This window comes from Anastrepha ludens, chromosome 2 (assembly GCF_028408465.1).
Source record: "Anastrepha ludens isolate Willacy chromosome 2, idAnaLude1.1, whole genome shotgun sequence".
In the NCBI taxonomy this organism is placed as follows: domain Eukaryota; kingdom Metazoa; phylum Arthropoda; class Insecta; order Diptera; family Tephritidae; genus Anastrepha; species Anastrepha ludens.
In genome coordinates this window covers 124,768,144-124,912,322 of record NC_071498.1, presented here as the reverse complement: position 1 = coordinate 124,912,322, position 144,179 = coordinate 124,768,144, and the positions used below count along the sequence as shown (strand labels likewise).

The 144,179-nt window shown below is 37.9% G+C and overlaps 1 protein-coding gene across 1 annotated transcript; it reads left to right on the top strand.

Annotated features, from left to right (window-relative positions):
• The first annotated feature begins 38,971 nt into the window (after positions 1-38,971).
• LOC128855265 (uncharacterized) lies at positions 38,972-140,511 on the top strand. The gene is made up of 5 exons (XM_054090009.1): positions 38,972-39,087; positions 60,496-60,587; positions 65,697-65,807; positions 136,307-136,576; positions 137,132-140,511. Exons 1-5 carry the CDS (start codon positions 39,003-39,005, stop codon positions 137,702-137,704), a joined length of 1,131 nt encoding a protein of 376 aa, XP_053945984.1. The 5' UTR covers positions 38,972-39,002; the 3' UTR covers positions 137,705-140,511.
• Positions 140,512-144,179: the final 3,668 nt, after the last annotated feature.

Sequence of the window (144,179 nt, the reverse complement as noted above, 5' to 3'; positions counted from 1 at the left end):
ACAAGGAGACAGACACTCTACCATCTCTTTTAACCCAGTTCTAAAATTTGTAATCGGCGATATCGACCTTAAATTACCATTTTCACAAAGCATTCTGATCCGCGGCTATGCTAACGACTTTTCTATCGTTGCAAGAAGGCAACGCGCACTTGTTGATTGTGCGCTGGAGCTGATAACTAAAGAAAAGCTAGTCGGCCTTGAAGTTGATGTCGGTAAGACAAAATACCTTGTAACGTCTTTAAACGATACGCGCTATGGGAACCTCTGGAGCTCAACTCTTATATATATTTTTCACTAAGTGGAGAGTTTTAAATACCTGGGTGGAAGCCGTGCCAGCGCTTCAGTCCCCTAATTGGCGTGAATGGTAGTCTAAAAGGTGCTAGTAGAAGTTATTTTGCTCACCTCAAGCTTCTCAAAAATACATTACTATCGAGGTTGTGTAAGCTACAAATCTACAGGACGCTTATAAGATCAGTAGCAACATACGAAGCATGGATGCTGATATCTAACATAAAGAACTACCTTGGCCGCTTTGATCGTAAAAACTTATGAAGAATATTTGGACCAGTTAGGGAAGTTGTTGGATATTACAGAATCAGATACAATGATAAGAACAGCAGGCTTACGAATAAAATCTTCAGCTTTCTTATTATGGGCAGTAAAAAGCATGGAAAACCGCCAAAAAGACGGACAGATGATGTTGATGCAAATGTGCTCTTTATGAAACCGACGCCAGAGAAGCAACGCAATGAACCGAGTCTCATGGAGCGCGATTGGGAAGGAAGCACTGGTTAAGCCCGAGCTGTAATTGCTAGGACGGTGATGTACCTTCAGTATCTAGAATGAATAATATGGCTATAATGCTCGTACTGCTTGTTGATAGATCTACCGGCTCAACTTAGCTAGAACTAAGCGAGAACATTGAAGTGTAAAGTCATCAGATGATTCTAGCCATGTGTGAATCGATTTGCTCGAGGTTTTTATGAGACTAATAAAGTCGTAATTCACGATAATAATGAATGTGTTAATGGGGCTCTATCCGATTGGTGTGCATGCGTCAAGGCTGAACGTAACTTAGAGTTATTTTTGCAAAAGCTGTGTCGGGGATAATAAAAAGGAATTATCTCAGCACTTACTACTTGGTTAAGATCTTCTACTTACGGTAAGCGTTTGAAAGTATTCCCTCCCAAATCATATCGGCCTCGATGCACTACCTCGAAACCTCGAAGTTTTCTGGTCAAATTTTTTGGCTAGTTTCTGGTAGGCTATCATTTCAAGCTATAAGGATGAAAAAATATGGAGAAGATATAAATGCAAATAATGGAGATTGACTTATACGCACCTCGGCTTATATCGATTTCTCTCTTTAGAAACGTTTGCACCTCTTCAATTTTTAACTCTATTATTAGCTCTTTTCTCGTCTGACTGAAATCGGCTGATGCCTGCGACATCCGTCCAGCATCTGTTGCAGAAGTAGTTCCTTGATACTGTGGTTTGCTTGCGCTAAAGCGGGCCTGATGAGTTTTTACATGACTATCATTTGGTAGATCTTGAGTTCAAGGGCCACCGTGGTAACGCAGCGACACATTTTGTAATTGGCGCGTTCTAACATTAGCTGCCTTGACTTGTGATTCTCGTTATGGCATGATTTTCTTCCAAATTAATTTTTCTTTCAATCACAACAAACTACAGCTTTTTGAGATCTTCAGCTACTTTGTGATTTAGGGAAGACGATCAGCTTCATTGTGTTGAGAGATCTTTCCTCCTGCAAGCTGACTTTTTGATACAGAGAGCATAATCGCGATGGAAAAATTGAGGCAAACTTTGCTGATTACTTCTTAGATAGCAAAAATTTGCTTCAAAGCTCATCTGTCATTGCTACATATCTTGCACTGTTGGTGGCGCTAACAGCATAATTCTTCTTCCAGTCCTTAATCCCTCGTGAAAATAGGGTATTTATGCTTCGTTAGAGCAAACATTTTGAGGAAAACTGGACGCCAGCCTGTTTATTCTATTATGGGGGCAGAACCTGTTCTCCGTGTAGACTCTTCAAATTCGTGATTGATGCGATAAGTGCTTATGAAATTTCGACCAAGTTTAACAAAGCGCGCCAGTCATTTCTCTCTCGTGCTAACAGACGCCAGTTGGATACAACACGTGAAGCCAAAACCTTATCCAACTGATCTCTCCAACGTAGAGAGACTCTCCTTTTCCTCTACTTCCATCAGCTGGTACCGCATCGAATACTTTGAAAGCTGGAGCGTCTGTATCCATTCGGAGGTCATGACCCAGCTATCAAAGCCGCTAGATCTTTATTCACTGCGTAATGTCTATGTCTACAGCTCATTGTTCCATCGCCTAAGATACTCGTCGCCAGCACCGTGCAAACATCCAAAAATATTCCGCAGAATCTTTCTCTAAACACTTCAAGAGATGCCTCATCGGGTATTGTCATCATATTATTTGAGTGTTAGTTTTACCGAGAAGACTACCTTATAGCCTCTAAGCAGCTTTATTTTACTAGTAACTTTCTTTTGGGGCTTGGAATGCCACTGTTAACCCACAAGAGACTAATTCACCTATGACCAAAGACCATGATGTAACCCTTACTATCTATTCTAAGACCGACTTCAAATATGTTAAGGATGCTCAGAATAAGAACAAAACAAGCTGGTTTCAATCGCCACCAATTACCGTTTTCGTCTTTTGAACTAACGCTAGCCACGCCGCTCGGCTCAGCCGCATGGTCACTGAGGTCACGTAGCTCTCTCGTTAGCATCTCACATAGCATTAGACTACTACGCACTGCTGGCTTGCTTTTGCAGTGTATAATTTCGTTCAACGTCTGCTATCATACATTGCCCAGGGTGTGAGCGCGCTACGTCCGTAAACGCTTCTAGGAGGCTGAGAGTAGGATTTACACACAACACAAGTACACATCTCTAGTTTGATTTATTGCAATAATTCATCATCATAATCAGCAGGCAGCGTTTCTCCTCGGAATGAGTTTTGGCTTCTTTCACATTTTTATTCCAGACGTCATGATTTTGGTCTGTTTCCCTGCAGTTGCTTACGTGCATCTTTTTCAGGTCAATGATGGCTTAGTCTAGCCAGTGAACTTCTGGGCGCTCTCGTGCTTTCGAAACCAGCGGATTAGTAGTGCAATAATTACTCTGAATTAAAAAAAAATTGTTTATCTACAAGAAATTATTCATAACCGGATCACCTTAATGTGAGTGTGCCTGTGTATTACATTATTTTTCATGCGGCTAACTAGCATCAGAGTGGTCCAACGGCGCCAAACGGACATAACCGATTCGCTGACTCGCTGACTAGTTAAACTGATTTACTGAAACTGATAAGCGCCAATCACGCCAGCTATTGTTTCTCTCTATGCTCTGTCTATGTACGCGTACGAGTACGAGTAGCTGCTATAGCTTGCGGCATTTGCGTTGCATGCGATTTGTCAGTTATTAACTCAACTAAATGAGGCTCATTGTCGATTCCCAAATGGCAAATAGGTTTCGGCAAATTGGATACAACACAAACCGTACAAACAATTGTTGTACGTATGTAGTAGTATAATATTAGTATTAGTCAAAAACACACACACACGCAGCCATTCACACATATGTACATACCTGGGTATGCGTGGATAAAAGCGCTCATAGTGGAATACAAGCAAATTAATACAAGTCGATTGACATCGAATTGAATTGAAATGAAATGAAATCAAGCGTAACCGTTGCCTACTGCCAAATTTCCTTCCGCTTAAAGTCTTCCACATACATACATACATTACTTGAAAGCTACATTCATACCTACATAAGCGCTGTCAAGTAAACGTAAATGTGATATGTGTGCCGAGTATGCGACCATTCGTATGTGATCTCTGATCATTGATACTCATAGTCGTAGAGTTGACAATCAATTCGCAGTTGCTCCAATTATCGTTGCGTCAGACCGATGCGCCAGTCAGTCTATCTCAATGTCCACTTTACCTTGTTCAGCACGAAATTTACTCTTAGCTCTTAGCTCGTGTTATATTTGTATGTCTGCTTGCACGCGTGCTGATACCAGATTGTGTCACTTCATATGACGCTGACAAAGCGATTTGCCACAAATCGTGCTGCGCTACACTGATAACATTCAACTCGACAAAACAACTCCGCCTCAGCACTCCCCTACTTCAACCTGGTATATTCATTTTCCTCCCTTTCTCTGTACTTTGGTCGACCATACACAGCCACCACGACCAACATACGTACGATACATAGCGGCCAATCACCAATCTCCAGCCTCGCGTGCAATCCTCTTCATTTGGCCGATTTCATTTATTTCAACAACGGCTTACGTTGTCGACATTTTGGCATCGACAATTCGGAAATGTTGTCAATTACGAATTTTGATTGTTTTGCCCTGCCCAATACAGGAAACATACTCGTATACAAATTTATTTTATCTTCTTTCCAGCGCTTCGATTTTTTTTGCTTTGATTTTTTTTGCTGCTGCGCTATGTTGTTTTTGATTGGTAGCATTGCTATCGCGGTTGAAGTTTCCAATTGCTAAGCGCATTTATTTCGTATTTTTTATTTCGTCTAAAATTCGCTAAGCACATTGTGTTTAGTTGTGCGTTCGGCATGGCGTATACGTAACATTTTTTGAGTGGAGTTAAAATATCACAGAATGAAGCAGCCAATTGAAATGCCAATGTGAAATGAAGTGCCAAAGGCTAAAATATAACAAACTAAAATCCAAACGAAAAATCAGAAATATGGAGCTGTACACATCCTTAAATCCATATTATACAACAATGAATTGTTTATGTATGTGTGTGTGAAAAACTAGTAACGAAAGAACGAAAACGAAAAATGTCAAAACTTGTTATGAATTCAGTGGAGCGTTAATTTTTGTAAACTTCGGTTGATTGGCCAAAAACCAAAAAAAAATTTTAAATTTCCTGTGGTTTTGTGCAATTACCATATCAATAAATTCACATTTGTTTTTCACTCTGCGAATGATAAGAGGAATTATTCAATATGAATATAGCACTCAGCTAGTCACTTTTTTATTTTTTTGTAATCATAGAAAAAATCACACTTGGTACTTTCGCCGCAGGATATTCCACCTCACCCCACGACCTGTCTTTTTGAGAGGAATTTTAGAAAATAAAAGCAGCTTACTCAGTATTTAAAAAAAACTATTGTCCATTTTACTGTTACGTGTAAATCAGGAAAAAATGTTTAGGGTGTTAGCGCGCTAAGAGGTTTACCTTTAATAAATATTTTGAAAAAGCTCACACCTGGTAAATGCAGATGGAAAACAAATGTCTCGTTCTATTCTAAAGAGATAACTTTACATAATCACTGCTCACATTCAGACACTTGAACTATTGTACAAAAAATGAGTGGATGGAATATTAACAGTACGTTAGTGATGCATCCAGATGGCTCCAAAATGGAATCGGAAGTCGAAGCACGAGCTTTCTCCAAATCAGCCAATTTATTTATTAAAACAGCCGAATGCTGCTTGTGTTTTTCAAGCAGAAGTCTTTGCGATCCTGCAGGAAGCGATTGACATATTAACATTTTTTCCCATAGTTAAGACATGATCAAGGCTCTAGCGATGCTATGGCGCAGATACAAACTGATCAACTCCTGTAAAGGGGATATCAAATCCCTTTGGCAGGTAAATTTTCTCTGATCTAGGCTGAACAGGACTGCATTGGTCTCACCTAACTCTTGTTAAAAGGGAATTACACAACCCAATTCTCAGGAAAGGACAAAACTGGTGGAGCTCGATTTCTTCGTGCGTTATTTCGAAAAACCTTAGACCCCAATACAATACATATAGGGCTCAGAAAGTCCTGAGAGCTCCATGCCATTCCATTTCCAAACACCGGTCATTGTACGATCAGCACTCAATTGGAAAAGCTAAGTTTATCATTTAACCCCCATTGCAGAAACTGTGAGGACCTTTCAGAGAAGATGACTGTTGAGCCCGACGACTGCCCGGATTTGGCAGCTAGACTGGTCACTGGGTGCGCTTTTCTTCGACATCCTGGGATAGTGCGCCAGCCTAAATCCCATCAACCTTCTTCATTACATCAATAACTCTGGCTGGCTGTAAATATCTGCCTCTTGGAGGTTTCATAATTGTATCAAAAGCACACTAGTTGGGCAGTGGGAACCATTTCACCTACCTACCTATCTAGAGATCCATGCATGGCCTGGAGTTAAGTGTAGTAAATAAGAACAGGTTTTTGGTAAGATTTGCCAATATTTTTAGCAGCGGCCTGATTCTGTAGCTCGATTCGAAAATAAAGCCATTTTGGAATTATGGCGGAATTTGGGGAATCACGTCCAAATTTTGTCAAAGGCAACATAGAGTGCCCTGATGCTAATCAAGGTGGGTAAACAGGTAGGTACAATTGCCAGTCCAGCGATCCAGCAGCTTACGTGCTACTTCTCTTTTTTTTTAATGAATCTGACTGGCACTTATATCCCCACATTCATCAGTGTCATTCAAGAGCGATGAGTCAAAATACTTAAACCTAGTGGTGTGCCACGCAGGATAGTAAAAGACTCATTCTTGCAGCTGCTGGAATAGGCGAAATGAGGTACTTCCAATCTTTGATTATATCATGCGCAAAATTTTGGAGGTGGTTAACTGAAGACGGTCCACCCATACCCAAAACGTAACTGTGACCAGAAAATAATAAATTTGAAGCTTGCACTTCGACCTTATGAATTTTGTGCCTTCTATTCATCACAGTACTTCATCCAGACCCAGTTCCCTTATTAAACTTCAGGTAGAACTGGGCTGGACTGGCCATATATGACTTTCTTCTAGCTGCAGTCTGCAGCTAATGTCTCAAGCCTATAGCACTACATTCAAGAAGAAGGTGTATTAGAGTCTCCTAGGATTGCTCATAGAAACTACGGGAGTCAGTCGACCATATTCCAATCCTGTGCAGATGGTTACTCAAGTGCCAGCTAGGTTAGGTTAGGTTAAATGGCTGCCCTTGCTTGGGGCCCATTTGGCAAATATTAAAAATTCGCCCGTTCTGGTAGCATACAGGGAAAAGAAGCAAGGAAGAAGGAGCCTTGGGGCTAGGGAATGATGACCATGTATTTACGATGACACCAACTGTGGCTGATTTACGTTCGTAATTAGCCGCATCAAGTTACTGGTGAACTTCACACGATGTGTATATCCGCAGGTGTAGCGAAAAAGTGAGAGCCCAGATGTCTAAATCTTTGCCAAACAGCTGAGAAGAAGATGTTGAGATAATTCCACTTCGTCCTCAAAACAACTTCTGCAGAACGGACTTGAGGCGATCCCAAGTCTCACCGCATGGACACCTAACGGACAATGCCCGGTAAGGATACCCACCAAAATCAAGAGCTGCGGCTTTGTTCACCTTAGGAGTACCCTCGAGCGTCCTCGATCTACCCGTGGCCAGAAGGATCTCGCCACCTTGCCCGTTTGCGAATTAGCCCAGCACTCGAGGCCTATCTTCCCAGAATCGGACCCCAGGTTCTTAAGGGAACCCCAATCCTCTCATTTTGCGACGAAACCATCTCCAAAGCTCCCTGTCTAGCCAGCTCATCAGCCCAGCTCATTGTCAGCTAGCATCTCTTAGCCTTAGCTCTTCACTTCTAAGCTTTCCTTGATGATGTGTTGCCTCATAGCAAGGAAACTCAAAACATTTAAGAATCAGTGAGGACGTGAGGCACTTGCATGCTATCATACTTGATATCAAGCATGAATGTACATGATTGCTCCTTAATGTACATGATTGCTCTTAGGCTTTTCGATCACAAAAGCGTAATTCTCGTAGATGATCAGCCTACCAAACACTTGGTTGCCCGTATAAATGGTGCAAATCGATAAGGGATGTAATTGACGCTGAAATTGGAAATTTGTCAATTTTATTATGTCTGTTGTATTCAAGTCAAAGCACAAGAAGACTAATTTAATCTTCTGACCCATCCATACTTGTATATCTCGAGTGCCAGAAACAGTTAATTTATTTGTTTTGAAAAGAAGTTAAATATCAAAATTTTATGTATACCTACTTAAAATAAAAATAAACCAACTTTCGCCCTAGCAGCTTCTTGCTAGTTGTTGTAATAAAATTTAATAACTCCTTTTATTTGATCTCTCATATTCACCAGCAATATCTCTACCCCTCCTTTGTTGCTGTGATGCTCTCAAATTTATACAGCTCATCTTCATTCTTCTATATACGTAGCTGAGTAGAATCATCATCCAAAGGCATATTGAAAGTAACAGCACGCAATCACTACATTCATAAGAAGAAGAATAAATATAGCAACAACCACAACCAACATTCAAACTAAAGTGGATAATTAAAAAAGTTACCGAGTGTAATAAAAAAAGAACTTTTCAGCATTTTCAGCATTCAACCGAAACTTTGCCGCCACACTCCTTTCCACTTCGCTCAGCACTCACTCAATTTAAGGGTACCCTTATAGGCTGCCAGCCAGGATGCGGGAGCATGGATTTATGTGTGTGTGGGTCTGTGCGTTGCGGTTAGCTTTAGACTTAATAAAATGCAATAACACAGTTTATTATGGTGTAATTAATGCTACTTCGCATCCAAATCACTCAACCAATTTGAAAATTTTATGAATGCGAACACAGAAATTGTCTAATAAAATTATATTTGGGCCTCAATAAAAATGTTTGCAAGCCCGCTTGTATATTATTTGTAAGTTTGTGTGTTTTTATGGATGGTTGTTAGGTTGTATGGTGGCCGACCCGAAAAACCTGGCCTCAGGTTACACTTACATTCATAAACGTACATAAATATAACGGGTTTTTAAATAGGGACCTAATAATTCAGCACTTAAGTTTAACTTCCTATTTTTTCTTCGTCCAGCGAGGTTTATATTTTTTATTAATTTGCATTTAATGAATACGCAATGATGAGAAATTATTAAAACTCAATCTGCATTGATTTAAATCACAGCACATTTCTGGCACATAGAAAACAAAGCTCGATTCAATAGCTGAATTTTATTGTGACAGTGAAACAAAGTATCGTGCAAAGTACTGAAAATATCGCAGCCGAAATAATTTCAGCACGAAAAGTACCAATCAGTTGGTTACAGGCTCTTCAATCCATATCATTGCAAATTTTGTGTGAAGATTTTGGCGAGCACGCTTACGGTAACAAATGCAGAAGTGAAGCGTAGAGCTGCTCCAATTGTGCTTTACTAAAATTTGGTTGTTTCACAATCAGTAGGTAGATCACATCAAGATTTTGAGAGGTTCTTCCACAAACAAACTTTGAATAGAATATGGTCCATTAGAAAAGTACAATCACAATCACAATCACAAATCTTGGGAGTATCACAACCACTTAGCGGAAACATATCACAACTTTTTTAATTTTTAATGAAAAAATGAGGGTGGAGAAACGAAACCGTTGAGAAATCAAGTATGAAAGTTTATTGCTCCATAAAAATTAAAAGATTTGACTGTTGATACGAAAACTTTTTTGTGATTTACTTATATACATAGTTTCTGAGTTCATGTATAATAGAGATAAAATCTGCAGGTTAAGGGGTACCGTTGGTCTCGAAAATTTAGGGTATTTTCAGGAATTGTTTTTTACAATAAAAAAACTAAAAACGATATTTAAATTTTTTAGGCTTTTTATTCACCTTTTGTATGTAAAATACAAAAATGAAAAAAATACTTTTCTTTAATTTTAATAATTTAGAAAATGGCGCTAAAATTTACCCTGCTGAAAAATTTGACCTAGACGGTGTTGTCCATTTTGGCTCTTCTATTTATCTCAATCACAAAAGCCAAGAAAATTATTAATCAGTAAGACTGCAGCTATGTGGCGTACTAAAATAAAAAAAATAAAAATTAACAAAATAATAAAAAATACGAAATAATTGAAATAATTATAAAATTAATGTTGTGAACACAATATTAAAATTTCAGATGATTCAGTTGAATATTTTTTTTTTTTTTTGACAACACCAAACCGAAAAAAGTCGTTTCGAGATAAATGAGTTTAAAGTTTGAGGTACAGGAGCACGCGGTCCGCTCTCTACCTAGTTAAAGGGCTGCAGAAGCGATGATATTGGGAATTTCCGCATCAAAAATTCTCAGTATATTTTTAAGATACTATACTTTTGAAATATCGAAAAAACAAAAAATCGATTTTTTGAAATTTCTGGACCACCGGTTCCCCTTAATCAAGTCAACCCATAACTCAAAATCGGAAATTTGTGTTTCTGGTATTAGCGGGATGATATATTCCTATGCCATTATGTATTTAAAAGATATGTTCAAAGAGGCGCAATATAAATCACCCTATCGCCTATTTGCAAATGGCTTCATACGTCAATCATATTTAACACCCATGAACTGAACAGCTGAAGTATCCAAACAAATAAGCAATGAAGTATGTAAAGTTCAAAGTAAAAATTTCCTTTACTCAAAAAATATTTTTTTCGTGTATTTAATCAAATAGTGGTTACAAACAAACATTAGATGAATAATTTTACGCCACTTTGTACAAGTGTACAAGGGTGGTGAATTTAGAGGTATCGGATTTTAAATTCATATAAAACAGAGAAATTTCTGTATGGTTGGGCAATTTTTATTATTTTTGTGTAGAACCATTCATGATACTAATTTTTTAAAGATAATCCTTTCAAGTCGTCTACTTCACAACTGTCAAATATGATTGAATTAAGATACAAATAGAGTAATTCAGATTAGAGTTAAAAGCGTGGGATGCTTGATATAGTAAATTTTACAATCATTCTATTGGCAACTACCTATGTACAGAGGGTTATGAAAGTGAAGCAAAATGCATTGTATCTTGTATTTTAATTCTTGTTATAATTCTGTTCTGAGGTAGTTGACTATGACTGATCGTTCGATTTGCTATTACTTCATTATAGGTCTCTTTGTCATTAAAATTTATTTTCTACTTTTTAGTTCGATTAGCAATAAAAGCGTGTTTTTTAGTTTTTTTAAACTATTTTTTATTTTCTACTTTTTAGTTCGATTAGCAAAAAAGCGTGTTTTTTAGTTTCTTTAAACTATTTTTTGTTTATTATGAATGGAAATTATTGTTATCATTGCAGTCAGTGAATAAATGATTCGATATATTCGTGTTATATTTAATTCCTTTCTTATCGACTGTGAGTCTAAAGCTATGCAGTTATCGGCCGTGATAAAGAAGTAATCGGGATGAAGAACTTATTTCGTGGAGGGAGCCTGAGAAACTGATTTACAAGAATAAAAAAAGATTTTTTCATTTTACAACCAAATTCACCTTACTTTTTGCCCACAGGTAAAACAAGAAAATATTAATCCTGACAATCCTAATAAGGATAATGGAAAACTTTTATCAAATTATTGCATTGTCATCGGTCCTTGATAGGTGTGCAAAATTTCAAGTCGATCAGATTTTTAGAAGCCAGTGAAAATTAAGCTCAAAGATTCCGTTACATGCATACATACATACATACATGCATACATACGTATATTACATACATGCATACATACATACATACATACATACATACAACCCGACCTAATAAAAGTGTGTTAAAAAGCAGGCCAAATTTGACCACTATAATATTGGCAATCAAAACTAAGTAAATAAATTAAAATTTTTTACAAAATTAGATTTGGATAATGCAAAATTAAGCATACTAGTATTACATAATGAATTATAGTTTCGAGGTGCGTGAACAATGGGTGCATTATTCGTAAATTTAGTCTTAAAGTTTTCCCCATAAAAAGGGTACAAATTTCGAAGACTTCTTTGGTAAACATTAAAGCTTATCCACTAAAGTAGATCTGGACAGTCGACGATGCCATTAACAGCACTGAAAATAAATGAAAGTGAAAGGACTGTCCTTCTCTTTTCAAGAGATTCTAGATTAATTAGCTTTAGCCGAGAGTTATAGAATGGGACAGGCGACTCAACTCGAAGAGAACGTAATGCTTGCTTAAGACAAATTTTATGAACGCGATCTATTCTATTAATCGAGAGTTGGCCATAAGGTATCAAAATGATACCTCTATGCGAGAACGAACAAGAGACGTAAACAGCAGTTTATAGGTATGTATACGGATCAGAATATTCAGTTGTATTGCGGCGAATGTAGCCAAATAAAATTAATGTAGCCACTGAAGGATAATTTTGTATCGAATAATATTCCAAGTTCCATAAACTCTATCTACAGGGTTGCCCATATTTGATCGACCCGACGGATTTCATTGACTCTTTGGCCCCATTCCAATCGACGAGGCTTGTCTGCAGGCAACAATCTTTGCGCCAATTGAATCTTATACGGGAATAAATACAAATCAATGCGGATAATTCGTTGTAAAGAGGTCCGAGCAATGCCCAACTGCTGAGAACGGCGATTTTGGGATGTCCTTGGCGACGTCTCAACACTGGCCCGTACAATAGCAATTTGGCCTCTTTGGATTAGAAAGAGCATCACCAGTCGAAAACCTTTCGTACAAACGTTTAATGGTCTTAGAAGGCGCCTTTTTCACATTATTTAATTTTTTATACGCACGTAGAGTTTTCACAATTTACTTCTTTTGTTGAATGTAAATTTCAACAATTTGGGAGCGCTCGCGTGGCGTGCACTGTTCCATGGTAAAAATCTACTTGCACTAACGCTTCCAACGCGGTATGTCATTAAGCGATCTGACGTCTCTGTCAAAAGATACAGGGTTGCCAGATGGGTGCGTCGAATATGGGCAACCCAGTACATCATTTGAAATGGGGTAGGATGTGCTAAACATGCACTGACGCCTCGAAAATGTTAAATGAAAGCATTTTTTTATATTTAAGGACAGAGGCGATCTTTTGCACTAACGACGAAGAGCAAGAAATTAGGAAAAGTAAAACATTTGCTTATGTCACTGATAAAAATGGCAAAAAGAAGTGGCTGCCTCGACTGTGCTTCCCTTCAGAAAAAAAATAAACTTTAAAACTTCAGGAACATAACTTTGAAATCCCTACCCTTTTAATGGAAGTAATAACAAAAAAAAAATATATCCGTATCCGCTCTTAATAAATTCAACCGGATCTCATCTCTTTCGAGCCTTTTGCGCTTTCTTTTTCCAAAGTTTTTTCATTTACCTTGAGATTTTGAATATAAACTTATTTAGTTTGTGTTAGTAGTCAGTAAGAATTTGTTGTCCATAGACTCTATATTTAAATAAATAAACAAATATATGAATAAAGAAACACAATTTAGTGAATCTAATTCACCCCTGGTACAAATGTTTTGTGGAAACATTCTTAGAAAGTTGGCAGTCATCCATGATATTTTGCAGCTTTTGTTGTTCAAAAGATGAAAATCTCTGAATGATCGTGATTTTTTGGCTTGGCCTATTATTAATGACTTCAATTTTTGTTAGCCAGTTGTATTAGTGCAAGCAAAAATTGTGTCTCGCGCCTTTTCACTTTTTCTTCCGGAAGCATTTCATTTTCATTTGCGGTTGTCGTTTGTTTTATCTGGCAGTAATTGTCTTCCTTGAAAAAAAACTCCTCATAAATACAATTTGTCGTTCGGAGTTAACTTAAAACTGTAGGCTCCTTTTTATGTTCAACACCGTCAAGACGTCAGAAGTGTAAACGCCAATTATTTATTTAATTTTATTTCCAAAATAAGCCAATTCGGTCGGCGTTGTAAATTTTATTTTCCTTTCACTGTAAATCGATTTTTTATTTATCGAAACTTTGCTTTAAACGCTGGCATTGCTTCTCGATCAGAATACGGGGTTTCACTGCAAATATTTAATAGCCTAATTCCGAATCTAGCCTTGAATCCATTAAGCCAACCTTAACTTGCACTAAAGCCACTACTATTTCCAAACATTTTATGTAGGTGCTTAGCATTTTCTATCATAAGATTACCAGATATTGGAGTGTGTCGGCTTCTTTGCGGTATGAACCATTAAGGTAGCGAAGTTTCCATATTAGCAAACTCACCATTTTCAAATATTTTCGTGTAATAGTGCACGCTAACGACGCCTTTAGAAGCTCTATTTTGCGATTTTTAATGCGTGGTCAAAATTTTAATGGTCGATTTAGTCACACCATGTTGATCCGCCAATGCTTTTATTGTAAAGCCTTTATCGGGCTTTTGTATATTATAATTTCGTATTTTGTTTTAAGTGGTGAAAACTTTTTAACTTTCGCAATCAACTATTATAAGAATTTGTATTACTAATTTCGCACAATTGCTTTAATCCAAATGGACTGTACTGAATCTCTTCACACTGGACAATGTATACAAAGTATCTATGTGTGTGCTAAACATAGTACATGCACGCTGACATAACTGAAATTACACAAAAAATCCGAAGTTTTTCCTACTGAGTACTTATCAGATTTAAGGTTCGCTCGAGAGAGTACTCAATGAAGGAATTGTGTGGCCTCCTTGACCTAGTAGTTCTCTCAATGCGGGGCTTTCTCTACTCCGAGTGTACTGTATATCCTTTGTCTTGTCTCTGTATTTGTATCCACTTTCTCCATGCATCTCATGCTTTTGTAGCTGCTTCAAAAACTTTCCTCTAATTCGATTTATTATTCAATTAATAAAGTTTCAATTACGTTTATATAAAGTTTTGTTTTTTAAGAATTACAAAATTTATAGGCATTAATTAAACATTCATCGTTACAGGCTTCTTTCTCCTCCTTTATCTTTTCCAAAGGTTCGATTAATTCCATTAAAGCATTGATGATTTTAAGGATTTTGATTGCTATTTTTCGGGTCACGCAAAAGGGCAATTTGTTGAGATTTTTATTGCCATCATGAAACTTGCTTTTGTTTCGATGAGCTGGTGCCTGCAGCATTTTACATTAAGCGCACACATATACAGATGTATACACAGACACATCTGTGTAATCTAAAATTTACCCTAAAGTGTAATATCCAATAATAAAATTGACATCACATTTTTAATTGTGCTCCAAGTATTCCAGATGTCAACTTCATTTGAATACTTGCCAACCGCTCCCATGCTCTGCCTCACACTTTCGCCACAAACAGCCATTTGCCTGAACTTTTGTGTTTACTTTCGTTGTGCTTGCGGTTGTTGGCTGCTTTGGATGTCTGCTTGTCTGCTTGTTGGCATTGCTCAGGTCCTCGAACTTAATCAACGCCCAGTTGCCACTGTAAGCCCAGCATCCCCCAAATACTTTACCTTAACTCACACAATGACCGACCGACCACCTGCCACAGCAATATTAATTTTAATGCTCACATGAGATGCCACATCTACATGGAAAATATTTTCATACAGAAAATTCAGGATTCTGCCAGTGAAAATATAAATATCAGAGATAGGCGAAGGAACGAACGAAGATGAGCGGAGGTTGTGCGGTTGATGCAGTTAGTATGTGCAGTTGTTATATTTGATCGCCCCGCAGAGCTTTTATGGTCATTTAACACACATACATAGATGCGTACATACATACACACGAAATCCCGCCTCCACTTGCCGATAATTCCCAACAAGGTTTTACCTCCTACTATTTGCTTTAATTTACGTTTACGTATTTGTTTCTTTATTTTTTTCTTTTTTTGTCAAGAGCTGGGGTGTATAGTTGTAGTCCCTGAAACACAACAAGCGAATAAGTGGTCTTTGAAAATATTTTGGTTTTTAATAAAAGGTTTGGTCGAAAGCCGTAACCAAAATGTGCTCGAAAAAGATGGCCTGGTCAGGCATTCAATCTTGCGAGGTGAGTGAATGAGTGGCACTGGTGGTGCAGTAAGTTAGTGAGTGAGTGAAAAATGTCTCAATTTGTTTTGGGTGCAAATATTTTGCGACTGCAATGAGACAGTGAAGGGAAAGCGGTGAAATTGGTGGTTTTCCACTGCAGAGCAATTTGGCATACACAACCACAGGAACACAACTAGAAATGAAGCCAGCCTAACCGAGAATGATTCCCAGTGGTATTGTGTCAAAGGGTTACACATTTAGTGTTAAGGGAATTTAATCTTCATGAAAAAATCACTGCCGTGCCGTTGTCAAGCGATTTTTTATTTAAGCTGTATTATTTCAATTTCTTAGCGTTTGAGAAACTTTCGAATTTTCTCTTTCAAGAAAACTACAAATTGCGTTTAAATAGCCAACGGCATTCTCTAAAGACAAACTTCTTTCTTCATGTATACAAGGTGGCGCAAAATTAATCATCGTGTTTTATTTTTGATACAAATTTTTATGAAATATAAAAAAATTATTTTGAGTGATGTAAATTTTTATTTTGACCTTTTGTAGCAGATGTCTAGTTCGAGGCAAAAAATTATAAATCTTCCCATACGGGGATTAAGCGGTTATATACACTTATAAGAATTTTTTTGAGAATTTTTTATAAAGAATGACATTATTAAACAATTACAATTTTTAGTTATTTAAATAACGTCTACTTTAAAGTTAATTATAGCACATAAACTTAGTGAAAATATTGAAGTGCACGGCTCCTGGAGATGATCTCCCAGGCATCCGCCAAAAAAAAGCGTTCGGCGGTAGACAAAATATCTCCGGTTTGGATTGCCTGAAATTGAAAAACCAATTAGATTCCATTTGTGGATAGATAAAGCTAGGTATTAGTCGAAGGAATGGTCAAAATTTTAATTTTTGATAAAATGGCGGCTACAGGAAAAAAATCGAATTTTCTTCAAAAATTTTCGCGAAAAATTGCTTGAAAAAAAGAACAAATCATCAGAATTTTTATTCCTTCGATTAGTACCTGGAAAATATATCCGAGAAGTTTGTGTTAACATTTTATGTCGATCAGTTCAGCCGTTTTTGAGAAATCGTGTCCACCGACTTCGAAAACACGGTTTGGAGAAAAACGCGTTTAAAATTTGAAAAGCACTTTACATAGAGTAAAAATTCTCTGAAACGTCTTTTCAAATTTGCGTGTAACTTCGAAAGTATTCACCGGAACGATATTAAATTTTCTGTGTGCATTCTTAAATATATGTACATTAAGCAAATAAAATAAAAACTAAATCGATTTTTCGAAAATTCTAACTGTATATAACCCCTTAATTTTGTGCCCCCTTGAATTTTTGCTCGGTAGCTGTCTCTAAGCTACTCTGCTTATTTCCGATTATCACCAATAATACCACAGATCCGTCCAAAGCCGATATTCGTTTAGGAAATGAATCGCTAATGGATTGTTCGTATAAAGTCCGTCCCTCGCAGCACTCTAAAATAAAGTCTAACTGCGTCAAATTGCAGCTACGAGGCATTGACATGGCACAATTACCGAACTTACCGAAATTCTGTTCTAAGCCGACTCCGAATGGCAGATATTTTTATGTGGAGCTTTTTCATGGCAGAAATACTCTCGCAGGTTTATCATTGCCTGTCGAGCGACGACGGTATTTAAAAAACTCTTACTACCATTTTGCTGGTTCATCCACGGAGATTCGAACCTACGCACTCCCGAATGGTAGTCATGCACCAGCCCATTCGGCTATGGCGGCATCTTTATAGAGAAAAAATTACAGAAGTCTAACAAAACCTTTGATGGCACTTCCCAAACGGATAACCCTAAAAAATTCACATAAGTTGAGCACCTCAACTAAATATGTATCTGGCACAACACCGCAGATACAAATGCATAAATAACTTTTTGTATACAGTGAGTGCTACTGAAAATCGTACAGCTGCCTATTTATTGCAAGAAATATATTTTCTCCTATCACTTCGGATTAAAATTTGTTACTGAAACCAAAAAATTAAAAACACAAAAAATGGGGTTCGGCACTGTGACTCCAAAGCTAGCGCAGTAGCAAAATTTTACAGCACAATCAACTTTTTTTCTAGTAATTATACCAAAACGATTTTTTTTAAGAGATTGAGTCATAAGTGAAAAAGTAATTTCTGTGATTTTCGAAGTAAGCCTGAGAAATCGAGATATGGGTCTTCGAAGTTCGAAATTAACGTTTTAGCAGAAAATTATTTAAAATTAATGTATTTGTATTTTGATGTTCTTTATTTCATATTAACTTCAATTGACTACAATGACGTAGTAATAAATAACTCGACGTACGACCATAACATACACTTGAGGTGTAACCAAACGGCACTCGAAGTGTAACAAATTCAGACCGCTCGCGCACGGGCATCAACTGTCTGTTAGTTGGCTAAATGACGGTCCAGTGTATTGTTGTTTCAAACGTAATAGTGGGATTGCATTATATTTGGCTGGAAAATCATAACCAGCGATTGTTCGTGAGCTCGAGCACCTTAAAGTAATAAAATTTTTGTTTATCGCACCATTACAATGATATTGGTATTATCGCGAAACGTCATGGCAGTGGTCATCAAAAGACTGCACCGTCACGTGAAATGGCGACTTGAGCGAAATCCCCGACGAAGTGCCAATCAAATGACGAAAGAACTGAAAATATCTGACCGTAGCATCCGCCACATAATGAAAGATGATCTCAAAGTCAAGCCTTACAAGATCCAAAAGGCTCCTGATCTCGCACCAATTCAGCAACAAGTCAGACTTGAGAGAGCGAAGGAGTTGCTTCGCTTGGCCGAAAGCGGTCAATTTCTGAATATTGTGTTTTCTGAGCTTTTTCAAACTGAGCAAGTCGTGAACTCCCAACACAATAGGATTTATTTCACCGAACGTTGATACGAGAATTTGAGTCATCGATTGGCCACCAGAAGGCAAAACCCGCCACAGGTAATAGTTTGGGCCGCTGTAACCGCAGATGGACGCTCTCCAATCGTTTTCATCAAGCCTGGCAGCAAGGTAAATACGAAATATTATCGGAAAAGTGTTCTGGAGGTTGCTTTGAAGCCATGGGCAGACAAATATGTTGGTGACAGACCGTGGACGTTTCAGTAGGACTCGGCACCGTCTCACAAAGTTCGAGTGAACCAAGAATGGCTAAAAACTACCGTTCCTAACTTCATAACGTCCACAAATTCACCACAAAGCCGTTGAACTATTCTGTTTGGGCCATTTTGAAGAGCAAGGCCCGAACTAAAAGATTCACCAGTCTCGAGACACTGAAAAAAGCCATTGTCCGAGAGTGGGCCAAAATACCTGCAGGTCACAATCGAGCAGCTTGCGATTCGTTTCTGGACCATCTCAAGGCCACAGTCAAGGAAAAAGTTGGTAATTTCGTGCAAAAGTAAATTGATTCTTAATTTTGTTATATTTTTACACATTTTTTACTTTTAAACTACATGTATGACCTTTTTAATTGGTTACTCTTCAGGTGATCAGAATAATAGCTACAGTTTTCTAATAACTGAAAACAAAAGTAAACACACAAAATATCAACGGTACGATTTTCGGGAACACTCACTGTACATATAAATACATACATTTGTACACATATATATATATATATATACATATGTATGCATGCCTTTGCACCGGTGTCATACTGCCCTCAAACAGATACAACGGCATTCCTGACCAAAAGCTGGAAACCATTCTTAACGCTTAGATGTGCATAATGCGATACTTGATTGTGTTGGGTAAATGCCGAAAGTACTCGTAGACGTTTCTTGGTTGACTGCATAATTGTCGCCTGGCGAAATTTTCTAATGGGAGGGGTTTTACTTATTTCATTTATTTCCAACTACACTAATACATTTACGTTTCTGAGTGTGTATGTGCGTATAAATGTCCAACGCAATCTATTAATACATATGCATGTGTTTGTGCGGCTGGGTACAAATGTAAATATGCAACGACGAAAATTGAACAATCATGAAAATTAAAACCGAAAATTTTTAACATTTGTTGAATTTTTGCTGAATTTGTGTTTGCTGAAATTTACTTAGCACAGCTGGCGACATGATTGCACGTACATACACATATATAGATATGTGTATGTGTATGTGTGGAGTAGGTGATGCAAATGTATGAACGTAGATGGTGTCCATATATAGTAAGTGAGGACTACGTAAATAAGGATTATCACATATTTACATACGCACATTGGTGTGTGTGTGTGTGTGTGTGTGTGTGTTTATGCATGCGTATATGTGCATATTTCATATAATGCAAGCATAATTTTTTAGTGTTCTTTGCTTTCGGGTGTATTTGCACACATAAAATATGGCTTAGCTATCAATTGAAAAACACATTTGCATATTGTGGAATAATGTAAATATTTTCACACAAAGGCACACACGCACACTCACGCCTACATGCACGCAATTATGAAAACATACAAGCCACAGATATGCAGTTTAATTTGAAAAGCATTTGTCAGAAGTGTAGTGAAGTGAAGTGTGATAAAAATGATTGAATTGGCTAGTTGCGGTGGGGTGGAAGGCTGCAGTTGATAAATAAAGAAAATGAAAATGTGTGATTACCATTTATGCTTAATTTCTAATAAATGAAGTGCTCTTCGAAATACACACAAATACAAACAAAATTAAGTGATTTTATGTTGGCAAATAGACTGAAACACAAACTGCACTAGAACGTGGCATAAAAACTATACAAACAGATGCAGATAAGCGATGAAATATGCAGAGTGGACATATAAATTATTTAAAGTTCAATATTTCCTGACAGCAAAATGACACAAATGCGAAGGCATTAAATTTATGATTTTTCAAATTATTTACAACTAATTGATATTAACAATACAAAATGTGTTTGGTTATGTAGAAATTGCCGTACATATGTACACACATATACTAGACCTCGTTGCATAATAATAAGTGCACAATAATGACTTTTTCTCGGTTTTAGTGTTTTATGTTTTAGAGAAAATATTTATAGATGCGCTGTTCGAACAAAAGTGTCCAGAAACACAACAAAAACAACCGCATTTGTATTAGGCAAGAGGACAAATATAACTGTTGGAAGATTATAAAGCGTAGTACGTATAAATTTGAAGACACTTTGTCATTTTATATCAAAATTCCGCGTGGTATGCAACTTGCCCAAGTGAAAAACGGTAAAATGTAACTCTTGCTTCTAACGAAAGTCATTTCAACAAATACGCCGTGTAATAGCAAGAGGTAATAGCATCGTGCGAAATTAAAAAACAGAAAACAGTGGCAAGCATAACTGAGTGTACGATGATTCTATTTTATTATCTTTGATGCTTTTGGGTAAAAATTTGTTTCTTACTTCTTTCTAAACATTGCAAAATATGTTAAAAAAAAAAATTTTAATTTATAAAAAAATTTTAAATAAAAAACAAAATTCTATTTAAAAAAAAACATTTAATTAAAAAAATTTTAATTTTTTCTATATTTTAATATCTATAATATTTTTTGAGTTACAATTTTTTACTATTTTTTAAACATTGCAAATTTTTTTTTTAGTTTTTTGAGTAAAAATTTTTTTGTTAGGTACTTTTTTTAAAAATTGCAAAATATGTTAAAAAGAAATTAAATTTGTTTTTATCTATATTTTAATATCTATAATATTACTTTTGTAAACCTTGGAAAATATATTAAAAAAACAATGTTTTTATATCTATCCCTTAAAATCTATAATATTTTTCGAGTTAAAATTTGTTACTATTTTTTTAAAAATAGCAAAATTTCTTTAAACATATTTTGCGATGTTTAAACAAACGTAGCAAACAAATTTTAACTCGAAAAATTAAAAAAAATTTGCATTGTTTACAAAATAGCAACAAATTTTAACGCGAAAAATATAGATATTAAATTTAAAAAAAATATAGATATTAAATTAAAAAAAAATATAGATATTAAATTTAAAAAAAAAACAAAAACAAAATTTTCTTTCCAATTAAAAAAAAAATGTTTTTTTTTTATTTTTTATATTTAAAAATAATTCGAAATATTTCCGTCAAAATGCCACACTTTAAAAAAAAATTATACAATATATATAGTAAAAATAATTTCAAAAATTTCCATCAAAATGTCACACTTTTTACCCCGAATTTTGAGAAAAATTTTGAAGGCGCAGCTTAATAAACCATTAAATTCTAGTATAAAAAGTGCTTTACTTTAAGTAACTCCACAGTAAGTTCGATTTTCGAAAATTTATTTTTTTGAACAAATTTCGAAGGAAAAAATTCATAAGGCGAGTAAAAATAAAGTATCAAATATCAGCGTAGTTTTTATGCCACCTCAAAATTGCACTTTATTATGGAGTTAGGGGTAGTCGAGGCCCGAATATGAAAATATGATTTTCAATTTTTTTTTTTCAGTTATCAGTTGCTTTATTTTACAAAAATAAAAATATTGCATTAACACATCATCTTTCTACTTTCTGACTTTACCAAATTTAAAAAGAAATGTATAATTGTAAAAGTTATAGCTGTTTATGGGGAGCTCATTTCTCCAGAAGCTCTTTGCGGTGATCATCACATGTACTTGGAGATTTATCTAAAATCAATCGGACAAGATAAATTAGTTTTATTAATAGATAATCTTATGCCTGATCGAAGCTTTGTTTTTCAAAATTAACAATATGATGACGTCAGGAAATATTTATCAGATGATCGAGAAAAAACCAACCATTAATTATTAAAAAAAATCGAAATTTTGAAAAAAAAAATTCTTCGTTCAGGCACAAGTTTTTTATGATAGAATTGGCAAAGCAACATTTTCTTTTAAATGATTTCCAGCATTGGTTTTAGAGCAGCAATTTCTCTCAAGCAAATTTTCCACTGCATTTGCGTGATTTTCTATGCTAATCTTACCAATGGTAAGTTAAATTTCTTGTTTTAAATCATTTGACATGTGTCCATACCAACCTCTCACAAACAATATCTAATGAAATCAAATCATGGTTTCCAGATGGGCAATTAATTGGTTATTCGATTATTGCAGATTTTTAAATGTTTTTAATACTTCCCATTTTCTAAATCTCTAGGGCTCGCATCTGGGCTCTCATAACCAGTGCAATATCAATACTTCCATTGAAGGCAATATATGTGGCACTTAACCTCCTTCGAGTAGATATGCGGTGAAATGTGGCACGAGCAATGCGCCAATGAAACTGAACGCTTCAAAAAAGTAGCCAGTTGTGGTCACGGTTAGATCTCATATGGCATTTCGGAGCTTCTCGAACTGGCCATGAAATGCCGCACAAGCGATTTGAATCAGGTAGAGACGATTTCACTATGGGAAGCCCCTCCAACATGCCCGATTCTGATATCGGTTTGCGCTAAAGAAGGTACCTATCCACCTCCGACGTGTCAGATTCTAGATCCATACCAACAGCAGTTTCTTCTGCTGTGGGCCTATCCCTTGCCAGCACCTCCGTATTTTCTGATGCACTCACCCTGGTATCAGTTTCGATAGACTTTAATCACAACCCTCCTTTGTTTCGGCCGACGAGAGGTCAGAGACTCGGATTTATATTCGGCCAAGGACTCACATTTCACCAGCAAATGTTTATGCTACTACAACTCAAGAATCTGTGCATTTAGAAGAAAAAGCGTGTGTGGGCAGTTTAGGGTTGCAGTGGCAGAGGACTTCCTCCATCTCCTGCAGACAAGTTGATTCGTCGAGGCGCCATAAACGAGATCAAGGACGCATAGGTAGATCCTTTTCGCTTCCTTCCAAACCTCCTCCACCAAGATTACTTTCCCAACAAAAGAAAGTCAAACCCTCTCTCTCACTATCCTCATTAAAACCACGAAAATGCGGACGCCATCATCCTCCATTCCTACCAAGAAATGCTACCGTCTGCCTTGCCTTTGCAAACTATCTCAAGGAGCTTACTTGTTTAGCAACTTCGGTAAAGAGTTTCCCTTGGTCCCTTTCGAGGGAAACCTTTGTTCTTGGGAGCGTTGCCCTTTAGGCAGTCTTTTCTTCGCTCTATCAGCACCTTAACGTCCCTTGGTTATCTATGATGATGCAGGAAGGCCCTACGAGGTTTGACGCAGGCCCTTATGAGGTATGCACTAAGAGCCAGACCAGGTGCAAAGACCGAATTCGTCTCAACCGCACCGACAGCACCAACCAAGGGAGGCGTTTTTGAAACATACTCCGAGGTCCACCAAGGCTTTCGCCATTTCTGCTAGATTTCGTCTCAACAAACTCAGGTGAAAAAATACAGCAACCACCAGACGTACACTCCACAGTGGTCGCTTAAAGGAATATAAATGAAATCAAATTATGTGCACAAACATTTCCGCACATAAAATAAGTTTCCGTCTGGATACGAGTGCACGTATTTATAAGGCTTGGAATGCCCTTTGGCATCCTGATGTCAAAGCAAGCAAGACCAACTTGACTCACAACCCAAAAACAATCCAAGGCTTCTGATATTTCTGAATGCATAAATAACTACTTTTTAACATTGCAAATATTCCGGAAGACTTTGCAGCGCGTATTCGCATGCACATATTTACATAAATCTCCGCAGGAAATCTAACTGCAAAACAGAAGCCCAACAACCCACGAGCATCAACACCTGGCACCGCTCTACTCGCCACCAACAGTGAATGAAACTTGAAATATTTGCATAACGTTGAGCGTAGCATTTTAATTCGAAACTCAAAAACCCAACTCGACTTAGTGACTTCAACAGCGTACGCGCAGCAGTGTCGTCAGTAGTACATGTTTTTATAGTTGTACTAGAACTTAGTTGCCGTGGTAGTGACAGTAGAAGTGGAGTTGTCGGAAGAATATTTCTAGCCGCAAAGCACAAATTGTCAATGGCCTTCAAGCCAAAAGAGCACCCATCGTGACGCCGACCAACCCCTTCGGCACAAGCTGGGTACAATGCAAAGGCACGGCATTTAATTTCCATTACTCATTGTTGTTGTTGTTTATTTGTTGCAAACGCTTAATACCATTGCTCGTTGTTTGCCATCAAAGGGTCAAGACCTGTCACAGCATGTCTGCGCGTCCTATTGTAGCGCACCACAACAACAATAGCAAAGCAAAAATACATTCCTTAGCCCAACCTGGCAACTTGGCCAGCGAACCGACTACAGATTTCCCAGACAAACAAACCGCAGAAGAAATTTGAAATTTTAATGCAATTTAAATAAAGACAAACCGAATGTCACAACTACAACACAATGGTAGACGAAAAAAAATACAAAAAAAAACAACGAACACACATACACGCAAATGCAGTTGGAAGGACTGTAAAAGGTGTACTTCCACATACCCGGTGCAACTCTGCTTTGAGAAGATTAAAAGACGCATGGCACTCTGACTCATAGACTCAGAAGGAAAACGTTGTAGATGTTGACGCCAGTGCCGACGCTTACGCCGACGTTAACGCAAGCGACCACATTAAACAATGTAACTTCTTGTGGCTTGCTTTCGATTTAAATTTTTTTGTTTTGCTAAAACCAATAAGAAAAAAATCGGCTCGTAATACACGGAAGCACAACCGAAACAAAAACAACTTGAGAAAGAAAGGAGGCAACGTGGCCCTATAGGAATTGCACTAAAAGCGTCTAGTGAATTGAAATCGACGACGACTTTTATGAAAGTAAAAAAACCTTGAAAACGTTGCAACTGCGATTATCCTGCTGTATTTCCTATATACAGCAACAAGTCTAAAACAGACATTTTAGGAGCTAAACATTTCTGGGCAATTCTGATTAGTCCACAAGTTAAATATGTATGATTGACGTCCGACGCCATTTGGAAAAACTCCTATATAATTCAATATACAAATTAGGTTGGAGAACAAGTTCGTAGCATTTCTGCGATTTGTTTGCTGTTTAGCCAAGGGTAATTATTAATTCGATAGAACTCTTTCTGCTCTACAAAACTCTTTTAACTCCTAAAACTCTGTATTTTTGAGTTATTTAATTTTGTATTAGTTTTGAGGCTTAAAAATGGAATTTCCATGAAAAGGCAAAAATCAACATTTTCGACACCTGCTCTTCTTTGCTTTTCATCGAGGTCAAAAAGCTGCTGCAGCAGCTCGGAATATTTGCACCACCTAGGGAAAAGGTGTCACAGACGAGTCTACAGCACGAAAATGATTTGTGAAGTTCAAAATTGACGGCTTTGACGTCGATGACACGTCCCGTAGCGGAAGGCCTTCTGAATTCAAATCACTTTTCAAGGAGAACGGTCGCCCAATCAGTCGTGAATTAGGAAAAAAATGAGCTGCAATCATGAAACGATTCTCATTCACTTTTATTCAATGGGATTTACTGAAAAATTGGCAGCCTAGGTGTTTCACGAGCTCAACGAAAAAAATTAAGAAAGTCGCCTTCAAATTGCTTCTAACCATCTCGCCCGCCATCAAGCAACACGCGGCCATAAACAGAGCGTTTCGCACACGGGAGATGAAAAGTGGTGCCTATACAGCAATATGAAGCATAGAAAGAAGTGGGTGGCTCCAGGAGATGTGCCAAAACTGAGAGTCTAGCCGGATCTTCATCCAAAGAAGGTCATGATATGTGTTTGGTGGGACTGTGACGGCTTGGTGCACTGGGAAATGCTCGAAAAGAATGCCACGGCCAGCGAGGAGCTCTACATTGCCCAGCTACATCACGTATATGGGGCTACTCAATTGAGAAGATCTGATCGACATGGTAAAACCATGCTTCTTCACGACAACGCCAGGCCCCATATTGCAAAAGTCGTCAAAGCCGCACTCCAAAAGCTCGAATGGGAGGTCCTTCATCATACGCCGTATTCTCCGGACCTTACACCAACCTATTACTATCTCTTTCGCTCCCTGTTGAACCAAACTGACTTTTAAGGTCTTTCGGCTGTTTTAGTTAAAAATCGCTCTGCTCTGGTGACTCGAAGGAAAATAAATTTCAATAAGTCATTCTCTTCTGGAAAATTCACTGATGCTTGGAAACTCGCTTCTATAACTCCTATATTCTAAAGCAGCAATAAGAGTGATATATGTAATTATAGACCTATCTCGAAGCTCAGTAATGGATCTAAGCTTTTTGAATGCGTTATCGAAGATAAAATATATTTCTCAGTAAAGAGTTCAATTTTCCCGAATCAACACGCATTGTATCGGGTCGTTCCACATTAACAAACCTGGCTGTGTTTAGAGGGTGCTGTATATCAGCATTCTCTTCTCTTTTCTAAAGCCTTCGAGAAAGTTTCGATAATCTCGCTTACCTAGGTTTTCATTGTACTTTTCTGCTATGGCTTAAATCTTATTTGAGTCGAAGGCGGGGCCTTGTCACACTCGATCAATCTGAACCTCTTTTCGCCACCTCTGGGCTATCAGAAGGTAGCATTCTGGGTTCACTGGCATTGGTTTTTGCTTTTTATATGACAACTTTCTATTATACGTCAACGATCTGAGGATGTATTCAACTCTAATCCGAGCTAGATGAGCTTGATATCACAAACCTTTAAATATTAAAAAATTCGACCATGTTTTTTTTTCAAAATCACGCAGTTTATTAAAAACCCCAGTGCAGCGTCTCTGGAGAAATCTTGCATCACCTTCATTAATTTAAGGATCTGGCGTTATTTTTTATATTAAATTTTCGTTCATCAGTCATATTAATTTTGTCGTTTCAAGCGTAGCGCTTAGTTTTGTACGACGTAAGAGCACTGAATTTACCGATTCGTACTCTATAAAACTGCTTTGTTCGCTCAGATCTGGCGTGTGCTGCAATAATCTGGCGCCCTTAACAGAATACAAGGTTAAGCCTTCCTCATTCCCTGTGTTGTCAGGCTCCATGAATAAACAAATAAAAGTAGAGGAAATACTTGTTTGAGAAGAGGAAGAATAGGCAAAAGCAGCATATCTACGAAACCTCGGAAATATACCCATCATTCTCCTTTCTGAAATCGGAACTAAATGAGGAACTATATAGCTCTGGCGAAACAGTCCATATGGGAACATTCAAACTAGTCCAAAAATGCCAAAACTATGCTAAGTACTTGGAATACAAAAACTACAAGCAAAATTTAATCACTCTGAAGGAAAGACAGCAAAATATTGTCTCACTGCACATCATGCAGCCAAATGGGATTAGTCCAGAGCGATACGGGTAATACTTGCAACGAATCGAATGCTAGGGGTACTTGAGAACATCTACTTGGCCACAGCCTTGCTCTTTGCAGGACTCGTCAAATGTGGCTAGGGTCAACATATTTTCCATCCTTCAAAGTTATTACTGGCAAAAGGCTGAACGATTTGTTAAGACTCTGGGAGACGTGCATCACGAATTACATAAAATAATAATTCGACTCCAAACACAGGGTCCATTGTGAGATCTTTTTAGAAATCAAAGTCAGATCTTTTTAGAGAACAGCTAGTACTGCCTAACTTAACCTACCAAAGACAAGAAATTATGCACACACATACATACACATTCTTCCCACGGCGTCTTCCGCATAAAACTGCATTTGGAGGTTTTATATTCAGTTGTGCTTTAACAGTTTAACACGCGGCACTTCCCGGCATTAGTTTGTTTAGTTGAAATTGCACAAATTTACAAGCCATTCACTGAATTCCCACAGTCATGAAGATTCAACTCCTTTTGTTTGTTTTGTTGGTTTGCTTCATATTGGAAAGTAAACTGACATCAGACTTGTCAAAGTCGCGAAAAATTAAGTAACTGGTTTGGGAAGACGCCACCTTTGGTATCAATTGGCCTTGAGCCTCACCTGGAAAAATCTTTGCACCATTCGCATCTTTCTTGCGTTAGTTTTGAAGCAATGATTAGAAGTGAAATCGTAACTTTTTTCATGCTCTTGTGATTCTAAATCGGCAAAGGTCGAATTAATTCTTTACTAGAGATTTGCTTCAAAAGTCGCAGGTATTTTCTGCAAGGGAGTGACAACAAGCACAACTAATACAATACCAATACAGATAAGAGGAAGTTTGTAAGAGGCAATAATAAAGTAAATTACTTAAATGAAGTAAAGTAACACGGCAAGTGCAACAACAACCACGCTGTTGTGACACATTTACGAAAGTCAAAGAAAAGTAAATTGTTGGTTGGTTAAGGAGACTTCAGATGTGGCAAAGGCAAGAGGGCAACCGCGAAAGCCACATTGAAGTTTGCGTCGCCCCCTTCAAATAGTTTAAGAGCAAAAGCTTCAATTTAAGTATGCGGACAGGGTTAATTTTATCGTCCCAAACAGTGTTGATTTAGGAGCTGCCATCATTGACGAAACCACCGATGTCGAGACACATAAATTTATAACTTGGTCTCACAACAGCCACCTATACAGTGTATGCCCTTTTTAATGGCTAAAAAGGAATTTTCGTTTCTGAAATAATTTGTTGAGTAGTTTGCATACACTTTTTCCAATTATGAAATTAGAAGTACTTAAAGAAAACCCGTAAATTTACAATTTTATTAAGGATCCATTTTTAATTGCCTGGGCTTAGTGCAGATTTTATTGATCATTTTTATTAATTTACATATCCTTTAACTAAAAACGGAAAAAATCGATCCAATTAACCAATGGGCCAACATTGAAAAAAAGTGGGCGTACAAGCAAATAATAAAAATGAAATGAAATGAAATTGCTGATGAGCGTGCCAGGAAGGGCACTGAATTGGCCTCAGGGCCCTTCTACCCGGTCATCGGCATCCCCCTGAATGTTGCTAAAGGGCAACTGTACAAATTATTTCTGAGGAAAGCGCAGAAAAGATGGAGCTCTATTTTTTCGTGAGCTATTTCAAAAACGCTTTAGCCCTATAACAATATACGGAAGTCTCAGAAAGTCTTGGAGATTCCACGCCACTCGATTTCAAAACTCGTAGCTGTGTTTACCGGTCATTGAATGATCGGCACACACGCTGAAAAGATAGGGTTACCATTTAACCCCCATTTGAGAAGCTGTGAGGACCTTTCAGGACGATAGGCGCATACGTGGAAAAGATAGGGTTACCATTTAACACCCATTACAGAAGCTGTGGGGACCTTTCAGAGAAGGAGACTGTTGAGCAATTTCTTTGTATATGTCCGGGTTTGGTAGCTAGACGATTAAGGTCAAATTAAAATTCTTAAAATTATAGATACTTTATTGTATTTCTTAAAAAAGCCAACAGGTGAACAGGAATTAGAATTAGAAATTTCTCACAAAAATAGCAAATTGAATAACACGGATTGCGAAGAGGCTACGCTTATTTAGCAGCATTTCAATTTTACTTTTTTTAACCGAGTTCCTAGTTCGAATTTTGGCGGTCACGCTTCTACTAGACTGTAGAACTGTATATTTGAACAAGAAAATTCGGTTTAAGTGATGCCATGTTGAAAACCATTTTCCGTGAAACTAAGAATTCGCTACATACTCATACATATGCAGATACATGCATGTGCATGTGTGCGTATCTTAAAATTGTCTTTTCTGAAACTGAGTATTTCCTCGTCTTCAACAGATATTTTGAAAATTTGTGTTTCGAGTGCTAAATTGCAACATATGGCAAAGAAGAGCTAAAGCAAGGAAAAGCAAATCGCCTTGGATTTACTGCAAAGAGAAAAAAAAGTAAAAAAGTACAGAACACAATTGAGATTCTTGCGAATCCTTGCACAATTTAGAAGTATAATGCACAAAAGTGCATGTATGGTTGTGTAGGTATTTCGTGTACACATACCGTAGTCTATTTGTTTTTGGATTTGTGCATTTAGTATAGCAAATAAAGATTTAGTGGCTCTGACCAATGCTTGCAACTGCATTTGAGTTGGCCATGGTCCGATTGTCTTGCCGCAAAATAAACGCACATACAGTGAGCGTCAGTGAAAATTGTACAGTTAAATTATATTATATATAAATATAATATATTATATATAATATATATTATATAAATTATATTATATATTATTTAAAAACTCACCTTTTTACAAAATTTGCAAATTAAATAGCAAAAACTAATAGCACAAAATTTCTAAGCAATTTGCGAAAGTAGCATTAAAGCAAAGCTCTGATGCCATAATGAGACCTCCAATGGGCAGATATCTACAGCCAGCCAGAGCTGTTAATGTGATGGAGAGGATTGATGGAATTTAGGTTTCCGAAGAAAGGAGCACCAAGTGACCTCACTCATCTACCTGCCAAGCCCGGACAATTGTAGGAAAAGTGCTTAACAGTTTCCTTCTCTGAAAGGTCCTCACAGCTTCTCAAATGGGGGTTAAATGGTAACCCTATCTTTTCAGCGTGTGTGCCGATCATTCAATGACCGGTAAACACAGCTACGAGTTTTGAAATCGAGTGGCGTGGAATCTCCAAGACTTTCTGAGACTTCCGTATATTGTGCTGGGGCCAAATGGTTTTTGAAATAGCTCACAAAAAAATAGAGCTCCATCTCTTCTGCGCTTTTCTCAGAAACAATTTGTGCAGTTCCCCTTTAACAACTGCCAGGGGAATGCCGACTACCAGGTAGAAGGGCCCTGACACCAATTCAGTCCCTTTCCTTGCAAGCTCATCAGCAATTTCATTTCCCTCTATGTTCACATGTCCTGGAACCTAGATCAGAGAAATTTTGCCTGCACACCCAAGAGATTTGACCTTCTCTTTACAGGAGTTTACTTATTTCGTTCCACATCATGGCGTCGTCAGGGTCTTAATCGCGGCTTGATTATTGGAGAAAATGTTAATATCTCCCTCGCTCTCGCGTTCCCTAAGCATTTTGCATGCCTGCAGGATCGCAAAGGCTTCTACATGAAAAACACTGGCAGTGTTCGGCAGCTTAAAGGAGATAGATACATTGGCTGATTTAGAGGAAACCCCTTCCCCGACTCTCGATTCCATCTTGGAACCATCAGTGAAGGCAACGCAAGCTTTGGTGCAGATTTTCCCTTCGTTCCAATCCTGCCTACTTGGAAAGATTGCCAACGCATGACCATCAAGTTCCAGTTTAAGGGTAAAGGGATCTATCCGAAGTTCAAAGAAATATGGTATTAGGTGCCAAAAAATGCTACCATGTCTCTTTAGAGTTTTCCTCCAGAGATCAAGCTTCTTTAACCTAATTGCACTTTAAGAAGCGATGGAAATAGCGTGAAAGTCGATGGAAATTAAGTGCAAAGTGACATTCAGGGCAGCACTGAGACAAGTACTACATAAATGCTCCCGTGACGTCAATACATTCTGTCCTTTGTACCCTCCCCCGTTTAGTGATATTATAGTCTTTTCGAAGCGTGGAGGTTTATAGTTGCTGGTAAATATCTCCAGCACCGTTTTGTCGGAGTTGACAGTCCAGTGACTGCGTATAGCATCTGACCTTCCCAAAATCTCAGCCATGACTGAGAGGGAAACGGTCCCGATACCAATAGAACCAAGCAATCGGCTCATGCTACTACTACATTTACTCCACTCCCATTTAAATGACTTAGAACCTCGTTAATGCCTACTAAATAGCTACAGAGGAGACGAGAGGAAACCACCCTGCTGTGTATCCCTATGTACGAATATATTGATTCTGCTTGCTCCCGCCTTACCATTAATTTCTCTACAGCCCAGCAGGGATGAGATCCAGAGAGGGATAAGTCTCTCCACCTCTGATCTATTTAGTGCAATGACAATTGACTCAGTCCTGACATTATTGGTAGTCTATAAAGACCGCCAAAGTGATTTGTTTCCCTTTTAGAGATTTTTCCATAGTCCCTACTACCTGATGTAGGGCTATTGCGGCAGGTTTCCCTTTCAGGATAATTTGGATTCAAAGTGCTGTGTTGTGTAATAAAATCAACTGAAAAGTAGAATTTCAAAATATTGCTTACACGGCAAAAAATAAGCTGTGCGATTTTCAGTGCCCTTACTGTACTGTGTGCATTTGTGAAAGTATACGTGCTTTCAAGCTGCAGCTCATATTAAATGCACATAAGTTAGCAACGTACACACACACACACACACAGGCGCATATAATATTTTAAATGTATATTTGTATGTAAAAGTGTGGTTCACTGAGTCTGTTTACTTTGTTGGTATTTGTTTCGGCTTTTGCTACGAATTGTTGATTTGGTCATTAGAGTTGCAGGAAAATGGATTTGCTATTCACATAAATTGTGCTAAGTGGCAGTAAAATGAAGACGAATTTGATTGATATCTGTTCGAACTAATAAGCTGAAGTGGCCTTCCTCTATATATATCACATCAGACAAGAAAACAATATGTGACTAAAAGCCATTAAATTATGCATTTACTTGAGAGAGATAAAGAGATCAAATAATTAGGTTTCTAATTTCCTTTGAACGGTCAAACCACCCGTACGTACGATAACTCGAGCAAAAACTGTCTGTCTAGGGTAATAACCATGCCCACCTGTCATATAACGATAGTTTTAAAAAAGAGTAAAAAGTAATATTCCTTTATAAATGAAGTAAAATTAAGAATTTTTGGTACAAATGATAAACGAAGAAAGGTATAAGGAAGCAAGTGAAAATTTTAAAGATGAGGAATGAATCACCCAGTTTTGGGTAAAGCTTGTATCGGACAACGACTTAGTGAAACTTGCCCAAACTTGGTGCATGCAAACGGTTTCCACATAGGGCTTTAGTTCGACTCGCACACTACTTATGTGTGAACCCTAAATTTGCATCTGTCCGTCTGGTGTTACAAGTTATAACCCTCATTTGCTACGAGTTTATTGAATTCCGAAATCTAACAGTCAACTCAATCTGAATTTTTTTAAATACTGTATACGAAGATATATAATATAAGGAAGTATTAAAGTAACATAAAAAGAAAGGAGAACCTTATCGGAACTGCAACGCACTGTGACCATCTATTGTACCGGAGCTTTTCAGGTCTGGAATTAGTTGCTCTGGTTGGTCTACCACCACTTCACCCAAGGAGAGGCCTTGAAGGCCATCTGTAGGGTGAAACACAATGGTAATTGGTACGGCCCCTACTCGTTATTGGACAACAGAGAAGGCATGGACCTCGATTCTACGATCCTATGCCCCTTAACTCCATGCCATCAAGAGTCATACTTGGAAAGAGATACAGTGTGGTGCTGCCACAGGCTCAATTGTGGCCACACTCTGAAAAGTAGCCCGGCAACACTGTTTTCGCATTTTCACGGATGGCTCCAGGACCGAGCACGGTTCCGGCTCTGGTGTCTACGTAGAAGCCAGCGGGACAAAACTACGCTTTGCTCTTGGAATTCACGCCCCCGTGTTTCAAACGGAGATGTATGCTGTGCAAGAAGCGATGAATTTTGTTGTGGAAAACAGATCGAGAGGCAGTTATTTATGTATCTGCAGCGACAGAAAACTGAGTTCATGGCCTTAGACAGCCCTCCAACCACTTCAAGGGTAGATGAATCCTGTAAATCTAGGCTGAACTATGTCAATAGATGTAATATCCTGATGCTAACATGGGCCTTCGTACATGTGGGTATCGCGGCTAACGAGATCTTCGACTCTTTAACTAGGATAGGCTTTGAGGCCAACTTCCCTGGCCTGGAATCCGTTCTGGTACTCCCTTCTGCAGCCATCAAAGCGGCATACTCTAACCCATAAGCGAGCCTGGCAGGCTGAGAGAAGCTGCAGATGGACAAATCTGATGTTACCTGTCATGCCCGTCCGTCTGTCATTGAGCAGAAAGCACTATAGGCACCCATTTTCTGTGGATGAAGCACATTGGAAAGGCAGGCATTTTTGACAGTGCACTCTGCCCAACTTGTGAAGAGGGGGATGAGATGGCAAGTAATGACTACCTTAGCTTCTTGACACCACAATATCTACTCAGATTTCTTCGGAAGTCAGATAGATTTAAAGAAAATTAAAAAATGAGCACGAATGCGGTGCAATGGACTTAATGTTGACTGAGTGCTGTACTTGCTAGTATGTCCAACGAAAAACACCAAAACAAACAAAAAGACAGCTGCAGTATATAAACATTTCATTTCTATTTATTCACTCTAAAAGTTATATAGGAATTCTTTAGTTCCTAAAAATGTTATCTCATAGTATTCATGATCATGGAATAAAAATAAAAAAAAAATATTCAAAAACAAAATTGGATGACTAATTTTGCGCCACCGGAAGAGTCTTCCTAGATACTCGGGGAACGTTTTCGAGATACTCGGTTTTAAAATATATTTTGGAAATTTTTTTTGTTTTGCTTGTACGGCATCTTTGTTTTAAATGTCAGTTCAATGATCTATCTTTTTTGTTTTTAGTTGCCCTAGAATATTATCCAAAAATGCCTATTATGCTTTTGAAATAATTTTCAGAACAAATTTCATTCTACTCTTTTTATTCTTTATTTATTAGAAATCTAATTCTGAATAATTATGTTACAATATGAAAGGCACTAGCAGCTAAAACTATCGGCCTACAATACTAATAGATTTTTTACTAAATTATAAACAACTAAACTAATCCAATTTAAATATTTGATACATCTTCTAGGGAAATATATTTTATCGTAATAAATCTGAAGGCTTTCTGCCTTTAAAGATGTTGTTTTTGCCGTTGTTGTACTTGGCGCAGTAGTATATTATGCGAATAATGTACGGTGGGCAGTTGCACGCTGAGCAAATTGGGGCAGGCATTCCTTTTATAAAGTGTTGGTGAGTGATATTTGTGTGTCCTAGTCGGAGTCAGGTAAGGATTTTTGTGTGATGCAACGTCGCTCCTGTTGAAATAATTTCTTTTAGTCGTTCCGGATTTATGGCTGTGTTGGTAGGTAATCAATTTCTCCCGTAGAGTTGAGTAATAGAGACTAACGACTACGCCGAGAAAGATTTAAAGCAGAATGTAAACATATTGCTGACATTTTTTGCTGCTTTATCGGCGTTTTCGTTGTCGAGAGCTCCGCCGTATCCTAAGCCCCACATAACTTTTACCTTCGCCTTTTGATTGGACAACTTATTTCGTATGTTATCAATGCTGGCAATCGTGGTAAATATAGAGTAGTGTGGGAATAGAAGACCAGTCCTAAGAATGCTTCACTTAGCAGATACACAAAATAATTTTTAATTGTAGTCTTAGCTGATAAATTTTTTTGCAAAATATTCACGTAGTTTGATCTAACCCATCGTCAACTTACCAGATTGGTGACGATGAAATTACCGTTTCAAGCCATAGATTGAAAGTTACCTCAGTTGAAAGCAATATCAACTCGTTATTGAAAAAGATCATAAATATTATACAAAATTATTATTTCCGATCTGTATCCGATTCTGTGTCCGAACCCCTGATTTACTTTTTTCTTTAAGATATACAGCCTTTCAATGCTACGCTCTGCTCCTTCAAACCTCGAGAGCTGTTGAGCACGAAACTCTTTAAAAAAATGAAGTTTTTCTACAAATGTAAGGTTCAGCATGTAGTTGTACACCCCCACTGGAAGGTGGACGATTTTTATGCTTTAGGGCATAAGCGCGCGCTAAGGTCTACCCGCCGTAACAATTGGGTTAGCCATTTCCGATACTACATAGGTGGAAGAAATATATAAACTAATTAGAGTTTCAAAATCACACAATTAGTTATTTGTTATTACTAGTGATCTAAATAGTATGTCCTCTTGTATAAATAAAGAAATTATTTCTAGGAATTGAAAAAATGTCCTCAGAAAACATTGAACACTCAGTAGATCTATAATTGTCGTTTTTCCACTTACTGACCTAGCACGTGCATTGGGACGTATGTGTCCCGTCAGTATTGAAAGGTTAAATGGCAAACTATCATGGAACTGAACTTGCCTACCACTAATTATCCATTTAATAGAGTTTATTAATAAAAATGCAGTATTTGTGCGTTAAAGATGACAATCCATTTTGTTGTTGCCAAATTGGGCCGTCGTGCGGCTTTAGCCCGAAACAATTTGCTAATTTTGCTTTGAATGAAGATAAAATCTGTTTACATGAATGGACTACAAGGCACCAAGAAGCAAAAATAACAATAAACACAACATTAAAAGTGCATGGAGCAACTGCGCCCACATTGCCCCTACTTGTTGTTGCTAATTTGTTGTGTTGTTAATTGATGTCCGTAAGGAGGAATACAGGGTTACCAAAATATGGAATAGCTTAAAAAGCATATTAGGTTCTACAATAATTTGTAGAATAGGTTCCATCTTTCTATTTGTTTTAGTAATGTGAAATAGGAAACATTTAGTGAAAAATAGTAAATTCAACACTTTATCAAGCCGAAGTTTTTAATTGTCTGAGCCTGAGCCTGAGCTGAGAAATTGCAAAATTAAATGCATTTCACTTCCAAAAAATTGTTTTTGGTTTCTTTGTTACGTATCCAGTAGTAACATATCGGACCATTTTCCTGGAGTCGGCTGAGAAAAGCTTTTTAAAAGTCTGCTAGCAATTGCAGCGCTATCCGCATCGGACTAATGTTAATACACCACTGGCAATAAAATGGGAAATATTAAACTCAGTGGAAAACCATCAGACGCATGCCACAAATAGGATGAGGAGCTCAGCCAAACCCCCAACAAAAATGTGCGCGCCAATTTTTTTTTTATTCCACTCAGTGATAACAGGGGATATTGACAGGCTCCAGGGCCTTTCAATGAGTTGGGAACATGCTTATATGAGGTTAAATCATTATTTTCGTCTTTGCCCGTTTTGCGACAAGACATGGAGGACTACAACTGAACTCAACAAATGATTTAGAAATCTCTAATTTCCTTGAGTGCACCCGTTAATTCGTTCATAAGTTCGCTGTGAACTGGAAACATCAGGTGGCGATGCAGAGTCTGTTGCAAAACGCAAAAGTGCGAAGGCCTGTCCGACCTGCAGAATTTATTAAACAAGTGCAAGCAATCATAGATGAGGACTCTTCAAAACCAATGAAAGCCCTTGCGAGGAAGCATAATGTTTGTGAAGGTCTTATCCGTTGAGTTGTCCAGAAGAAAGTCTATGTTGGAGCAACCACGAGAACTGCGAGTTATTCTATCAAAACGCCTTCTCAAAAAAAGAAAAAACAGTGATAAAATGCGTGCCCCCAAAAATAAAGAAAAAGACACATTACACATTGCATCAGTGGCACCAGCAAGAGGAAGCGAGCGATCGCGGTAATAGGGCAGGCACACGAAATTTAGCGAAGTCCTCAACCATCTGTGCTATCCTTCTGCCAGAAAAATGTGAAACACAGATGGCGCTCCAAGCAGTAATAAGGCGTTGTTCCTAAGCCACGACAGGTGAGCATTCCCACTACTTAGGAAATGGCAGGCTGGCTAATCACCTACCCTGTCAGAAATCAAAATAGATTAACAAAACCAACGCAAGACTGAGTCTTATCGAGGCCCAATGCTCCCGAAAGGAAGGAAGGAAAAACAAAAAAAATATGCCTCTGTGCAATGCTTGAATTAGGCATGCAACTTTTTGGAAAACCCAATGAGTTCAACAGCTATTTATATGTAAATCGAGTAAATTTACTTCAGATTAAAAGGAACATAAAATTAATGGAATGGTCGATAGGTGGTGCAACTGCTTCTGCTACCCACGTAAAATACTTATTTGTGACATCTATGCTTAAAAAAGTTTTCCCAAATTATCACACGCTTTTCGCCTGTACAAGGCTTACAAGAAAAGACTGGAGAGGAAGAAAGGCATGCAACTGCAAGTTTTTCTTGACATTTTTTTTTCGCCTGCAATATAACCAATCCCATGTGATCCGAACTGGATATAAGAACTGGAAAAGCATTAATCACGACCATGAAAACGCTAAGTGCCCAAATGACTGTTAAAAATGCAGAATCGAAAAGCCATCAGAAACCTCAAAGAATTGGCTGTGCGTATATCTGCTTTCTGGTAATGTAGGTTTGTAATCTGGCAATTTATCAGGTTGCTCGACTCTACAAGTTCCAGAAAGGAGGGAGAATTTAATCTGTATAGTCTTATAATAGCCCATAATTATTTGCGTAGGTTTGCTCGTAAAGTCTACCTTAATTTTTTTAATCTAACTTAATCCAACGTAAACTAACCTAACTCAGCATTTAATATATATTTATTTGGCAGTTGATTTTTCGTTCGTAAAGAAGCTTAGGATCGCCGCAATTTACTACTGCTAAAACATTAAGGAGTCAAATTATTTATTTCTATTTATTCCGATTCTTTACAGAGATCAATACAATACCCTCGGTACTTTTAAATAACTACAAAAACAACAATGAGTAGAAGAGAGAGACTATTTCATGAATGGTTCAATCTGTTCGCACTGATCTGGATGATCATCGCAGACATCTGTTTCAATGGTAAGACATGCATGCATATATACACACGCACATATATATACACATATTTACACAAATACACAAAAAGTAAAATTAAAAAAAAAAACAGCTACACTAAAAAAAATATATTAAATGTGTTAATAGACTTTTAAAATGTATTTTTGAGCGCCAAACACAAATTTTAACTGTCATCTGCACAAATACATACATTAAATAAACCATCAGCGTGTGCTGGTTACTTTTTGAATGTGCGCAGATTTTTTAAATCGCGCGTTTTGCAAATGACTGGATTTATTTATTTTTATGCCATTAAATTTCCAAATATCGCAATTTATTAAATGCGTTACTCAGTAAACGTAAACACAAGTGAAAATTTTTTATTTTATACTTTGCTCGCTGTGAAGAAAAAACTTTTTTTTTTGAATATTTAAATGCGAAAAAATTGAGTTGTGAAACATTTGCAGAACTACGATAAATAATCGACAGTGAGAGTGCGACAATAATTTAAAGCATTGCAGTGCGCCAGCACCAGCAATAACAACAGCTGCAACTACAAAAATATTCTGCAATACTGTAAAGAAATCTCGAAATACGGACATTAGGGCGGTCCAAATTGTAAGCACCGGAATTAGTGAAAAACTTACAAAATTTGATTATTTGGAGTTTAAAGTAAAGTTTAAAATCGGCTACACAATTAAAACTGCACTGATCTACACGTTTTACGTAAATCTGAGGAGTTTAAATTTGCCTTGGCTGACGTGGGTTAAAGTATTCATCGAATGTTGATGGTGCGTAAAGATGTTTGTGCAATTAAAGGATGTTCTATTTAAATCAATTTCATTTTTAATTACTGGCACTAATGTTTTGGGGGAACAAAATAAATTAATACACATATAGTTTCTAATTAACTATAAAATTAGTTAGAATGAGGGAAGTGATTTAATTATTCTTAAAATTTTATACAATAGTATTTTCATTTTTAGTATAATATAAGAAAGTGCCTATATATTTATACCTTATACAACCTGATAAATGATTTGAACACCAAAATGAATTTACCCACAAAAACAAAAAAAATTCTAAATGCTTTATTTATTACACGGTGCTACAGTGAATCAGAACTTTTGAAGTGACATGATGAGCACTGTAGATCTAGCCGAAATCGACGCGGATTATTCGCAAAATACGTGTATAACTAAGTATATTTACTCATACCTGTGTCCATTTCGAATCTAGCAAGCATTATTTCATCAAAATTGATAAGAAATTTTCCAAGTAAAGAACGTGTTTGTAGAAATGAAATAAAAACAGAACATTATCCTGTTGAACAGAGACCGTAGAAGAATATTATAACGTAAAAAAAAATGCAAAAAGTATAGCAATTTTCTGACTTACTTCTGCAATTTTCTGACTTATCCGGACGTAGTATTACTTTACTAAACCTCACCTAACCTAGCGTTGTTGAAATCAATCAACCGTACAAAATGTGAGACAATCAAACCCATTGTGCTGCTTTTCTGCATTGCAAAAGGAAGTCATTTTGATTAGTTTGCAATGCCAACCTATCCAAACTCGACGCAACCTTGAATAACTTATCCTAATCTCACTTCACTAAATAGAACCCTGCGTAACACAATTGAACCGATTGAATTGTAACTTTTTCGGAAAGGGAATAAAAAATAAAAATAACGTGCATCGGCGATTTTCATGTACACGTCACAATTTTTTTTTTTTTTTTGTATTTTAAAACTTTAAACGAGCAATTCTTGTATGCATATTTGTATAGCCACACGATCTCAGGATTAGCTTAACGGATTTGAATGAAATTGGGCACACAGATAGTGTATCACATTTGTAGACTTTTCACCTAGGTGTTGCCACTGACAATGTTTCACAGGGTTGCGACCTGTTCAAAATTAAAAAAAAATTGCATGAGATATGCCGATGTGGGTATCAAAAGAAAGGTATTTCACTCCGCATTACAATAGAGATATAAAACCCCGAATTTTTTTATTATTTATTTATCATTTATTATATTATATTAAAATTAAAAATTGTTACATTACAAATTTTAATGCTTTTAAAGAAACTTAGGCCTTTTATTCTTGCGTTTGTAAGCATTTGTGTCAGTATCGCGACAAATTGACCAACAGTATTCGCCAAGCATATGCGTAATGGTGTGTTCTTTAAAGCGCTTTTCAATAGCCGCAATGTCCTGATGGCACCTTTCGCCATGTTGTTGTGAAAATGTTAAAAAAATGTCATTATTTTGATATTTATTCTGTATAGAACATTTTGGTAAGCGTTTCTTAAAATGAAACATTTTCGGTTCTTTTTAATATTTTTTGTTTTAGTTTTTAATATAAAAAATTCCACCAAATTGCCACTTCGTAAATACATTTTTTTTTTTTTTTTTTTTGTCGTTTATTTGCAATCTATTTTTAAAATAATAAGCAAATTATCTAACTATTAACAATTTGACTTATATTATTGAGCTCCATTGAGGTCAATAATGATATATATGTATACTACGATTAATGTACACTTATATTCAGACTTATGTGTTAGATTTTAATACATTTTAATATTAGATTTATCTATTAGGTTCTGAATGGAATGTCTAATACATGATGTCTTTTAAGTCTATTAATTTCATTAGTTTCATCAAGTAATGCAATTGCTAGCGGGTTATCGTGATAACTTGATCTCTGTAAATATTTTGTGGTAATTTTTTTAATTTCATCTTTTATAAAGGGAATTTTTAGATCTGTATGTATGGCTTTATTTGTGACGAACCAGGGTGCACTTGTGATAAGCCTTAAAGTTTTTGACTGATATCTTTGCAGAATTTCTATGTTAGAATTGCAAGCAGTTCCCCACAGTTGTACTGCGTAGGTCCATACTGGCTTTAGTATAGCCTTATATATTAATATTTTGTTATTTAGATTAAGTGTTGATTTTGGTCCTAGTAGCCAGTAAAGTTTGTAAATACATTAAACACAAAAAGTAATTAACGCAAAAAAAAAGTATATAAAAAAAATTGAAATGCTTTATTTAATATTATTTCACTATAAAACTGAAAAAAGTTAAAAAAAAAATGTAATAATTTTGATATTTATTCAGTATTGAAAATTTTGGTATGGGTTTTTTAAAGTGAAATATTTTCGGTTTTCTTTTAATATATATATTTTTTAAGTTTTAAGTTTTAAGTCCATAAGTTCGTCCATATTAAAATAATTTTTCATAATTTCACTTTTGTACGATTTTTGCATACAAAAAATTATTCGCGGAATATAACGGAACTATATTATTTATATTTTCTTTGATATATTGTGCATTCAACAAGTGATTTTAGTCGCGGATAGAAACACGTGTTGTTAAAAAATAAAATGGAATCTTCGAACGCGTAAAAGAGGCATATTTTGTGTTTTTTTATAAAAGTGGTAAAAATGCAACAGCTGCCGCTGCAGAAATAAACACTGCTCACGGAGAGAATACCGTCAGTGTACGGACTGCGCAAAAGTGGTTTTCAAAATTCCGAAGTGGTAACAGCGACGTGGAGGATGCCCCGCGCGCTGGTCGCTCAGAGGTTAGATTCATCGCGTGAAACAGTTCACAGTCACCTAGTTTAGTTGGGAAAGGTTTCAAAGCTGGGAAAATGGGATCCGCATAGACTTTCCGTCGCCAACCTTCAGCAGAGAGTGAAAGTGTGCTCTCAGCTGCTGCAACGGCTTGAAAATGAAAGTTTTTTGAACCGTATCGTTACTGGTGATGAAAAATGGGTCGTTTGCAATAATCCTGTTCGCAAACGCCAATGGTTAGATAAGGATGAAACACCAGAAGATGGCCTTCACCCCAAGAAGATGCTCCTGTCTATTTGGTGGGATATCACCGGTATTGTTTATTATGAACTACTGGAACCGAACCAGACGATAACTGCTGATTATTATTCCCATCAGCTATCAAACATAAATGAGGTACTTGAAAACAATCTACCGCCTTTGGAGAATAGACGCAAAGTTTTTTTTTAACGCGACAACGCAAGACCTCATACCGCAAGGCAAACATTAGGCAAACTGCACGAGCTCGGATGGGAACTAATGCCACATCCACCATACTCTCCGGATATTGCACCTTGTGATTATCACCTTTTCCGTGGACTCCTCAAAAGAAGCTATAAAAAGGGCTCGAAGGACAAACAATTTTTTGAGGAGGGAATTAAGAATTTGTTTAAACGTTGGGAAGACATTGGGAATAATGAAGGAAAATATATTGTTGATTAATAAATACTTTAAACATGTTTTTTATTAATTTCAAAACCACCTTTAAATGGACTGACCTGATAAAAAAATGCCACATATTTTTCCTATGCCATCTATTAAATGGGTTGAACACGAAAACGAGTTGATTTTATGAAATTTTGATATAAGGCTTTTGAAAGTGAAGTATTTTCGGTTCTCTTTAAAATTTTAATATTTATGTTTTTCTTAATTTTTTAAAATACCAAATACATTTTGTTATTTGTTTGTTAAAAATATATTTAACGCTTCTATATTTTTTTTTTAGTTCTCAATATACTTCGTTGACAGTTTTTACTTTTTTGTGCAAAATTTTTGTGGAAAACAATTTTTAGCGACATTTTTGAGAAAAAAATCCTCTCCCTCAGATTTTTTTTTAATTTTCTCATTAATAGTTAGGAGCATGCTCTCTGGTAGCATTGCAAAATGTCATGGAGATGGTCATCAAAAGACTACAAAGTCACGTGAAATGGTTCAAAAAGTGAAGAAGCGACTTGAGTGAAATCCCCGAAGAAGTGCCAATCAAACGGCAAATAATGAAAGATGATCTCAAAGTCAAGCCCTACAGATCTAAAAGGCGCATGATCTCACACCAAAGCAGCAACAAGTCAGACTTGAGAGAGCGAAGGAGTTGCTTCGCTTAACCGAAAGCGGTCAATTTCCGAACGTTGTGTTTTCTGAAGAGAATATTTTCCAAATTGAGCAATTCGTAAACTCCCAAACCGATAGGGTTTATTTGATCGACCGTTCATATGAGAATTTGAGTCATCGATTGACCACCAGGAGGTAGCATCTGACACAGGCAATGGTTTCGGCCGCTGTAACCACAAACCGGCGCTCTCCAATCGTTTTCATCGATCCTGGCGTCAAGGTAAATGCGAAATATTATCGGGAAAGTATTCTGGAAGTTGCTTTGAAGCCGTGAGCAGACAAACATTTCGGTGGCAGACCAAGGACGTGTCAGCAGGACTCGGCACCATCTCACAAAGCACGAGTGAACCAAGAATGGCTAAAAAACAACGTTCATAACGTTCACACAATGGCTCTCAAATTCACCAGATGCGAATCAGATGGATTATTCTCTTTAAGTCATTTTGCAGAGCAGAGTCCAGCTAAAAGATTCACCAGTCTCGAGGCGCTGAAAAAAACCTTTGTCTGAGAGTGGGCCAAAATACCTGCAAGTCTCATTCGGGCAGCTTGGGATTCGTTTCTGGGTCGCCTGAAGGCCATAGTCAAGGCAAAAGGTGATCATATCGAGCAAAAGTCAATTTATTCTTAATTTTTTATTAATTTCGCACATTTATAATTTGAATTTAATAAAAGTAATTTTCCAAACTAAATTTAATGCCTTTTTAATTGGTTATGTTTCGAGTGCCGGACCCTGTAAGTTACACTCACAATTTTGCTTCAGATGGGCAAATCCTGTAATCTCTCATTCTTTATTTATTTAAAAATTCTTATTTACTCTAAGAACACAAGCTTTTATAGAGTAATTACAGCGAAAAGTAGAATAATTGTCGCAAATTATTTAAGTACCTAAAAAATAAAATGCAAAGAAATTAAAAATACTATTTTCGCAGAAGAAAAATCTAGTTGGATAAAAGCCGATATTGAATTAAATTCACTTACGGCTCGAACAAGTGAATCATTACGCGAATACTCCATTTTTCATATAGTACCATAGAATTGTAAAGAGCTATGAATTTACACTGTGCTATATTAAAATTAGTTATTCCCAAAAGAAATGAGCGGTCAATAGTGTCGTTGATGATGGTGTGAACAAATGAATGCCTTCAAAGACTTTAGGTTAAACAAAAGCAAACAACACCGATAGGTGGGAATTGGCACAAGAAAGCTCAGTGAACCTAGAGCGTATTTAAAACAAAAATGTTGTACCCATTCAATTCTGTTTATTTGGATTAATGATTTGGTCTCCAAATGAAAGTAGCGTATTCGGAATTGGATCAAACGAAAGACGGGTGTGAAGGGTGTTAGTAAATTTGGAGCTACATATTTAGCCGCACAAGCCCTAGTACCTAGTAAGCTTTCGAAATAATATGAGTTGCATGTCTATTAAATGAAATTAAATGAATTACTCGAAAAAACAACGTCAAAAGCTTTAATTTCGTCTCAACTTTACATCAAAGGATGATAAGTATTTTAAGACGTTGGCAAAATATTGCGATTGTTCGAATACGTGATTTCAAAGCACTTTGTGATGGTTAAAGAAAGCCCAGAACAAATGAGTTCTAGTGGGTCAAAATTTCTTTGCCAATAATTTTAAATAATCAGCATAAATCAATAATTTCACGAAACAGAAGCAGCTACTTATATCATTTTTAAGCAGAACAAATAAAAGCGATCGTAGTATACTCCCTTGAGAAACGCCAGAAGAGGCAAAGAAAGATTCGGAAGAAATGCCTTGAATTGTTAGAAAGCAATTTCTTTAATATAAATATGAATGAACCCTATTTAGAAACAAAGAATTAAAGCCGATAGAGGGCCAGTTGAAAGTGGTCATAGTCAGACGATAGGAAGGATCCCGAAAAACGTATTTTAGGCAGGGCTGTCAAGTGTATTGTTAGTGGGGAGGACATAGAAAGTCATAAAACATATCGTTTGCAGTTTTTTTTCCAAATAAAATAAAATAAACTGGTAATATTAGTTATAAAAGGTGGCTCAAAATTAATCACCTTATCGGAATATATATAACTAGCAAACCCGGCCCCCTTCGCTGGGCACACTAAAATAGAATAGATATGGTTTAGAACAGAAAATATATGGTTTTCATATTATTTATTTCTTTATTCTTTATTCAAGCGCTTTGGCATAAACAATATTTTTTGCTTTTCTATTTGTTTTTGAGTAAATATAAAATATGAATTGAATATCACGAAAAAAGAAGATTGTTTTTAAATTTCAAATCAACGCATATGAATAACTAAGAAACAATCGTCTTTTTTCCTGATCATCCATGAATTTTTCGTTTCAATTTATATTTTTTATTAAGCATTGGAGCTTTTTTAACCATTATCCATTTATATTTTTCAAAAAAAAAACAACGAAAAAAATTGTTTTTTCCACGAACACATAATTTCATTCGGATTTCTCATTAAATTCTCAAATTTCGTAAGAAATTATTCACTGTTCCAAAATCCACTCCAAAAAAATTCACAAACAATTTTTACATGTTGCACTTACGTTTTTTCCTTATGGCATCCAAATCAGAAAGAAATATTGACACATTGTAACTCACACTGTCAATTTGACAGTTCAGTTCCGCCCCAAGCGTTAAAAAAGTAAGCGACATTATGGCTGGCTCAAAAGAACGCTGTACCCGTTGCCACTGCTCCGAATTACAACCAAACTTTACGAAATCCATTTTCAATACTTACTTAATAATGTGCATAAGTTTGGTTTAATTCGGTGCAAAGACACGGCGGGTCCACGTTTTGGCATATATTTCGAGACCCTAGTCATCAATAGGTATGAAAATTACCCCGTATTAAAGCACTTATCAACAGCTTTCATTTGATACCCATATTGTACATACACAACCAAAGGTTACCCGGGTCCACGTTTAGACCTATATCTCGAGACCCCAGTCACGGAGCGGCATGAAAAATACTCTGTACTAAAGCATTCACCAACAGCTTCAGTTTGATATCCATATTGTACAAACACATTCTAGGGTCCACGTTTTGGTCTCTATCTCGAGACCCTAGTCACGGAGCGGCATGAAAAATACTCTGAACTAAAGCATTCACCAACAGCTTCCATTTGATACCCATATTATACATACACATCCGAAGGTTACCCGGGTCCACGTTTTGACCAATATCTCGAGCCCTATCCACCAATAGGTATCCAAACTATACGGAAACCATTTTCAATACCTTCTTAACAATGTGTGTAAGTTTGGTTTAATGCGGTGCAGACACGGCCGGTTAGCGAACACACACAAAAAGTTGACTTTATTTTATATATAAGATTTTTTTCAGTTTGTGTCCGAAAAATCCAAATATCTTACGGAACCCTATTTTTTTCCAAAATAAAATGTAATCCATGTTACTCTTGGATAATGTAGTTTTCGTATGGTGAAAGAATTTTTAAAATCGGTCCAGTAGTTTTTGAGCCTATTCGTTACAAACAAACAAACAAACAAACAAACAAACAAACAAACAAACAAACAAACAAAGTATTCCTCTTTATAATATTAGTATAGATATATAATTTTGCAAATGACTTCGTATGTCAATCAAATTTCAGACTTGTGAACGAGGCAGCTGCAGTATACCAATAGACAAGACAATCAATAGAGTGCGCAAATAATATAATTCTTTAGTTTAGTAAAAAAGTTATTCGGAAACAAAATTGGATGATTAATTTTTTGCCACCTTGAAAAAATTTATAAAATAAAATCAATTTCTTATTATTATTTTATTAGATATTAACTTTCCAGATTCAGGGTAAGATGCGGAAAGGACCAAATGGAGAAGGATTTTCTTCATTTGGCATTTCTGACTGGCGGCGATTAGCACGAGGAAGAAACGATTTGCGTAATTTGTTGAACTCGGCCAGAGGATTAAAAATGGATGGAAAAGAAAGATTTATGTATTTCCGTTACCAACGGTGATGCGCCCTAATGTACGCCCATACTTACATACATTCGCATATATATGAATGCCAATAACAACGGCAATCTCATCATTCCTGCCATTCCTGCTGCATTTGTTGTTGTTGTTACCAGCAATGCGGCAGTTAATTTAACTTTAATCACATGCCGGGTTATTTCATTTTTAATTGTTTTCTCTGGCTTTTTTTCCCCCCGCACTGCAGTATTGCTGCTATAGTCAACATCCACAGCAAAATTTATCACCAATCGATAATCATAAAAATGCAATCATTTAAAGGAAGCAAGAAATAAAGAATTAAAATTGAGCGTTTGGAATGCAGGGGAAATGAGAAGAATTTGCGAAATGCAACGTATGCAAAATGCAGTTAACGCCAATTGAAGTGCAATGCGCTGGGCGACAAATCTGGTGGCAGACAGTCGGGCTGACGGGCGGACATAAGCTGGCATGAAACAGGTGCTCGCTGTAGGTTATTGAGTTATAAAAATGTAATGAAGCGCGCGCGACAGAGGCCTACCGGGTGATGGTATTGTCTCTTTTATTATTTACTGCGCAAAGGGATTATAAGGAGAACGGGTGCTTACTAGGGTATTGAGTTCAAAACCTCTTCGCGGTCTCAGATGCAGCACCGACGGAAGCTCTTTTATGTACGTATGTCGAAAATAGGGGCAGAAATTTTAATTAAGGTGAATCATTGATTAAAAAGTGCCAGTGAAATAAATTTTATGAAAATGTTGAGGCTTGCGAAAGCTGGTACACGCAATCGCACCCACATAAACTGCTGCAGTGGCCGCAATCTCAATTTCTCTGGTTTAAAAATATATAGGCCTTTCATTTTGGGGTATTAAAGCTATAAAAAACTTCTCAATTAGCGTATAAAAAAATAAAAATTGTGTGGCATTTATTGGTTTTTATGCTATGGTATGAGCTGTTACTTGTTCATAGAAGTTTTTGATGAGGTTTGCAGTATAGTGTCATACCCGAAGCCATACATGAATCATGTGGCTAGACATATGTCTGCTTGTGTTGCATAATCTACTTAGACACTTCGTCACAGTCAACCAAAAAGTATTTGTCCAATGTAATGATTACGCTAGAATAGGAGACTTTGCCTACTACTTCCATACACAAAAGTGCCGCAAAGTTGAGGGTCTTGCTACACAGCAGATTAATTTTGGGCATAATTTGAGTCGCGAGATATCCCTCTGTTTACTCTAAATGGCCAGCATTTACCTCTAAAAGTATTTGAGGCAAGATTTACTTTGCTTAAAGAAAAAGCCGATCGCTGCTTCTTGTCTGAATCCCATTTTTTTTTTATTTCATACCATTAAGAAATTTTGCATTGAAAAAGGAACAAAATACCAGCAGCTGTTTAAATATACCGAATCTATCATATGATGAACTTTCTGATTATTTTTGATTATCTGTCATTGATGTTGGCGGCTCTGAGCATTTAGAAGTCCTTAACTGATCCCAATAAGTGAAAGAAAATATCTTTTATATCCCGGCAACATCCACGAAATCTAAACGAATGTTCGGCAAAACTGGTCTAATCATCAGTAATAGGCGGACTTCATGTCAGAATAGCATAGGTTGTTAAGTTTAGTCTTTAAGTTAGCCTGTTAGTTTTTACTTAATTTGAAAAGAAACAAAAGAAAGTCTAAAAATGCAGCTGATAGAATTAAAGTTTTTTCTTTCTAAACATTGAAAACATGAAAAGTTTGCTTTCGTGTGATATTACCATTTTTTTAGTGGTAAACTCCAGATTAAGTTGGATTTCATTCGAAACAAATGACGTTTATTTTTAGCCATTTTTTAATGGGAAGTTTCCAAAATGAGTGCCAGCGAGAATTATTCACGATCTATCGTACCAATCCATTTCTAAGGTTAATTAGAATCGTCCTTCACTACTGCGCCCAAAAATTTTTATAGTAATGGTAAGTGTTAAACATTTTCTGGATTAACGTTTTTCTTAGAAAAATAAAGGTTTAAACCAAAACTTAAAAAAAATTATATAATTTGTTAAATTTGTGTCAATATTTTGTACACTCCGTCAGAAATGCAAAGAACCCCCAGTTTGATATCAAATGAGACTCCAGACAAGCCAATTCTCTATAGTGCAATTTTTTTAATATTATATTGGAGAAGTTTGTATGAGCTACAGAACTGCACCGAGCTGGCCCAATCTTTCAAAAGAGCGTACAAATTCTGGCGCATGCAGATGATATCGGCATAATCAGCCTTAGCAGTAGCGCTGTTAATTCCTTCCGGGCGCTGCTAGTTTCCTTTAACTCCTAGTGGAGCATAGGGCGTCCTTCAGTTTGAGATCAAAAACTACTCATTCTCATGACATCGGAGCCCAAAGTTCATAGCCTCTCTCTAACAAAGGCAGGACACTTACGGAAAAAATACTCAGTACTATCGGGTTCCTCTGAGCAATACAGGCAAATCGGGCTCTCAATGATTCCAATGGGGTCATATGCTGACCCCATGGGATTGCGTCCAAAGCTTTAGAAGAAGGTTCGGCAGTTCTTCAGCATTCTAGACCGGACCATCGCTCTTTACGTAAATTGCATACATAATCGCTGATCCAACTCATGATTCCTATGGAACTGATTCTGATTATTGGCTCTGGTCCCTGTGGGTCAATCGCTCGTCCACAGTTGGCCAATTCATTGGCAATTTAGATGCCTTGAACACAGCAGTGTCATGTAACCCATATAAGTACAAACTTATTCTGTCTTGCAAAGAATTAACTTAAATATTAATTCGCCGTGGCCGAATGGGTTGGTGCGTGACTATCATTCGGAACTCAGAGAGAACGTAGATTCGAGTCCCGATGAAACACCAAAACTAAAGAAAAAACATTTTTCTAATAGTGGTCGCCCTCGGCCGGCAATGGCAAACTTCCGATTGTATTTCTGTCATGAAAAAGCTGCTCATAAAAAATATCTGCCGTTCGGAGTCGGCTTGTAATGGAGGGACCTATTTATGGAACAACATCAATACGCACACCACAAATAGGAGGAGGAGCTCGGCCAAACACCCAAAAAAAAGGTGTACGCGCCAATTATATATATATAATAGAACTAACCATTTTCTTATATTCTTTAACAATCTTTGAGGTTTGCTTCTCTAGAGGTTATACGAGGTCTTTCAACTGCACGCCTTACTTGTTGGAAATGTGGTCCACCGCAAGACATGTTTGGCCGTATTGTCATGCTTATGCTTTCAAAGTGTGTAACCAATTCAATTCCATTTCCTTCTTCGCACGTTACAGGCAATCTCGACCTAACTAGTTAGCCTAAGCAATTCGGAGTTGCTTATTTTTGGAGCCAGAAGATTCTTAGTATGCGTCAGAGACAGCGGTTTGTGAAAGTTCGGAGGCGTTTTGTGGTTTTGTGATTGCTAAAGTAACTTTCCAAGGGGTACATCTAAATAGCAAAACAGATTTAACGCACGCTTTGAATATATTTAATTTTTTGGTTATGCTATAGAGACGCGAGAATACAGAACGCAGACTTCGCTTTGCATACTCCTTGCTCAACATCTATATCAGAGCCTCCACTAACTGCCAAAGAAGCAAAGCTTCTGCACGCACGCGATCTGCTGCTCGTCGACATCCACTAACTCCGAGGTCCACCCAGTACCAGTTAGTCTTAGCGGCATTGATTCTTAGCCTAGTTAAGTAAGGTTGCTGATACAGGATCGTTGTCTTAGCTTTCATATCACAAAGTTTTTGTAACAGCAAGCAAGGTGACTTACTGCTGTTAGTTCAGACTTTTCCAGCATGGATAGAAAAGCGACACAAAAAGTCACACATTTAGAAAAGTAGAGCACTTCGTTTAATTGGGAACCAGCATCAATAATGATAGTACTGTCAGCCTTGAAATCTAACGGAGAATAATCAAATTTTTTAAGGCTTTTATCGGCACCATATGGCGCAGATGACAACATCTGATGAGACGTCTTTGGGAGTATTTGAGAAAGAGATCTTTGGGTCTTTGCGCATTGGTGACTTAAAATATCGAAGGCGATGGAACGATGATCTGTATGAGATGTACGCAGACATGAAGATTTAGCAACTAATAAATATTTAGTAGCTCCCTGGCTGGGTTATGCCGCATAGAGACCAACACCCTGGCGATACGACATTCGGGGTTGATGATAGAGGCAAAGGAAGATAGGGAAAGGACCATGTGGACCATGTCCTGAAGAATCCATACGATGATAATTGATGCCATAATTCATATATTGGGTCGGGGAATACGTTTATATCGTTTTTATATTTTTTTTTATTTGGCAAAGCGTAAGAACTCATGCGCTAGAACTCTTTCTGCTCTACAAAACTCTGTTAATTGTATTTTTGAGTTATTTAATTTTTTATTAGTTTTGAGGCTCAGAAATGGAACTCCCTGCAGGCAAAGACCAATATTTTCGACACCTGCTCTTCTTTGCTTTTCATCGAGGTCAAAAAGCTGCCGACATTTACGACGTGCACGGAGAGGGTGTTATAGGCGAGGCTTTAGCAAGGAAATAGTTTGTAAAGTTCAAAACTGGTGACTTTGACGTCGATGACACGTCCCGTAGCGGAAGGCCTTCTGTATTCGATGAAGAACGCCAAATCACTTTTCAAGGAGAACAGTCGCCAAACCAGTCTTGAATGGAGGAAGAACGAACTGCGCTCATAAAACGATTCCCAATCACCTTCATTCGGGATTTACCGAAAAATTGGAAGCCTGGGAGCCTCAACGAACGAAAGAAAGAAAATCTGGATTTAAATTGCTTCTCAGCATCTCATCTCGCCCGCCATCGAGCAACACGCGGCCATAAAAAGCGCGGTTTGTACCGAATCGTCATGGGAGATGAAAAAAGGTGCCTATACATCAATATGCAAGCAAAGAAAGAAGTGGGTAGCTCCAGAAGATACGCCACAGCTGAGAGTCAAGCCGGATCATCATCCAAATACAGGGAGGTATGGGCACTGGGGAATGCTTAAACAGGATGCCGCTATCAATAATGAGCTCTATATCGCCCAGCTACACCAAATGTCAATTCAAAACACCTGCTCGACATGGTCAAATCATAGTCTTTCCCGTTTACGCCAGGCCACATGTTGCATAAGTCGGCAAAGCCGCCGTCCAGCATGTTCTGCGAACCTTGCACCCATCGATTACCATATTTTCCGCTCCCTGGTAAACCATATGAAGGGCGTCATCTTCGATTGCAAAGGGGTCCTTAAAACCGGCTCAACATCTTCTTTGACACCAGACCAGACGACTTTTGGTGGAACGGCATCAGCAAAGAGAGGTGGGAAGAGGTTGTAAACAGCAACGGCGAAAATATAATTCATTAACTTATTGGCATAGTTATGGTTTTTTGTTCAAATAAAGTCTTCGTTAAAAACGGTGCATATGGGACTTTAAAAGCAAATAGGGATCTCATGAATAGCTCAAACAGAGCTTGTTTTATTCCATTTTCCCCAGTTCTTATTAAGAAAACCCCACATAGACGGCTGCCTGGTTTTGGTGGAACAAAATCGAGAGCACTTGATGCGAATGCAAATTTACTTATGCAAATGTATGTGCATTTGTGTTTTGCTGGGTATGCAAGGCTTGTAAGTGACAGCATCGGTGGTCAGGTGTCATATAGCGCCGCTCTCCATATTTGTTTACTTTTTTTTTTATTAATTTCTCAATTTGTCCATTTTTCAAAAATTCCATATTTTCACTTCAATAGCCCATTGACTTCAATACCCCATTCAACTCTGTTCAATATCTCTCTCATTTGCTCGCTCTATCTCCTCTTATTGATATTTATTTCTGAGGCGTACTTCACATTTTATCACTCCGCGATTGACAGTCGAGTGTTTTAATAATGCCCCTTTTCCCCACGCTCTCCCTTCGTCTCCACTCACAGTCGCATGGCACTTTTTTTTTTTAATTTTCTGAATTTATTTTATTTGGTTTCATTTCGTTTTTTTATTTTTATTTTCATTGCTGTATCGAAGTAATTAAGTTTTGTACGCCTGCGAGTAAAGTGGAAATCGCGCAATTGAATTGAATTTATATTGTGTTGCACATGCCACATTCTCGACGTATCAGCGCACTTTGCCATAAAAGTCCATTGTTTTTTATGCATCGCTCCTGCGAAACGTAAGCGTGAAATTAACACATTAAATGTACAAGCAATTGCATTAACTCAGCGATACACACACACACACGCACACACACACACATATACCACTAGGCTGCCTTATGGCTGTCGCGGCTACTGTTATCATTAGCTGCATTTTGTTGTTTATTATTGTTATTACTGCTTTTTTTGTTGCCTTATTGCTTTAAATTTGCCAATAATGAGAACGGCCAATTTGTTAAAATGTGGCATGTGCCGCAATGTTGCAAGCGACATTTGCTTATTGCATAATGTGTTGCTTAATGAAGGAATCTGCATATTTTTATCACTCATTACTTGCAGCGAACGAGTTTTGTATGTGCATGGGTGTGTGTGTGTGCGTGGCGCTCATCATAGCAATTTATACACTGCAAGTGACGAGTTAATCCTTTATTTGCACGTGTATGTGTGCAAGTAGACATATAAGTTATTGTGTGCGAGCGATTACTGGCTGATAAGCTTTTATTTAAAATGTTTATTGTAGTGTACGCAATTTGCTTTTGCTTGTTTCCAACTTTGAGAGCATCGCACCTAGGTAAAAAAGATGGAAACCAGTGATTGCTCGTGGAAAACATACAATTTTTTTTCTTTTATATTTACTATATTTTTATTTTTTTTAACTTACGTTTTATTTAATTACTTTTTAATAGTTTTGTAAAAGAAATGTATTTGGCAAAACCTAGTCTAATAATCTTGCATGCAAATAAAAGTCAGAGAAGCCAGCAAACATCAGCTAAATAACCTACTGATTAGCAAGAAATTTTAGTCACACAGGCTTCTCCCTACACCACATAACGACTTATAAGAATGTCATCCATAAATGACCAATTCTATTCACCCACGTCTAGGTTACCATATTTGTAGCCAGCTTTCATGCAATAGGCTCGTCTTCTTGTGTCTCTATCTGTGTGGCTTTACTTTATTGCACTACACCGAGGTCAATCTTTTTTTGTCGTAGTACCTTCACTGTGTATTTTTTACCGCGTTCCAGCTGTCCTCGCGTTCGAGCATTTTGCTGATTCTGTTGCTCGGAGCGAAGTCGCCAATCTGCTCCCTCAGAGCATTTCTTTCCGCGAGCTATTTGTCACAACTGAAAAACGTGTGTTCAGCGTCATCGCTGAACGCTTCGTAGTATATGCACTTGGAATCGGTTACCTTGTCAATGCGGTATAGGTATCTCCGGAAGTATCCGTTGCCCGAGAGGAACTGAGTTAAGAAGTAGTTCACTTTGGACCCATTTGTCATTTGATGCAATAAGTTTTGCCTTCCATCTGCTACTCGGTTCAGTGTCACCTCGGCTTTGTCACCATGGCACGGTTTGGCATCTCCGTTCTGAGAAGCTAGTGATGACGTGTTTCTTCTTGAAGTCCCATGCATCCATTCGTTCTCGGACCATGAGGTCGACAGGCGTCTGCCCGCTGCTCACAAAAATTGCTGCACCTGAGAGGCTGCGGTAGGCTGAGACAACTCTGAGTACCGCTGTTCATTGCACGGCCTACAGTGCTTTGCGCTTGGCTTTGCAGTTTAGCACAATTCCTTATACTTCGCTGCCGTACAGGAGAATTGAGCTTGCGGCCGCCATAATGAGCTTTCTTTTGCTCTGTGTTGGCCCACCGATGTTTGCCATTAATCTACTTAGCATACCCGTGACCTTTGCTGCTTTCGTAGCCGCATGCCGTATGTGGGCGCAGAAAGTAAGCCTGCAGGAAAGTTAAATACCTAAGAGTTTCACTACTTTTTGGGTCACTAAGGTCGTGCTACCGATTTGCATGCTGTCCTCGAGTGGCATGTAACCTCTTGTCATAAGGATGACTTCGGTTTTATGTTTGGCTATAGGATGGGTTCCCCAATATTGAAATGCCCTTTTTGGCAAAAAGTCTTACAAACTGAATGAGAAATGTACCAGCGTGTTTTGTGCGGCAAGATCTAAATCCTCTAAGTTAGTTTTGATCGCAAAAAAGTGTGTGCCCACTGCAGCTACAAGATGCTAGCATCGAACTAATTAGTCACTATTAGCCCAGCAGAAATATATGCGCATTAAATGACGCTACAAACCCGCATGTGATCAACTTTTCCTTCAAACGCAACTTGAATATCCTCGCATTCAAAGCTGAGGATATCCCTTGTTTCAACTTTCTTCCACCTACTATTTATTTTGTTTAGCGCTATCGGGATTATATTAGAATTTCCAGATATCACTGTCAGTGCCTACACTGCTCATTCAACCTGAATAGGGAACAGTGACTCGACTCATATAGATTTTTGTTCTCATTTTCACAACGCCAATAAAGAAGTTAAGAAGGAGATTCGTAAAACACAAACTTCACACGCCAGCGACTTCGCTGTGCTCAACTCTTAACTGGCACTAAAAAAACCCACTGCTATTCAGGCGCATACCAGCTTGATCACCTTAAGTCCCCAGAATAGCTGTTAGGTGACGCTATAGCTCAATTGGTTTGAGTTCTGTTTTTTTTTTTTTTTTGTTTTTGTTAGATTGCTACATCTGTGAATACCATTCTATTACTACCAAAAATTTATCGCCATTACTTAACCTTTGTAAAAGTTAAGCCGTCTTGAGTAAATCTAAAAATGGTTTGAGTTACCAATAATGAGTTTTTATTAAAAATGGATTTAATGGTGCGAAAACCGTAGAAATGTTGGAAAACTGTTTCGATAATGATGCTCCACGAGTGGCATGAATACTTCAGAAGAGATCATCCATTGAGGATGACGAATATAGTGGAAGGCCATCGGCATAAAAAACTGATTAAAATATCAATAAAATGAAATAAAAGTTGATCAATAATCGCAAATTGCCCATCAGTGAGCTGGCAGAGGTCTTTGATATTGCATATGGACCCACTGAGGGCATTGGAGTTAATGATTTGCATTTGCGCCGTATTGTTGCAAAGTTGATCACAAATGACCTGAATTTCATGCAAAACAGGGAGCACTTAAATATCGCTAAGACATGATTTCCTAGGGTGAATCCGACCCCAGAATTCATCAAACGCTTTCTTACTGAAAACGAATCGTGGGTTAATGGGTATAACATGCAATCCATACATGAGATAAGTGAATGGAAAGTTCCAAATGAACCAAGGCCATAAAACTACGTCATTTTCAGTCAAAAAGCTCATAGCTTTTATGGGATACAACGGTATTCTACACCACGAATTTTTGAAAGAAGATCAGACACCTAATAAGGACTATTATTTGCGTGATACAAGAGATAAGGCGTTTAAGGAAGCAATTCGCCAAAAGAGAAAGGATTGGTGAGACAACAACTCACGGATTTTACATAATTATCCCGGAAGTGTTGACCAAGAACGAAACAAATATCAGCCAACAGTCATTGAATTCATTTGACATGGCTAACTGCCTTTTTTTTTTTCTATTTGGAAAACGGAAAAATTGAAGATGACTCTGCTGGTTATACCGAGAATAGAATAGAAATGTTTCGAGAGCTGGATCAAAGGCTGGCATAAGCGCGTTGCAGTTGATGGGGAGAGAATAAGATGATATATGGCAAGACTTGATGATCTGTGTAGAGAGTTGAATGTTGACAGATCCGACATAACCATCGGTAAACGTTTGCACGCGATGGGAGGGGACCAGAAAGCAGGTAACTGGGTGCCACATCAATTGAAGGAAGGGGATATCGAGAGACGTCTGGTGACGTGTCAGATGCTTCTTGAACGACAGAAAAGAAAAGGTTTTCAGCATCGCATCGTCGCTGGCTATGAAAACTGGATCTGTTATGATAACCCTAAGCGTTGATATGAAAATAATAAAATGAATTTGGCTTGAAAATCCCAAGATCACACAACCACATAAACTAATCAGCTGATTACATATTCAATGAAAGCTACTGATATTCAGGCGAAAGTCATTGCTTTTCGAAATCCGGTGCACGAAACACCGGATGAGAGGAAAAGTTGTTTCTAATAGCGGGTGCTCCTTGACAGACAATAGCAAAGCTTTTTGAGCCTATTTCCGCCAGAAAAAAGCTGTTACAAATACCTGACGCTTACAGATCACGCCAAGTTGTATGTGCCTCCATTTGTAGAAAACCTTCGAGAAGTATACCACAAATAGGAGAAGAACCCAAGTTAAAACACCCAACAAAGTGTGTAATTGCTAGCTATGAGGCAAATAAGTTAGTAATTAATTTTGTACCTTTTCCTTTAGGCTACGAAAATGAAAATTGAAATATTTAGTAATTAAGAAAAAAAATATTGGCCAAATGAGAAAAGTATTTCATCAGTTGTTACGATTTAAATTTGCTTAAAATTTGTTCCCTTCCTTCAATCAATCGGCTGCTAGACACCCGCAGTTTATGTGCCTGGGACTTATTAGCTTTCATTTGCTTCGCGGTTGTGGCCGATGACAACGCCAACATGCCTATACAAGCTTGGCAAATAGCTGCCCATGAAAGCCACTTAATTATGTGTCAAACGCAGCAAACCACTGCTAATGTTGCACAAACACAAACACATGCGCATACATACGAATAAGTATGTGCTGCTGATTTTTTCAATTTTTGCTAAAATTTCATATTATTTTAATAGTAATTCTCAGAATTTGTAATATTTTCATGTTGATTTTCTCTGCATTGCGTTGCGGTTGTTCTTTTTCCGAATCGCACGCATATTTCATTAAATTTTTTGTTAGCCTTTTCGCACAATTTAGCTGATTATTGTTGCTACAAGTACAAATTTTGTGGGCTTATGAGCGTACAAAACCGCATAATAATCTGATATATACGTAAGTAAATATGTATGTGTGTGTGTGTTTCTGTAAGTGTTGCAAATTGTCAGTCGTTTGTTGTCTGCATTTAATGTCACTCCACTTTTGACGCTGCAATGGCGCAAATTGCGATGTTACTGCTACTGACGCCTACACGCCCATTGTGACAGCGGCCGTGCGTCATTTGTGGGCATGCGTGTGTTGGTATTTTACATTTTTTTTTCTTTTCAGCAATCTTTTTTATCGCCACACTGCGTTGGCACGCAATAATAAAAATTAATTTACATAATTCAAGCTTAATTAATTTCTATAATCGCATTTACCGTTATCGTGCATAGCAGTAAAATTTAATACGAAAAAAATATATTGTATTATATATATAATAGCATATTTTTGCATCTCAAATTAGTAGCAAGAATTTATATTAAAATTTAAAGATGGTTTAACTTTCAACTTACGAGGTATAAGTTACGTATAAGTAGAAATTGTACACCAGTTTCTTTCTTTTTTTTTATTAAATATACATTTTTCTATTATTAGGCATATAAATAATATTCAGAGACAAAATGCATACCTTCTTTTACTTCTCTCAAATTTTTGGAACTTACTTCAACAGCTTTTTTTAAGGGGGTAGTATGGTATTTTTTTTTTTTTTCATTTTTTTTTTTTTTTTTTTAAATTATTCTATAACATCTTAAGATTATTGTGTGAAAGTTTGAAGTGCATTAGAGTAAAATTGACAAAGACACAAAGGATTAAGTATCTACCTTTCCAACCGGATTTCACGCTGTAAAAATCTTCACAAATCTTTAAACGCGTTTTTCTCACACTTGCCTTTTTTACGGTCGGTGTCCACTGTAGATTCATATCTACTGCACCGATTCTTTTCAAATTTGGTTTTTTTGTTTCTTTACTTTATTCACGAGGTAATGACGTCGAGTTTTTTTTTTTTTTAAATTTTGTCATATTTTAAAACAACAAAGTTTTCAAGTTTTTTTTATGAAAAATCGGTGTTTTGACTTCAAAGCGATTTAAAAAATTAAAAAAAAAAAAAAAAAAAAATTCGACGTTGTTACCTGCGAAACTTTATTAGCTGATGAAATCAATTTGGTTTTTTGATTTTAGTTGATCCAGTAATGAGTTCTGAGGGACACCGCAATAAAACTTTTTTATGAGACGTCCGCGAAGATTCGCTGCCACCAACTCATTTCTTCATAAAAATCAATGAAAATTTCACACAATATTCTTTAAATATGACTTTGTAATGGAGTAATTTTAAAATTTTGAATAAATCAACTGTGTCGACAAAAAAAATTTCGAAAAATATGCTTGTTTTACACCGAATTAACCATACTACCCCCTTAAACAAACAAAAAGTAGACACATAGGAAAACATAGAGTGCAAAAGTACTGCCACATCATAAGTTCAAGTTAAAAAAAAACTAAAATATATTACAACAAATTTGCATGCATGCTTTAAAATAAACACTTTCTTTACTAATGTAGCATATTTTTCTCCTTCTTTCCATTACTTTGCTGCAAACTGGTTACTCATACGCCATGTCATCCAATAGCACATTGCTTGAAGGACCTGAAGATTTTCGTGCCGGAAGCGGTGATAATGGGCAATGCAGCGACGCTTTCGTGTCAATATGATCTTGGACAGGTAATTTAATATATATTTACAGTATACAGAGTGCGTTCCAAAGTAACTATGTAGAACTGTTTCTAACCAAAATTAACTGATTTGAGAAACGTTTCAACTGACCCCTTTGCGCTGCAAAACAATGTATAAATACTATTTGCATGCTGAATCAACTGACAAAGTTGAGAACTCTTGATGACAGCACTTAGTTGTTGCAATTTTTCTTCGCTTTCGCTTCCGCGACTTTGGCGCGCCAGCCGTTTCATTTTCGTGTTAATCGGCGCGAATTGGAAACACCAAGCGAAGCAAAGTCTGATCTGGTCTTTCCAACCAAGAGAAGGCCTTCTTCTTCTGCTACCACCAGCTGGTACCGCATTGAATACTTTCAGAGGCGAAGCGTTTCTATCTATTCGGACGACATGGCTAGGCCAACGAAGCCGCTTTGTTCGCTGCGCAAAAGTTGATAGTCGTCGTAAAGCTCATACAGCTCATTGTTCTCTCTCCTACGACACTCGCTCATGTGCAAAGGTTCCAAAATCTTCCGCAGTATCTTTCTCGCGAACATTCCAAGTGACGCCTCATTAGATATTGTCATCGTCTACGCTTCTGCGTCATACGATAGGACGGGCATGACAAGTTGACTGTAAACCAAAAATTTCATCACAGTGTATTAAAACTTCTACTAGAATATTTTGAGCGGTGATGGAATGTGGAATTTTCGTCAAAAATCCAGAGAAGTCCGAAATAAAAAAAAAATTCTGGTTTGAAGGAAACGAAAATAAAAATAATCAGCTCTTACCTGTACGTGAGTTTCTTGTGAAAAATTATGATATGGGAACATGCTTCCGCCTTCGTAAAAGAGGTGTCGCTGCTGATACTAGTTTTGTATACTGTTTTAGTAGTATACTGGTGATTTGAAGGTGTATATGTGAGGTCTCGAGCGCAATAGTTCACATTTGTTTGTAGCGTGAAGGTCCTTTTCTATCTGCCGTCAAAAATGTCTACGTTCGTCCCGAAAAAACAGCATTTGTGGAAGTCATGCTTCATTATTACCTTTTAAAGAAAAGTGCAGCTGAGACACGTCGTATATTGAACAATATTCACGGTAATCACTCTACATCAAATACAACTCGTGACGAGTAGCTTCGACGCTTCCAAAGCGTCAATTTCGACGTGAGTGATAAAATTCGCGAAGGGACAACGCAAAATTTCGATTTGAAGATACTCAACTACCACAATTATTTGATAAAGACGCATGTCGAACCTTTGATGATATGTGTAAAGAGTTGGCTGTTGGCAGATCAACCGCCGGGGTAACACGGTACTACATCAATTGAAGGAGAGGAATATCGAGAGACGTTTGGTGATGTGTGAGATTTTTCTTGAATGGCAGAAAAGAAAAGGTTTCCTGCATCGCATCGTCAGTGGTGATGAAAACTGGATCTATTATGATAACCCTAAGCATCCAAAAAGTTGGATCCTACTGGGAGAACCTGGTTCATTGATAGCGAAAAAAATATTCATGCTTCAAGAGTTTTGTTCTGCATCTGGTGGGATCAAAAGGGGTGTCATCTATTATGAACTCTTTAAACCATCTGAAACCAACACTGGCGATCGTTACCGTCTGCAGCTAGTGCGTTTGATTCGCGCTCTCAAACAAAAGCTTCGAGGAAGGGACGGTCGACATGACAAACTGATTTTGCTGTATGACAACGCCAGGCTACACGTTGTTAAATCGCTCCAGAAATATTTAGAAGAACTCAACTGGGATATCTTGCCACACCCGCCGTATTCCCAAGACATCGCACCTTCGAACTTCCATCTGTTGCGATCAATGCAGTCAGCACTTATTGGAGAGCGGTTCACTTCGTACGAGAGCATCGAAAACTGGCTCAACGAATGGATCAAATCAAAAGAATTCGAACTGTTCGTCAGAGGAATGAAAGATACTTTACGCAATGGTAACTTACCTCACATAATGTTATGTATTATTTAATTGCTTAAATAATTCGTAACTTTTGCGAAGGAAGGGCGAAAACTTATTATCATCCCCAATATTCTCACAATCCATAAAAAGTAATAATAATAAGTTCTCCAAGTTTCTTATAGTTTCTTATAGTAGTAAAGTTTTTTTATCGTAAGGTTCTTTTGATATAATATTTTTTCCATTTTTTGTTTTTTTACATATCATGTTTCCCCAATTTGTTTTAAAATAATATAAATTGTCTCCAAAATGATTTTTTTTTTTTTGTTGAACAAATTGAATATATGTATGTTCCGGAATTTTTTGTTTATTAATATAAAAATAAATGTTTTTCTACAATTTTCGTTTTTAAAATAAAATCATTTCTCAAAATTTTTAGTTAAACATAGAAATAAGTTTTTCTCAAATTTTTGTTTTTTTAATTTAATTTGTTCACAAAATATTTTTTTTTTTTAATTTTTCTCCAATTTTCGTTTTATGTATTGTAGTTTTCTCAAATTTTTTGTTATAAGAAATTATATACGTTTACCTCCAAATTTTTGTGTTTTTGGTTTTTTTCGCAAATATAATATGTAGTTTTCTCTGCATTTTCTTTTTAATATATTGTTTTCTCCAATGTTTTTTGTTTTTTATTAAAAAGATATTTTTTCCAATTTTTTTTCGGTTTTTGGTTTTTGTTTTTAGAGATAATTTGTAATTCTCTCTCGAATTTTTTCTTAATATACATTTTTCTCCAATGTTTCTTTATTTTATAAAAAAAATATTTTTCTCCCAATTTTTATTTGTTTTTTTTTTCAAATATATAATATTTTGGAATTTGGTCGGAATTTCTTTTTATATAATTTTTTTTCGAGCGTGTGTTTTTATAAATAAATATGGCTTCTCCTATTTTTTTTTTTGTTTTGTTTGAAATATCAATCAAATAATTGTTTCTTCAACGTTTGTTTTTTTTTTTAAATATTTTTCTCGAATTTTGTTTGTTTTTTTTTCATATAATTTGTAATTTTCTCGCGAGGTTTTTTTTGTTTTATAATTTTTTCTCCAATGTTTGTTTTTTATAAAAAAATATTGTTTCTCCATTTGTTTTGTTTTAGGTTTTTGTTTTTAGACATAATTTGTAATTCTCTCCCGAATTTCTTCCGAATATACTAATTACTTTTTTCTCTCTCATTATAAAAACAATATTTTTCTCCAAATCTTTTTTGTTTTTGTTTTTTTTTTTTTGAAAAATAATTTTTAATTTGCTCGCGAATGTTTTTTATATAATTTTTTTTCGAATGTGTTTTTTTATAAAAAAATATTGTTTCTCCTATTTTTTTTTTTTTTTTTTTTTTTTTCGGAAATATCATTTGTAATTTTCTCCCAATATTCTTTTTAATATAATTGTTTCTTCAATGTTTCTTTTTTATAGAAAAATTATTTTTCTCAATTTTGTTGTGTTTTTGTTTTTAATATAATTTGTAATTTTCTCGCGAGGTTTGTTTTTTTATAATTTTTTCTCCAATGTTTGTGTTTTATAAAAAATATTGTTTCTCCAATTTTTTTTTTTTTTTGGGTTTCTTTATTTTGAAGTGCCATTTATAATTTTCTATCGAATTGGTTTTAAATATAATGTTTTCTAGAATCTTTTTTTATAAAACATATGTATTATGTCTGAATCTTTTTAATAATTTCTTCTCCAATTGTTTTATTTTATAAAAAAAAATATTTCTTCTCCATTTTTTTGATTTTTTCTCCAATACTGTTTTTATAGATAAATATTATTGTTTCTCTAATTGTGTTTGTTTTAATCATTTTCTCTCCAATTGTTCTTTTATTATTTAAAAAATATATTTCTTTTTTTCAATAATTTTGGGTTAACTAATTTTTCTCCAATTTAAAATTTTTGTTTTTGAGTTTTCTATCGAGTATCCGTCTTTAATTTATACATTAAAAGAAAAAATAAGTTTTTATAGAAAAAAAAAGTTTCTATAGATTTTTTTTTATATAAAATATATAATTTTTTCTCAAATTTGTTTTTTTCTTTAAAATAATTTGCTTACCATAATTTTTTCGTAATTTGCTTGCATGCATCATAATGTAAAAAAGTATCTGTTCTCATGGAATTCTCGACAAAGTAGTTTATAGATATGAACTATAGATAAGAACACCAGCGCGGTGCTCACAAATCACTCACTATCTTCGCGCTTTCATTCATTTGGTGCGGTGATCGGCAATCGTCAACTGGAAAATTACACAAACTGAAATTGGCTTATGTTGAGCGAAAACGACATCTCGGCGAGCAACAATGGTGACCATTTTTTTACAAAAGTGAAAGTGTCTACCGCTCTTCCTTTTCAGCTGACTTGACATTGAGCGAATGCAACTTCTTCGTAAAAATAGATTTTCCAATGGAGGTAAAGAGTTTTGAGAAAGATTTTGTACGAAAGCCATAAAAAAGTGCCTGCGCATTCTGCTCCACAAAATCGACCAACTGAGATTTGACTTGTGTCTCGTTGTTTTAAATTAAGGTATGCTTTTATCTATTTTTTAAAGATTTGTATATTCTTTGGAACGCACTTTGCATATGTAGTTGTTGTTTTATATATGTATATGTATATACCCCCCCCCCCCCCCGCGCATGCATGTGGCACTTCTTCCTTTTATAAATTGCAGCGCGACAAACTGCAGCAAGTATAATCAAGCGCTCTTAGAAATCGTAAACATAACTTGCCACTTGCCACTTGTCACTTGTCGCATGCTTCATGCCAACGCTGCTTTTGCGAGTATAATATTCGCCTGGCACTTGGCAACATTCGCCCTACAATCGTTTAGTGGCGCGCTCTTCCACCCGCTGTCCGCTTGCCTAATTCGATGTTATATGCCTTGGAATTGGTGGATCGCTGCATGCTGCTCACTATGAGCTTCTCAATTAAAATAATTACACGGTAATTCGTCTCTAATTCCTTACCACTTGCCTGCTGGCACATGCCACTGGCCTTAGTGGCTCCTTTAGTTCAACGCTCCTGCTGCGTAGTTTTCCACTTGTTTTTGCTTATATTCCACTTTCATATTTCCTAACTGTTTTTTTTTTGTTTTTGTTTTTCATTTTGTGCTTGCTCGTTTCTCATACACACTCTTTGTTGCTCTCACACAATCTTTTTCAGGCTGCGCTCTACTCAGTTCGCTGGTATTTCGGCTCCGAGGAATTCTATCGCTACGTGCCCAAGGTGTCACCGCCCACGCTGGTCTTTCCGGTGTCTGGCATTAATGTCGATGTAAGTTGTAGACATTTTTTAATCTACCCCGTGTTTACCATCATGCTTATACTCGTACAGCGCGTCTGCTATTTCGCTGAACAAAATATTACTTAACTTTTTTATCATTGTAGTTTTAGCGTTTAGTTGATGTTGTTTTTGTTTTTGTGACTCAATATTTATGTTATTCGCAAGAAATTTCCATTTTCATGCGATGACACGTAGCAGCGACATGGCCAATAAGAGCAAAAAAAAAAACAACAACAAGTAAATACCGAGAATGCCTGCAAGAAATAGACGACAAAGTAGATGCAGCAACACCCCCAAACAATATGTGTGTGCGTGTGTGTGTGAGCGCAGTCATTTTGTTAGTTTTGGCTTTGGAATGTGAAAATAAATCGGTCGTCGCTTTCAGTCGCAAGACACTTTGTCGCATTTACTTCTTCTTTGTTGTATGCCTTGGAATGCGCATTCCTTGTGACATTTCCTCGCTTTACTTATGTATGCCGTCGCTCTTTTCACAGTTGACATTGCCATCCTTGACCGCCACCAATTTATTTCCTTTGTGAAATATGCATTGAATTTGTCTTTGATTGTTTTTAATTTCAATTGTGAGCTGATACATACATACGTACATTCATACTATGAATTCTGGTTTTTTTTTGCTCTCTAGTTAAGAGCAATCAGTAGCGAGGAATGTAATTCGCGCCCACACACGAGATTATAAGCTTCAATCTGCATTACAATAAATTGATGTGCCTTTTTCTTCTAAAGGCGATTGTTTTTCACCGGCGATATTTACGTGCGGACTAATAAATTTTATCCGCGTGTGTTTAATCTTCATCATTAAAAAAAAACTTCAAGAGACTTTTTTTGCATTTCATGTAATTTAATTTTTCAATTACATTGAAACATTTCCGCTGTGATTCCGCACTAACTGAGGCTAGACAGAGAACCCGTGAGATGGTTTCTCCATTCAAAGGGTTGGTAAGAGTTACCTTGTCTACCCGTGGTCGGCCCTGAGATACCACCCTGATCAAAAAGTTCCAGGAACAACAGCCAGGTGAAGCTCTTAGTCAACTGATTTAACATTTATTGTAAAAATTTAATCATTTTCATTGTACTTACCTCTGGACTAACTGCGGGCCACAGGAATATTTTCCTTTGCACGCCTAGCGCTATAGATTGGAGTATAATCCTGCTCATACGTCCAAGACTCACCGTAAAATTCTTCATCAAAATTCAATAAAACATTATCCGACGTAATTACGTACAGGCCGCCATTTTCTACGTCCATCTTATGCGAAATTAAACAAATTGGGTTATTGCCACCGTAGCTAAAACACCCCAGGTCATAAGAGAGCCACTGTGGAAGTTTCGGGAGCGACACGTTTGTCGTGATTCGCGAACATCTCACCAATACATCCGACAATCATCTGATCGATCGAGATAAAAATGTCTTTTACGCTAAAACTGATGGATTGTCATGCATCATCCCAGAACTTATGATTAAAGGCGAAATCAAATCCAAATTTTTGTGCCGAGGCGCCAGCTTCGGTTCAGATAATCTATTTTGATATTTGAAATTCGAATCTTCATTCAAAATTTACTATATTCCGCTCTTCGTAACATTAAGCGAAATTTCACCTTTCCTTAAGAAATCTCTTAAATTGTGAAATGTCCCTTATACCTGAAATGACCTTAACAAAACTCAAATTTCAAGGAACGTTCAAGCGTAACGGGATTTGAAGCAAAATACAAAATGGTTTAAGACTATCGCTAGTTTAAACACTCATTTAATATATTATACGATAATTCAAAAAAAATATAATGCAGCCATTCTAGAAAAAAATATGAAATTGGCTTGACCCATATAACACACGGGCTGAAAAGTCCCGTGCGTAACACATAGATGGCACAAGTTTTATTGCATTCACCTCTTTTTCTGTTAGTACTAACCTTAGCAAGAATGAAGCCGGGCTGGAAGCTGAGAAAAACATAATGGGCGTATTCGTGGATATTGAGGGGGCTTTTCTTAATGCCACTTTCAGCTCAATATGTTATTCTGCCGAACGACACGGAGTTAATCAAACCATTGTAAAATGGATATATTCCGTGCTCTCTGAGGAGCTGTTAACCGCTGGTGAGAACAGTGACGAATTAATCACCGTCAGGGCCAAGCAAGGATGTCCCCAGGGGGTGTTCTTTCTCCGCTGATGTGGTGCTTCGTCGTAGACTCTCTACTAGCGGAGATGCAGGAACTCGGTTTTCATGCCCAAGCATATGCGAACGATGTCCGTGCGCTAACATCAAATAAATCCCTAAGCTTTCCACAAAAGTGCAGAGGATTCTGTACAAAATCCATGACTGGTGCATGAGACATGGTCTTTCCGTTAATCCGAACAAAACAACCATAGTCTTGTTTACGAGAAAACGAAAATTTGATGGATTCAGTCTTCCAACACTGAAAGGTGTGACACTTGGTCCTTCCCATGAAGTTAAATATCTAGGAGTAATTTTGGATAAGAAGCTGACTTGGGAGACACACGTTTCACTGAAGGCGAATCGCGCATTCAGGATATTTCAGCAATGCCGCAGAGCCTTTGGTGAAACCTACTGTGGTCCTATGGATATACACAGCAGTTATCAGACCAATCATCACTTACGCCCCTGTGGTCTGGTGGCGAGGGAGAATGGTTAAGTCCACAATCCAGGAACTATACAGGCTGCAAAGAAGTGTATGTTCATGCATCACGGGTGCCATGAGTACAACCTCTGGTGATGCCCTAAATGCTATGCTTGATCTGCTCCCCCTGGATCTTGAGATGCATCAGAAAGCAATAAAAGCAATGTGTAGACTCCATAAATATGGTTTCTGGCACGAAGACGGAACCTCGGGACAAAGAGAAATCTTTTAGTTGCTATCTGAGCTGTATTCACTGCTTTAGGCACCTAAAGACGACCAGATACCCACAGTTTCATTTGGAAGGAAATTTGATGTCAGATTTCTATTGCTTGAGCTATTGAGCAATCCAGAATGCATGCAGGGAGGTTTGAAGGATATTTGTTTTGCCGATGGGTCCAACAATGAAATAGGGTCTGGAGCCGGATGGTTCAAGAATGTAAGAAGAGCTTAATTCTGTCGCAAGACAAAACCGGCTTGCACTTACATGGGTTCCAGGACACTTTGTTGTTCAAGGAAATGAAATTGCCAATGAATTGGCCAACCGTAGGTCAGTGGTTCCCCCACAAGGGCCAGAGCCAATAATCGAAATCAGTTCCGCAGGAATCATGAATTGGATCAGCGATTATGTACGGAATCTGCATAAAGAGCGATGGTCAGGTCTAGAACGCTGCAGAACTGCAAAGTGTTTTGCGACAATTCCGACCAGAGAACTATCAAACTTTCTACTAAAACTTGGACGGAAAGACGTTCGGTTGATGGTCGGTATCATTACAGGGCACAACTAATGGGGTCAGCATATGACCACCATTAGAATCATTGAGGACCGGATGTGCCTGGCATGCTTGGAGGAGGCGGATAGCACTGAGCACTTTCTCTGTGAGTGTCCTGCCTTCGCTAGAGCACGGCTACGAGTTTTGGTTTCCGATGTCATGAGAATGAGTAATATTCGTTCTCTAAAACTGGAGGATATTTACAGATTTGCCAAAGAGTCTGGAAAATTCTCACAGGACTAACTATCTCTATCTCTGTCTCTATTCTTTCCTATCTCTTTCTCTGATACTTTCCCCTTCCCTTCTTGACTACCCTCTTTCGAGAGCTTTAAATACAATGGGCTTTTTAACCTGAGTGTTTTAGGAGCCACAAAATCTCCTGGTGCTCCTTGGCTCGACCGTTTCAAATTTCAATTTCAAACTTAAAAAGGCAGCTGTTTAAATTTCATGATATTTTATTCATTAGTTCGTGAGGTATTGTGCTAAGAGTGACGCTAATTTGTGTTATTTTGAAACTAATGGATCAAAAAGAGTTTCGTGTTTTAATTTTACTCTGCTTCTTGATGGGAAAAAATACCAAAATAGAGGTCAAGCGAAGCAATGACTTGAAAAATATTATGGGGACTCCGCTGCATCAGAAACAACAATAAACGATGATTTGCTGATTTCAAAAGTGGTTGTAAATACACCGATGATGCACAACGCAGTGAACCACCAAATGAGGCGGCAACAGCAGAAAACATCAAACAGATCCAGAAAATCGTTTTGAATGATCAAAAAGTGAAGTTGCGCGAATTATCTGACATCGTAAAGATATCAGAAGAACGTGTTGGCTTTATATTGCATGAGCATTTGACTATGAGAAAACTCTATTCGAAGTGGGTGCCGCGTTTGCTCACTGTTGAGCAAAAAGAAATCAATCACTAGTCAATCAAAACAATGGCAAAACTACATGAATTGAACTTCGAATTGCCCGCACAACCTCCGTATTCGCCAGATTTGGCTCTCAGAGACTATTGGATTTTCGCAGACTTAAAAAATGCTCGCCAGTAAGAAATTAGGCTACGGGCTGCATTCTACTAAATTGGAGAGAGACGAAAATCTCCTTCATACCCAAGACGCAGGTCCTCACACACTAATCCTAAGGACTTCGTACCTATCAGTCTTACGTCTTTCCTCCTCAAAATTCTTGAAAGGATTTTCGATGAGTATCTACGGGGTGTTATACCAATCAGCAGGTTCTCCCCAGGCAAAACACAAATACATAAAAGGCAGATTTTAGAGTCGAATCCAATGTTGATACTCTGATCGAGACGATACTTGTCAGAAGAAAGGTAACTGCGAGATTAGGCAACATAATAATAATTTTGTCAATCGCGGTTAAAGTCAAGTATCCCAGCACTCTCATGGATATTCTGCGCTCTAACATAGCCACGCTTAGTAGCTGGACTCGAAATAAGCCCCGATAAAACTGAATTAATTATCTTTACACGGAAACTGAGACTGCCTATAGTATCTCCGCTAATTTCGAAGGCTGTGGAGACTCCTTTGTAAGAGAGGACTTTTGTGGAGAGGACTACTGTAGCGTCTACCATGCAGAAGTCTTAGCCATAAAGGAGGTAATTGTATACCTTAACACACACGTCGTAATACAAAATAAATACCTTCTCGGATAGACAGGCGGCCATCAACACAATGGAGACAGTTATGCTAAGTCCAAAGGTTGCGTAGGAATGCCAGGCAGCTCTAAATGATTTTAGCATTGTCTTCACGGTCAGCCTTATATAGGTTCCGAGACATAGAGATATTGAAGAAAATGACAAGGCCCATGAGCTAGCCAGAAACGGTACTTCTTGAAAACAGAGGCAACATTGGAATCCCTATGACAACTTGCAAATTAAGGATAAAAAACAATATTCTCTAGGAGTCAATAGTTCATGGAGAGAAGAAATTACTTGTGTTACAACCAGGCTAATTTGGCCGCAAATAGATAAGAGAAGATCAGAAGAAACAACTTTCAACCTCGCAAGAGAGAACATCTTAAAGGTCGTGGCTTGTGTCACCGGGCATTGGCTGTTGGCTAAGCGCTAGGAATATTTTCTCATGAATACTGCAAAAGTTGTAGAGACGAGGAAGAGGAAGAAGCAGTAGAACACTTCCTTTGTAACTGTCGTAAGTGAGTTTAGCTACTCTAAGCCGACTGCCACAAAAACTTAACCTAATCTTAGAGATTAGGCTCGCATTATCGCTGAACCTGAGGCTTATTTTGAGGCAAAAGATAAATCGTTCTACAAAAGTGGTATAGAAATGTTTGAGCGGCGCTGAAACAATTCCGTTGTTCTTGGTGGAAATTACGTTGACGAATAAAGCCAATTTTAAACAAAAAGCGACGTGTTTTCCTTGTTAGGCTCGGGACTTTTCAGCACATGTGTTAGCTATTTCGCTTAGTGTCGACATGCAATTGCAACTCGAAGTAAAGTTAAGTGTCTGCCAAATTGAATATCTTTATTTCGAGATAGTAATCAAGTTGCGGTTAAAACGGCTCTTATAATTTACAGGCACAATAAAGGCAAGAGCTATTCACTTCTACCTCAGGTGTTCATTAAACATCTCAATAGCTCAATTATAAATAGCATAAATGCCAATTATGCCCATTAAACATTTATTGATAAATATGTATGTATATGTGCACTCTCAAATGACACAATAATAAAATCCACAGTGCCAACAATAACAGCAATTAAAGCAGTCATCATTGATGGAGACAATTACATTAAAAACAAAAGTTATACAATCGACATTTTACGAAAAATTAAATTGCAAAATGCGCTTCCAATGCGCAAACATTTGTTCTTTACCCAACTGTGCTCCTGTTCCTGCTGCATCCACCACAGAAGCGTGGCTTTAATGAGCGAATGCGCGCGTAAAAAAAAGTTTTTTATGAGTTCGACACTGGAAATGCAATACAGAATTCATTCGACTGCTCATAATTGCTTTCTTATTTACATCAGCGAAAACACAAATCTCATTCCCTGCGCTTTCGCCCAAGTTATTATGTACATATTTATGGATGTACGTATATACGTGAATTTTGTGGGGCAGTAGATCAATTCATTCGAAGAGTGGATGATTGATATTTCTGAGCGAGTGGTTGGAGAGATGTTTGAAGGGTGGCGTGGGATATTTGTGCAGCAAATAAATTCGAAATCGGAAAAAAGCTCTTCGCAAATAAAACTCGTAGATAAAAATCAAAAAAAAAAGACCTTGGCAAATAACTAGAAATGTTTATTTATTTTCTATAATCTTTTTTTTTTAATTTTTTTGTTTTTGTGCGCAAGCATACAAATGAGGTATTATGTTTTTCTCGCTCATTATAAGGAGTATTTGTAGCGTACGATTTTTCAGATTTTATGGCTGTTTTGAATGCTTCACTTTTTGCATCTGCTTTTTGCTTTCGTTTGCCTTCTTCTTATTGACCAGCTGCTGAAATTTTGTTGTTGATACTCGAGTATTTGATTTATTCGACCAACTGCGTGATTGGCTGTTTATTATGGTATACAAATTATTCAAGTAGGAACTTTTTTGAGTGAAAAGCAGTAAATGCGCAGAAAAGTTAACCCTTTGCATGCGAGGCCATTTCCGCGCGGACTAACCAGCAACTCGATGCGTTCCGCGCTAATCTCGGACAAAAAAGTTTTACGTAGTTTGAAAGGAGCATTACGTCTTCTTTGTAAGATTATATAAGCAGTGCTTAGGGTCGAACTTCAAAGAAAAATATCACAAGCATAAACAAAATATCAATTGGCACATAGGAAAACATAAATAGTTCACACAGCGGCTCGATTTCCGCACCAAAAAAGTGGTGAGTGAGACTCACCCCTCGAGTGGTAAGAGTTGATAAGCTGGCGAAAAAATATGGAATATTTTAAGAAGCATCCGTAGACTAAATACTCCGGAGAGCCGAGAAATGCCAACCTAAAAATAAAATTTGGTATTTCTGGCACTGAAAATGTCCAAAGTTGAGTACTTAAGGGGTACTCAAAATTTTCAAAAAATAGATTTATTTTTGAATTTTCTTAAAGTATAATATCTTAAAAATACTATATGAAAATTTGAAGAGAATTCGACATATACTTTTTGAGTTGTGTAACAATTAACAAAGGGCGCTCGGGCGCTGCGGAGCGTTAGAGAGCAAGTAGGTGGATGCTGCACGTATGAAAGTGGCAGATAAGCGCCCTAACGATGACATTCGAGAAGGTAGAATGCTACGTAGGAAACAGCAAAGCGATATTTTAGAAGCTGCTATGACGGCTGAAGAACTATTATATGGCCCAGGAATAGATTACACAGTGTAAGTAACTAAATAATTCGTATAACTCTACATAAATAGATGGGAAAACTTTAAATGCGTTTTTCTCAAAACTATGTTTTTTGAACTGGTAATCACTGTAACTTAAAAGCCGCTTGGAAGATTTCAATAAAATGAATGCTGCTGTTGAAGAACAAAAAAAACTCGTGACTGATCGAAGGATTTTTTCCTCAAAAATTTTATTCTCGAAAATCTGAAAAATATTTCCTGAGGCCGCCATATTGTTAATTTTGAAAAAAAAGGCTTCGATCAGGCTGAAGATTATCTATTAATAAATCTAATTTCTCTTTTCCGATTGATTTTAAATTAATCTCCACGGACTTGTGATGATCACCACAAGAGACTCGTGGAGGAACAGGCTCCACACAAACAGCGATAAATTTTACAATAAAAATTTTTTTTGTTTCGAAATTTGAAATGCTATGTTTTTGTTTTTGTAAAATAAAGCAATTGACTAGCAAAAAAATTATTGAAAATCATCATTTTTTTGGGCTTCTAACCCCTGAAGAAAAAGAAAACTTTAGAAATTTACTACACGATTTTCAGCCTCTAACAGGCAAAATTGAGATGATAGAGGAAAAAGTATGATGTTTTTTTAGAGGGACCAAAAAAGATCAGCAAACTCATTATCTAATGCTTTTTGGGTTTTGTAATCATACAAGAAAATTACAGTTCTCCACAGGGCAACCTTGCCGATTTAGGTAATAAAATCAAGTCAACCTTAAACCTTAACCCTACAGTAGTCGCGCCCCTGAAGCTGACGTAATTGGTCGCGCGGTCTACATATGTAATCCATTTTAAAATTAAAAATACAAAAGATAAATATTTAATTCTTCCATTGCTTTTGTTTTAAATATTCTTTTTATTGTTTAATTTATTAATATAATATTAATCAAAAATAGCATAAATAAACTTTCTGTTCTTGCATAAAATAAATAAAAACCAAAACTTCATTTTTTAACAAAAAATTATTGGGAGGTTGAATTAGTTTTAAAGGTTTTTTTCGAAGATTTGGGGCTTTATTGTGAAAAAACGGTACAAAATATTTTATTTGAAGTATTGGGCATCGCTAGCTACAACTTTCGCCCATCTTTCGGGCAATTTCCGGATGCTGTTTCTCCAAAATTCTGGCCGCTGCTTGGCTATCCATGACTCAACCCATATTTTGGTAGCCTCGTACGAGAAGAACCGCTGGTCCGCCAAATCGAGACTCATATGCCGGAACGAATGATAATCGGAGGGAGTTATGTCTGGACTATACGGCGGGTGGGGTAACACTTCCCAGCCAAGCGTTCCAAGGTATTTTTTGACAGGTTGAGCAACATGCGGCCGAGCGTTGTCATGTTGCAAAATAACCTTGTCGTGCCTTTTTACCGTTTCCGGCCGTTTTTCTTTCAATGCCCGGCTTAAACGTTGATGCGTGGCCGGGCAAACCCCATGATTTTTTGCGTTTTGGGTTATCGTAGTGGATCCATTTTTCGTCGCCAGTCACCACCCGATGCAAAAACCCTTCCGATTTTGTCGCTCGATCAGCAATTCGCACGTAAAAAATCGCCGATCGACGTCGCGCAGCTTCAACTCGTACGGGACCCAATGTCCTTGCTTTTGGATCATTCCCATCGCTTTTAGACGCTTGCAAACGGTTGATTTATCAACGCCCAATGATTCAGCAAGCTCTTCTTGGGTTTGGCACGAGTCCTCGTTTACCAATTCCCCCAATTCCGCGTCCTCGAACTTTTTGGGCTGGCCAAGACGCTCCTTGTCTTCGGTGTGAAAATCACCACTTTTGAATCGTCGAAACCAGTACTCACATGTTTAAATCGACGGAGATTGATTGAAGCAGAAAAGCAAAGCTTCCCGCAAATTGCGTTTCGACGGCACACTGCGTTGTTTATACTTCAGCGAAATGACAGATACTGATAAACAAAGCCTAGGGATGAGGCTTTGTCATGAATATATATTCAGTATTGCCAACGCGATAAAGTGATAAACAGCGCCATCTGTGTGCCACCTTTAAAACTAATTCAACCTCCCAATAAGATACTTCACAAAAGTATAAATTACATATAAAATAACCAGAAGATAATTGAGATGTTTTAATTGTTTTCGAAACGTGACGAACATACAGTCTTGGAATGATCAGGACAAATGCGTTTATTGCAAGCAAATGCGTTTTAGCAACGACCGACGTAGTTATTGTGCGTTGGACCTTGATGAGTTACAACTTGTGGAAGATCCAGGAAGTCTTTTATTTTAAATGTCAGTGTTCTAGGTAGCGTGGTAAGTTGTAATCTTTGGTGAGCCAGTGGTTTCATCCAAGGCAAGGCTAAGTCTATGAGAAAATCACGACTTTTGACAGATTCATAGTTACTGTTTGCAGTGTAAATGCGTAATGCGTTGAGAGCACTGAGGTTTACAAGATTATAGAACTTAGTTAGCGGCCACCTTCTCGTATTCCTAGATACGTCATAAAGAGAACACATCTTGTCAACCAGATCAACGCCATTTTTAGTGCGATTATAGTATGTAATTATTCCCGGCTTTCGTCGATCTCCGGTGTCAGAATCAATCGTTGCATCGTTGTGCATTGTAGACATGGCTATTACCACTTTGTTGGCTTTTGGTACATAAGAAACCAGAGTATATGGAGAATGAAATCCAAATTTTGAGGAGCATATTGGATTGCCTCTAGCTATTCTAAATTCCCGGGGAACTTCTCTTTTATCTTTTCGAACGGTAGCAACCATTGTAAATCCATTATCAAATCATTGCTTTGCTATTTTCAGAGAGGAAAACCAATTGTCCATAGTAACATTGATATGTCTATTCAAAATTGGTTGCACCATTCTCATCGCGATATCAAATCTCTCGTTGCTTAACCGAAATGGACCTTCGGGTTGTTGGCCGGCGAACATCTACAAGTGCAAAAACTTTTAGTCCATACTTAGCAGGTTTATTTGGAATATACTGCCGAAAAGAACAACGCCCTCTGAAGGACAAGAATTGTTCGTCCAAAGTCATTTCAGCAGAGTAGCATACATATGTAAATATTATCAGAAAAGTTCCACAAAATTGTAAAATGAAAAAGTATGCCAAAAGTCCACTTTTCTTTACAAAGTATAATTAGCTATTAGCATAAAACCTAATTTAAAATACTTACGTAATCGGTCGCGCGACATACATACGTAGACCATGAATTTCACGAACCTCTAGCGACACAACTGCATGCGACAATTAACAGCGGAACACTGAGAGTGACTCTCTATTTGTTAGTTACAAGTAGCAAAAATCTCCGATGAAATCGATGCACGATTTTCAAGAAATTTAAAATTTAACAATGGTGGATTACATATGTAGACCGCGCGACTACTGCAGGGTTAAATATGTAAAACAAATTTATAAAGTGATTTTACAGAAATGCTGTTTTTCATACGGTAGTAATCAAAACCAAAAATAGAAAAAAACAGTTTTATTTGTAGAACAGTGGCAATTTCACTTTGAGCTTCAACATAAGTTGATGCCAATCATACGATTTTATTTTCCTCATATTAACTCCATAAAAGTTGCTTATACACTCAACTGAGCAGCCAAGCGAGGTGTTCATCGGACAGTTTCTGGATTCGAAAAAGTTCATTATATTCTGGTTGATCTTTTTGAATCTCTTACTTTCATCAACAAAAGGCAAACACTTTCTCAGGCATCGTCTTTTCAATTCGATTTATTTTATTTATTTATTGAAAAGAGTAATAATTATAAATAATTATTCCACTTAAATTCGATTAAATTGCAGATAATGGCATACATACGAGCTCCTCCTCCTATTTTTGGTGTGCGCCTTGATGTTGTTTTACAAATGGAGGGAACTACAGTTTCAAGCCGACTCCGAACGGCAGATATTTTTTTTTTATGAGCACCTTTTTTCATGGCAGAAATACACTCGGAGGTTTGCCATTGCCTGCCGAGGGGCGACCGCTATTAGAAAAAACTTTTTCCTAATTTTTGATCTTACACCAAGATTCGAACCGACGATCTCTCTCTGAATTCCGAATGGTAGTCACGCACCACCACGGCGGCCGCCTAGAACTGGTTGTTGATATTTTCGGAGAAGGCTACTCGATTTGTGTGTTCTGCAATAAATTATGCTCTTTAAAAAAAATCGAAAATTCGCTTGATGTTTCAAGCTTCCTGATGTCTGGTAGTAGATTATCAGTTCTTCAGAATGCTATTTCATTCGCATGCAATACCAAATTTTGTTTTCGCCGAAATATGTTCGCCAACTGATGGTGTTCAGCAATGAGGCTTAACGGCTATATCAATAAGCAAAAGTGCTGTATTTGTGCTTAAAAACAACCTGAAGTCATTCAAGAACAGCCATTATATTCATTGAAAAGAACCATTTGGGGCGGCTTATGGGCTAGAGGAATCATCGGCCCATATTTCTTCAAAAACGAGACTGGCGCCAGTGTAACAGTGAATGGCGAATGCTATCACCTCATGATAAACGACTTTCTCATGCCTAAAATTGAACCCCGTAATCTCCACAACATTCAGCTCCAGCAAGACGGCGCTACTTGCCATACAGCCCGTGAAACATTGGACTTACTGCGTCGTTGTTTTGGTGAGCAATTTATCTCTCATCGCAGAACAGTGGATTGTCCACCACGATTGTGTGATATCCCACCTTTGGACTTTTATTTTGTTTGAATACTTTGAGGATAAACCAACTTCAATTGAGGCACTGAAAGCCAGCACTACTAAAGTTATTCCCGAGATACCCACCGAAGTCCTCCAGCGAGTCATACAAGATTGGTGTTTACGGATGGTCGCATTACGGCGCAGTTGCGGCCAACATTTCAAAGGGATTATATTTAAAAAAATATATTTTATGAATGTTTCTATAGAAAAATAAATAAAGATTGCCCAATCGTTTGCATTTTCGTTGTTTTATTTCAATTTAAAATCCGATACCTCTAAATTGATTGCCCTATACAAAGAGGATACCGGCCATATACCCAACAAAGGGTGTAAGCGCCAATTAATGGGCATCAATTTCTAGGAATCTGAGATTCCTACAACCAGGAAATATTTCTGAAGTGAAAATATTCAAATGTAGTATTTTATATGATGAATACTAATAAATATTAAAAAAAACTTGTTTCGGTTTTCATACTTGAAAAAATGTTAATATGAATTAATTAAAAAGTTAGCTAAGCTATGCACAGGATTGCAGTCTGTGTCAGAAAAACGGAACCGCGATTATTCATGATATATTTAACAATATTTTTTACATAAAAGTATGTACAAAACCACGAGTCGCAATTACTCAATAAGCGGTGTAGCCTCCATCGTTGTCGATGGCATCTCCTCGGCATGCTTTGAACCAGCTTTTCTGCGTAGCTCGTTGACAAACAGGACTAGATTTTGCGATCTTGACGCACGAGTTGCTTTAAGTCATAGACTGGCCTTCCGGCAAGATGCGTTTTCATAGTTCTCTACACATTTTCAATAGGGTTGGCATCTGGGGGCTGGGAATGCCAATCCATTACTGTGACGCCATTTTCTTGTTTTGATGTTTCTCAATGTTTTTTTCTGGGAGTAGTGGTTTTGATGATGTAGGACGGTAGGATAGGTTAGCCTCCTTCAGTCGTCGTTCGATGGTGTTGATACTCTCATCTATTCTCTTTTTAGCAAGAATTGTGCGTGCTTGACGATCACCTTATCCTGTTTTTTTGTCGTCACTCGCATCATTCTACATCACAACAAACTTTTAATTTTTTAATCACTTTTGCAGCCGCGGCGTAAGATAATTTTGGCCCTTTCGAATGCGTGCATAAAAATACCGCCTCAAAACGCTTCGCGCACTTCTCACTGATTTTTGATTAGTTGCGTTTATGGGAAAGTTTCGAACGACACTAACTTGAGTTAGCACTAGCGTCGTAGCCCTTAAGTGGGACTACTATGCAGCAAAAAGAAGAACGAAATATATCTTGAAGTTGCAAGAAAAAAACCGATTCATTTCTTCTAGCACAGATTGTATGTCACTCCCATTCACCAACTTTTGCATGACAGTGCAGACTTAGTTAGCTCTGAAGGGTAGAAAAGTTACTATTTTGATGACCGAGTTGCCTTATGCAATGGTCGATTTTTGTATTTAAATAAATTAATATTAAATTTGCTGCCAACTCTACAAGTTCCCCACTACTTTACCACTCTAATTTGGTTCACAGTTGAAGTAGTACGTCGTCCATATTTTTCAATAGCTAACAACTGTTAGTTTTTTACATGGCGAGGGGCTAAGAAATGTGAGTCCTCGGCCTATATAATAGCACCACACCATTTAACGAACTAACCAGCCTCTGCAGCAGTCTTGTAACAGTTACTGAACTAAATAGTTCATAAGAGGCAAGTACAGAGCTGGTTCAATTTGGGGCGCAAATAAACTAGTTTTGGACTAGTTTAAAAAAATTAAAATTAATAAATGCACGTTTTAAAAATATTTTATTATGAATTAAAAAAAAACACATTTTTTTTGACTTGAAATTTCACGTTCGACTCAAACTGATTTAATTTTTAATAATTCCATATATGAAAATTTTGCTGCTTTTTAATACTTACTTTTTGATATAAATAAAAATTATTAAACATTGCTCATAATAATCATAACGAGTACAAAAATAACAAAAATTCTAGAAGAATATTTATTTGGTATACAAATCTAATTAGACATTTTGCAACTGGTACAATTCTAGTCACTTTCGGACTAGTATGGCTTTTTCCATTAAAAACCAGTTCATCAACTAGAATTGTTTGCTGAGTAGCATTTATGTATTATGTATATATATATATATATATATATATATGTATTTGGTTGTATGTAATCCCTTACTTCGCGCTCTCAACTTAACCCTTTTCAGAACTTTGCAACTGCATAGGTAATTAACATAAGTGAAATTTCGCCCTAATTAAATATTGCATTGAACGTGGCGAGCGCAAGTAACTAACTGTTTCACAACTCTGACACACACACACACATAAATTCATATAAATACTTACAATCATTCTTGCGTTGGCACTTATTCCATTTTCGCCACCCTTTTCCCTCGTTCTTGTCGTCTAACAACAACACAATAAAATGGCTGACAGCGAATTAGTAGAATTATCCAAATTTTATAAAAGCAAATCAATATTTTTTTTTACTTCTCTTCTTACTTCTCTATATATTTTTTACTGTATTTTTAATTACAAAACAATGTAGATAGGAATAACGCATATTTTCTGTTTTCTGTTTGATTAGCAATGCAAAAATATAGGAAATAAATTGGAAAACAAATCAAAAACATCTAAGGGAGGCTAATTCGGTCCGAACCGCATTTTATATACCCGCGCACATTTTAGTGGAGTTCTAATGCCTAGCTTTTTGGAATCAAACCAACTCATAGACAGTACTATACTCTATATTTTGAGGGTTTTTAAAAATGTTTAGCACATCCTGAGGTGTATTGTATGAGTATGGAGGTACATCAGTACCTCCAAGGTGCTGTAGCCGTTTTCTGCCCAGTGCAAGACATTCATCAAGAATGTGTTCTGAGTTTTCGGTGTCCATTTCACAGAATCGGCATTGGTCTCAGACCAATTTTGTTTAAGTAATAGTTTACGTAAGCTAACCAGTTAAAAGTTTTAAGTCCACTCTGCCAAGTGAAAGTAGCTTATCAAAAATTCCTCTGTCCGGGGTTAGGAACTGTTTCCTTTGTAGCTGACCACCGATAGAGTTTCGCCAGTATTCAACGAAAGTTATCACCTCCCATCTCCTGAGTATTTCGTTGATTGAAGGTCTTTCGAAGTCGCCCGACTACCTCAAAGTGAATAAATGCGAGCTCCTCTCATTTTTCTACGGATACATTCCCTCACATATATCTCAATGGCGTGTATATCTACGTGGGAGATAGTTGGGTTGATATCCATTGCAATCGATTTTTTAAATTTGGACCCATTGATTCCCGCCCCTGTTCTATCATCTTCTAATTTTAATCCATTAGTGTACCATATCAGGGATCCGGGTTGCTAGGTCATAGAATTATTTTTCCAGGCCGCACGTTCATTAATAAGAACTTGTGAGTTCCTGAAGAGAATGGGTTCGGGCGTTAATGCATCCACCGTGTGAAGAATGGGAGTGTGATGGAAGTCTTCTAAGATCTATAGATGCCCTCTCATTTCGCCACTTTTATGTCGGAGTTGCCTTTTAGTGTGCTCAAATGTGCTTCTTTTTTAATTAAGATGTAAAGCAGTGGTATGCATAAGAGTACTCCTAATTCGTTATTTGGGTACGTTTCCATTGCTCCTGTTATACCGTCGCAGATAAGGCGGTACAATTTGTAGAGATCATTTGCCGCCTTGCGTTGCTTAACTTTGGGCCACCATACCATAGAAGCATAAGTGGCTATAGGCTTCACAACTGTAGTGAATGACCAATAAATCATTCTAGGGCTTAGACCCCATGTTTTTCCAAAAAGTCTTGTACCGGCATATAATGCGCTTGTAGCTTTTGCAGTAACTTTCTCAAAATGAGTGTTCCAAGTGAGATTTATACCAAGGTAGTTCGCTTCTGTTGAGAGCTGAAGAATCGATTCATTTAGGATAGGGCATTTGATGTTGATGTTCCTTCTCCCGGTGAACGGCACTAACGCAGTTTTAGATGGGTTAATAGAGAGCCCTTTGTCTGTGCACCATTTGTTTATTATGTTGAGTGTTTGTTGCATGCGGTTAGAGAGGATCTCCTCATGCCAGCCCACTACGTATACTACCAGATCATCAACATAACCCTGAGTATGGAATCGTAGATTGTTCAGTTTGTGGAAAAGTTTATCTTTCATATTACCAGTGTCCACAGAAGAGGAGAGAGTACTCCCCCTTGCGGGCAACCTCTTGTGGCCTTGATAGACTTTAGTATAGACAGTACTATAGTTAAAGCTTTTCATCATATCGGATGCACAGACGGAAATTTAGTTTTAACATAGTTTGAATAACTTTTTTACGATCTCAATAATACTTAATTCGGTTCCTTTTTTTTGGATGTATCACTTTTACCAAATTTTATTTAATTTTACATTATTTATAAAAGGCACATCAAGAAAAGCGGGGTTATTGAACAATTTCGGCCATTTTCAATACCTACCTGCTTTGGACAAAGAGTAATCTCTGTACTAAGCTGCATTAAAATAGACAGACCGCACAGACATGACTAAATCGACTCGTTTCCTCATCCTGAGTGTTTTGATATATTGTACACATCTCTAAATCTATCTCGATTGCTTTATACTGTTACATATGTGAGCAAAACTATAATATCTTTGTGCAGAAGTGCGTGGGTATAATAAAGTTTTCGCGAATGAGCGGTGTAACGCGCGAGTTAATTAGCAATAAAATTTGTGGGCATTGTAATTATATCGCGGCCATCGCGACCATCGCAGTCAAAGTGATTTGTACGTGGCTGCCGTAGGGTTCATCGCCAATTTGATGCACAGTGGGCATGAAGCAGCAAATGTTGGAAAATAAAATATTCTTAGTATGGTCACCACTAAAGAACCATCTCGGTTTCAGCTACGATTGACCACAAATTGCATTTGAGTCTCGATTCGAGTTCGGTCAAGAGCCGAACTTGGACTGATCATTTTTTTACATTTTTCTGTTAAAAATTTTACCAATTTTAATTCTTGTAACATATTTAGAATGCTGGTATCACAGCTTATATTTTATTTTTGAAATATCATCTGATCCTCCATCGAGTGTGACTAGTGAGCAAGTATTCTGTGCGGGAGGTCAGCTCTATACTGGTATACGGGGCCGCTAGTAAGGTGATTTTACATTACGATACAAAATTATTGCGCTATGGGTAATATTGTAAATAAATAAATACTAAATGTTCAGTTTTTTTGATATTTATTACATATATTTGATCCTTTTATTCCCGTATGTAACATAGGGCCTAAACTATGTTATGAGCTCAAATTAATGTGATTAATTTCCCTTGCTTTTTTATTTTAGAAAATACTGGAATTTTAAAAAAATATTGCTCATTTATCACTTTGACTCTTTGAAATGTTGGGTTTAGTGTCGGCTCAGCTTTGGCTGAAATCGGCCGGAGTTCGATTCGGTTTACGTTCACCCTTAAAAACCGATGTTCCGTCATTTCTCCAGTTAACAGCCTGCAGGCAATAACAGTCCTATGAGTGTATGTCGGTCATGAAAAAGCTAGTCACAAAAACTATCTGCTGAGAAAAATTTCGGCCAAAAATGTATATATATACTTAGCCTTGCCATAAATTCTGTGACAGATTTTACAATGCATACGGCGAGAACGAATTCATAGAAAAAAATTTCGTATGCATTTTATACTTGTAAATTATACTAAGTTTCCCAATGGAGTGAGGAGCTAAGAAAATCGCATTGAAGTGATTGCATTACAAAAATGTGGTAAAAGTGTGAATGAAATTTACGAATTGCTGAAAAAACTTAATACCTCGAGAATGTTCGTTTACCGCACAATCAAGCGTTTTTCCCAAACGTCTGAAAGGACAAACAGAAAAAGAAGTCCTCTCGTTGGAGAAAGAATTCGCAGGAATCCCCTTAGAAAGCAAAAAGTAATTTCTAGAGAAATTAATGTATCGACCAGATCCATGTCCAGACTAATTAGAGATGACCTAACTGGTCATCCTTTCACAACGCGTTTGAATAAAATTAGACTCGACAGATGCAAGCGGCTTCTTCGGTGGCACGGCCATGAAAATATTCTTTTCGCAGATGAGAAAATGTTCACTGTTGGAGAAGTTTTTAATTAAAGCAAAACGACAAAATCTATGCTTAAACTTCTAAAGGCGCAAAATATGGCAGGGCTAAGGGTTCAGCGTCGCTACCATCCAGCCTCCAAAATGGTTTGATGGGGAGTGTCTTGCAAAGGCGTTGCATCTCTGCATTTCTGCAAAAATGGGGTTAATACCGAGTCAAAAGTGTACCAGGAGGATGTCTTAGAAGGCGTGGTGAAACAGTTGAGCAGTACTCTATTCAATGGGCAACGTTGGATCTTCCAGCAAGATTCCACTCTAGCCCATAAGGCAAAAATCATCCTGCAGTGGCTCAAGAACAATATTAATGGTTTCATAGCCGCAGAAGATTGGCCGTTTGGAAGTCTAGACCTGAATACATTGGACTACAGTTTCTAGTCAGAATTGGAGGAGATCCTGTCGAAGACCTCGCAGAAATTTGGGGAGACTCAAACAATCTCTGGTTGGAGCAGCGACGTAGCTAATCGTTTGAATGCTTGTGTAAAAGCAAATGGTGGCCATTTCGAATGAAAAAAAGGTTTTTTTCTCGAATATTTATGATTTAATAAAGCTAACTTCATTAAAGAAAGTATTATATTATATTATACTCACATCTATAGCGGACTTAACTTGTAACAGAACTTATGGCAGGACTCAATATATATATCAATATTCCGGCATTCTCCGCAGTATTGATCTACGGACATACTTTTTTTTAATATGAATCAAAACCCAACAACTAAAAACACGTAAGATAAACTAATCTTAAAAATCATCTACACAAAACTCTGTTTTTACACGGCAGATATCTTCCTTAGAAAATAGATTTGGCAATAAGTTCCACAATTTTTAGAAAATCACGTGGAATAAAAAAACTCTGAATTCTTTCCAAAAGAACCATGCAAAAGAAGTAATAATGAAATCCATATCTCATAAGTATTTATAAAACAAAAGCAATTCTTTTTATTACTAAAAAAGTTAAAATTAATCTACAGTGAAAATTCAATCCGTAAGTTCAAAACATACAAAAATTAAAATTAGAATAAGAACCAATTTTGCAACTCTTCATCGCTACTTGAAAACAACCGTTCACATTTATTATGGACTAGACCAAAATTACTATCATCAGTGGATTTGGCAGATACTATGTACTTTAGATATCCTGCACATCTGTCGAGTTTTATTCAAATCAGTTTTTGCTCTTTCGAGTTGTTTAAACAAAGTGGCGCAAAATTAATCACCCCAAAGGAAGACTCATTATTATTGGCAACGGCATCGTATATGAATCATATTTGACACTTGTGGACTAGACAGCTGCATTACACAAGCAGACGTCCACTGGAGTTCGCTAAGGTCAAAATACGAGGGGTGTCTTTTATATTTCGGGATTTGGCAACCTTGGTGTTGCAATCTGACAACTGACAGCTGTATCGCAAAGTTTGACATTTTTTGGCTTTTACATACTCAGAACGTTTTGAAATACCACCGCTATTTGTGTTGTTTACAGTAACTTAAAAGATTCATCTCAGTCCAAAAATGGAATTAAATCGTGAACATTTTCGTGCGATTATTTTTTACAACTTTCGACGTGGATTAACTCGGCAACATTGCATGGATGAACTTAATTCATTTTTGGCGATGAAGCTCCATCAAGGACCAGTGTTTATCGATGGTATGGTGGATTCAATCGTGGTCGTAGTTCACTCCAAGACGAATTTCGTGAAGGTCGTCCAAAATCTGTAGTTGTTCCGGAAACCATTGATGCTGTGCGCGAACTGATATTGCAAGATCGTCATGTGACCTATCGTGAGATTGAGACAATTTTAGGCATTAGTGGGACCAGCATACATTCAATATTGCATAAACATTTGACTGTCAAAAAAATTTGTTCGCGTTGGATCCCACACAATTTGTCAATCGCTCAAAAAAAGGCTCGTGTCGATTGGTCGAAGGAAATGCTCAAAAAATACGATCGCGGGGCTTCGAAACACGTCTATGACATCGTGACAGGTGATGAATCATGGATTTACGCGTATGAGCCCGAAAGTAAACAGCAGTGGACTGTATGGGTGTTTCAAGATGAGCCAAATCCAACAAAAGTTGTTCGCGCACGAAGCACTTCCAAGCAAATGGTCGCCTGTTTTTTCGGAAAAACTGGACATGTCGCAACCGTACCACTAGAACAACGCAGCACAGTAAATTGTGAGTGGTACACAATCATTTGTTTGCCAGTTGTCTTTCAAAAAATTAGGAAAACCAATCGTCAAAGACGGATCACTCTTCACCAGGACAATGCGAGCTCTCACACATCGGCTCAAACAACTGCATTTTTGAGCACTCAAAACATCGAATTAATGGGTCATCCGCCGTGCAGTCCTGACTTGGCACCGAATGACTTCTTTTTATTCCCGTACGTAAAAAACAAACTGAGAGGTCAACGTTTTTCGACACCTGAAGAAGCGGTTGCGGCATTCAGAATGCATGTTTTGGAGGTACCTCATTCAGAGTGGCAAAAGTGCTTCGACAATTGGTTCAAACGCATGCAAAAGTGTATAGATCTTCATGGAGAATATTTTGAAAAGCAATAAAGTGATTTTCGATGATTAAAACTTGTTTTGTTCTCTAATCCCGACATATAAAAAGCACCCCTCGTAAAGATTTACATCTCTCAAAATAATATTTTCTTTGTGAATAAAAAAGTTATTCCAAAACAAAATGGAATTATTAATACTACGTCACCTGGTACTTAAAGTTTAAGTGCTAGGAAGTTTTTCTTTTAGTGAGATTTTACAATATATAATTTTTTTTTTAAACGAAAGTGTATCGAGTTTAGTTAATTGATTTGGAAATATTAGTAATACAATTCTCAATTCAAGTGGTAGTGTAAAACAAGTTTTTTTGTGCTAAACCAATTTCTACTTACTTCATGTCAATATTATAAAGCTTTCGGGGTGCCGAGTTAATTCCGAAACTTCCGAAACCTGAAAAATATCTACGTAAATCCTGGGATCCCAGGCTTGGCATTCCTAATTCATATGCATACGATCGCGTATAACAGTTTAGTGGTGCTGCCATATGTCAGCAAAAGCAGAAAAAGAATGGGAAAATAGTCGTAAAGAAAAACCTTTCTGTAAAAGCGAATGCTTCTTCCCATCCCTTCCTCTACTTTTATAGCATTTTTGAACTGAAAAGCGATTATTTGTGGTATTTTTTAATTATTCAGTACTCTTGTAGCTGCACATTTAAATAAGCAAAGTTATAACATTCACTCATTTGCGTGAAAAAACCGCTTACATACATATGTACGGGTGTAGGTAGACACACAGCCGTATGTGCACACATATATACACACCCACTGACACATCACATCATCACATTTTTTATGGGTCCTTGAGTTACTTGCAATTAACCTAAATGTGCATTGACGTATTTCGCCCATTTGCATATATTTGTAAAAACTTTTAGTATTTGTATTCGTATAATTAAAACTTTTAATATAAGTTTGACCTTAACAAAACAAATCATGAAATGAAATGCATATAGCGAATTAAAAATTTGGCATAACGCTCAACTTTAATGTAATATTTAATAAACATTGGTATATATTTACCCACTTACTTTCATGTATGATATTTATTATTGTATATCACACATACATATGTAACATTTGCGCAACCAATAAAGGATGTCTCTTTTCGTCATTCCTATCAGGACGAAAAAATTACAAAACACAATCAATTGTCAAAATGTACATCGGGCATTTTGATTTTTTGTATTACGAACCAGACATGTTGTTGGAATGAATATTTTTCTTATAATAAATATATGCAACTATTTTTTGATTATGATATCCGGTATATGTTGTCCGCCGCGGCTACGACTTGAGTGACTTGACTCTTGTTGCTAAAATACACCCGTTACTGCAACCGATATAAAAAAGTGTTTCTTCGTGTATGATTGCGATGTAATATTTTTGCTTCTCAGGCGCACTGTTTAGTCCGTTTGGTATAGGTGCATATACAAGGCGAAGTTCAAATTAAACAAGACTGAGCTAAATAGAAACAACAGCAGCTTTTTTATGAGATCTTCGAGTTCATCTATTCAAAATAGTCCCCTCTCTGGCCTCGGTATACTGTTTTGAGCGATCTAAAAGCTTTTCGAAAGAGTGTTTCAGGTCATAGACCGGAATGTCGTCCAGGATGCCTTTTGGATGGCCTCTACGGACGCGAAATGTTGTCCTTTCATTGCCAAACGCAATTTTACGCATAGGTAGAAGTCACAGAGAGCCATATCAGGCGAATACAGTGAGTGATTGATGGTTAAAATGCGATTTCTAGTCAAAAAATCAATCACAAGATTGGATCGATGAGACGGTGCAGTATCATGCAATAAACATCAGCTTCCTCCTTCGCGGTATTCAGGGCGAATGCGATGCAACAAACGCTTCAAAACGCCAAAATAGAAAATTGCATTTACGGCTTGACCCGTTGGCACGAACTTCTTGTGGGCAATTCCCTTTTAATCGTAAAAACAAATGAGCATCGACTTGATTTTTGACTTCTCCAAACGCGATTTTTTAGGTGGTGGCTGGTCTGGGGCCTTCCACTCGACACTTTGGCGCCTAGTTTCAGGTTCATGTTGGAAAAACCACATTTCACCACCAGTTACATTGTTGTAAAGCAAGTTCTCCTCTCTTGAGGTCTTTCGAGTGTTGAATTCTGAGCCATTTTTGGTCCTCAGTTAACTTGTGTGGAGTGAAACGTGAACAGACCTTTCGTAAGCCCAAACGAACAGTTAAAGTGCGTTAAATCGATGTTCTAGAGATATTCAACTCCGATTCCATGAAATTCAACTATGATTTTGGTACAGTTTTGATAAACCGACGAACAATTTCGATGGAGTTTTTACTGATTTTGGGCGGCCCGTATGTTCATTGTCATTTATGTCCTCACAACCATCTCTGAAACGGATAAACCACTCATGAATTCTGGCACTAGAGAGATAATCATCGCCACAAACTTTTTTCATCAATTCAAATGTTTCGGTAAAGGTTTTACCGATTTTAAAAGAAAAGTTGGTATTAGCTCTTTGTTTGAAACTCATTTTTGCACCGATGACCCAAACATACTGACACTTTAGATGCAATTACTTCGCTTCCATTGAACCGAATTTCACCAAGCTTTCACTTGAAGTCAGCTAGGAACGTAGCTGCTAACGCACTAACTCATTAAGAAGATGGCGCCATCAAAAACATTTTTATGACACCAGTCTTGTGTGTTTAGGACTTCATCTTGTATATCATAGAAAATTGTATTTCAACGTACGGAAGCTTGGTTTGGTGGGAAGCTCTTCGGAAAGTCTATAATACCACTAAACTTCGGAGAGTGCAAAGGGCTGTTTTTATTGACATCACCGGAGCACGTAGAACTTTCTCCAGAGCGTTTAAGGGCGTTTTTCACTTACTACCCATCGATTTTTACGTTATTTCCATCATTGTTCAAAGTGCAGTCAAGTCAAAGGTGGTTGGCCTCAGGAGGCCAAGGGACATGGTAGCATTTTTGGTAAGTGAACACCGTATTTCTCTGAGCTTCGTACAGATTTCTCTATTCGCAAACTGGAATTTGAGGGTCGTGCCAGAGCATTCTTTTCAAATAGGTAAGATTGGAACGCTGTACCGAGGCTGGCACTTCTGTCTTCACTGATGATTTCAAAATGGAATAGGGAGTCGGAGCAGAAAACTGCCGAATACTGCTAGTGTTCTTCAGGCAGCAGTCTTTGTAATCCTGCATGCAGAATGCTTAAGGAGCATGTGAGCGAAAGAGAAATTAACATTTTTTCGGATATTCAAGCTGAGATCAAAGCTCTGACGGCACCACGGCGTAGATTCATACTGTCCAACTCCTGTAAAAAGGAGATCAAATCTCTTTGGTGTGCAGGTAACATTTCCCTAATCTCAGTTCCATAACATAGGAATATAGAGCGAAATGAAATCGCTGATGAGCTTTCCGGGGTGGAGTCGAATGAATTGGTCTCAGAGATCTCTCATCCGATCATGGGCATCGCCCTGACTGTTGTTAAAAGTAAATTGCACAATTTATTTGCCAAGAAAGCGGAGAACATACGGAGCTCCAATTCTTCGTGAGCTATTTCGAAAACATAGTGCAATAGATGCAGAAAGGCTTGAGGGCTCTACGCCATTCAATTTCCAAACTCGTAACAGAAAAGCTAGGTTTACCATTTAATCCCAATTGCAGAAGCTGTGGGTACCTTTCGAAGAAGGAAACTGTTGAGCACTTTCTCTGTAAATGTCCGGGCTTGGCATCTGGACGATTAAAATGACTGGATGCTCCTTCACATCAACAGCTCTGGTTAGCTGTAGATATCTTCCCATTGGAAGTCTCAAAATGGTATCAAAACGGAAGTGCCGGACTGGTGCGTCAACCATTTCACCTGCCTATCTAGCATAGGGCCTTTTGCATGATGGTGTGCTAAAAAATATCTTACTGGAAAAAGACAACACAGCAATGGTACATCGATAAGGATCACATTTTGAGTGAACACTGCTTTGAACATATTTCTATCCCTCCTTTAGAATGAATTAGGGAAACAGTCAAAGCGTGCTCCTATTGAGTTTTGTTTGAAGGGCGCAGTTTGTTGCGACTCTCGAAGAAGAGATACTTATGGATGCAATGACGAGGCTTTAAAGAAGGATGGTCTTTATTTTGAACTCAAAAGAGAGGGAATGGTATTGTATTGATAAGAATGAGAGGAATGTTACTCCTCGGTGATCAGTTTTGCAAAATCTGCAAGGCATACAACATTTCGGCTCTCAATTAGCATCAGATTATTCACAAGAGATACTTTTATGGAAGAAGATCTTACTGTCATTAAAAGTTATATACTTTGACACTACGAAGCATATACCAATCGGGTTACGGTAGCCGCTCTCAATACTCAAATAAAAAGTATAGGGGAGTACTGCAAGATTTACACTCGTAGGAAACTTACGTGGAAATCTATTATTGAGAATAGGATCGAAAATGCCAACAATGCATTACAAAAATGCCAAAAACAGTCGGAATGAAATGGGGACTAACACCTCGTATTACACATGGGCTTTACACTTCGGCAGTTCGGCCTATGGGATACTTGTGTGGTGACTGTCAACTCAAAAGACAAGGTATACGAAACTGCTGAGCAAGGTCCGAAGAACTGCCTTTGTATGCATCACCGGCGCTTAGAAGAGCACTCCTAATAAAGCACTCGAGGTGCTAGTCAACTTGCCTGCTCTAAATCTGGTAGGAAAAAACGTGTTCGCCGCGCCAGCGCCTAAACTTAATACTTATAGTATGGCGCTGCAGAAGACCCGCGGATCGACCACGCTTCTATACTACATGCTATGAGTCGTTTAAATCAAGATATTTACTATTATTTTCCTAAACCCACCTTCAACAGGCTATTCAAAACCAACATCCCGTCAAGAAGATAGTGGCAAACTTCAAAGGCATAGAGGGCTAAGTAGTTTTTTCAAAAGAAGACATAAATTATCTGTCTGTCATCCGGACTACCGTAGCGTTTACCCGGTAGAAGTCTTAGCCATAAAGGAGGTAACTATATACCTGTGTGTGTTAAGATAACACAAAATAAATACCTTCTCGGATAGACAGGCGGCCATCAACACAATGGAGACAGTTATGCTAAGTCCAAAGGTTGCGTAGGAATGCCAGGCAGCTCTAAATGCTATTAGCGCTGTCTTCAAGGTCAGTCTTATATGGGTTTCGGGACATAGAGATATTGAAGGAAATTGAGTTAGCCAGAAAGGGTACTAATCTTCCACTTCTTGAAAATAGAGGCAATATTAGAATTCCTATAGTAATTTGCAAATTAAGAATACAAGATAATACCCTCCAGGCGGCCTTTAGGTCATAGAGAGAAGAAAATACTTGTTTTACAACCAGGCTAGTTCGGCCGCAAATAGTAGATAAGAAAAGATCAGAAGAATTGCTCAACCACTCAAGAGAGAATATCTCGAAGGTCGTGGCTTGTGTCACCGGTCATTAGATGTTAGGTAGGCACTCTTCTAGGCTAGGAATATTTTCTCATGAATACCGCATAAGTTGTAGAGATGAGGAAGGGGATGAAACAGTATAACACTTTTTCGTAATTGTCCAGCTTTAGCCAGGAGTGGTGCAAGATTGTCAGGAAAATCTCATTTTAACTCTCTCCCGGAACTATCCGGTGTTGCGATAAAACCTATCCTACACTGCATAAAAACGTTAAATGGTTCTATGATGAATAAAAACTGAGGTTTCCGTGTTACTCAGTGGTATTGCAACGGGTTTACGTGATCTAAGTGAGGTGGCTGCTCTGCCACTGCCACAAAATTATAACCTACACTTGTATAATATTTTTTTGCTTGCATTGCAACTTATCCAACGCTTTGTGTCATTGCTAATATATAATAATTAATTTCTTTACTATTCTGGCTGAAGCCAATCAATTTCTTATTTACGAGTCTAAAAAAGAAAACCATTTTAATTACAAATCGTGAATTGCGCACAGCTGCAACTGTAATAACTACGTCCATTTAGCTTTTTCGCACAAAGGAATTATTTTTTTATATTTCCTTCCAAAACACCAAAGCTAAAGTTCATTAGTCTTAACTGTCTGCGTTATATGCGCCATTCTTCAAGCAAATACCCATGCAACGCCTGCGCTCGCTTGTACTCGTCCAAGATGCAGCCAACTGACTGCGCAGCAGAACTTCATTGTAAACTTTTTTTATCATTACATATGTTTCAGCTTATTTCTTGCACTTTACATTCAAGTATTTTCTTTCGCAATGCTCCTGCAATAGGAAAAATAAGATGAAAAAACCTTTGAGTGAAATTCCTAAAGAGTCTTTCATACGAATTGCAATCATCTGGCTATGCCAACATCATTCGTATAAGCGCTCAAGTTTTTCTGCACTTTTACTTTAATTATGAAATTTTTAAACAACCATATTTCGCGCTTCATTCCACATCAAAACCATTGGCGATCAGAGCGAGCGAAGAGACGGCATGTGATAAAAACACACAGCTTGAAGGAATTGTAAGAAAGTGCAGAGGATGCGGCAAGAGGATGAAGGAGACTTTTTGAAAATTTTACAGAATTCATGATTGATTATATTAAGTGAGCAAAAAGTGGAGCAGCGAAGAGTTGATAGCAAAAAAAAATTACGCGCCAGTGAATGGAGAAAAACTGGGAAAGAGAAGTGGGAAGTTCGTGGTATGATACGAAAGGATTTCGCTGCTAATGGTTTAAAATACCGTTGCTTCACCGCGCGTGCCATCATTGCATTTCTGCTGGCATTGGCAGTAACGGATGAGTCTGATTTAAATTGTCCACAATGTGCCGTCATTTCGAGTGCGTAAGGAAAGCAACGAAAATGCTTAGAGGAGAACGAAAGAAGTAACAGTGCGGAATTCCGCTGAAGCACAAGTGAATGCAGTTAAGCTGAGATCGAACGAATGTGAAGAATGAGAAATACTACAAAGTAAGCGTGGAGCAACGAATTTCCAGCAGAGGAATTTCCACTTTGTGCATGCCAAAAGTAGAATCGCAGAAAATGTACGAAAAAAATCAAAGAAGAAGGTCAAAAAAATGCGATGAGGATTCAACCCAGCATTCAGCAACAGCAGCAACAACAGCAGCAACAGCATCTGCATCAGCATCAGCTGAACCAACAGCGCCAAGCTGTCGCTGTTAATTGAGTGAGGCAGGCGCCCAAACAAAAGCGCATCGCCACCCACTCCACTAAGCACCATACGCATGTGTATGTGTATGTATGTGTAAAAATAGAATGTGTTTATGTGTGTGTGTGTGCATGCCTCGCCAACTCTTTGAAGTTTTTCATTAAAGCGAACATTACTATCAAGCCAGTAATTAAGAATAATCGAAGATGTGGCAAGCTTTTGATGCGGAAGCACCGCGGGTGGCGCTACCGTAGGGCTACGAGCAAGTGTGAGGTTGGAATGGCACTCGATAAAATACATCAGCGCAGCCAGTGCAACATCAAGTTTAACGCTCATTGATTTGATTAAAACTGATTGGTGGTGGTGAGGGATGCTGGATGGCTGGTTGGCTGGCTGGCTGGCCAGCAAACGGTGGTCGTCAATGGCTTTGCAGCCGAGGCGGTAATGAATGCAATTTTTCTTCCGTTCACCATTTAAATAAGTAGTAATTTACAGAGAGCTTAATAACAATTAATTAATGTTAAATACTTAGTACGTTTTAAAAGAGATAACGGCGCATGTAGTAAAAAGCAAGTGTATGTATGTGTGTATGTGTGCTTTGATGGCCGTTTTTATGCGCGCACTAGAAGGTGCCAGCACTGTGAAACACCTGCTGTAGCTGACGTTTCCGTGATGTCGGCGGCGTCAACTTCAGCGTCAGGATGCCCACTGCAGAGTTGTGTGTGAGCACCTTCCATGTGGCACATTCAACCATACAGATAACAGTACACATATATAAGTGTGTAAGAATTGTTCAAGCGCTTGACTTTAAATCTCAACGCTGTCAACGCCACTGTCAGATGAAAATCGTGCGCGCTCAAACGTCAGAATGATTGTTGTATGCATTTGTGTGCGTATATTTACTTGTATGCAAGTATGCACTTGAATCATTATTAAAGCCAGAGGCATCAAGTACTGATTTATGGGCAGACTGCAGTAAAAGTGTGCTGAGATATACGAAGTGTGGCTATTAATTAACAAGACTGACTCTGTCCAATACTTAATTTTGATTTCCTCTATATTTTATATTCTTATTCACTCCGCTCGGGAGCATAGGGCTTCGACAAGACTCTTCCATCCTACACAGTTTTGGGCTGTTGTTTCTACGGCGTTCCATGTGTCCAAGTATTCTTTATCCGATCGCCAGTTCTGCTCCCTCCCGTGTTCCAGTCCAGTAGCATTCTCGTGCTGCCTATCTGGTGGTTTTCTAAGCGTGCGACCTATCCATTAGCACTTTCTGTGTTTGATTTTCCATTGGATTGGTTTCTCATTCGTTGTTCTCCGCAACCCGTCGTTGTTTGGTCAAAATATTCCACAGACGAAGGGCTGTAGCCCCTATGTGATGGTGGTAGAGACCAGCCAAGTTTCACTTCCGTACAATAATACGGACTTCGCACATGAGCTGAATATTCGCAACTTAGAGCGTCTGGAGATTCGCGAGTTCGCCCATACTGAATTTATTGGCTCGAACGCCGAGCCTGTTTTGTTTAACATTTCAATTAACATCTTCTTAGTGCAGCGGAGGTAGCAGAAGCTTCAGAAAAATTCCACCGTGCACACGTTAACCATTTGAGAGAGTTTGTGAGAGAGGAGGCAGATGTCATCGGCGAAGTCCAGGTCTCCAAGATGTTTGGTGAAGCTTCATTCGTTGCCTCTTTTTTGTGCAGGGTCAATTGGCTTCCTAAAACACTTCATATTAAGTCTCCAGTTTTTGAATTCTGCTTCTGTCAGCTCGTTTAGCATTCGTAAATTTTGTCGGACCTAGTCCCATGTTTGGATTTAACAAAAACAGCCTAAAACAAAAAGTAAAATACTGGGGCAAAACTGCATTCGCACTCTCACAGGCGCCCTCACGGGTCTCTCCACCTGCAACAAACACTTACATAAATTAGGCATAACTAACACCAGCATCTGCAGATTTTGCTGCGAAGATGAGGAGTCTATAGAACATCTCATCATCGAATGTCCGGGGTTGACGCATAGAAGGAAAAAGTTTTTAAACAAGTTCATGCTTATAGATGAAGACCTACCATCACTCCCCCAGAAGGAGCTGGTACAATTCATAAGCATACTTAACACTCAATAGACGGCATAGGGTGAACAATAGATCAATATAGTCGCAGTGCTAAAGGCCCATACCTTAACCCTTTACTACCATTAACCATTAACCATAAGACGGGTTAAGACTTGGTAGATGGCCAGAAACTTTTTTACAAACAACTCTGTATAGGCCAGCACATTATCCTGATCGAAATCATTTTACTAGTCCTTTCACAATGCGGCCCTTTTTTTATTTTATTCACGGAGTTCGGGACAATGGTAATATTAATTTACAACTGTACCTTCAGGCATAGTTGCAGTTATTTTTCTTCATATTTCATGTGACATTTCATAACAATTCGCTAGGTAAGTTTGTAGCGGTTGCCCACTATGGGACACACTTAGACTCATAGCAAATTGTGATTCCGGGTTGGGAACTTGCTCATCTGCTCCGAAAACCACTGATTTGCTCCGTACTGAGATCTTCTAACTCATTAAAAAATTGTCTATCCGAAGCAGTGAATTTACGTCTGGATAGAGCAGAACAGCAGCGCAGAAGATACCAGATCGTCTCTTGCTCTTCCTCCATTAGACAGCTTTCGCAGAAGGGTTCAGACAGTGCAGTATTACAATGCAAACCAGTTTGCTAAGGATACACTTATTTTCGCTTAGCAAAGATTCTATACGTTTAACATTGGCAGTCGACTACAATTGTCAGGTGATTCCGTCGTCTTGTACTCGGTACTCTTACAGTCGCCTGTAAAATAAGTAGCTTACAAGTCTGTCAGGTTATGCCTATTTCATTGCATGTGGACTCATCAGGCAACTTGGTGTCAAATCCCGCTAGTTCATCGGCCCTGCAGTTCCCCTGTCACACTGTCCAAGAACCTATGTGCCAATAGCTTCTTCTTCTTCTTGATTCGCGCGATAACAGCTTACGCGATTTAGGCCGAGTTCAACAAAACGCAAAGAACGCTTTCCTCTTCCTCTGCTACCACCAGCTGGTACCGCATCGAATGCTTTCGGAGCTACAGCGCTTGTATCCATTCGGACGACATGAGCCAGCCAACGTAGCCGCTGGATCTTTATTCGCTGCGCTATGTCTATGTCATCGTAAAGTTCATACGGCTCATCGATACATCGCCTGCCATTTTCGCCGTTGCCAACGTGCAAAGGTAAACAAATCTTCGCAGAGTCTTTCTCTCAAACACCCCAAGCGTCGCTTCATAGGATGTTGTCATCGTCCAAGCTTCTGCGCCATACGCTGGGACGGATATGACGAGAGCCTTGTAGAGTGTTAGTTTTATTCGTCGAAATAAGACTTTACTGCTCAGTTGCCTACTTCCGGGCTTCGCCTAAGTATCCTCTGGGTAGCTTCCGAACATCCGTTACAGGACATCTGGTTGTGCGCTAGGCTTGGAACCTGTAACGCAAAAGTCTCCCTCAACAAAAAGGAAAGCAAAGCCTCGGTGAAGCGATACCTACTGCTTCCTTAAACTTTGAAAATTTGCTTTCTTCAAAAATTTGCTTTCTTCAAAAATTTGCTTTCTTAAAAGTGTAAGGAAGCAGTAGGTATCGCTTCTCCTTCTTTCTTTTCTGAATAAAGCGAAGCTGTTATTGTTGTTATTATACCAAAATAGCGTGGGTTACAGAGTGCATACCCAGAATCTCTTTCTTTTATTGTAAAATGCTTGGAATGATGATGAAAATTGGATAACCTTTATTAAATTTCGTGCCAAAGTTTTAAACTTTGAGTTAAATAGTTTTTGTTGTAATATGAGCTACTTTTTTATAAAAATATAAATAAAATAAGATAAATATATTACATAAGTAGTCAAAATTTTCAATATGTCGCGCTGCTGTTATTGTGAGCAAAGATGTAAGAAAAACTAAATAAAAAGCCCAAAAATTATATCGAGTTTTGTGAAATAAGAATCAGTAACAAGTAATTATTGGGTCCCGGTGGTATAGAGCTCGAAAATTTGGGCTATTTTCAGACTTTTTTTAGAATAAAAAATTTAAAAACGGTATTTAAATTTGTCAGGCGTTTTATTTAACTTCTTTTACATACAAAAACGAAAAAATTTTCTGTTTTTAATTTCAATAATTTAAAAAATGGCACTGAAGTTGACCGTCCCGAAAAATTGGACCTGGACGTCGCTGCCCAGTTTGGCTCTTCTATTTATCTGAAACACAAAAACCCAAAAAAGGGATTAATCACTATGACTGTAGCTATGTCCAGCTACTAGAAAAAAAAAATGACAAAATGGCGCGGTTTTGAATTTGACACTCTAAAAATCGGTTTTTTTTCAGTTTTTTAATAAAAAAATACGTAATAATTGAAATAATAATATGATTCTAGTACGGATGATAGCCAAGGATGTTAAAATTTCAGACAATTCGGTTAAATAGTTTTTATTTTTTGGACAACACTAGGCCGAAAGAAGTTGTTTTGAGAAATTGAGCTTAAAGTTTTGAGAATGGAAAATGCAACCATTGATGCCGCCGCGTGACGAAACTGACTCTACCTGCTAAAATGACTGTGAAATCAAAAATACTTAAAGGGCCAGGCTTTCGGAATATCAAAAAAAAAATCGATTTTTTGAAAATTCTAGATAACTGAAACGAATGTCTTCCGTATTTATGTGTGATCCGGTTTCTTCCTTTAGTTTATTAGAAAATAGTTTCTGTACGCAGTAATACAATTAGCACAAAAATATTTATTTCAGTTAGATGTGGTGCCAGCTCTTATGAAGTAGAAGAGGTTTTAAAGTAAATCAAGAAGAAGGAGTTGAAAGTGTGAGCCTTGGGCATTAAAGTCTAACAGCATCCTCGTATTCCCCTTCACATTAAATTTGTGCGACAATTTGCTTTCAGAGCACTGATCCTCAGCTAAGTTCAGCCACCGCTTTGCTTCTTCATTCAGTTTATTCTAAAAATAAAGAAAATCAACATAAACATTGTAAGCTTTATAAATTATTGCCTAGTTTGAGCATTCTTGAGTTTATACGGGGGCATTTGACCCCAATAGCCGCTGCGGCCAGTGTTTCCTCTAGTAAACTCAGCTTCGTATGTGCACTCATACCCACAAACACATTCATGCGCAAGTCTAGGGGTATATACTCTCTTAAGTGCTGCTATATCAACACAAATACACAGACGCTTCTACAAAACAGATGTAAGTAAGCAGGTATCTGCTGCTCCAGTGATGGCAGCTACTGTTACTGACAGCGGCTTTCGCCGATTTCGCTGCTACTATCATTGTTTTTGTTGTTATACTATTCATATGTGTGTGTGTGTGTGTGTGTGTGCCTGCTGCGGCTGTCACTACCAATGCTTACGTGCTTGTTGCTTATGTTGCTGCACTCAAACGTCAGTCTGGCTGTTGAAGTAAGACGCTTGTTGTTGTTGCTGATTCGTTAGTTGTCTGTCACGCGTCGTCAAGTGCATTCAGGCTGCCGGTTGCAACTTCAATGCACAATTTTACTCACGAAAAAAAAACTTAAGCAGAAAATATAAAATGAAAATGAAATGAGAGAAGCTTAAGTGAATAGCATGAAAAAGAGAAGTACTTGAGGAAGTGTACATTTACACATGCACGCGCGGAAGGTTTGTTAATATAAATGTGTGAGATATGCTTACTTGTATGCCAACTTAATTATACATACATTCCTTTAATTATATCCATGTACGCATGCGAGCAACAGAAATGAATAACTCACTGCCTCAGCGCCAGCACTTTTCCATTGTTCTCCGCTCACCGCACAATATTTTTCACTACCCATTTTGCGCCAATTAAAATTTAAAACATTTTAACGCGTTGTAGGACGCGCACACACACGCAAAATATTTCACTTTCGTCATCGTTGAGCAATTTTAATTAATTAAATTTCTAATGAAACCGAAAATGATATTTCCAGCAGTGTTGAATTAAACTCGAATTATTGTTCTCACTCTCTCGTTCCCGCTGGCATAATACGAACATAAATGTATGTATGGATGTATGTGTGTAGCTGGAATTCTCTTTGTTAGCTTCCATCTGCCACTTTAGTTCACTTTTTGTTCAAATATTTGTTTCTAATGACAATAAACATTGTTGTGTATGACCACCACTCAAAATTTTTCGCGCAATCATTTTTAATGAGGAAATTCCATTATATTCATTCCAAAAAGTGTTAAGTGGTGAAAAGCGAAAAGTTAGCAAAATTGCTGAATTTTCAAAAATGTAGCCAATGACCGCACAAACGCAAACACAAAAACATTCGTTAAAACTACAACAAAGAGTGAATGACTTATTTTTGTTTTGTTTTACTGTTGTTGCATTTCAAAATTGAAAATTATAACTTTCGGTAATTTTTTATTTAATTTTCATGCAATTAATTTTGCCATTGAATGGGGCAGGTAAGAAATCACAATAATTAATGTTGTCAATTTTGAAATTTGAAGCCAAAAGGAAATATATTATTTAATATAAAGCCAAACAACCAATTTCAAAATGACACTAATCCAACTGCCAAAATACGTATACGTGCCCCTAAATGTATGCTTTAATATTGATATTGAATTAAAGCTGCGGTTTAAGAATAAGATATTATATTAATTAAGAAAACAAACCGCAATCCACACGCTTAAAAACAACAAAGCTGATGACTCGGATGGTATACCACCTGAGTTATTAAAATTCGGTGCTTATGAAATAACCCCACTACTCCGTCCCCTCTTACTTCAAATCTAGTCAACAAACACCATCCCGATCGACTGGAAAAAGGGCATAATAATAAAAATTCCGAAAAAGGGCGCTTTAAGTCGCTGTGCAAATTGGCGTGGCATAACTCTTTTAAATGCCGTAATAAAGATCTTGCCATTTGTCATTCTCGAGAGAATCGCCCCAGTGCTCAACAACATATTGCGCACCGAACAGAATGGTTTTAGACCCAAAAGATCCTGCGTAGATCATATTAACACGCTGCGTATAATTATACAGCAGTCAGCAGAATGGCGGTCGCCACTGTACCTACTCTTTGTAGATTTTGAGCGCGCTTTTGACACCTTGAACAGGTGCGCAATTTGGTCTTCCTTGAGGAAAAAATCGTCACCGTCAGCACTGACGCTTGAAATGGGTGGCACGCTGGTTACAATTGAGGACATCAAAAACTTCTGCTACCTTGGCAGCATAGTGTCAAAAAATGGTGGAGCGGACGCTGATGTAAGTTCTCGCATAAACAAAGCCCGCCACGCTTTCCACAGGATGAATGGAATCTGGTCACCAAGACATATCAGCACAAAAACAAAATAGCGAATTTTTAATACAAACATCAAACCAATGTTACTTTATGCGTGCGAAACATGGAAAGTCACAGATACCATATGCAATAGCCTAGGCCGTATATTTTGGCCAAGAGTTATCACCAACGAAAATCTTTTAAATATTTCAGTGTGCAAGCCCATCGCAGCTGATATCAAAGAAAGTAAATTGCGTTGGATTGGGCACATCTTACGCAAAGAAGACAATGACATCGCAAAGATGGCCCTAGAATGGAATCCACAAGGCTCCAGAAGAAGAGGAGGACCACGAGCAACTTGGATGCGGTTAACACACGCGGAATACCAATCAAGATGTTCCTGGCATGAAATTCGAAAAATGCACAAGATCGCTCACGTTGATTTGAGTTTGCTTCCGCCCTATGCTCTGATTAAGAGCGGTATTTCTTCATATAACTACACATACTACATAAATAATTTCATGTACAAACTATTTATTGTTAATTTGACAAGAGATATTAAGGAATAAAAAAAAAAAAATTTTAAGACAAAGGTAAAGGGAAATGTAGAGAAAAGGGAAAAAATATAAATAAAAGATGTAGATAAAGGTGAGGAGAGAGACAAAAATAAAAAAAGAGATAGAGATAGAGATAAATATAGAGATAGAGATAGAGATAAAGATAAAGATAGAGATAGAGGTAGAGGTAGAGGTTGGAGTGCATGATACCGAATCCCAGAGAAGGAGATAGAGATAGAGGTAGAGGTTGGAGTGCATGATACCGAATCCCAGAGAAAGAGATAGAGATAGAGGTAGAAGTTGGAGTGCATGATACCGAATCCCAGAGAAAGAGATAGAGATAGAGAAAGAGATAGAGATAGAGATAGAGATAGAGATAGAGATAGAGATAGAGATAGAGATAGAGATAGAGATAGAGGTAGAGGTTGGAGCGCATGATACCGAATCCCAGGCATCGCTAATGTATCTTGGAGTGCATATCGATGAGAAGCTAGAATTCAAGGAACATCTAAAAATAACCATTTGCTAGACAATGAGAGTAAATAACGCACTCATGGTGTGCTACCAAATATTGGAGCACCTCAAAGAGGTAAAAGAAGGACGCTTTCAACAGTTACTATTCTCCTGTACGCTACACCAGTATGGTCAAGATGGTGAACGAGATGCTAAGCGGAAGCAAGGCGAAAGTGACCGGAGATCTCCTGTGCGGGTGACTGAACTTACGTCAGAGGACAAGCAAGAACGCCTGAAGGCCAAGACGAACCCAAACAAACCCTTTTCGTTCCCCATTTGTCACAAAGTATCATGGCAATTAAGGCTATTGATAGGGTATAATTCTCATACGCATCTAGGAGAGGAATCTGGACACAAGTAACTGATGGGTGTAAAAATCACAAACGCGACCTCACCTTGATGAAATGCTTTTAGCAATCCTGTGGTGGAATTAGCCTGATCTGATCTGAATCTGAAACTGCGTAGTTGATTTTCCACCACTGGGCTAATATTAAATAATATAGTATTATATTATTATATATGTATCGGAAGATCGTCCCAGATATTTTAGAATATTATTACTTGGAAAATTTCTTCTTATTTGGTTTATCATGTCCAAAAACTTAACCATTTTCGAGATAAACGATTATTTTAATATTTCTTCAATTGGCGCGGTAATCGCTTAGGCGATTTTGGAAGAGTTTAGCAAAGCGCCCCAGTCGTTTCATTGTCGTACTAACCGGCGCCACTTGGACACAGCAAATGAAGTTAAACCCTTCTCCACATCAACTCTTCATCGCAAAGAAGGCCTGTCTTTTCCTCTGCTACCACTAGCTTATACCACCTCGAATACTTCTATAGCCGGATCTAGAGCGTTTGTATCCATTCGGACGACATGAACCAATCACCGCAGCTACTGGATCTCTATACGCTGCGCTTTGTTTACGTCCTCGTAAAGCTCATACAGCTCATTGATCTGTCGTTTACAATACTCTCCGTCGCCAACGTGCAAAGGCGTCATGAGAGTAGGGATTAAGAGAAATTCATTGGGTTTTCATTGAAGGAGGATTTTTGCGTGGTGAATCGTAAACCCAGCGCACAACCAGATATCTTGGACAGTTTCACCTTCGCACATTAGCTCGCTCCCAAACCGGCGTTCGGAAGCTGCCCAGAAGATACTTGGGAGAAGCCCGGAATTTGAATTACTGCTTGAACTGTGTTCAGAAGAATCGGCCTGGCTACGGCTAGGTGAATTATGAGCCATCCTCTAAGGGCACACGAATGCATTAATTGTTTATACTGAAAAAAAAAACAATTATTTGTACTTGACTTAAAAAAATATTTGATTTTTTGGGAAATAAAAAATTACCTCTCATCAAGATTTTATATCTGTTTATAAATTTTATAAGTAATAGTGGAAAATCAAAAAACACTTCTTCTTCTTAATTGGCGCAATAACCGCTTACGCGATTTTGGCCGAGTTTAATAAAGCGCGCCAGTCGTTTCTTTCTCATGCTAACCGACGCCAGTTGGACACACTAACCTTCTCCACCTGATCTTTCCAATGCAAAGGAGGTCTTCCTCTTCCTCTGCTACCACCAGCTGGTACCGCATCGAATACTTTCAGAGCAGGAGCGTTTGTATCGGACGGTCAAGTCGTCCGAATGGATACAAATAAAAAAATTGGCTTGGCTTATATCTTGGGTTTGTTAGCCCTCTACCTCCTTCATTTAAATGCCACTTTTTCCATTATTTTTAAATAAAATAAAAAGTATAAGACAGGTGTTTGATGGTTTAAAATGTAATAAACAATTTTAAACATTCTGTCGGGCTTCTGAAAAAAATCGGAGTGTTCTCTTTTGTAGCTCATCCCATTCCGGTACAGTGTTAAACAATATAAAACGACTCAAAGCTTGAGTTGATATTTTTAAATTTTTTTTTTGTTGAAGGTGTTATTTATTCTCGTCCACATTACGAATGTTTGAGTGTTTTTTGATTTTCAACAGCAGCAAGAGATATCTCCCACACGCTTCAATGCCAAGTGGCCCCCTTTGCCCAAACTGAAAACTAAATACGGAAAATGAAGAAGAAATATTTATCTGCAATGAAAAATTTAAGCTCAAGAGTATCTTAAGTGGTGCTTCACTGTCGAGTGGAAGGAATAAATATACGAAGACACGGGCATGTACCTATTCCTTTTTAACTCCATTGCATGAGCTACAACTACTCAAACTCAAAGAATATTTCTTCAACTCAAATGGAATTTCACATAAAATTTAAACTGCTGATGGATGTAAGTGATGAAGTTACTTCATACGTTAGATGCCCTGTTCTTATCATGCATTACGCTGCTCGTTCTTGTTGTTTTCGTATGCGTTCGCATTTTAGAAAGCTCTCAAGCTGATCCATACTCACGCAACTTCAACACTTTCTGCATCGTTAGAAAAGCACCGCTGAATTGTGAACTTTTTAAAAATTAAAAATTTAGAAAAGGAAATGAGAAAAAATTAATAAAAATTACAAGCAAAAACATAGACAAAAACTTATCCGAAATACCCACAATACAGCCAAGCGGTGCATGGTACGCTTCCTGAACACAAACTTCCTTTGCTGCAAGTATCGTTGTTGTTGGTTTTTATTATTGTTAGCAAAGTTGTTGACATCACCGGATGTGGCTGGAATTTTGCATTAAGTTGAAACTGCGCGCCGTTGCCGGCATTTAGTAGCGTTACTGCGCACCACGTATACGTACACTTGTGTATGTGTGCGTGCATCCGCGCATGTGTTTGCTTTTGAGCGCATCGCACATATGAAATGAAATGTTGCCACTTGAAGTGTGTGTGAAACTTTTAGCTTTTTTCCAGCCTTTTATGCTGTTTTGTTGGTGTTGTTGTTGTTGGTATTGTTGTTGTGCAGCAACTTTTGTTTAACTCGTGCGGTTAGTAATTGTTGATACAACAATAAGGGCAACAACAGGAAACTGTTGCCTGCCACAAATCCCAACCAAGCCACCAAAGTCAAATGTCTACAAATGCCATTTAACATTTTAAAGTTGTGTTGGTATTTTAATTTACATCTACATATATGCAGATGTGTGTGTGTGTACATGTAAATGCATGTGTGCCTGCCTGGCACTCTACTTCTATTTACTAATTTCATTCTGCTGCGTCTCTTTTTCCGTGCCCGGGGCAGCGTCAGTAACGAAAAAAAAATCTAAAATTAAAATAGTAAAAATAATAAAAAAAAAACAATAATGAAATGCCTTCCAATTAATTCTTCTAACGCGTGGCTCTCATGCTAAAATCCTTCCCGTCTAAGTAATGGTTACGAAAAATGTTACGGTCACATGAGTTCCATTAAAATATTAAAAACTCGCCAATGTTAATGCAACGCATAGCGGCAAAAACGAGACTGCATTAAATGCTACGGTGCAAAAAAATTTAGTAAGCGAGGCGGTTCAAATATATGGAGAAAAATGTTCACATTAACTTTGCCCTGTCATTCCACCAGAGCATTTCCTAACCCATCTATAATTCCTGACCTTATTAGTACTTTCGACGATTCCTTTATCATTTATAACTCGGGGCGAACCAGTGCTTCCGTTACCATTGCGCCCCATACGTCTCGGTTCATTGCTTGGCCCTTTCGTATGTTCATACCACGCAGCTAGCCTTCCACATAATCTGTCCACCTTCCTGGTGGCCGTTCACGCTTTCCACTCCCTAAGTCACAAGACCAAAAGTCTTCTTTGCATTTCTGTTGTCCTGTATTCGAGATACGCGTCCTACCTACATCGAAAACGTTGCGCCTTCACGAAGCATCTTCATGTTTCGTCCGTTCATCAGTTTTTCGATCTCATTGTTTTATTCTATAAGATCCATCACGCTCTCGTGCAGGACCAAGAACACTCCTCAAAATGTTACGCTCAAAAGAGCCTTAGAGATACTTACTTATATCGGTAGTCAGAACTCACGTTCTGCATCTATTCATTGTTATTGGCCTTATAGAGGCCGCACAAGCCGACTGTTGAAACTAAACACGAAAAGCATGAGAAATCTTCTCGGGGTCCTAACAGGGCTTTGTCTGATTGGCAGGCATGCCACCCTATAACGACTATTGCATAAGCTGTAACGACATTGAAGAAGAAGAGACTATTGAGCACTTTCTATGCGGGTGCATGGCTCTGGGTAGAAGAAGGTTCAATATTTTAGGAAAAAGTTTCCTGAATAACTTGGCAGAAGTAGCCAATATAAAAATAACAAGTCTTGTTAGATATATTAAAGCCACAGGTTGATTCAATGAGGACAATGTAGAGTGAGGAGAGGGGACAGCCCTGGTGGTATCACAATGGGCCTACAGCGGTCCTAGGTGTGTCAACCGACAACCACTGTACCTATAGAGGCGGAGGTAGCCGCAATAAAAGAAGCAGTGGATTGGTTGCTTACTTTTGTAATAACTGTAAAGGACGTAAATATCTACTCGGACCACCAAGCGGCAATTTGGGTATTGGACTCGTTGTTTGTGCGTTTGAAATTAGTAGAGGGAATACTTTACTTCTCTCTCGATTGCATATGAATACTTCAATAATCCGGGAATACAGACACCGCATTATAGGAGGAAACTGTTGTGGTGATGAGCTGGCTAGACAGGGGACTGTGAAAACGGTTTAATCGCTTAATAAGAGGATTGCGGTTCCATTGGTCTACTCCTGGAAAGATGGGCCTGGCGTCAACTTAGCGAGCGTGGGCTAGTGCACAAACGTGCAAAGTCGGGATATACTTCCGGCTATTAGTAAATCGGGGACTCTCGGCCGAACTTTTAAGGCTAACAAAGTCGCAGCTTTCAAATTTGGTAAGTATCCTTAACGGATATTGTATGTTAGGTATACATGCGGTAAGACCAGGGATTGCTTAAAGTCCTTTCTGCAGAAGCTGTCTGGAGGGTGAGGTGGAATCATCTCAGCACCTTCTTCTCAGCTGCCCTACACTCGCCGGGCTAAGATTCAGGCATCTCACTTTTTACTACACCTGCGGATATTGCGGGTGGATTCCGAATAGATTCTGCAGAAGATTTGTGGACATTGAGCATATTGACAACCACAAGTATCGCAGGCGATGGAACAATAAGCTGAAAGAGCTTTAACGAGATAGACTTAGCGCAACGCATAAAGATCCAGCGGCTTCATTGACTGGGTCATGTCATCCGAATGGATACAAACGCTCCCGCTCTGAAAGTATTCGATGGGGTACCAGCTGGTGGTAGCCGAGGAAATGCAAGTCTAATCGGGTAAGCAGTTATCGCGCCAATCAAAAAGAAGAAGAAGTACTATTTAAAGGGAAGTGCAAAAATGCTCAACTCTGCAATGTTGTGGTACACAACAGGCTTCATCAAATACGAAACTGTTAAATAAAATGAAGAATTCCAAAGCTTTTCTTATCTCGTGCTCGCTTTTGCGACATGAAATCTTTTACATAGCATCGCTCGAAACGAATTTGAAATGCACTTTGAAACACTGCTTAAATACTTTTTCACTGATTTTCGAAGTCTATGCATATTGCATCAGGACCTACACCAAAGCGAATGTATAGAAAGTAAAAGTGTCGCATCAATACTCCATGAATATCGCTTGCATAAATTGCATCAGTAAAATATCGAATACTTTGTAAAGTTATGCCTTGCTACCCTCTTGACGATTTGAAGCATTCTATTTACCTTGCATCGCCATCAAGCGGAGTTAACAGTGGCTGCTAAAAAAATTATGGTTATCACACCAAAATTATATTGGCCATAAAACGGCATACGCGAGAACTGTTCAAAAATTATGATTAAGAAGTTAGAAAATATGACGAACATTTTTAGTATCCTTAGTTTGTGATTTGTGCGGATTTTACATTTACAACATTTAACCTTTGTCCTCTTCTCGTAAAAAGAAACGTATGTGAAGTTAATGGGTCGAAATTGCCAAAATAAGAAAGGCATTTTTTTGATTACAATTCAAGTATTGTAGAATTTTTTATTTAATAAATATAAAATTCAATTGTAAAAGTACAAAATGTAGACTTTTGGATTTGTTTTAAACAATAAATGCACCTGATCGATGCTTCATAAAGAATTTTACGAAGTTTGTTTCAAAACTTTCTGCGATATTTTGGTAGTTACTCAAAAAAAGTTTGGCATGACCGTTTTCGGACGATAGGTGGTAGTTCTGCGTGATATTTCCTGAGAAAAAATCATTAATTTCCAGCTCTTTCAGGAACATACGACCTTCACATTTTTTATTTTGACGCCATTCAGGTTTGTTGTTATTACAATATTTTTGTTCCTACCGAAATAATCCTAAGTAGCGACTAGCGCCGTTTTACTAAAACTGTTCTCTGGTGATGCCTAGTTACTTTCAGTTTTTTATGTTTTTTTGTTTTTTTTTTTGTTTGAGATCCAAATATAGCAGCAAATTTGTTATTTCCATTTCTGAGATTTTAAGAATTTCCTGTAGGAGATGCTTACCGAAAGAGCGAAGTCTTGCTCTAGCTAAACCTGAGCATTTGCATAAGTAGTAAAAACGACTTTCTCTTACCCCCTCTGCCCGACAGCTTCTGTAGATAGATTAAGAGAAAGGTTAAGTCTGGTTGATACTTGAAATGCTTGCAACCAGGTTAAAGGAGGTCGGCCTCTGGAGGCACTCTCTAATGGAAGATGTTAGTACGATAGTAGTATAACACCGTATTTCTCTAAACTTCGGACAGTTCTCTCTATCCAAAATTGAAGTTTGGTAGTCGTGTCAGGGCAATCTCTCCAAGTAGGCAGGATTGGAATGAAAGGAAAATCTGTACCGAGGCTGGTACCTCTGTCTTCACTGGCAGTTCCAAGATGGATGGGGGAGTCGGTGCAGGGGTTTTCACTATCCAATCATACAATATTTTTCTTTTCTTAAGATTGCGAATACTGGTTTTCATGCAGAAATCTTTCCAATCTTGCAGGCATACAAAATGCTTACAGAACATTGGAGCGATAGAGATATTAACAGTTTTTCCTATAACCAAATCGCAATCACGACTCTGGCAATGCCATGGGACAGATCCAAATTGGTTAACTCCTGTAAGAAGGAGATGAAATTTGTTGGGCGTGGAGGTAACATTTCCCTAAACAGAGTTCCAGGACTTAAGAATATAAAGGGAAGTGACATTGCTGATGAGTTTGCAAGGAAGGGGACTGAATTGGTCTCAGAGACATCTCACCCAGTCAACGGCATTCACTTGACTGTTGTTAAAGGGGATTTGCGCAACTTATTTCTCGGATGCTATTTCGAAAACTTTCTTGCCCCAGTACAATAGACGGAGGTATTGTAAAGTCCCGAGGACTCCACGCCATACAATTTCCAAACTTGTAGCTATATTTACCGGTTCTTGGACGATCGGCACTCACGTAGAAAAGCTAGGTTTACCATTTAACCTCCGTTGCAGAAGCTGTGGTGATCTTTCAAAGAACTAAACTGTTGAGCACTTCCTCTGTAAATGTCCGGGCTTGGCAGCTAGGCAGCTAGACGAGTGAGGTCACTTGGTGCTCCTTTCCTCGACAGTACCTGGGGCTGTGCGCCAACCTAAATCGCAGAACTTTTCTCCATTACATCAGCAGATTTGGGCGGCTGTAGATATAATATATAACTTTTGGAGGTTTGAGTAGATCATGTGGTGCTGAGGAGCCAAGGTGGTAGCTTCTTAATACATCAGTGCCAAAGACCTAAGGTGAAAGCCGTCTTATCCTACTCCCTATGTAAATAGAGTGCACTGTATGAGATGTTTACTTTTCCCATGTGCTTCGTCCATACAAAGTGGCCCGTCATCAGTCCAACCAGCTGCCAAAAGTCCCTTCTGCTTAATTACTGAAGAATCTGCGACTGTCGGTCGGATACGACAGGTAACATCAGTTTTGTCCATCTGCAGCCTCTCTCAGCCTGCCAAGCTTGTGGGTTGAAGTACCCCGTTTGCTAACCGTGTCTTTGATGACTGCAAAAGGGAGTGGCAGAACGCGCTCCGGGTCAAAGAAGTTGAGCTGAGAGCCCACCCTAGCTAAGGAGTTAGATGTCTCGTTACCCGCAGTAGCCACGTGTCCCGGGACCCATGTTAGTATCAGGATATTATGTCTACCGACATAGTTGAGCCTGGATTTACAAGACTCAACTACCCTTGAAGTCATTAGAGACCTGCCTAATGTCTTAAGCTCAGCTTTGCTGTCGTTGCAAACACTACAGATCTGCCTTCTTGAATAGCATACGACCACATACGAGTACTTTGAGATTAAGCTCTTTCCTGTTCCTTGTCCCAAGGCATATTGCGGAAAATTACTGGGTGGATGTGCTAGCCAGTCAGGGGATTCTGAGGTGGTTTTCACGCAAAATGAGAGGATTGGGGTTCGCTGTAAAACCAGGAGTGTAAATAGACTTTGTACTACCCCGACTCTTTTCTAATCTTAGCACCTTAGCCTCATCTGTCCTACTCTCGCTATTTATAGAGGGTGTTTTTTTAGAGGTTAGGCTTTCAAGTTGGCACTACTTTTTTCGTAGATGGTCTTTTTGACAGCTGTCACTTGATTTATGCTCAGTTTGGTTTGCCATTTCATAATGAATAGACTTACACCTGAACAACGTTTGCAAATCGTGCAAATTTATTACGAAAATAATGGTTCGGTTAGCGCGACGCATCGGTCGACATAATCGTCCATCAGAGTCACTAATTCGATTAACCATGGATCGGTTTCGCACCACGTTTGCTCTAGTGGATAATACGCATCCTCAGAGACGTCGTACAGTGCGCACCGAAGACGCTATTGCTGCTGTGGAGCAGAGTATCGAAGAAGACCCGAATGAGTCCATCCGCCATCGCGCGCAGCAATTGGAGATGTGCCCATCCACTTTATGGAAGATTTTGCGGAAGGATCTTGGTTTGCGGGCTTACAAAATCCAACTCGTGCAAGAATTGAAGCGGACGACCATCAAGCGCGTCGCACGTTCGGTGAATGGGCCCAAAATGAGATGGCCACCGATCCCGATTTTCACAAGAAAATTTTGTTCAGCGATGAAGCTCACTTTTGGTTGAATGGGTATGTCAATAAGCAAAATTGCTGAGACGTCGTTACATCCTCAAAAAGTCACTGTTTGGTGTGCTCTATGGGCAGAGGGAATCATTGGTCCATATTTCTTTAAAAATGAAGCCGGTCATAATGTTACAGTCAATGGAGAGCGCTCTAGAGCCATGATTAATGACTTTTTCGTGCCTGAATTGGACGATGTTGATGTGGACGACCTTTGGTTCCAACAAGACGGCGCTACATGCCATACAGCCAACGCAACAATCGATTTATTGAAGGAAACTTTTGGTGAGCGCATTATCTCGCGCCGTGGACCTGTGGCGTGGCCTCCAAGATCGTGCGATATAACACCGCTGGACTATTTCTTGTGGGGCTATGTGAAGTCGCTTGTCTACGCAGATAAGCCCGAGACGATTGACGTCTTGGAAGAGAATATTCGGCGCGTTATTGCTGACATACGGCCCCAATTGCTGCAAAAAGTGGTCGAAAATTGGGCCTCTCGGCTGGAATTTATTCGAGCCAGCCGCGGCGGCCACTTGCCCGAAATCATTTTTAAAACATAATGGCAAACCCTTATCTTTATAATAAAGCTAAATTCTTGGTCATTAAATTAAATTATATACGTTTTATTTCATCTTGAAAACCTAACCTCTAAAAAAAACACCCGAGAGGAAGAGAAGGCTTCACACTAAACGGCTGTCAGTCATTAGTGTTTAGCAAAGGTGTATTTCTCGCATTCAGCCAGCTCCATTATGCACATTTTTATTTAAGTTTGAAAGCGTGTATCGGTTAGTAATTTCCAAACGTTTGTGACCTGTTACTTGAGGTGGGGATGCCAGCGCATAAAATACTTAATTATCAACCATGAAAATGGCTGCCCCATTTCGAGGTTTTTATGTCTGAACTTTACACTAAAAATCCATTAAATTGCATATTCTAATTTATTACTTGCAAGCGCATCAGCATTCACACGCGAATGAAATAAGTAACAATTCCAACCGCATGCACACACAGAGACTCACAAGCCCACTCAACACAGCACACAATTCAAAATTCTTCATCGCACTTCCGAAAACCTATTCCGCTCATATTAAAATTTTACACTTTTCAAACTCAAATTTTTCTACAATAAAAATTTCCGGCTTGGCAATAAATGGGATCTACACATACTTTCATGTATGTATATATTTATACATATGTGGGTGAATCTACATTCGTATTTGTATGTTTGTATATATTTACAATATTAAAATAGCTATATACATATAAATCTGGTAACGCTTCGGTGGTGATCACTGCACCACAACCACACAGGAAGCCACTCATTGACTAAACTCGTGGTTGCCTTCTTCACAACACACAAACACTTCCCCCTCCTTGCTCTGCCCTCGGTATCTTTAAGCTACACAATCGCCATCCCTGTGCGCCATATCAGTGACCATTTGGCAAGTCCTGACCAGCAGTTGGGTTGGCGGAAGCTTGCAGCGACATAATGTGGCACAGTTAGGCTGGCTCCTACGAATATATCAACTCTAGCTAACCCACACACACTCACACACGTGCAAATGTGGCATATGAATATGTGTGTGTGTGTGTGTGTGTGAACTCATTGTAGATGAGAGACATTGTGGCACGGCATTCTATTGCAATAATTCATAAAGTGTTGCATGCAGCAAGCAGCGAGCAGCAGCGGTAGTCGCAAGTGGACTATTGGCTTCCACTATGGCACTGGGAGTGGCGCTGGCAAGCATAGCGTGTCGCGCTGTTGCTGAATATCTGCAACCGAAATTAAAATTGCGCCACACACGCACACAGACACTCACACTTGCATGCACGCATGTGAGTGTTCATATGCACATTCATTTGGACTGTATGTGTTGCAAGTTGCTCGCTGCCCATTTCCAGTTACCGGTTTGCAATTTGTTCGTAACTCATTGTTTGCCATTTTGTTGTTACACACACAAACAAACATACATACATACTTATATACGTTCACACATGCATACGTTCATACATGCATATATGTACGTATATTTATGGCAGTCACTGTGCCTCATTGCAACAAATACTCTAACTTTTACTTTTGCCTTTGTTTTTTGTGCACAACTAAATCTGTCACTGTTGTGCTTTTGTCACTGTTGTTTTTGTTATTGTCTTGCTACTGTGATTGCTCTTGCTAGCTGCTGGCTGTTGCCTGGCTGCCTCGCAGTTAAGTTATTACTTCATCAAACCGGAATCACCGAAACGGCAGCATCACCAACCAACCTACACCGTCACCGCCATCACCACTAACAACAACAAATAACGACGTAGAAGTACAGCAACTAACATCAAATGCAAGCGACAATAATAAATAAAACAGCGCACTTGTAACAAAAACAACGACAATAACTACTGGCACGCTACTTCACTCAACGTGCGCGGCGAATGAGTTTCAAAGGATCCCAATTTTTATACCCGCGCACTGGTGTCCAAGGGTATTATAATTTTGTTCACATAAGGGTTGTATGTAGCAGCATAACGGAATCGAGATAGATACAGAAATATGTGTGTCGAATTGATCAGAATTATGAGAGCATTTAGTCATATCTATCGATCCGTCCGTCTGTGCCGATAACTCGAGCAAAAATTAATATTCAATGAAGCTTAGTACACCAATTACCCTTTGCTCGAGGTAATTTGTTGTTTGAAAATAGACAAAATCGGTCGCTAACCACGCCCACCTGTCATATAACGGTAATTGTCAGAAAAGAAGAAAGCGTGACATCGCTGTTATAAAGGAAAAACGTACTCAAATTTGTTAGAAATATGAACCCAAAAAAATTAAAGTGGGTGACAAGAGTACCGCTATAAGTAGCACTAAAGCACCATCTTGATACCATACATAATTTCGACCACTACCTGCCAAAAATTACAAAACTTAAAGGGAGAAAAAACATGTACAGGTATCCATTGCTGTTGATGCAGTGCAGGAGGAGAAAAGTATATAGGCTAGAGAACTGCCCTATGCTATCCCCGAAAGCCACACTGAGGAACCTCAAGCGCCGAGCCGCCAAGTCCGGACATTTTCAAAGAAAGTATTTTTCTCTGCAAGATCCCGACAACAATAGGAGAAGTCCAAGCTTTCTCGCATGAGTTCCGATTACACAGTGGCCGGTGAACACCGTTATGAGTTTGCAAATGGAACGGCGGGAAGTCCCCAACACTTTAAAAATCGTGCTTCTGTTGTACTGAGGCCAAAGTATTTTTGAGATAGTACACGATAAGACAGAACTCTACCTATCTCGCGTTTTTTTTTGAGAAAGTAATTCCGCAGTTTCCCTTTAGCAATGGTCAAGGGGACACCGATGCCTGAGGAGGGGTTAACTGAAACCCCCCTCTGTCGATGCCTTCCTGGCAAGCTCATCGGAAATTTTATTTCCTTCTATGATCCGATGCCCTGGAACCCAGATAAGATAAATGTTTACTGCACCTTCGAGACGTTTGATCTCCTTCTTATTGAAGTTGACCAGAAGAGAGCTGCAATATGGCGTCGATAGGGTCTTCATCGCAGCTTGACTTGGAATAAAAGTAAAGCTTATACAAGTTTGAAGAATGGCCTAGACTTTAAGTAAGTTCACATATGGCAGATTAGCTGGTTTTCTTCATAGAACCTTATTTAAGTGGACTAACTCACTCAGGCCTTAAAAGACCATTGTGATACCACTGCACGACAGGAGAACCTGATTTATTTTTCTTCGTAGAACCAATTAGTGGGTATTATACAATATATATAATGTATAATATATGTATAATCTTTTTGATCTATGTTGGCTTACGCGGGCATAGTCGAAGCCTTCATAAGTATTGAGAGAGCAGCAAAATGTATGGGTTTAGAAATAAACGAAGCCAAAACTAAAACGCTAGTTTCAACTACATCGAACTCTGTCAGCCACAATGTGAGTCAAATACTAAAAATCGGCGACGGAATCGAAGTGGTGAAGGAATTTAAATACCTTGGGGTAATCATTAATCATGACAACAAAATTTCTGCAGAACTCGGCCACAGAATTCTTATGGCCAACCGCTGCTATTTTTCGCTGTGTCAATACCTAAAGAGTCGCCTCCTAGACAGAAAAACAAAGACTTCACTGTATCGGTCAATTATAGTTTCCATCTTGCTATACGGTAGTGGAACGCGGACACTCTAATATGCAGATAAACAGAAGCTACTGATTTTCGAGAGCAGAGTTCTTCGAAAAAATTTTGGCGCAATATGCGATAAAGACGAGTAGCGAAAACGCTACAATCATGAACTCGAAAAACTATATGAGCACCCATCTGTGATAACCACAATCAGATTGAGATGGGCAGGTTACATATTGTGGAATAACATGGGCTACTCACCTCAACAAATACTCTTCGGTAAATGCCACAGCCAGAGGAGAAGAGGCCCGCCCGTTTCCATGACAGTCGGTTCTACGTTACCGAAACGACCCGGATTTATATCCGGCCAAGGACTGTCACTCCAACAGCATTCACCGTATGTAAGTATGGGGAATGTTTATGCTGCTACAACAACAACAGGCCGCCCGCCGGTTATATGGATAGACGCCGTAAAAGAAGACGCAGGCTTATTGGGATTTCGGGCATGGAGGGCATAGGCACGAAACCGAGACTTTTGGAGGCATATGCTACAGCAGACGAAGACTCGACCAGGGTTGTCCAGCCAACAATGATGATGGTGATCTTTTTAATTACGGATTGGGAGTTAAGTACGAAAAGGTAGATAATTCAATCATATGTGAACCAATTATTAATAAAATTTGCCCAAACTTGGTACACGTGTCGCTTTCCTAGATTAGACTCAAATATTTTTGAGATCGGATAGAACAACGCCCACTTTTTATGTAATAATAATAGTAATAATTGGTGTTTACACTCTTTGTTGGGTGTTTGGCCGACCTCCTCCTCTTATTTGCCTTGCTGTTTCTCCACAAATGCAAACATCTTCAATTTTATGCCACCTCCGAAAGGTAAATGGTTTTTTATGAGGTGAGGAGCTTTTTCATGGCAGAAAGACGTTCGGATCAGAAGATGCTCTGAGATTTTAGAACTGCCTGCCGAGGGGCGACCGCAATTAGAAAAACTGTATCTATCATTTGGTGTTTCCATGTCCACATGCGTCACGCACCAACCCTGCGGAAATGACTGTCCTTAAACGAATACGAATCCATCTCATTCCGTTAATCTAGAACCAAATTGTGTGAAAGAGAAACGCTGTGGCTCCTAAAGAGATGTGGAAGGCATCTGTGACCTTTTTTAGAAACCTTAAAGTGCCATTAGTTACCATGTCATTTCATGTTTCATTCTTCTTCAACTGTATATCCACTGATGGATGTTGGCAGTCACATTTATTAATAAAAATTATGCGTTTTTACAAACTTATTTATGTGTATTACACTTTTATATTTAAATTATATTGCCAATAAAACTGGAATATGCTTCCCTGCCTTGGGCCGTGGTCATTAGTACCTCAATCATCTTCAGCACTATCCATTCGCGGATGTTTCTTAACCTGCCCATCTGTTTTCGTCCTATGCCCCTTTTTCTTCCCCTCGATTATTAGTTGGGGTAATTCATATTTCGATCCACGAATGAAGTGTCACAGGAATTTCATTGCCAATACCAAATCCTAGTATCCAGGTTAGGTTTGGTAAAGTGGCTGTCGTACGACGCACCTAAGCCAAATAGAGGTCTCATTTGGGACCCATCCTCACTCCACTTGGTCCTCTTTAAACCATCCTGTGGAAAGTCCACATCTACTTAGACTCGCTAATTTTATTTCGTCAACATCCGCGATGCTAACCAGGAAAGCGAATGCGAGCAAATTCAACCTTCTTCTGCACAGAGCCATGCAACCGTATAGAAGGTGTTGAATTGTCTCGTCCTATTCTACATCCTGGATGCCTCTGCAAAAGTAAAAATATGCTTCCCCAATGCCTTCTCCTACTACTAATGGCATGCAACTGTCTTCAGCGATTATTGGCAATACGATTATTGGCAATAGAAGATGTTTCTATCATATTTATGTGCAGCTTACATGTTGCCGAGTTCATAGATACCTTCTGCTCAAATATGAACGAGACGTTATCAATAAAACGGTCCGCGGATGACATATGGCAAAAATAATTTTTTTGTTTTTTGGTAGAACTGTTATAAGCTTACATTGCAAATTTTAGCGTGATATGTCACATAGTTTGTTTTCTGTGCTACTGTAAACAAGTCAAGCTCGAGTGTGCTCTTCGAATTCTCTTTTATGACTTCAATTGTATCAAAATGTTTTCCACGGAGCGGCAACTTGAGCTTGGGAAACAGGAAAAAGTCACATGGAGCCATATCAGGCGAATACGGTGCTTGTTCAAATAATCGCGAACAAGACGTGATGTGTGAGCTGGTGCATTATCGTGATTCAAGAACCATGACTTGTTGTCCCACAATTCCTTCCTTTTAAGACGAATGTTCTCGCGCAAACGCCTTAAAACGTCTAAATAATATTCAGCGTTAACCGATTTTGCGATTTGTGCGATTTTCAAGCACAATTTCCTTCACTTTTCCGAAGTTTTCGTCGTTTACTGATGTTGCTGGACGACGTTCATGAGGCAAGTTTTCAACCGATGTACGGCCCTCTTTGAACGATTTGTACCACTGGAAAATACGTGCACGCGATAGAGCAGAGTCCCCATAGGTTTTCTGCAACATTTTTAAGGCGTCTGAAGCCGAAATTTTGTTGGAATAACAAAATTTCAAACAAATTCTTTGTTCAACTTGAATTTCCGTCGTTAAACTCGAAGAACACACTCGTGCTTGACTTGTTTATAGTAGCACAGAAAACAAACTATGTGACATATCACGCTGAAATTTGCCATGTAAGCTTATAACAGTCCTACCAAAAAACAAAAAATTTATTTTTGCCATATGTCATCCGCGGACCGTTTTATTGATAACGTTTCGTTCATATTTGAGCAGAAGGTATATCTACTTTGTCTTGGATAATTTGTAGCGTAGTGCCCAGTCCAGTTAAGCCCAGCCCAAGTAAAACTTAACTAAAATGTGCGCGGGTGTCTAAAGTTCGGTCCGCACCGAATTCAGCACTTCCTTACTTGTTTCTTTTTGTTTTTGTTTGTGCTTTTACCCAACTCTTCTGTTTTTTTTTTGTTTTTAATTATATGTGTGGCATGTATATTTTTTCAAATTTTTAATCCTTTGGCGACTGCTTTTTGGTGCTTATTTTGCAACTGTAAATTAAAGCTTAGAAATGTGGCACACAATATTTCTGGTTTTTGCAACTTTATTACTGTTACATTTATTGCGGTATTTATTTTGTTGTGGCTTTTATTTTTCTTGTTGTTGATGCTGTCGAAATGTTGGCATAGAAAGATTTGCGAGTTAGTTTAGGCGCAAAAGTAGGCCAATGATAAGGAGAAAAAATCTTCAATATTTGTTGGTTTAGTTTTCATTTAAATTTTTTATTTCTATTTCGAATGTTAACATCATTTCTTACAATATTAGTTGCTGCAAACGGGGTAGCAGATTTTATTATGTACGGGAAGTATTAGCAAAATTGAGTTTTTCGCTGTTTTTTTTTTCACAACGAATATTATAAAAATATGTCTCCTCGGTGGTTTGGTGAACATAAACTCAACTGAGTCAACAAAAGCCACTTGGAGATTGAATATTTCTTTGGCTTTTTGTACTTAGCATTGGAGAAGTTTTTGATTGTGTGGAACTTAAGCTGAATTTCCGTGGATCTTTAATAAAATAACCCATATTGCGTAAGAAATTTATACAAGGTGGCGCAAAATTAATCAATCTATAAGAAAATTTGTAATTTTTGCAAGTGGCGTCTTATGTCTGTTATATTTGATGCATGTGGGTAGCTGCAGTATACAGAAAAATATGCAACAGAGCGCGTGCGTCAAGGTTAAAATAAAGATTTCCATCACTCAAAATATTTTTTTTATTTAATTAATAATATTTTATCAATTTGTTATTAATTATTTTCTTATTTAAAACAAAATTGAGTGATTAATTTTGCGCCTGCAATTTTGCATGATTTCCAATCAGAGATCTGATGAGATTTTGCAATGCTGACAGATGAAGCCTCCCTATGTTTCAGAGTGGGTATCAGGCAATCTGGATGCTATTCTTAGGCAATCCGTCGCCTCACGTGCGTCATACGCGTCACACATTCCAAATACCTGTGGGAAAGTAAAGAAATAAAATTTGTGTTACAGGGTCCGGCACTCGAAAAAAGGCCATAAATTAAATTTAGAAAATTACTTTTATTCAATTCAAAGTAAAAAATGTGTGAAAATAATACAAAATTAAGAATCAATTTACTTTTACTCGATATGACCCCCTTGTGCCTTGACTATGGCCTTGAGACGGTCCAGAAATGAGTCGCGAACTCCCCGAATGTGACTTGCAGGTATTTTGGCCCACTCGCAGACAATGCCTTTTTTCAGCACCTCGAGAGTGGTAATCTTTTAGTTTGGACCTTGATCTCCAAAATGGCCCAAACAGAGCTGTTGTGTGGACGTTATGTTCGGAACTTTGTTTTTTAGCCACTCTTGGCTCACTCGAGGTCTGAGAAACGGTGTCGAGTCCTGTTGAAACGTCCATGGTCTGTCACCAAAATGTTTGTCTACCCACGGCTTCAAAGCACCCTCCAGAATACTTTTCCGATAATATAAGTATTTCCGCAAGCTTTTCTTCGCAAGCGCGTAGTTCTAGTAGTATTCGTCGCATCGGTTCACGCTAGAGCTTTTTGGAAAGCTCTTTTCACGTGCTAACACGTGTTTGATTAATTGTTGTTTGCTTTTAGTCGTTCGTGAGTTATAGCGTCGCAAACATGGAGCAAAATAAAGAGAAAATACGGCATATTTTACAGTACTACTACGATAAAGGCAAAAATGCATCTCATGCTGCCAATAAAATTTGTGCAGTTTATGGACCCGATACAGTTTCCATTTCCACCGCACAACGATGGTTTCAACGTTTTCGTTCTGGTGCAGAGGTGATCGAAGATGCGCCACGGTCCGGTAGGCCTGTCGTCAAAAATTGCGATAAAATCGCTGAATTGATCGAAAGAGACCGGCATAGTAGCAGCCGTAGCATCGGCCAAGAGCTGGGCATGAGTCATCAAACCGTTATGAACCATTTGAAGAAGCTTGGACTCAAAAAGAAGCTCGATGTATGGGTGCCACACGACTTGACGCAAAACAACATTTTTGCCCGTATGGATGCATGCGAATCGCTTCTGAATCGCAACAAAATCTACCCGTTTTTGAAGCGGATGGTGACTGGCGATGAAAAGTGGGTCACTTACGACAACGTGAAGCGCAAACAGTCGTGGTCGAAAAGCGGTGAAGCTGCCCAGACGGTGGCCAAGCCTGGATTGACGGCCAGGAAGGTTCTTCTGTGTGTTTGGTGGGATTGGCAGGGAATCATCCACTATGAGCTGCTCCCCTATGGCCAAACGCTCAATTCGGACCTGTACTGCCAACAACTGGACCGCTTGAATGCAGCACTCATGCAGAAGAGGCCATCTTTGATCAACAGAGGCCGAATTGTCTTCCATCAGGACAACGCCAGGCTACACACATCTTTGGTGACGCGCCAGAAGCTCCGGGAGCTCGGATGGGAGGTTCTTTTGCATCCACCGTATAGTCCGGATCTCGCACCAAGTGATTACTACCTATTTCTGTCCATGGCGAACGAGCTTGGTAGTCGGAAGTTGTCCACAAGAGAGTCCTGTGAAAATTGGCTCTCCGAGTTTTTTGACAATAGGGAAGCGAGCTTCTATAAGAGGGGCATTATGAAGTTGGCATCTCGTTGGGAACTCGTCATCGAACAAAACGGCGCATATTTGACTTAAATCGCATTATTATAACCAATTTTATGAACAATTGAAAATTCAATAAAAATACCGCAAGACTTTTTTGACAACCTTATATTTTGCATGTACCTTGACGCCAGGCTCCATTAAAACGATTGGGGAGCGCCCATCTGCGGTTACAGCGACTCAAATCATTGTGGTGAGTGCTGCCTACTGGTGACCAATCAATCGCTCAATTTGAAAAATTGTTTCGGCAGAAAACTCAAAAACTCAATGTTCGAAAATTGACCGCTTTCGGCCAAACGCTCTCTCAAGTGTGACTTGTTGCTGCTTTGGTATAAGATCATGCGATTTTTGTATATTGTAAGCCTTGACTTTGAGATCATTTTTCGTTTGAGATATTTTCAGTTCTACAGGGTTGCCCATATTCGACGGATCTTCAGGCATTTCGATGACCCTTTGGGCCTATTCCAATCGACGAGGCTTGTCAATTGAATCTTATGCGGGAATAAATGCAAATCAATGCGGATAATTCGTTGTAAAGTGGTCCGAGCAATGCCCAACTGCTGAGAACGGCGATTTTGGGATGTCTTTGGCGACGTCTCAACACTAGCCCGTACAAGAGCAATATTCTCATCCGAGTTGGCGTCTTTGGATTAGAAAGAGCATCACCAGTCGAAAACCTTTCGTACAAACGTTTAATGGTGTTCTTAGAAGGCGCAATTTTCACGTTATTTAATTTTTTATACGCACGTTGAGTTTTCACAATTGACTTCTTTTGTTGAATGTAAATTTCAACAATTTGGGAGTGCTCGCGTGGCGTGTACTGTTCCATGGTAAAAATCTGTTTGGACTGACGCTTCCAACGCGGTATGTCATTAAGCGATCTGACATCTCTGTCGGTCCGTAACAAAGTTTACTTTTTAAGGCATTTCGATAATCGTTTATCCGCTTAATAATTTTCTAAATGAAAAATTTAATTTTTGTGACGTTTTACGTTGTTTTTACAAAATTAGTTCAGCGCATGAAAAACGATGTGAGGCAGTGAAGTGTTCCTATGTAAACATTCTAGGTACGTTGGCTGGTGGAAGTGGTAGTCGGTCTTTAAACCAACTTATTTATTTTAAGTGCAAACCCATTGATCTGGATTATATCCCTACGGTCATCAGTATCATTCAACAACGATGAATTAAAGTATCTAAACCTAGTGGCATGCCACACAGGCGAGCGACAGAATAGATTCATGTATCCACTAAACTAGTCGAGACAGGCTTGTGATTAAAGCAAATAACAAAGAGGCGCTTTTTCTTGGCCGATTAAGTTGCGCCTTTGATCTGACGTCCCATTTTGGCCAAATTCGTTGTACAGCGGTACATGTCAGACTATCAGCGTATCTCGTGTTGGTTGAAGTTACAATGCTGCTTGCCTCACGTAGTTTGTACACAACCTAATCTTCTTCTTCGCTTCTTAGTTGGCGCGATAATCCCTTGCGCGATTTTAGAGGAGTTTAACAAAGCGCGCTAGTGTTTTCTTTTTTGTGCTAATCGGCGAGAGTTGGACACACCAGTTGAAGCCAAGTCCTTCTCCAGCTGATCTTTCCAACGCAGAGGAGGCCTTCCAACATCATATTAAAGAAGTGACACTACAGCAAGTCACCCAGTCTGAAACATCGTTTGGTATCAAACGGCTCGGAGAGGTCCTTCCCAATTCTGACGGCGCTGCTGATATTGAGTAACGTTATCTTCCATAGCCGTACACGCTCTATGATCGATGAATTTCTGATAAGAGCGAAATTCCTTCCGTGAAGTTACATGCACTATGGTTTTATTAACATTCCTTTATATTTCCAAATCCCATTCGGCTATTGAAACGAATTTGACGTGTGCCTTTAGGATGGATAAATAAATACGCATCTGTAGGGTAATACATTTACGCAACACTTAACTCTTTTTCTTTCTTTATCACCTTTATTGTTGTTGTTGTAGCATCATAAACATTCCCCATATTTACATACGGGGAATGCTGCTGGAGTGACAGTCTTTGGCCAAATATAAATCCGGGTCGTTTCGGTAACGTAGAACCGATTGTCGTGGAAACGTTCTTTATCACCTCTTCTTCCTCTGTGTATATCACCACTCTCTCCAAGCTAATAGGGTGGGGCTGGATGTGTGCTCACGAGTTATTGCTTTCTTTTGTATTTAAAAGGGAATCGATTTGTTTAGCTCAAATCTTAGTTCAAATCACTCACTTCGAATTATGAAATATTCGAAAGTTTATTTACTGCACTCAACTCTTGACTATTTCACCTTGACTTTAAAACTTTCAATGCCAAAATAAAAATTATGATAAGAAATGTATTTTTATTATTTTATTTTCTAAATAGAAGCAAGAAAAGATTAATCAAAAATAAATGTTTTAATGGTTATTTAAAAATAATAAAAGATGAAAAAAAAAACTAAATATATTAATCAGCAAAATTGAAAACCAAAAATAAAACCAAAAGTTCAGAATAGTTCAATAAGTTCACCCACACACACACATTCGCATATTTGTTGATTTAATTAAATATTTATAAGCCGATGTATTTTCTGATAATGAATCATTTTCAGGTTATCTATAGCCAGCAACCAGCGTGCGGCCTCGACAGCCGGCAACAACTGCGCCAGACTCGAAGCACAAAATGCTTATCACACAAATAGTCACATACACACAGATATTTGCATATTTGGTGCTAATCTCACAACCTGTTAGTTAATCAGTTAGTTGTACTGTTGTAATAATGCAACATTGAAAATTAGTAATGGAGTTTTTTAATCCAGTAAAATTTGCAAATTCATTAATTTTACTTTGCTGACCACGACAACGTCGATTTCGTTGTGAATTTGTCGATATGTCTGTGCATTGTATTTTCCTTTTATTATAAAGCTTTCGAATTGACAGCCATATGCTGAGTTAAAATCAATCAAATTGAATCTATGTATTTATTTCACGAAATAATTAACTTACAGGCGAACTCTAAACTACTACAGTGATATCGTATGCTATGTGTAATCAGTTGTGGTTATTCAAAATAAAATTCTAGCGAAGCCTAATCGATCGAATCGAGTAATAATTCACAGCGAACTGAGCGAGTTCCCTGTAGGAAAGCCACTAGCAGCGAACTGATGGGCTTCTAGGCAATTCGGTATTAGGATAATATTACCCTCAGTAAATCGCGAAAAGTACGGCTTAGCAAAAATAGAATGCGCGCAAAAACAGTACTGGCAACCTCCTAGCAAAGTAATTAGTTCGGTGTGAGCTATCCTTAAATGTATTGCTGAACTCATGCGACTTCATCATCGCACAGCTTTACAGCTCGGGCTGAGCTTTAGCTTCGTTCACGATTCGTTTGCTTGCATCTCGATTCTCAGTTATAATTCTATTCTAATTCTATAGCCCAGTCTTCTCAGGTTCATTAGAACTTTTTCAAATCATTTTCGTCTTTGACGTCCTCGTGCTTTAGAAGCTATAGAGTTGTATGAAATGACTGACTTCTGGGGACGGACATCTCTCATGCACGTAATATGGCCCAACCATCGCAGTCTTTGGGACCTGACGTATTTCACGATGTGCTCGCCCTTACATGGCTGCTGTAATTCTTCTCTGTATCGCATCCGGTAGATACCAGCTTGCAATTGGAATGGAGCAAATAACCTACGCAGCACTTTTCGCTCGAATACTCTTAGATTCACTGGAGATTCAATTTTTTAGAAGTCCAATGTTCATAGCCGTATGTAAGAGCTGGCCGTAGAAGTATGAAGTTTAGATTTTAATCGTTTGATATGAGCGAATAAGTTCTGTTTTCTACCGTAATCCGGCTTTGTATTGTGTCGTGTGAGCTATTGTCGCTTTGTATCGTGACGCCCAGATACTTTAAAAGTTTATACACCCTCGAAGCGGTAAGTGCCAATTACTATGTTTTCTGGCTGTCTTCTCTCTGTCTTGCGTGAAATCTTCAGATGTTTGGTTTTTCTACATTTATTGTGAGTGCTACGATTTCAGCACCTTTCTCGATGTTGAGCACCTGTCAATGTTTTTTAATGGTTTCAATGGTGAGCTTCGAGCGGTTAAAGATATTACCAAATTTTACTTCATCCCTAATTGCATAATGCAGTGGAAAGTTGAAAACGGTTGTAGAGAAATAATCACCTTGTTTGACTCCGCAGGAAATGTCAAAGGGAAGCGAAACTGACTGCTGAACTTCTACTTTTCCGTTTTGGTCGTGTGGCACCTGCCCCATTATTATTATTATTATTATTATTATTATGAGAGGATTTAGCACCGCGTCCTGATAGATTTACTATGTCTTCTTTATGGATTTGGAGTATTTCTCTGATCCTAACTTCTTCAATAAATTTTAGTTTTATCCTGTTTTATTAAATTTAATTTCCTCCTCCGACAAAATATGTTTACGCAGCTGCTTGTACCGCTCATGCATTTCTTCCTCCCTGCAGAATCTGCAAGTTCTATTGGAGTATATTCTCAGGTTATTAAGATGATAATTCAGTCTATGACACTCTGATGTTCCACAATTATTCCCATTTAATCCCATATAGTCTTTAAATCGGTTTAGGTTAAAGCTACCTTTCACTGACTTTGATTGCGATAAACCCTGTATATTTTCTCATTATGATCTTCTTTGCCTTTTCTCTACTTTCAGAATAAGTGAAGAGAAGTTACACTTTGCTACGCCACAAATGGTTCTGGTCCTATAAATTACCAAGAAATAAAAAAAATAAATAAAAATCAACGCTTCTTCACTCACGTTAGATTAGATTAGATAAGATTAGATTTGTGGGGGGTTGGACAAGTCCAAGCACCCAGTAAGTAGACCATTGTACATACTACACCCGGATAGATTTCAGTAGAAGGAATAGAGATAGGAAAGATAAAGAGTGGGTGGTAGGACGGATAAATTAGTTTGAGGTTACTCTTTCACAAATCTCTTGGATTCATTGATAAATTTTAAGAGATCCGGAAGAAGAAGAGTATGAACTTTATCCCTACTCAGTATATCGCAACCCAATATCCTAAGTCTGATTTTGAAAAATGCTGGACAGCTACAGAGAAAATGCTCTGCAGTGTCTTCATTATCAAGACAGGATAGGCATATCGGGCTGTCTACGACCCCCTATGGTAGCCATATGCTGACCACAAACGTTGTGCCCTGTTATTACACCCACCAGTATTCTCAGGTCCTTTCTGCTGAGTTTTGCTTTTTGGTTCTTTCACAAGACACTTGGCTACTCTGCACGAGTTCAACTCAGACCAACGTTCTCAATAGGTAGACCTCATGAAATCGTCAATCCATAGTTGAATCGATGCGAAATTGACACCTAAAAAGGGTTCAGGGCCTAGTGGCATACTTGTAGAGCTTTCATTTGCCAATTTATCAGCTAACTCGTTCCCTGTAATACTACAATGTCCAGGCACCCAAATAAGACTAACTTTGTTGTGTTTCGCAACACTGTTCAGTTTTGTTTTACATTCCCCGACTAACTTCGAGGAGCAGCGTGGGCTAGTAGGGGCTTTCAGTGCATCTGTCACTACAAATTTGAATACTGTTGCCCCGCCACTTTTTCTCAATTTGCTAGTACGCCAAATTCAAGATGGCATAGACTTCCATAAGGAATACCGTGACCATCTGTCCTATGGCATAGGAGTACTTAGTGTCTTCGTCTAAGTACCATCCATATCCGCTTCAATCACTGGTTTTGGATCCGTCGGTGTAGAAAGTGTGCTGTTATCCCGTTAATAGGTTATCTGGACTTACCCATTGATCTCTATCTGGGATCAAAACATCATACTGCCTTCCGAAGCTAATGATAGGCACCCGATTATCCACTGGCATCGAGAACAGTGTGCACCGCTCCGACAACTGGTGGTATATCTGACAGTGGCCAGTGCTTACTTCATTTCCCCAGACTCCGTTTAACTTGGGCCTGCATACTGTCCTCATTGCTTCCTTTCCAATTTGAAGATATAGAGGTTACCAGTTCAGAATGGCATTAAGGGCATCACGAGATGTCGTACTCGTGGCACCTGTGATACCCAAGCACACACTTCTCTGCAGCCTGTTTAGGGGATTTATTCTGGAACTTGGCTTTCCACCATACTACAGAGGCGTATGTAATAATGGGTCTAATCAGGTTACTTCGTTACCCTCTGAACAACAACTGATTGGACGAGTGTGTCAGTAGGTAAGAAATTAACGTTGAGAATTCTGCTCCCGAATATGCAGTGACGTGGCAGCTGAAGTTACTCTCACAATTTTGCTTCGGATAACCGAACCTTATAATCTATTATCCCTGCCATGTTATAATATAATGGTTTATTTTCTTTTTTGTTTATGTAGGAAAATTCATGTTCACAATAATATGTTTGCATAACTTTTACCAAGTATGTGAACTCCTAGACTTTTTTAATAGCTTATTGTTGACCGCCAGCTTGTATTTTTTTAGCTGTTTGGATATTACTTATATTATATATTATTGGCTTGCTATTTCCCCCGATATTTGCAGGCTTAAATTTGAAGCCACTTTCTTAAATTTGAACAGTAATCTCGGAAAATTGTCCCCGTTTACTGCTATCAACACAACATCGTTTGTGCATCATGTTATTTTAAATTGACCAATAGTCATGCGGAGACCCGAGGCGACTGTTTTAACTAGTTAGAACATTTCATCCATAATAACATTGAACCAGAACCTGTTGTAACCAGAATCAACTCTGTTAGCTTACCTTTGACTTTATCGCTGTTTAATTCGCATATTGAAGCCAAGATATTATTTGGAGTTTTTTTTATTCAGCGGTCGTATCACATTATTTAATCGCACCACGTCAAATGCATTTGCAAGATCGACGAAATTCAAGTAGACGAGTTTATTAAACTCTAAGGCTTTGCAAAGACTTTTTATTGTCCAGTACAGTGAGTTGCCCAGCAGTTGAAGCGTTTGACAAGGCACATCAGCAATGAAGTCAAAAATCCTGCGATTTTGATGAACCCCCGTGCCAGTAGTAGCTTTCGTTGTTCTTAGGATAGCCTTTCTCGCTTTTGATTGGATATGAATGTGAAAAGGTGTGGGTTCTAGAGGAACCTCCATTAATGCCGTGGAACTCTTATTATGCATAGGCAAGGATACCATGATTTTTAATTGCAAGTACGGCGATTGTTTGGATTTACCTTCTCGCTTTAGCACCGCCACACTCGGAAGTGGTTCCCAATTGACTCAAACGCACTAGTGCGCAACTAGCGTTTTTCCCCTACAGGGTTTGTATTGGTGCGAGTAAACATGTATGTATGATGTGTATCCTCACATGTAATTATGTACATATATTATATGCAGATGAGATGGTTTACCAATACCGCAACAGTCGAATTATACATATTTAATTTCCAGAGCATTAAATACATGAATTGATATTTCCATATGCGGACATGGGATCCTATGGAAATGGCTGACTTTAAATTCAAAATCCAAAATTGATTTTTAATTCCCTTTATTACAATTAATTGAATATGCTATGGTTTGAAATATTTAGCTACAGTAAAATGCGAATTGAAAGAAAAAAATGCATCGAAAATATATTGAAAATTACAAGAGTTGGTAAATATTTTAGTTTTGTTTTTCTACACACTGGCTTATCCAAATATGCATGCTTTATTTTTAAAACTGAATTAAGTTAGTCAAAACATGTGATTTGTATGCGATAGATTAGACCACTGAAGCGGCGAAAAGATAAGCAAAATTTGGGTGTTCTTTTGTTGAGCGGGATGATCAAAAATCAAAATCAAAATTCTGAAAGAAGTTCGTTATAGTAAATATCATAAGCTGTGAAAAGAATTTCTATTTTTTCATAATATTATAAGAAAATGGCTGCCGAACTGCTGGTTGGTGACAAATTCTTTATTTGAAGGCCGCCGGCCGAATTCAACTTTACGGTGAACAAAGAATTATTCTTTTGAATTATGAAAATGAGAAAGAATGGAAGTGAGATGGCTTTTTTTACCTTTCCAAAAATCGCCAGTTAAAAAAAAATGCAAAATTAAAAAGTTGGTAGAAGTTTGTTTATAAAAAAAGAGGTTGTCTGTAAAGTCGGTTTACTGACGATAGTTTAACGTGACACCGTCATAAGAAAATATTGATGGAATGGTTGCAATTTTCAAAACAAAATTTTAATTTTATTTGTTTGATAGATATTTTGTATGGATATAGAGAAGGAGGTAAATGGAATTGCAATGGAATAGGTCAAGTTACATTTACACAAACGTGAAAAATGACGAAACATTTATCAAATTCATGAAAGATATCTTCAATTTCGATTGTGCATCAGACGTTAATAAGTCAACAACACTAAGAGGCACCATCATCGATTTGCCTTTTTCAAGACACTTTACACTCGAAACACTCCCTTTCATTTCCTACTTTTTCTATCATCGTCCTGTTCTCAACAAAGAAATGGTTCATTACCATGCACAGAGGAAGAAGGCATATACAAATACAAGTATGTGAATTTATATACCTACATATGCGCATATACATACATATATATGCTCACTCAAGTAGGACAGAGCCAGATGTCGAACGTTGCCGAACGCGGGGGCCGATTGTGCTCTTTGTCGTTCGTTCCGCGCTCTCGCTTGCAGTTCAAACACATTAGCTTACATTTGCTTGCGTACGGAATAGATTCGTATATTTGATATGTCCATATGATTTGTATGCATCTTTACATATAGATTTATTCTTTTTGAAAATTGCGCGAAATTGTACATGTATATATATTAGTATAAAACATATCTTATAAGGTATGTGGTAAATATTACCATACATTTTTTCCTTCATATACAATAAAAAGGCATATGCAAATACAAATATGTGAATTTATATATGTACATATGCGCATATACATACATATATACGCTCACTTAAGTAGGAGAGAGCAAGATGTCGAACGTTGCCGTTCGTTTGCTTTGTTTGCTTTGTCGTTCGTTCCGCGCTTTCGCTTGCAGTTCATTCAATGCAATGAGCAAGGTAACGGCAATGAGCAAGGTAACGACATATGAGCAAGGTAACACTAATGAGCAAGGTAACGACACATTTTTTCGTGCGTGCAGCTTGTTAAATCGAATTATAAGACGTTATCACGTCAAAAATAACTATGGAATAAGTATCAAGGCGCATTCATTAAAGGTGGTGACACTACCCAAACAACAATCTTTTGTACGTTTGATTGTCAAAGCAAAGTATTGGCAAAGTAGAAAACAAAGAATGAATTCTCCTTGTTTCATTCTGGGCTGACAGCCACATGGCCACGGCGAAAGAGATAAATCAAATCGGCTGTTTTACCGATGCCAACTTTAATATAGGGTTTTCGAATAAGAGGTGTTATTTTGATATTCATTATTTTTTAATATAAATGATCGGTTGTTTATTTCATTATACAGAGGAAGGTATGCCGTTAATAGTGGCAAATAACATCAGGCAAATGACCACAACGACCGCGCTTACGGGACAATACCTTTTTCATGAAATTTTCCTTCACCGAATTGCAACGTGGCTGCCCTATGTCTTCGATAGCCTCACGAATTCCATCTTTGAGGTCTTGAATCGACTATGGGCTGTTGGCGTAGATCTTCTCTTTTACGTGGCTCCAAAGAAAAAAGTCACAAGGTATTAAATCACAAGATCTCGGTGACCAATTGTGATCACCTCTTCGGGAGATAACACGGTTCGGAATCTTTTCCCCTAACCTTTCCCGTTGCTTGTGGGGCACGTAGCGCCGTCTTGTTGAAAATAAACGTTGCCCAGATCAATACCATCCAACTCCGGCCATAAAAAATCGTTAATCATCTCTCGATAGCGCACTCCATTCACCTGTAACACCTGTAACCCTTCAGATTCAAAAAACTTGTTCTTGTCTCTTGCATGAGGTAATTGTAAATATACTGTGTTGCCCATATTCGACGGACCCATATGTTTTTTTTTTAATCAAAGAAACACACAATTTTTTTGATGTTGACATCACTTTTTGAGTATGATATCTCTCAAATGGCCGCATTGAGCCTGTACGGCGTATTGTGCCCGTTTTGCAGCATTTTCTATAGTTTTAGCTAACATTTCGGCTGGAATAGCGGCTATTTCCTCACGGCTGTTGTTCTTGAGCTCTTCTATGGTCTTTGGCTTATTAATATAAACCTTTGATTTTAAATATCCCTACAAGAAGAAGTCAGATGGCGTTAAATCGGGGGAACGCGGTGGCCAGTCAAAATAGACATCAAACGACAAGGAAACAATTTCTTCAAAAAATCGATTGTGGTGCGAGCTGTGTGTGGTGGAGCGCCGTCTTGTTGAAACCAGAACTGCCTCATTAACGACGAATAATTGGCATCACAAAAGTGGTTATCATATCGCAATAACGCTCCTGATTGACGGTAACAGCTTGACCATCTTCATTTTTGAAGAAAAACGGACCAATAATCGTTTTCGCACTAACGCCTCAACAAACAGTGACTTTTTCGTCGTAAAGAGGTACCTCTCGAATTTCGTGAGGATTTTCAGTGGCGCAAATACGGCAATTTTGCTTGTTTACCGTCCCATTCAATAAGAAATGAGCCTCATCGGACATGATGATTTTGTTCCAAAATTGCTCGTCATCTTCAGCCATTTCGATGACTCTTTGGGCCCATTCCAATCGACGAGGCTTGTTCGCAGGCAACAATCTTTGCGTCAATTGAATCTTGTACGGGAATAAATGCAAATCAATGCGAATAATTCGTTGTAAAGTGGTCCGAGCAATGCCCAACTGCTGAGAACGGCGATTTTGGGATGTCCTTGGCGACGTCTCAACACTGGCCCGTACAAGAGCAATATTCTCATCCGATCGCCTTGGTCGGTTTTGTACGTTCGTTTCGTACAAACGTTCAATGGTGTTCTTAGAAGCCGCACCTTTCACATTATTTAAGTTTTTATACGCACGTTGAATTTTCACAATATTCGAACACAAAAGTAATGAACACGAAATTCATAATTATGAAGAAATGCATAAAATATAGTAATTTTAGTTATCGATCGGTGCTCCCATTCTATCTCTTGGAGTGCGGCTTTGACGACTTGTGCAACAAGCGACCTGGCGTTGTCGTGAAGAAGTATGGTTTGACCATGTTGATCAGATCTTTTCAGTCGAATAGACTCATTCACGCGGTGTGGCTTGGCAATGTAGATCGCCTTGTTGAATGTGGCATTCTTTTCGAGCATATCCCAGTGCACCATGCCCTCCCAATCCCATCCAATACATAATATGAGGAAGCGGCCTGACTCAGTCTCGGTTTTGGCGTATCTCCTGGAGCCATTCACTCCTTTCTTTGCTTCATATTAATGTATAGGCACGATTTCTCATTTCCCGTGTCGGTACAAAACGAGCTGCTTGTGACCGCGTTTTGCTCGATGGCGGGCGAGATGCTGAAAAGCAATTTAAAGGCGACTTTCTTTGTTTTCTTCGTTGAGCTCGTGCGGCACCCAGGCTCACAACTTTCCGGTAAAATTTCCATTAAATGAAGGTTATTGAGAATCGCTTTCTGATTGTAGTTCATTTTTTCCCCCAATTCATGACCAGTTCGGCGCCCGTTCTCCATCAAAAGTGACTTGAGACGTTCTTCATCGAATTCAGAAGGCCTTCCGCTGCGGGACGTGCCATCAACGTCAAAGTCGCCATTTTTGAACTTTGCAAGCCATTTTCGTGCTGTAGACTCGCCTATGACACCTTCTTCATGCACATCGCAAATGTTCCGTGCTGCTTCGGCATGTTCGGGAATCATGCACTCCTTACTCCACAGCTATCTCTTTGATACGCTTTATTTATTCTACCACTTATTTTCGACTCTCTTCTTCGCTTATTCATTAATTAATCATCTGCAAATATGCAATTTTTTTGTATTGTTGTTTTTTTTTTTGTAATACTTTCTCGAGAAGTACAAAAACTACGGAAGAACAATGGACGAATTGTTAATTTAAATTTCAACTCAATTAAGCCCGGCACAAACGACAAATATCAACAACTTGCAGGTATATAATTTTTTCCTATCGTTGTTGTTGCACTTGCACACATGCTGCTCATTCGACTGATGCTCTCTTGTTTTTTTAACTCATGCACTACCATTTAGCCAAAGGCAGCAGCAGCAATAGCAACAGCAACAGTGACAGCAGTAGCGTCAGAGCTGCTGCGAGAGACGAAGAAAGCAGCAAAGCGTTGTCAAGTTGGCCTGCGGCGCCTTTCAATGCGTCCGTTCATTAATAACACTTTTTTTCTTTGTAAAATTAATAATATTATTATTATTTCAGTAAATTCTGCATTCAATGCCACCTCAAGTTGCGTGTTTGCTATTGCAGCTGTAGCTTTGGCTGAATTGTTAAAACCTTAAAATATATGAAAATATCCGCTGCTCTTGTACATATACTTACGTATATACTTACGCACAATTGCACGCATGTAAAAGTGCATGTATGTATACAAGTGCGCCAGCGGCAATTCAAGTTGCAATTAAAAAGCAACTGCAATTTTGCGGGAGTTTCTTATTTAATTGAAATAATTCGAATGAACAAACAATGAAATCCATTAAGTTTTGAATGTAATATACATACATACAGATATTTGTGTACTCGAATATAAATATGTAAAGGGAAAGTGTTTAGCTTAAAGAAATGAATAAAATCAATAAGCCGATTTACGAGTAAAACTGTGCAATTTACGAAGACTTTGGTGCAGCATATGTGAGAATTTTCATATTTTCTATTAATATATATTAACATATTTATATATTTTCTTCTTACATAAAGCAATTTTGTTGTTTTTCTGCGTATATCCAGAGGATAACTTTGCCTTCAAGCCAATAGATGGCGTATTTATGGTCTGAGTTGGTTAAAATTTGAAACATGCAAGAATAAGCTACCCCAAAGCAAATATTTTATTCTAAAATTTACTCGATAATTGGCTCTGTCTTTGAGATTTCTCTAAAAATGGGATTTATAGTCCGGTTTGGCTCAAGTTTGGCATAAATATTAAATAACTTCACAATAGAGATGTTTTTTTCCCAAAATTTACTCGATAATTGCACCAGTGATCGGAATTTCTTGAAAAATCACATTTATGGTCCGGGTTGGCTCAACTCTCTGCCACGACAGTCGGTTCTACGTTGCCAGAGTGACCCAGATAAATATCCGCCCAAGAACTGTCAAAACAGCAGCATTCTCTAGGATTGCGCGTAGTACTTAATGTTTTTACAACAACAATCTTAGGTTAGGTTACGTTGGTTGCCTCTCTGGTTGCAGAGGGTGCCTAATTAGGCCTGGCGGTACATTCTACTATTACTAGTTTGCACTCAATTTCCCGCTCTAATTCCCAATGTAGTGTAACCATTTCGCGTCTCAGCTAAACGACAAAATACTGTAGATGGCTGCCAATTCCAAATCTAGTAGACATCCAAGAAAACAGGAGTTTAAGCACCGATATCGCGCCAAGAGCAGGCCCAGTGGAATGTTGTGTTTTCTTAACTAAGTTATTTTATATATATTTATTTACTTTACCCTACATTACATATCAGATAGAGCCGCAGCAAAGAGTGACCGGGTTAGGTTATGGTAGTAGTCGGTCTATGCGTTACTGCTACGATAGGCTGCGATACCACTGTGGACCACGTATGAACCGCATTTAATTTACTACGTGAAACCATTTTGTGGCTCTTATAAAGCGTAGGGTTGGTCTCATCCTCACAGACAAAACCATCATTTAAGTTTGAGGGATGTCGATCATGACCTTAGCGTGTGTCACGAATAAATTCGCAATATCTTACACCGTCATTGGGCATGAGACGCATGGCTGCTCAACTCGTTGAAGTTGAAGAAGTTGGCTGAAGACATGCTTGAGCAAGTGAACTCGGGCCCAACGTTTATCCAGCGCTTCATAACGGGTGATGAGACGTAGGTATACGACTTTGACATGCAAACCAGTCAACATGCGGCTGAATGGCGCTATCCACATGAGCCGAAACCCAAAAAACCACATCAACGTCGGTAAAAAGTGAAAGTCAAGCTGCTCGTTTTTTGTTTTTTGATTATCTCGGAATTCGTCCCAAATGGTTCTACAGTAAGTAGAGAATATTATTTGGAAGTTATGCGCCGTTTGAGAGAGAATGTGCGTAAGAATTGGCCTAATTTGTGGAAAGAAAACTCACGCATCTTGCACCATGATAACGCAGCGTCTCACAAGACTCATATTGTGAACACTTTTTTAACCAAAAAATATCACAAAACAACCAACAAATATCATCAACCAACCACCGCATTGACCGGATTTAGCCTCCTCCTTTCCACAAAATTTAAATTGCCTCTCCGTGGATGCCGCTTTGAATCGATAGAGGCCATTAAGGAGAATTCTCTGAAAGAGTTGAAGAAGTTCTCTACAAACGCGGTTAAAAAGTCCATTGATGACTGGACTAATAGTTGGCGTATGTGTATTGCTTCGAATGGAGCCTATTTTGAAGGGGATAAAATAAATTTTGATGATTAAACAATTATTTTGCGTTTTATTCAACAATTCCCGGTACTTTTTTGACAGAATGTAAATTTCTGTATAAAAACTTATATATATGTTTGTGCGAGTGTCTTTCGTTATACAATTTCGTTTCTCATTTTGGCAAAATTCAAGAAAGAAACTTTGTCAGACCGCGGTGTCGCCACCCATCACTCAAAGCCGAAATAATTAACTCATTTTGTATTCTTCTCACTCATTGCAGCTTACAAACTCAGATGCCACATCTGTGACGCTGAAGGGCGTAAACCGTGAACTAACCGGCAACTATCAATGCGAAGTATCCGAGGATGCGCCGGTCTTTCACACCGATATTCGCGCCGCACACATGCAGGTCATCGAACTGCCCAAAGATGAGCCGGCCATGCAGGTGGACAAGAAAGTCATCACGGCGAACGACAACTTCAAGGCCGTCTGCACAGTGGGACCATCCTATCCGCCAGCCAACATAACTTGGTACATCAATGGCCGCAAGGTGAGTAAACTGTAAAATGTGAACTGATGCCTTTACATTTGATGCCTTTTTTTGCTAAAAGTATTTAAGATACTCCTTCCGGCAGCAGAATATGCAAATTGTGAAAATATAAATCGATTTTAAAGCAATTTACTTTTTTAGAGACTACATTAAAAAAGATTTTCAGTATTTTGATTTTGCTAAAATTAGTACTTCCAGGACAGTCCTAACAAGTGAATTTGAATATTCGTGAAAAAAGTGCCAAACGGCCATTTTCGACCGTGTGGGCAACTTTGGGGTCTGTTATATGAAAAAACCGAGTAAGCCATTCACTTTAGCGGTTTATTTTATATAAGGTTAGATATGCTCTCTTTAGTCTTTTCGATTTTCGGAGTAGCTAATTCTGGTTTTAATAAATTTTTTTTTCAATTAATTTTAATTTTTTTTTTTTACTCTTAGCGCCCAATTTTCATATTTTACTGCCGAAAGGAGGATCTGAAATACAGAAAGTCTTATCAAAACTTTAACATGAAATTTAATTTTTTTCTCTCGGTCTCGCCCTCTCTCTTTCCACAGATCTACAAAACCCCTTTCCAGCGCATCAATCATGTCGCCTTTGAGGGATCCGCCACCTACTCTTCCCTTGAAATTTATCCACACAGCCAAGTGATACAGGGTTTCTTCCAAACGGTGCCCAAATACCAAACGACGAGCATTCTGTTGCTCTGCGAAGTCTCCATACTGCATGTCTTCCACAAGAACGTGCAACAACGTCTGCTGCTGAGCATAGTGCCGCCCACCACCATCTCACCAAATCTGCTCGGCCTGGAAGTTTCGAAACGCATCAACGGCGATCCAGACAATTCAGCACTCACTGGCGGCGGCGGTAGTAACAGCAGCAGCAAGCGGATAGGAGTAGGCGAGGTCATTGGTATGGCACTCGCGCTGCTGGCGGTAGGTGTGTGCCATGGCGCCATGTTCGATGATCTCACAGACGGTATCTTGCTAATATCTGCTGCTGGCATACGGCTTGCTGTGGCGGGGACTTTGTCGCTGAGTCAGACAACAATTGCTGCGGTGGCGTCGACAGCGATGGCAGCAGCAGCTTCAGCATCAGCTGCTGGGCTACAAACAAGGCGCCAGCTGTGACCTCGTGGCAGCACATAAATTAGTGACAACCTCAGTGATGGCAAACCAAATACAACAACAGCGAAGTAAATACTCATAGCAGCAACCGCAATAACAACAACAACAGCGAATGCAGGCGAAATGAAATACAAACTCGGCATACAAACTAACATCAGTGGAAAAGTGCTAAATTTGCAGCAACAAAAAGCCGTAACAAAACTAAATAAATTGCAAATAATAAAAATTGGTTTTGCTTATCAAATGAAAATTGTGAAAAGGAAAAATAAATTAAAATAAATATTTCATTTAAAAACTGGAAATATGGAAATCTGAAAAAAATTGCAAAAAAGGATAAACAAATTATATGAATAATGCAAAACTAATAATAATGAAATTAATTTAAATATTTGATGACAACAATAAAAGCAAAATGCCGCAACAAAAAATAAAGTAATGGCATGCATACTTTATAAGCAAAAAAAAAAAAAACAAAAAAGGACACTAGAACTGCAAAAAAAGCATGAATAAATAAGTAAACACAAATTCAAAATAATTAAATGCAAATTACGTTTTTAAGCAACAAAATGAGAGCAGATTGAGTGTATGACAAAAAAAAAAAAAAACCAAAAAACGAAAGAGACTAACAAAATAAATTTTAAATGTGCGTTAGTGGTTAAGTTAAGTGGCCGTGCGCGCAGGATAATTGGCCCATTTAAGCATCCTGACTGCAGAGCACAGCACCACACAAATGCTACCAACGCTATGCATGCATGTACATATATACGAGTATTTTACCGAGTACTAGAATCAAAATTTAGTTATAAGGCTTCCAAAAATCGCAGACTACAAAACGTTGTTGCATACATTCAGGCTGAAATGAAGTATATGTATTTACACAGCACATTGAAAAGTGGGTAGGCGGCGTCGGAAATGCAGGAAATAATATTTTTTTTGTTTTCAAAACTAGCATAAAAATTAATCAACAATTGAATTATTTTTAATTTTCTTAGTTTTGGTTTTAGTTTTAGCTAATCAGGTGTTTATTATTATCTTTTTAATATTCTCCTTTTTTAGTTGCATACATTTTTTGTTGTTTTTATTATTGACATGCTCCAATATTGCAATCCACATCGTAATTAAGCATTTTTCCCCCTTTGTTCACTCCAATCGGGAGCATAGAGCCTCAACAAGACTCAGTCTTGCGTTGGTATCCTTAATCTATTTTGCTTTCTAGAAGGGTAGGTGATTAGCCTGCCGCTACCAGTCCTGAATGATGGGAATGCCCACCTGTCATTGCTTAGGAACAACGCCTTCTTATTGCTTGAAGCGCCATCTGTGCTTCACATTCTTTTGACAAGACCAGGCCAAAAAATAGGATAAGAAGAATCCAAGAAGAATCTGATTCTACCTGCTAAAACGACTGGGAATATCCTTCCAAAAATTTGACAGTATTTTCTTAAAAGCCTATACTTTTTAAATATAGACCACTGTGACCCCTTCATTTGTTTTCCACCACAATTATAGGCGCTTTACGAGAGTTGTTTACATTAATCTCACTTTTATTTGAGCAGAGACTCCTAGAGCAGAAAGTCCAATATTATTTATGCATCCAACATTACCAACAGGTGCATTAGCTGTACTAGCAGGCGCAGCAGCAGCTGACTCCGCCGCCAACATTGGCGTCGTCTTCGCTCGCACTACATTATAGGAGTCATCAGCATTAGAGCTCGATACAGTGAGTACAGCGGGCTTCTCATTGGGCAATTCGATAAAACACGAAGATGGAGACAAATTAACGAAGAGAAGCTTTTCAGTTATTGCAGCATTTGTTGATTTTTGTTGCCTTTAGAGAGTTGATATTTAGTTGTTGCAGGCATCTGTCTTACCTGCACTGGTATTGGTTATATATGCATAGTTAGCAACAACATTGCGTAAACTTTAAATTTGAGAACATAAGGAAGAGATGACCGCATTGTGATCATTGTTTATTGCATATAGAGAGCGAACTTCAGCACACAAGCTATCACACTTTTGGGATAACTGAGAATTAACATTGCTTAGAGCATTTATCACAGTAGGCATTTGCGAATATCCGGAGCGCAGAGCGTTGAAAGTTTCAAAGCAATATTGAGCAGTGTTTTATGGTGACTATTGGATTTATCACTTGAATAGTAATCAGGCTCCAAATTTTATTAGCAATAGATACAGAAATAGGGGGCGGAGAACGAATAGATATGACCGACACTAAAGTGGAGACGTACTACAACAATATTGTTTATTAGATGTGAGCAGAAAATCAAAATCAGCCGATGACAGGGTAACACATTTCAAATTAAACAGGTCATAGCACTTTGCACACAACAGCTTTGCTTGATTACGAGCAGCTTTTATATTGCAAGCACTGAATTTGATGTTAAATATTTAGTTTTTATTCATTAGATAAGTTTTCTAGGATTTATTTCCTAAATAGAGTCACTGTTTTAAAGCGTGAAATAGGCACGAATACAATTACTATTGGCAAAGTCACTAGGAAATAAACACAGGCTGAGGAACGAAGTAAAACACGTCCGTATACGGCAACATTCATATTCGTAAGTATTTACTATGTAGTCTGAGGCTTAAAATATTGGTTAATGCGCATTTTAGTTCTGGGTCACTATGTGCGAGTGTCTATCTTCTTTTCTTGCCCAAAATCTTTGAAGAAAAATTAGAAAAAAAGTTGCAAGCAAAATTCGTGTTATTATTAGAGCAAAGCGTTTAATTAACTTTATTGTTACTCTTCGATTTTTTGAGATAATTCTTTTAAAATTTTTTTCTTTTATTTAAAATTAGAAAGGTAATGAATTACAATCACAATGTTTTACACCTATTAAATTTAATTTTTATAACTTTTCGAATTTTTATATAAAATTCTCTTAAACTTTTAATATGAATTATTTACAAAAAACTAATGAACAACAAATTATCGTCGCCTACTAACTAAACCTTGCAATTAAATAAGTCAACTACATTTACATACATACATACATATATTTAACAAACTATTACTATTACATACCTACATTTATCTATGAATAAATAAAATTTACACGAACTCTAGAACTTTTCCAGTGTGGCTAACTTGAATCAAAAAATTAAAAGAATCAAATTCATATTCTCACTCTAAAATAAACACAAATACCTACATACATACATACATACAAACAAATACAATGTGACTAAACTAACGTTAATTGTACGCTATATTTTGAGAATGTACATAAAACTACATACACACACGTACTTAGTAATAATAATGACACATAATAAGTTATACATACATACATAGATATATATGTAGATATATAGATCCACATGCACATACATACATGTGTTACTAGCGGTAAATTGCTCAAAGCTATAGAAACCAAAAACAAACATTCAATAAAACGATAATTGTAATTGTGTGAACAATAATTACAAAAACAAAAATACACAATGACTAAAAAACAAAATTAAAAAAAAATGATATAAAAAATAAAATATTTAAGCAAAAAAGTAGTGAAATGAGAAAATACTTAATAGTTATTTAGGTAATTTAGAAAAAAATGTATTGTATTTAAAAAACTAAGTAGTTGAATTTTTTTTGTAATGGGATGCATAAAAAGCCCAATGAGCTTTGACAATTTTAATTTTTCTATTAAATTTTTTTTTACTATATTACTTGATTTTTTTTATTCGTATGTACAGCTACGGTGAAAATAATAGCACCATAGGGCGTTGCGAAATTTAAACTTTAAAAAGTCTGAAAAGAACTCTATTTTTTGAACACAAAATAATTTTACTTAATTAATTTACCTATCAACATATTTTTAATAAGAAGAGACCCCATATTTCTGGCATATTTCCAAATATATTCACTTAATAAGTTATTTCGGCCAAAATAAGGGGGTAACAAAAAATTAACTTAAAAATGTAAAACAAAGGTACTTTTAATCCGTAACTATGCTATTTAATTAGTGTATTAACACTTTGTTGAGTATCCTTTATTGGCAATTATGGCCGCAGAGTGCCTCGGCATAGAATCCACTAAATCCTGGCATCTAGTAATCGGAGTTCTCTCCCATCTTTCCTTTACAACCATTTAAAGGGCCACTTTACTAGTTGAATTGCAAGTGTGAACTGATGCTTTCCATTTCAATTCAACCGGGCTATTCGGGTCATGTTCTTCGATTTCGATGTAACTTAAATATGTTGCTCTCTGGTCAAAATAATGAGACACGTATTTTTTTGTTCGCCCGAAAAAAATTTTTTTCAAGAGTTATCGGCAATTTTGTTTTTCGCCTCAAACTCGATTTTTTTTAATTAATATATATAAGAAAAAATTTTTTTTAAATGCCCATAACTTAGTCAAAAATGAACCGATTTTAATAATTCTGGGTTCAAAATGATCGTAATTACTTACACGAGTGATTTCATGTAGAAATAGTTGCAAAAAAGTAGTTGAAAATTTTTTATTTTGCAAAAAACAAAAAGTGCGAAACAGGGTGTTTACTCAAAAATTCATTACTCAAAAACAACTCATTTTAGCTACTAGGTATGCAGCTCAATTAAAGTTTGAGATGTTTTTTTGATTTGGAAAAAGTTATAAAAAAAAAAAAATACACTTTTTGAAATATTGAATTTTGAAAAAATTTAAATTTTTTTTCTTTTTTGCTAAATAAAAAATTTTCAACTACTTTTTTGCAATTGTTTCTACATGAAGTCGCTTGTGTAAGTAATTACGATCATTTTGAACCCAGAATTATTAAAATCGGTTCATTTTTGACTAAGTTATGGGCATTTAAAAAAAATTTTTTCTTATATAATTAAAAAAAATCGAGTTTGAGGCGAAAAACAAAATTGCCGATAACTCTTGAAAAAAATTTTTTTCGGGCGAACAAAAAAATACGTGTCTCATTATTTTGACCAGAGAGCAACATATTTAAGTTACATCGAAATCGAAGAACATGACCCGAATAGCCCGGTTGAATTGAAATGGAAAGCATCAACTGCCTTTTTAACATCAGTCCACCAATTCTCAATTGGGTTGACATCTAGATAATTTTTTTAGCTTTTTTGCTCTTGTGCTTAGGTTCATTGACCAGCCGGAAGGCCCATTTTACACTACATTTTGCACTACACTTTGCAGGATATCGACGCAGGCGTGCTGATCCATGATCATTCTAATCCAATGAATTGGACCTACTTCATAATAGGAAATGCACGCCCATCGTAATGGTGGAACTCTCGTGTTTAATGGTTTTTTCGTGTATATCGATCTATATTCTTCATTTGGTGAATTCCTAACGTAACTACGAAAACCAGTCCCTCCATACAACACGATTTTGCCCTCATCTGTTCACCATATGTTTCTCCATACTACTTTTCTCGGACTACAAGCGTTCAAGTTATTTTCTCTCAGTCGAGTGCGAATGGTGATGCAGATGCAGCAATATTTAGGTCCTTTTTAAGCTCCGTTGCTGCTTAAATGGCTCCTTCTTGCTCTGTCTAATTAATCGCTTGACGAGTAATGGCCATACAATAGCTTTTCGTCCACGAGACTCCGAGACTCTACTTTTTGGGCAAATTTCTTGGCTTTACTGGTCATTTTGTTTGAACAGCCCATCAACCGACTTATTTCGGCTAAGGTTTTGCCCTCCTCAAGCATTTTTTTTTAATAATTGTCCTTCTTTCTTCACTGGAGTGCTTTCCTCGGCTCATATTTGAAAAATAGATATTAATTAGATGTTTTATCGGTTTTGTCTTTTAAAAAATCACCTTTTCTAACAAAAATGTGATCATTTTTGCGCAAATGCATGTTTCAAACAAAGGCATGTGCTTGGTGCTATTATTTTAACCGCGCTATTTTGCATTCCCCTTTCAGTTTTGCTTCTTTTGAGAAGAACCGTTATCATTTTAGTTCTGTTCTTTGCTCTCTCTCAGAGAGACTGTCAGTAAGACAGGGGAAAAATAACTGCAAACCAAATTCCTTTTAGTCAAGTTTTACTGTGAAATAAAATGAGCTGCTTGTTTTGGTGCTATTTTTTCCACCGGAACTGTATGTTAAACCTCGTTTTAGGCATTATTCCGAACACTTGTTTGATGTGTTTGTGCTATCACATAAAATGTTTGTTGCGTACATGAATGTTACTTCAGTTCGCTTGTGCCACCAAACAACTAACAAAAGCGTCGTTGTATATGTGAGTAAATGGTTGGTATAAATAACTGTGTAAGTAGTATGTATGTATATATAAACACAAAACCATAGAATTTCGAACTCAAAACACACATACATACATGCGTAGCTACTGTGGCAGCGAACCAGCACGCCGAACTCGAGCGTTAGCTGCATCTCAATTAAATTGATAAAATAACAATAAAAAAGAGAGAGAAAAGAAAATAAATTTTAGTCCAGCAAAAAGGGTAAATTACTACTTTACAATAAAATAATTATATTTTGAAACAGTAAGAAAAT

Excerpts from the sequence above, each read along its gene's own strand:
- LOC128855265 (XM_054090009.1), top strand. The coding sequence starts at position 39,003 with ATGAGTAGAAGAGAGAGACTATTTCATGAATGGTTCAATCTGTTCGCA. Across the intron at positions 65,808-136,306 it reads TGTCTGGCATTAATGTCGAT|CTTACAAACTCAGATGCCAC; the intron begins GTAAGTTGTAGA and ends CACTCATTGCAG. Across the intron at positions 136,577-137,131 it reads GGTACATCAATGGCCGCAAG|ATCTACAAAACCCCTTTCCA; the intron begins GTGAGTAAACTG and ends CTCTTTCCACAG.